Here is a 104125-nt window from a genome sequence, read left to right on the forward strand (position 1 = left end):
ATGTTCTTATATTAATACTAGCTGTTGCCCGCGACTTCGTACGCGTGGATTTGTATATTGGTGGTTATAAATTCTACATTAGCTTAGAACATTATGCAGCAAAAGATAGCAGTAGGGACGGTTAATCATTTGTTAATTATTGTACAACGCATGAGATTTCTCTTTCACAACCTGGCTGCGAAGTTTCAAGCTCCTAACTGAATAAAATTGTTCTCGATATAATCTCTCTCAACCCCCAGAAGATTTTCAAGTCCACTATTTAATAAAACCTACTACCTAACTACCTATTTACGAAGTTTGAAGTTCCTAGCTTTAAATAAAATTTGAACCCTCTACCAACTCTCAACCCCTGTTTAAACTTTTAGGGGATGAATGTTTAAAAACGCTGAAATTACTTTTCTTGTATTGTAATAATATGCATTTATACAACGATTCAAGTCCCGCACTCAAATAAATATTTGGGTTCCATACAAATTTTCGACGCCCTTCACCACCTTGGGGGATGAATTATCAAAGACTCTGATTCTGATTAGTTTTCTTTTCTCTTAATAAAATACCTTTTTACGAAGCTTCAAGTTCCTAGCTATAAATAAAATTATAACCTATACAATCTTTCAACCCCTTTTCAACCCTGTTATGGGATGAATTTTTAAAAACGCTGAAATTAGTTTTCTTTTGTTCTAATAATATGGCTTTATACAAAGATTGAAGTCCCGCACTCTCAAAAATATTTGATCTCCATACAAACTTTCAACCCCTTTTTCACCTCCTTGGGGGATGAATTTTTAAAAAACGCTGAATAGGTTTTTTTGTTTTTAATAAAATACCTTTTTACGAAGGTTCAAGTTCCTAGCTTTAAATAAAATTTGAACCCTATACAAACTTTCAACCCCTTTTGGACCCTTATAGGGGATGAATTTTTAAAAACGCTGAAATTACTGTAGGGACACAATGTAACAGGAATGCTGACAACGCATTCTAGATGCAAGCCGCGAGGCGCGGGCCTCGCCAGTTGTCCCCCGCCTTGCGACTTGCCCGGTAGTTCCCAATTGCGTATAACTAGTGTAACGTTTTGCTAAATTTACTGACTGATTAAATTGGTTTTAATAAATTGTGTGTTAATATTGCAGAACGATAATAAAATCTTAATTGATATCCAGTGACTTTCAAATTAACATTCCTTCTGATTAGTGTTGAGTTGCTCACTCGCGAGGCACCTCTTTTGTACCGCTCATTATGTTAAATTGTCGCAGTACTTCACACTGCAAAAATGTCTTACTTCACTCCTCCATTCATTTTACTCATTTACTCGCGCGCATCACATACACCTCTTGCCACACAAATCATTCACACACTTCAAATTTCAAAAAACTCTCATCCTTTCAAATTCACTCGCGGGCCTCATAGCTTACACGCCCGTCACAACCAACTCTCGCGCGAGGCGCGAGCCGCTAGGTGCTCGCCGGCTCACTGTCACTCACTGACACTCAAATTAAGAAACGAGTATCCACACTGTCAACTGCCGAACTACAAACCTTATTGCAATGGCAAAAGATCCACCGAGAAATGCGTTGAGTTTGTACCATTCACCGCGTCACTGTGACATGAACACTTCATCACTTCATAGCCAGTTTAGACTCTCGCGCGAGCCACGAGACGAGCCGCCAGCCCACCGCTCACTCGCGTCTCGTGGCGCGGCTCGCGGCTCGTCTCGTAGCTCGCGCGAGAGTCTAAACGAGTGTCAATTCTTCAAAAATCCTTTCAAAATGAAACAATGAATTAGAAATACCAAAAGAGGGAGTGAGACAGATACTTCAATATCGCCTGGCTTCACCACCGAAACGAAAATACGTTAAAAATTAAACACGAAAGACAAAAAGCGTAAGTGCTCATAAGTGCTGCACGCTTTCATACATCTTACGCCTTTTTGATCCTAACTCACTTGTCAAAATGGCCGAATGGCGCGGGAAATCAGTACGAAGTTCGACGTGTTGCTTCTCTGTCGCACTTGTAAATTCGTACGTAAGTGTGACAGGGCGGCAAGACGTCGAACGTGGTTCGCCTCTGACTGAGCATGTGACGTGAGCATTTACGAAGCATACTTAGAAACAGTAAAGGATTACTGAACAAAATATTATTTAAATTATTGCAATATAATACGGTGAATACGGTCGGTGGTTTACACGAAATGTGACAATTTACGTTAGTGTAGTAATTAAATAGTAAGTATAATTTACTAAGTGTAATAAACATGTACTTTACGTAATGATTTGAATTTGTATTACTTTTTGTTACCGTTCTTCGTAAACAACGTTGAAATAAAGTGGTATCCAGACGGGACTGATCAAATCAGTCGATTTGATCAGGAAAATAATTGGCCAATTTGTATTCCATAGATAATTACTATGAAAATTGACATTTATGTGTCCGCACCTGCTGATTCGATCGGAGAATTTCATTAGATTGGCGAAAAATTGTCTCGTCTGGATACCACTTAAAAACCAATTTTGTATTTCGTTTAGCCGTTTTTTTTCTTACCTGACATATCAGACCTGAGATGTTCGTTGTTCGTGTTGAAAAGTTTGAAAATATTGGAAAGTGAATATTTTAGGATATCTTGGTGAAAATTAGAGTTTTAGTGACTCCGCCGTTTGACTGCAAACTACAAGTGTGTACGTAAGTAAGTAAAAAATGATTTCTTAGGTTTGATTGGGTTTATGACTTGGACTTGGCTTGGGTAACGACAATAAGTCTTGTCGGTCCGGGTAATTGAATATTTTCAGTTTAATTTATAGATGGTCAAGCAAATCTTGTTAGTAGAAAAGTGCGCGAAATTCAAATTTCCTATGGGACGATAACCCTTCGCGCCTACATTTTTCAAATTTTCCGCCTTTTTCTACTGACAAGATCTGCTTGACCATCTATACTTTGACTTATTTTGCACACAATACATATGTTATAGTATAAGTGAAGTGAGTAAGTCTTATGTTATGATTGATTTGAATTGATGGCGATAACGTTGTACTTAAGTTGAGTTTCGCGTTTTGTCAAATTTAAAAGCTAACTCATTAAGGTTAGGCTTAGGCTCTATGTTACAAGATTTATTTATACTTCTATAAAAATCTTGTCTATATTTCTACGTAGAGATCAATCATAAGATGAGTCGCTTGCTCGATTCAATGCACATATTTTACTGCTAGGTACTAATAACAAAAGTAACAAAATAACATATTGAAAATTAAAAAAAAAATATAAATAAAATAATCTAGTCTCCTTTTTTGGTTTGGTTTGTGTTTAAGATTAATTCATGCAGTATTAACGTTTTTAGCTGTTTTAGCATGGTTTGTGAAAGTTAAGCATGTTGGTGTTTGTGTTTTGTTTATTTAGCACGATGTCGGGTTCCGGAGAGAGAAGATCGAAGGCTTGGCAGTATTTTGTGGACTTGAAGAATAATAAAGCGAAATGTAACTTTTGCAACAAGGTCATTTCGTACAAAGGCGGTGGCCCATATAACCTTATTCGGCATACCAAAAGTCTACACCCTCTGGTATTCACCGCAATCACGGAGAGAGACGAGACCGCGACAAACCCGCCTTCCACTTCTACAGCTGCACCTGTTTCAGCTCCTATAATCAACTCGGTGAACACGTCAGACGCGTCACCGAGCCAGCTAGAGTCAACTGAGCCAACGCCAGGTCCTTCATTCGCCGTATTTCAGCATACTCAGCGCAGCCACGTACCAGCTACCAACAGTCGCCTTCCGGCTCCAAAAATGACCGATTACCTACCGAAACCCCTTACAAGCAAGAAAGCTGAAACAGTAAATAAACACTTAGTAAAATTATTTGCAAAAAATTACCTACCGTTTTCTCTTGTCGAGTCCCCAGAATTTAAAGACTTTGTCAGAGAACTAAACCCTAACTATCAACTACCTTCGCGAAAGACCTTGTCGAATGTACTGGTTGAGAAATATTATAATATAACCAAAGAAAAAATCAAGGCTGAGTTGGCTGAATCCGATCATGTCGCATTGACTACAGATGGGTGGTCTTCAGATCCCAATGATAATTACATAAGTGTAACCGCACATTTTATCAACAAGGAAGCCGATTTAAAGGCATACGCATTAGAATGTGCCCAGTATTCCGACCGACACACAGCTGAAAATTTGGCGCATCAATTAAAAAAAATTTGCGACGACTGGGAGATTTCGCATAAAATAGTTTCTGTTTCGACTGATAACGCCAACAACGTTAAAGCTGCCGTAAAGCTAAACAAATGGAAACAGGTCTCTTGTTTTGCCCACACGCTGAACCTTGTTGTTCAAACTGCCATCGATGAAATAAAGACCACTCATCAAAAGGTGAAGCGTGTAGTGGAATTATTTAAACGCAGCCCTTTGGCGTGCGAAAGGCTTAGAACTATGCAACAAAACTTGGGAGAGCCTATACTCAAAGTAAAACAAGATGTCATCACCCGGTGGAACTCCACGTTTGATATGTTCGAGCGCGTATTAGCAATAAAAAACAGCCTCCAGACAACGCTCAACATTCATTATCCGGGCGTGGATGGTCTGACGGGGGAAGACCTGGAAGTTTTAAAAGGGGCAACCGAAATCCTCGGGTACTTCAAGGCCGTTACAGAGGAGATGAGTTCGGAGAGGAGTGTTACAATTTCGGAGGTAATACTAATATGATTTAATGGTCATTAAAGTAGGTACTAGTCCGAGTCTGACATTAAGCTGTAAAAACAACATAACTACACTTCTGTTTACTGTGTTTACTACTTTAACAAACAAACTAATTCAGATACTTTTTTGTTCTAGATAATATTTATCACAAACGAGCTGAAAGATCAGTGCATGGAGCACTTGGCAGATGAGGCTCTACCCATGGCTGTTCGTGGCTTAATACAAAGCCTCCACGAAGAGCTGGAGAGCCGATTTTCGTACATAGAGGCTGATAGCGTGATGCTGGAGAGCACGCTCTTAGACCCCAGATTAAAAAAACATGGGTTTCACAAAGATGCTGTGTGTGAAATAGCGTGCTCTCACCTGAACGCGTCCGCTGCCTCCGTCGGGGAAGTCCAGGAGCTGGAACAGCCTGCACCCTCTGATATCGACCCATCTTCAGGCCCTCCGGCAAAAAGAAGCCGTAATATTTGGCATAATTTCGATTTGAAATTATGCCAAATAACAACAACGACTAGCTCAATTACAGGCGTTCAAAGGGAAGTAAATAATTATTTTGAGGAGCCGCCACTTCCCAGAACCCACAATCCCCTTAAGTGGTGGTTGCTAAAAAAAAATCTATATCCACGTTTGTACACCTGTGCATCCAGATTGCTTTGCATTCCCGCTACGTCGGTTCCGTCTGAACGAATCTTTTCTAAGGCAGGGCAAATTCTCACTGAAAGACGTAACCGACTTAGTGGGAAAAAAGTGAATCAACTTTTATTTTTGAATAAAAACTTATGAATCCTCTAAGAGTATTTGTATTGTTTTGTGTATTGAGGTGAATGAGGTGTGCAACAAAATAAAGAGTATTAGAATAGGGTATTTGACTGTATTTAAAAGAAATTATTTTACTCCATGCAAAAAATAAAGCACCAAGCAGAGATTAATAGAGAAACGTAGACAGCAGTTATTTTTAGAGACAATTTCTATTTTAAAACCCGTATAAAACTATAAAGAGTAGGTAATTTGATCGTGACGTTACATGCCGGTTGACGCCAGTGTTTCATATAAATTCCATAGTAGCAAAATCGTTTTGACAGTTCGACAAAAGAAACTGATTTGACTATTGGATTGTATTGTAAATTTAATTTAGGAATAAATGTTTTTTTTGTGTTCTTTATTTCTTAGTTCATCATTTCATATTCCTAGATAGAACCGGTCAAACACATTTGTCAGTAGAAAAAGGCGCCTACATTTTTAAAATTATCCGTCCCTTTCTACTGACGGAAATGGGTGGACAGACTTAATATTGCATTTTGTAAACCATTATAAAAAAGGCCGAAAAATCTAAATTCATTCTGAGCTTACAATTTTCAAATTTGCCGCTTCGATTTAATGTCAGAGCCATGGGGCCTGAGAGAGAGAGAGAGAGAGAGAGGGCGTCAGAAAATGTATTAAATAAATTGTTGTTTATCGCGTTTTTTCCTTAACCTCTGTTGTATGGCTCAAATATGCAATAGCGATAGAGAGGCATAAATGCCTTCTATCGCTCTTGCATACTCAAGCTACTTGAAGCTATAGATTAGTATAGCTATAGATGGTCAAGCAGATCTTGTCAGTAGAAAAAGGCGCAAATTTGAAAAATGTAGGCGTGAAGGATATCGTCCCGTAGAATTTTTTGAATTTTGAGCCTTTTTCTACTGACAAGATTTGCTTGACCATCTATACATATAAATATTATTAAATATTATAAATACATATACCTATACCTAATAGACGCAGATAAAGCAATTTCATTTTTGCGCTAGGGCCTCCTTTAAGTAAAAAATATAGTGACTTTTAATTAACATGTTTATTTATGGACTTATTCTATTTCTTCACTCGACAATCTCAACAATCAACATGATAAAAGTAAGACTGAATTCGGAAGAAATAGTGCGAAATGAAACGCAATTCATAGGCAGCTGCGCTTGAGCTGACAGCTGACACTGACAGTAGTGACAGTGACGGAACAAAGAAAAGTATGTTTGCATTGTTTGCAACAAGTTTTTTTGTCTTATAATGATAATACTATTAAATATAAAATATATACCGAAACCGAAATATCTAAACAGGGACATTGTTTACACGATTAAATATACCTGTGGCTCGTGGCTCTACCTTACCTTGGTGTCTTTTGCATGCGAAAATGTAGTGAAAAATATTGCCGCCTGCGTCACCGGCGCGGCGCGAATGTTAATGTGCTTTTATTTACTATCACATTACTGTTAAATGATCTGAAGTGGTAAGTTAGTTATTTTTATCTATAATGATATCTAATTAGAAGAAAATATGGAATTTGTTCTCCTTACTTTGCTAAAAAACAGTCGTGCAGTTTTAAGGCTACTATTCTTATTGAAATATATTATTATTAAACTGTAAATAATATCAAGTAGCAAGGATTGAAATTGAATTGAACAATCCATAAAACAGCTAAATTAGAACTAGTTTCATAAAAGCATCAAAGTTTCTATGTAGGATGTGGGTCACTAGGTCCTTGGTTTGATTCTTAGTTCTTAAATTGATCTGTCTTCTGTTGTTCAAGTTCTTTTCTTCACCTCGAGAATTGCATTCAAATTAAATATTTATGTGTAAAGGATAATAGGAGTATAATTATATTATATGGTTTGGCCCAGGACTGTCTCATACCAAACAAAGAGAATCATATATATCATACTGTCTATAACTCTATCTTTTCTAGTACTAGCACCCAAAAGAATGGGATGAGTATAACTTTCCTGGTTGTTACTGACTGACAAGTTGTGTTTGACTAAAAATTTGGTTTAACTAGTTTTTGTTGCCGATAACTCCGATAAGCTCTGAACTTATCGGAGAAAATGGCCGATGCCGATGCTAAAAATATGAAAATATGCCAGTACCTCACCTCATTTGAAGTAAGACATTGTAACACCTCATTTTTGAAAAAGAGGTACTCATACAAACTCATTTTAAATTGATGTCCTGCCCATCACTACTTCTGATCCCGGAGTTAGTGGTAGTGATTAGAGACACCTACAATTTTATTGGTGACCCCGACGTGATTTGAACACGCAACCTTCTGATTAATAGTGTTAATCATATTAATAGTGGTAGCTGGCTTGATAGCCATAATCTCCTATTTGCAATTCGTCGACTTTGTGTTAAGAAAACAAAACGCTGGTTACGGAAGGAAGTGGGTGCCGCGAGTTTGGCAACTCCGGTGGTTCGGGTTCAGACCCTACCACCCCAAGCGGTCCAACCAACTACGGTGTGCTAAAAGTGTTACAAACATAGATTTTCCTCGTGCAAGTGACATACCCTTGTGTGTAAAATGTGTTAGTTAAGAAAAACTACAACTTTCAATTTTCAGAATTGTGTTTATTTTTGTCAAAATTTAATGTGTCATTATACAAATGTTAATTTCCAGTAGATACAAATGTCATTCAGTTTAATTGTAACTATTATATTATTTTACCTATCAACAGTGTAACATTCTACCGGTATGAATTCTTGGTATTGCCGCCCGGTCGACCCGCGAGACGCAACGTAAGCAGATACGGTTACAGGTTACAATGAAGTTTAAAGTCCAGTGTACACCGACAGCGATGCGATACCAAGATATTCATACAGGGTGAACATATTATTGGGATCATTTTATAAAATTTTTGTTTAACCCAAAAATTGGGGGGGGCTACTGTAGGGACACAATGTAACAGGAATGCTAACAACGCATTCTAGATGCAAGCCGCGAGTCGCGGGCCTCGCCAGTTGTCCCCCGCCTTGCGACTTGCCCGGTAGTTCCCAATTGCGTATAAGTAGTGTAACGTTTTGCTAAATTTACTGACTGATTAAATTGGTTTTAATAAATTGTGTGTTAATATTGCAGAACGATAATAAAATCTTAATTGATATCCAGTGACTTTCAAATTAACATTCCTTCTGATCCCGGAGTTAGTGGTAGTGATTAGAGACACCTACATTACTTTTACTCGTATTCTAATAATATGTCATTATGCAAAGATTCAAGTCCCGTACTTACAAAAAATGTTGACCTCCATACAAATTTTCAACCCCATTTTCACCACCTTAAATGTTGAATTTTGAAAAACGCTGACATTAGTTTTCTTCTCTTTTAATGAAATAACTTTTTACGAAGTTACAAATTAGTAGCTTAAAATAAAATTTAAACCGTATACAATTTTTCAACCCCTTTTTAACCCTTTTAAGGGATGTATTATTAAAAACGCTGAAATTACTTTTCTTGAGTTCTAATAATATGGCTTTATACAAAGACTCCAGTCCCGCACCTCAGTAATATTTGATCTCCGTACAAACTTTCAACCCCTTTTTCACCACCTCGGGGGATGAATTTTAAAAACGCTGAAATTAGTTTTCTTGTTTTTTAATTTAATACCTTTTTGCAAAGTTTCAAGGTCCTAGCTTAAAATAAAATTTGCACCCATGACAAAGTTTCATCCCCTTTTTTACCCCCTTAAGAGTTGAATTTCCTAAAACGTCGCAATAACTTTTTTTTGTAATCGGCTATTATGCCTTTCTAAGAAGTGTCAAAGCATTTGTAATGGATTCAAACTTTCAACCCCTTTTTAACCCTGTTAGGGGATGAATTTTCAAAAACGCTGTAATTACGTTTCCTGTCTTATAATAATATACCCATATACAAAGTTTCAAGTCCCACACTCACAAAAATATTTGATCTCCATACAAACTTTCAACCCCTTTTTCACCACGTTGGGGGATGAATTTTCGAAAACGCTGAAATTTATTTTCTTGTTTTTTAATGTAATACATTTCCACAAAGTTTCAAATTCCTAGCTTAAACTAAAACTTGAACCCCATACAACCTTTCATCCCCTTTTTAACCCCCTTAGGGGTTGAATTTTTCAAAATCGCTTCTTTCTCTTGTACACTTTACAAATGCAACCTAGTGTGCAAATTTTAACATTCTAGCTTTTGTAGTTTCGGCTCTGCGTTGATGAATCAGTCAGTCAGTCAGTCAGTCAGGACACTTGCATTTATATATATAGATTTTAGTAGGTGTATCTTGATAATATAATATCTATCTAGTTTGCTTCACCGTGTCACGTTTTTTTTTTATTATTATATTTATTACAGACTTGACATGTTAAGGTGCAGTGAGTTCAACTCAACGGCCTAACCAAGATGAAAATTGTTACCTAGGGAGGTGAATTCGTAAATGCTCCAGATCGCAGATCTTTACGAATTACCGCCGCCCGTGGTTTGTCTAAAGTTTTACGTCTTGCCTTGGCCAGGAAGTGAGATTTTCTTCTCGCGGGAAGAAAATTCCACTTACGGGTCTAGGTGACGTGACGTAAAGGTAATTGCTTCCTACTTTTCGCTCTTGTATCTTAATGTACTATTTTATTTCATTAGGCGTCGATGTAAGTAGGTACGATTGTCATTTTGACCATAACATTATACTAATATACCTATGACGCCCGAAATCATGAAAATAACATTACGCATTTTTAGAAGGAATTTTCATGTTAAAGTCCGTCAACCAAATCTTGTCAGTAGTAAAAGGCGGCAAATTTGAAAAATCGCGGGTTAGCAACACTGTGTTCGAATAATTCCAAAATGCGTGTCATCTGTGTTTTATCTGTGGAATGTGGATTGATGAATGACAGCCGTCACCTTATTTGTTTTCATTTGGTTTTCATTCTGAATCGTTTCTGTTTCAAGAGATATTTCTGCTGTCACCATTAAATACCAATACATTAAATAAGAATAAGCAAAGCTAAGGGGCCTGCAATGTACAATCATGCTCGTTGATGGTAAACATTACTAAAAATTGAGGTTATGACAAGTACATACTAGAAGAACTCTTTCGAACTTTTAAGATTATGTTCAGTTTTTTTGTTTTAGGGTTAAAAGGCATAAATAAAATTAAAACGTATGCCTAAATCTATCCAAACAAGACCATAAATTGTGTCCTGGAAACCGTCCATAGGCCCACATGTCTAATATTTTCAGCAATCAGTTGTGACTATTTACAAAGATGCAATAGAATACTACAGAGTATTATGCTTGGTTGTAAGTGACCCGGTAACATTGGTAACTTCATTATATTTTTTCAATTAATGACCTGAATTATAGTGTAAGCTAAAGTGACCCTTATCTTATTTACCTTTAAATTAAATAAACACCCAAGTATCAGTTGTTTTATTTTTAATATGTAATCCTATTGTACAATATATACCAATCAAAAAAAAATTACACAGGTATGTCATATTCATCCAGAAGAGTACACTAATTTTCATTAACAAGTGGCATATTATATTGTAAATAACAAATATATGCACTATCTAATTATCTGCATTTTGATATGATTTTATTTTAGTAAACTTTAGAAGACATAGATAGGGAACAAAGAGAATATAAGCACTACGATAAGGAGTTGTTTTTTGATATCTTCAAATTTGTTCATCATTTTGATTAACATTGTTTTAACATCGCTTTTAAATTGTCCGTCCATGTTTCAAATTTTTTCAATAAACCGCGAGTGACAATTTGAATTGACGTACGCAGGGCGCGCTCAGCGGAAAAAAAATATTTTGGTTCGATGTACATTGCTGCTTTTCTTAGCGCAATACTGCTCTTTGAGTGTTGCCCTACTTTAGTTTGCTTTACATTGCTACTGACAAGATTTGGTTGACGGACTATAATTTAATAGCATTTGTGCAAAAATGGTAATAGTAATAGGCGATAAATCTGTTATCGATAAGTCATAGATCTCAAATTCGTTAGATCCGCAACCCGAAGACTGATTGACACGATTGTTCTCCCAGAAGGAGGTTCGTGGGGTGTTTGACTTTGATAATGTTGTATAGAGGGCGGCCTGGTGACCTCCAGAAAAATCTGACATTTGGTCTACCGCTCTCGGTCAGAAAAATGTACGACGGCCCGGTCAAACGGTCAGACCTAGGTGGGGGGTGCTCGACCAAATGTCATAGAGGGATCTTGGCAGTTTATAACGCCGCCATTTTTTTTTTCAAACGGGCCGACTTTTATTTTTTTATTTTTTCAAGTTTGTCCTAGCGCGCTGAAATTTTAGTCACGGAAGCTCGGGGTCCCCTAGATTCCTATGAAAAACATTTTTTTTTTAATGTAAAACATGTTGTGGATTTTTTTTCAAAAAAAATGTTTTAATTGTGGAAAATCTGGTCACTTTTATTTTGTATGGAAACTTTTAAACGGTGCCAGATAGATGGGGGGTGCTCGACCAAATATCATAGAGGGCCTCGAGGGAATAAAAACTGCATTTAAAAAAATTCAAAATGGCCGACTTTTTAATTATTTTTTTTCAAGTTGGTCCGAGCGCTCCGAGGTTTGGCATGGCGGGAGATAGAGGCCTTAAACCATGGTGTCCGTTGCCTCCGTTGGCTTCTACCATTGCTCCGCATCTGCAGCCATGAGCCTAGCACACACTGGCCCCCAACCAGTCATAGATTAATATTTAAATATTTGGCTTTGCTCGGAAAACATATAAAAACTCAAAAATTAGCGCTTTCCCAGAGATTAGGCCTAGCTAGATCGATTTTCCGCCCCCGGAAACCCCCATATAGAAAAAGTCATCGAAATCGTTAGAGCCGTTACGAGAGAGTTTAAAGGTATATAAAAGATGTATATGTCGGAGCGAGACACCAGAAAGACGTATTGCAGCATTACAGTTCATAGTTAGACGCCTGTATAAAGTCGATTAGCAATGTTTGGCTACGTATTATTTGCTTGTAACGAAATAATAAAGTTGCGTAGTGAATAACGCCACCATCTATTGGCGTATTGTTGAACTAAGATGACAGGTAGAAGGCTTTGGAACGTCAAGAGGTGTATCTTGAGTGAACGTAGGCACGAGTGGGCATTTTTGTCGTTATGTTGGTAGACTAGTCAGGCAGGTTTGCCAACCTGAATTGGAGGCGGGAGTAGTTAGCTCCGCCGCTGGTACCTTTTTCTTGATCGGACCGCGCTAGAGTTCGGACGTTAGCCAAGCTCGTGCCTAATTCGCTACATTCCTGAAGGCTTATACCTGAAGGATTATTCTGAAAGCTTATAGATTCTCACGTTCTTTAACTGTTTAACTAAGTGTTTTATTCAAAGTGTTATTTTGATTTCTTATGTGCCATTAGAAGCTTACTTTTGTAAAATAAAGATTTGAACGATTTCATGTGATCTTTTTATTTTAAATTAAATAATTTTGAATCTAAATAGTGATTGGTCGTTTTGATTATTTAGTACTGAAATATTACTTAGGTACTAGTCTGAATGTTTATTTCATGCGTTGGTAGCATACCTACTATTTTGGCTGTGAAGTAATACATCGAGGTACCATGCCCACCACCCGCACAATTAGCATTTTAGCCCTTTCCCTCTTCGACATATATAACTTTTCTACTTGCTGTAGGTATCTTAACGAGAATTCTGCGATTTCTGCAAAAAAGTGAGACATCGATTCTATGGCGGCGGCTAGGTATATGTGACTGTTAATTGAATTTGAATCATGAATTTCAATTCCAGAATAATACAATGGAGTTACTCGTAAATTAGTAAAAGTTTACTGCTAAATAATTACTTCAGCAGTTTTGGCAGCAAATGTGTAGAAATGAAACTATGCTACGAATAAATTCTCAGGCGCTATTACCCCGAGATATAATTTGGATAATGTTGGCCGGTCGAAGTATTTAGCAGATGGCGCCATCATAGCTTGCCCTGTCAATCCCTAGAATTGTGTCAAATTTTAGTTTTTTAATGCCCTGGATGCCAGCCCTTTAAGCCAAATCTCACAGAAAAAGGGGCAAGCTGTGGTGGCGCCATCTATGCAAACCTTTGACAGTTGCCAACCCCATTTGTTTGGAAAAGTCGCCATCACGCTATCAGTTATATTGGAGCGGTGCTCAAAGCGCTGTGCTTTTCTATGGTGCTGTGCTTTTCCGTACGTTTTGTTATATGTAACGGCAACAGAAATAAATCAGCTGTGAAAATTTCAACTGTCTAGCTATCACGGTTCATGAGATACTGCCTGGTGACGGAGATCGAGAGAGACGGACACACGGACAGTGGTGTCAGCACAGAATAAAGAATAGTATGGTAATAGGGTCCCGTTTTTACCCTTCGGGCACGGAACACTGCAAATGTAGGTTTTTGCGGTAGCCCCTCTGCCTATTGTCCTTTCCTCGCTACTTCCCATGCTACTCGACGAGTGTGTGGCAGGGCTATAATAGGGAGCGTGCATTAATTAGGTACCTATAGGGAGCAGCATAGGAGCCGTTTTTGGCGCGAGGCGTAAATGTGAAGTTTAATGCTTCCGATGTAGCCCACAACATGGCAGAACCTACTATGCACAAGAAAACGTACCAGAACGGTAGATGGCAGCACTTGCTTTGACAATTTACATGTTTATGTTGCCGATTCTGGCCACAAGATGGCAGATCCTCCAAAGCGCACGGTCCCTATAATCCATAGAATTAGAATAGACAAGAACAACTGTCAATCTTCAAAAGTGCGACCAAAAATGAAATGCAAGTGTGTGCGTAAATTGTCTATGTGAGATCAAAAATAGTGATGTCATGTTACAACATATTAATAATCTGTCGGTGTTTGATTGCTTTATCGACTACTTTTTCAAATGTGTTATTTTAAACGTTAAAATTCTACGACATTATGATGTATAAAATAACACATGCACTGCGTGTGCTATCAAAATCGTTACAGCCTTATCTTAGTCTAACTCAGCGGTTCTCAATCTTTTTTTTTGATGGAACCCTTTTAGAAAGCGAAATACTTGATGGAACCCTACAATATAACAATAGTTTTTAGAAGTGTATTTTTTTATTAATAAGCACAATAATTATGCTTATTTTATTATTCTAAATTTTTGCGGAACCCCTGCAGGGGTGTCGCGGAACCCTAGGGTTCCGCGGAACACACTTTGAGAATGGCTGGTCTAACTCTTACTGTGTTGGAAAGTGAAGTTTAAATTTACTGCTAAACATCTGCACCTTCAAAAAGGTATAACAATCGTTATTATTTGAAGTCGGTTATAAAGGTTAATATCTTAATTATGTCTTGTGAAGAAATGATTACATAGCTATTAATATACCGACAAGTTATCGATACTGTCATCTGAACATTTTGTCAAGCCCTAGCGTAAAGTAACAGTTTATGTTTTTACAAAAAATATTTTAAATTATTGAGTAATATGATAAAATATTAGCACACAAAGGAAGAAAAACTTATAATCAACTGTATAAACCGGCTTCTTACACTTTTTATGCTGTTAATTTGACAAAATATCGTTAAGAAAATTTCGCTCGGAATATCATTATTCCTCTGAAATAAGTATTTGCTAGGTTTATTTGGCCCCGTGACACTGAAATCCGGTACACTACAAGACACTATCTTCATTGTATTACTTTATCAAATAGTTTTCTTCCGAATTTGTGTATATTTTTCAAATTGAAAATTACGGTGATACGCTCTTGGCCGTCCGCGGCCGTCGTCAAACTCAAAAATGGTCACGTTTTCTCATTTGTAGTCTGACTCTTTCGCACTCATGCGATGTTCATATACGTGATGGCTTCCCTTTCGCACACTTCAGCCGTCTGTCAAGCGCGAGCGCGAAAATGACAAGTCTGTGCTCTAAACTATATGAAGTGTCATCGTGACAGTTGGTGATTTTTTTCTTTTATGGCGGCTCTAAATTCGCGTAAAATGGCAAGCGAGCGAGATGTACTTGAAGCTTCGTGAAAAGGTATTTTGTTAAGAGAAAAAAAAACTAATTTCAGAGTCTTTGATAATTCATCTCCCAAAGTGGTGAAAAGGGGGTTGAAAATTTGTAAGGAGCCCAAATATTTATTTGAGTGCGGGACGTGATACGTTGTATAAAGGCATATTATTAGAAATATCTGGGAGACCGAGCTTTGCTCGGAAAACATATAAAAACTCAAAAATGCGCGTTTTCCCAAAGATAAAACCTAGCTAGATCGATTTTTCACCCCCGAAAACCCCCATATAGCAAATTTCATCGAAATCGTTAGAGCCGTTCCCGAGATCCCCGAAATATATATACATATAAATAAATAAATAAATAAATATGCAAGAATTGCTCGTTTTATTATTAGAATACAAGAAAAGTAATTTCAGCGTTTTTAAAAATTCATCCCCTAAAACTTTAAACAGGGGTTGAGAGTTGGTAGAGCGTTCAAAATTTTTTTAAAGCTTGGATACTTCGTAAATAGGTAGTTAGGTAGTAGGTTTTATTAAATTCGCTAGGTGCACGACTGGTGCTGCCCTCATTTTGGCAGACTTTCTACGTTAAATGTTATGGAGTAAAATTAGTTCAAGCGGCTGCCGCTAGTACTAATGGCGGACATTCCATAAGATTACCTGTGTTTGTGAGGATCAGCGCCACTTCCCCCTCCACCGACTTCGCACCTGGCGAATAGTGGACTTGAAAATCTTCTGGGGGTTGAGAGAGATTATATCAAGAACAATCTTATTCAGTTAGGGGCTTGAAACTTCGTAGACAGGTTGTAAAAGACAAATCTCATGCGTTGTATAATAATTAACAAATGATTAACCGTCCCTACTACTATCTTTTGCGGCATAATGTTCTCAGCTAATGTAGAATTTATAACCACCAATATACAAATCCACGCGTACGAAGTCGCGGGCAACAGCTAGTAATACTATGAGTTTACATCAAAATGACCAAGGATATAATTAAATGAAACACAATAAAGTTTTTTTTTTACTAAAAACTATAATTCTTATAAATAAACAAGTAAAGGGTTTTTCATCCTTGTCTTACATACTACTCGTAACAACGAAACTCATGTGTTTTGGTTCCTCTTTTCAACACACGCGTGTCGGAAGCCGGTGTTGCTCGAAGCTCATCATAGTCAAGCTTTCTTAATTTTTTCTTCGATTCTAATACTTAGCAAAATTGTCAACGGGTTTCGGATTACATACTATTATAGTCCGTCGATTTCAAACTGGCCCCGAACGGCTTACGCTACGGCTTACGTAGGCGGACAAAGCGCGAACGCGGCGCGGCGCGGCGCGGCGCGGCGAGGATGAAACAAACCGTTGATACGTATAGGTATGTCCTACTCGTACGTGAGCGATTTAGACGCGAAGCGGCGCGGCGGCCGTTGTTCGCCTACGCAAGACGTAGCGTTATCCTTTATCTATTGTTAAGTAAATCAGCACGTGCCATTCCCTGCATAAAAAATGATTCAATCACTTTAACTGATTATTGAATTACAGCTCCTATGGAAATTGCAATAAGATTCAAAATAAACAAATGGAAAAATAATTTGCCATTTCTTGTGTGGCAGGGACCACCCAAGAACTATGGTTACTGAATGCCGGCTTACCCTTTTTTTCGCAGGTAGCGGCACGTGCGGTTTTACTTAATACAATAGACAAAGGGTTAGCCGTGAAATATGTACCGATAAAATTGTTGACGGCTTTCACGATGACGTTAATACTCATAGGGTTTCAGTTATGATTTAAAACGGCTTTCGTTATGATTTCTAATACTTGGGTGTTTTCATTTCTCTCTTCGGCTCTAAGTTCTAACAATTAAATTATCTACGGCTTTTATCATGATGTCGATATAAATTGGGTTTTTGGTGCATTTATTTAAATCTAACAGTAAATTGTCTATCGTAATTATGCTATAATTATAGGGATTTGATTTCGTCCCTCTCTTCTACTCGGTCGATTAAATTGTCCACAGCTTTCATAATCACAGGTTTCTGGTTCCTCTCTTCTATTCTAAGCGTGAAGTTGTCGACAGCCTTCATCATGATGTCGTACTTGACCGGTAGAGGGCGCTGCAGGTCGGCGGCGCGCACGCCAGCCGGCGGCAGCAGCCGGTGGCGCCGGATCACGTTGGCCAGCGCCGTCTTTGCCGACATCATTGCGTATGTAGCACCTGAGAACACAGTTAGGTTTACTTCCTGAGTTTGGAAAAAAATAGTTTGGTTGAAAATGAAATCGTTATGTACAGTACATTACGTGAATCCCATAATAATACGACACCAGTCGTGCACCTAGCGAATACTAACCGAGGCAGTTCCTGACGGAGTGACTGAAGGGCACGAACATGGCGGGGTGCGGCAGCAGGCCCTGCAGGAACCGCTCGGGGCGGAACTCCTCCGCGTCGGGCCCCCAGTACGCGGGATTGTACACTAACCGAGGCAGTTCCTGACGGAGTGGCTGAAGGGCACGAACATGGCGGGGTGCGGCAGCGGGCCCTGCAGGAACCGCTCGGGGCGGAACTCCTCCGCGTCGGGCCCCCAGTACGCGGGGTTGTATACTAACCGAGGCAGTTCCTGACGGAGTGGCTGAAGGGCACGAACATGGCGGGGTGCGGCAGCGGGCCCTGCAGGAACCGTTCGGGGCGGAACTCCTCCGCGTCGGGCCCCCAGTACGCGGGGTTGCGGTGCGTGCCCCAGATGTTGAACACCACCGTCGTCTCGTTCACCAGCGTTGTGCCTGACGCTACAATTAATAAAAAAAAAAAAAATTAACCAAACGCATGTAGAATCTGCAACGATTTTGATAGCACACGCAGTGCAAGTGTTTTTTATACGTCATTATTTCATAGAAGCATGACGTTTAAAATAACACTTGCACTGCGTGTGCTGTCACAATCGTTGCAGACTTCTCTTGGTCTGACTAATATAGTCTGCTGGCAAAGACATTTGAAAAATGCGCAATTGTCAAAATTAATATGGCAAGCAGCCTGAGACTTCGTGTCGACATTTTTAAATTTGCTACCGTAACATAATTCTACTGATAGGGATAGGGTAATGACATATAGGCACAAAGTATTACGACAAACAATAGACAAAGGATTAGCCGTTCCGGGCCAGTTACAAGTCGAAAGACTATATATACATATACATCTTGATATCACGATAGCGTGGTTCCAAAGTGCAGCCAGCAGACGATGGAGATCTGTTAGAAATAAATGGTGTGCGTCATGTGGTGCGGTGCATCAAGTGTGAGGATTCGGAAAACTTACGCAAAAGTGTATCTCCATGGACCTCTCGCACCACTATCGGTACTGGGGGGTAGAGTCGCAGGCTCTCCTTAATGACGGCCTCCAGATACGTCAGCTTCGGCAGATCCTCGACGGTCACGGCGCGGTCCGACTCACCGAACACTTCTTGCAGTCTGATAAAGAAAATAGACGACTCAATTTAATCAGTTATTAGATGAGCAAAGGCTAAATCCTTCAGTAAGGGCTGCCATATAAAAATATATTATCCTAACAAAAGTCCACACATCACCTTAAACATATTCACATTTCTTGGACAGTCATTACACCGAAATAAATCCCTTATTCATTCAGGTATACTTACTCCTGGTATAGAAATAGAAATTGTTTAAGTTTATGTATAAATTTATTTTCAGATGTTTCGTTCTTTAATTTATCTGGGAGCTTGTTATATATCTTAATAGCCATCATGTTTACATCCATCCAATAGCCATCATGTACCTTATCCTGCACGTCCGGGTACCGGGACAGCATCACGGTGGTGTAGCTGACCGCGTTTGCCGACATGTCGCTCCCGGCGGCCATGAACACCCGCAGCTCCAGGTATACTTACTCCTGGTACACCTTATCCTGCACGTCCGGGTACCGGGACAGCAGCACGGTGGTGTAGCTGACCGCGGTTGCCGACGTGTCGCTCCCGACAACCAAGAACACCAGTAGCTCCTCCCGCAGTTCCAGGTATACTTACTCCTGGTACACCTTATCCTGCACGTCCGGGTACCGGGACAGCAGCACGGTTGTGTAGCTGACCGCGGTTGCCGACGTGTCGCTCCCGGCAACCATGAACACCAGCAGCTCCTCCCGCAGCTCCATGTTGGAGTAGCCCTTCTCCACCCCTCCGGAGGACTGGATTACCACGTCGATGAAATATGACGGTTCGTTGTTATTGTTTTCTGTAAAACATTAAAAAAAACTGGTTAAATGGCCATGTTAAGCGAGAACAGAATGGCCTAAAGGGCTCATTTAGACGGTGTGAGAACTCGCATGCGAGTTTCATTACATTGCGCGGCCGCTGCAGGACACCATCGGAAGCGCGGACTTCTGGCCGAAGGGTGTGGTGTTTCGGCGGTTCCGGGGCAACCTGCCGAACCCTACGCCGAGTCAGACGACGGCGACGACACTACGAAGCCACGCTGTTACGCAGCGTACTACGTAAGCGAACAACACACGGACGCGAATCGAAGCGATGCGAAGCGAAGCGGCGCGGGGTGAATCAATCCTTTGATACCTATAGAAGTGTCCTACGTGGTCGATCTCGTTGCGAACGCGAATGCCGTGGGTGGGCCCCCCGCGCCGCGCCGCGCCGCGCCGCGCCGCGCCGCGTCGCTTCGCTTCGCGTTCGCGAGTTGTTCGCTTACATAAGACGTAGCGTTACGTCGCGTCGTCGCTCAAATCTAATGTTTAGTTAATTTCAGTTTTATGTATATTGTTTTTCTTTGTATCTTTCTTTTTAATAACAAAACTTCCGTGAGACAAAGACTACTTTAAGTCGAAAAACGCTTGACATGTTTCAAGTGAAACATAAAAGTATCTTTCTTTTGTTTTTGAAGTTTGAATAATATGTAGGTGTTACACGTGGGTATTTACTTACTGAAATCCTTAAGTCCATCTGCAGTCATTTTTTCCTTTTTGTTTTGTATAATCTGTAAGTGGTAATAAATTAAATTAGAAAACTAGAATACTTTTATTTAGTTGATTTTTTTTTCTTTTTTTTTTGTGATTTAATATCTTCTATTAATCATATTTACCTAATAAAAGTCAAAATACAAATACAAAAAACAGTAACAACTTAAGATTAGCTTAAGCCTAGTCAAAAAGTCCCCCGCGAGTTGTCCCCGGCGCAAAGGTACCCATCACGCTAGCAGCGTTACCACGTTGAATGGCGATGGACAACCTTTGCACCAGGTATGAACCCGCGCGGGCGTCGTATGATTATTGCGTTAATATTAGTTCGAGCGCCCAAATGTCACCATAAATCTAATATTTGTGTTTAAATTAAACGCGTGGACGCAAGACGAGTTTGACATAAAAAAATTTCTGATAAAATTGGTAAATTGGTCAATTTGATCATCCCGTCTGGACGGGCCTTTAGTTTGACTTCTGATCCTTGTAGCGGTGCTCCCAAGCTTCAAGGATCTCGATGTTGCCGGGCTGAAAAGTGGTGCCGTTTCCACCACCAGCCCCTTGAATTTTCCCCTTACAATTCTCATACAATCGCTGTAGAAAAAATTAAACTTTTTTCACAAATAGGACTTATGTGGGTCTAGATCTTAGGGTATTGGCACTACCTAATTAAGATTGGTATTAATTGAAAGAACGTTTATTTACCTTTAAATTTAAAATATATATATTCATATTTTAAGTTTACAGAAAATATTATCCTATTGAGTTTTTATAAGATGTTTGAAAAAAAAAAACATGTAAATAACTGTTTGAATGGTAGCGCGTTATGCTAATTTCTAAAGCGTCTCCGTTATGGTAAAAACGGCCTGAAAATGGTCAGGATCATACTTATGCACTTAACAGATGTTAGATAAAGTTGCGTTTAATGCTCGTTTCATAACTCAAGCCAGAAAATTATCATTAATAATAGAAACTACTGGAGCTATATCAGTTAAAATGGTGGACTAGTACTAATAAGTAGTAGTAGTAAACACTTTATTGCACAAAACAAGTACATAACACAGAGATAATCCAGTAAATGTGTACAAAGGCGAACTTATCCCGTTAAGGGATCTCTTCCAGCTAACCTTTATGTAACTGAGAGATACATTATGAAATGGTAGTCAAACTAAGATAAACTGTACATGACGGCGAGACTTAAAAGAAGTAGCTAACCCTAGAAACATAACTAAATACGATGCGATGCATTAGGTGCAAAGGCATATACATGTATAAATATACGAAACAATTATATATCCATAAAAATATTAATACATACATTTAAATAAATATATATATATATATTTAAATACCTACAACTATATTAATATATATAACCGCACAATCCTACCTACGTGTCGTTCAATTGACATTTAATATTATTGCCATAACCTCTTTAATTTTGCCTTCAGCGACGCTACAGACTGACACTGCCTCAGCGGAGATGGCAACGCGTTCCATAGCCTCACAGAGTGTATCGTGAATGATTTATTGTAGGACCGGTGTTTGTGGGGAGGAATAGCGAGCGAAAGATCCGCACTAGATCGCAGCCGGTGGTCACTTCCATCCGCCAGAAATCTAAACCGTTCTGCAAGGTAAGCTGGAGAAGAGGGGCAGAACAGCACCTTATAAAGTAGAGATAAGGTGTGCAAGTCTCTACGGCGGCGGATAGGTAACCACTCAAGCTGAGAACGGAACGATGAATAAGAGTTGGGTCGTGTAATATGTTTATGGTAAGTGAATTCAGCCGTTTTGGCATTTATCAGGTTTATCAGTGGTCTAAATAAATTGAAAACTACATTTCAAAATGCTAAAAAAGGTTCCTATGATGCACATTTCATACTGGCCGCTGCTTTTGCAAACATACACAACACCGGCCCTTCAAACTTGTATTTGTAACTTTTTTTTGAGTCCAAAACTCAAATAAATAATATTTTATGCAAACAAAGAATATGCCATTGTAAAGGTAATTAAACGTACTTTCAATTGATATCATTTTTAATTACGTAGTGCAAATACGCTAAGAGCTAGACCTACATAAGTCCTATTTGTGAAAAAAGTTTATTTTTTTCGACAGCGAATGTATGAGAATTGTAAGGGGAAAATTCAAAGGGCTGGTGGTGGAAACGGCACCACTTTTCAGCCCGGCAACATCGAGATCCTTGAAGCTTGGGAGCACCGCTACAAGGATCAGAAGTCAAACTGCGGTCTAATAATTATGCATACGACACAGTTCTAAAGATCCTGGTCTATAGGTAATTTGATTGTGACGTCACATGCTAGTGTTTCATATAAATTCCATAGTAGCAAATTCGTTTTGAGAGTTCGAAAAAAGAAACTAATTTGACTAGTAGTCAAATACCCTATTACTTATGGAGCACGATCTTCTTTTCGACTTCACTAATCATTACACAATAAGTCAATTTGATAATGTAGATGAATAATACCTCCTCTATAAATGTATGTGTGCGTTTCAAATGGTGTTGATACTGCCTGTAGACCGGCAGGCTTTTGTAGACGAAGTCGGGGTGCAGCCACGGCTGCATTACGCGCTTGGCCAGCACCTGCGTGCATTCATCTATCGCATGCAGAAGGTAGTAGTGGTCCGGGTTTTTTTGCGTATTAATTGGCGTGTTCAAGGCAGTCTCTAAAACAGGATGAGATATAGAATTTTATTTGACTGAAACATAAAAAGGACGAATTTATATTATTGTAACTAGCACCTAAACTTTCTCAATAAAAAGTGTACAAGTAAGGCCAGCGTAAATAGAGTAAGACCGAGAAAAGTCTGCAGCGATTTTGATAGCCCACGCAGTGCAAGTGTCATTTTAAACGTCGAACTTCTATGAATTTATGACGTGTAAATAACACTTGCATTGCGTGGGCCGTTTCTTCACTGCGTATATCCCTTTCTATACCTATATGGTGTTTCAAATCTTGTAACTTAAATTTGAACCACTTAGGTGTCTCATTGAACTGAAATTTCGATTACTTCCGTATTTGCGATGACAATGCAATAGTACGCTAACATGGAGCTGATCTGATGATGTAGTCGGAAGGTAGCAAACGGAACTCTTCGATGGGAAGACATAAACACATTGAGTTTAGGCTCATTTGAAAGGTCTCGAGACGAGACGTACTTGATAGAGTTATAGACGTGCAAAGTACAGTCGGCAATAAAAGTGTGTATTAAACAATATTTTTGACGGTTACTTGTTATTGTAAGAAATCATAAATATTAACTGTCACTGAACACATCAGTGAAACTGGAAAAAAATCCTCGAGTACCTATAATATTAGTGCCAAAAATAAATATATTTCAAGGATCTTACCGCAAATTGTATCGAACGTGAAAGTTGTGACGTATCTCCAGATGGGGAAGTCTCCGCCCCCCGCTTCGGCCCGCAGCAGGTCGGCCATGATGGAACTCTTCGCGTCGAACACCGGCACCAGCTGATTCAGGTTCTTCCGGTTGAAGAAAGCAGCGTTGATTTTGCGACGAGGGTGCCAAATGTTTACTACAACGGTTTTTAGTCACATGAATCACTACACTTTATAAAACAACTGTCTGTTTGTGTGTATGTATTTATGTTCGCGACAAATTAAACTCAAAAACTATTGAACGGATTTTCACTTGATTTTCATGCGGTTTTCGAATCAATATAGTGATTATTGAGGAAAGTTTAGGTATATAATTTGTTAAGGTTTTGTGTAACCCGTGCGAAACCGGGGCGGGTCGCTAGTGTCAAATAAGTTTGCACTGAAAGTTTGTGCGGGGTGAAATTTTAATCGCCAGCCATACTCTGCGTAGTGACTGTTTTATAATTTTTTTGGCTGTTTCATACATTCCGGCTGATGTAATGCCGTTGATTTCTATGGGATATATTACGATATAGTGAGAGAAATCAGTCATCGTAAATAATCTGAATATAGACATGCGGCGGCGTGTCAAGCCAAGTTCAAAAGAAGAGAACTGGCGACGCAGCAGCCGTGCGTTATATTACACGAACTATTTGGAGTCATTTTGACCTCTACGTAACTCAAAATCTATTAAACATAAACATAATACATACAGGGTGCTTCCTGTAACAGGAGCAATAAATTAAACTAAAGGCTGTACTCCTCAAACTGACCAACATTTGTTCAGCAACTTTTAAAAATTATGAATCCTTTAGACTTCCTCTTTTTCATACAAAATAAATATTGCCTTCAATGTACGCTGACATAAGTGTGTTTGACGTTGCTTGTCACGCTTTAAACATAACAAAATTTGCAATACATTGCGTCTTAGAATAAACTTTAAACTATTAAGATTTGTAATTACCTGGGGCAAATATGGATCCGTTGCCAATTGCGGTTCGAATATACTTTATTAGGAATTCATCTTTGTCCAGGCACGCTTTGGACACCACCTCGATAGCCTTGGGGTCTGTCATACCTGTGAAACTATTTGTGTGAGAAACTATAACACACACACACACACACACACACACACACACACACACACACAACAATTAACAATCTTTAAAACGCAAAATTGTTTAGTATCTCAGTAGACAAAAATAGTCGCTCGTTCATGTTTTTTCTATGGGAGCGCGGCGGCGGCACGTTATTGGTCAAATTCTTTTATAGTTGACTACAGCGTATCGAAATGAATATTATAGTTGAGTTGGGAGTCCATACATGAAAAGTACGCAATTATAGTTTGGTATACGAAATCTTAATTCAACCATACTATAAAATATCATTTTCACACCACCTATTCGGAAAAGAGCTTTTTCTTCCCTGCTAGGAGGGATCAAAGTGGCACTTTTCCTCCCTGCTAGGAGGGATCAAAGTAACACTTTTCTGTTCTAGCACACTATTTTTAATTTTTTTTGCACATTATTTTTTTAGCTTAAATAATGTGTTTAAGCATCAGATTGTGTCAACACTAAGATTTTTTATTTTCCTCATAGTTGATGTGAAAAGCAGTACCTATGTGTCACGATTTGTTAGTTGGACGTCCAATACGCAGTACAGGGTGGCGAACTTAGAGGTATACAACCTTTTTTTGCCGCCATTTTATTTTGGTGGTAAATATGACAGTTATTGCATGAAAATTAGTTTGTGTAGATACGGCAAATTTATTATGGAGCGTTTTACGACGGAACAACGTGTTTTAATCATTAAAAACAATAGAAACATTAAAAATAACGTTTCCCGGTCGATTAATTTCGAGAAACGGTGACATTGACTGGCCCCCAAGATAGCCCGATTTAACAGCTCCAGACTTTTTTTCTGTGGGGCTATCTAAAGGGACGTGTCTATGCTAATAGGCCAACGAACCTTCAGCAATTAAAACAAAATATTCGAAACACTGTCGCTGAGATAACGCCAGAAATGTTTGAAAAAGTGATGAAAAACGCGATGAAAAGGGTTCGCATCTGCCATGCTGCTAGAGGTGGACATATGTCTGACATTATTTTCCATGTGTAATTGCTGACCCTACATATTATATTTAACAAGGAATACTTAATATTTTTTATGTTTTATAGAATAAAATTTCAAAAATAAAGTGTATACCTCTTATTTGGCCACCCTGTACTATTTTCTACAGGCGACGAGTAGAAAAAATGACTGTCAATAAAATGAAAATTAAATAAATGTTCCATAATTTTTCCTCGGCCATGTCGGACTGTACCCTGTGACTGTACCTAATTATGAAAAAGTCGGCAAAATCATAACTAAAACTTTAAAATTGAAATAGTCGGCCAGAAACGAAACTCGGGGGAAACATCTTTTCAAAATATTATATGTATACTGGGTCAACCAAATCTTGTCAGTAGAAAAAGGCGGCAAATTTGATAAATGTAGGCGCGAAGGGATATCGTCCCATAGAAAATTTGAATTTCGCGCCTATTTTTACTGACAAGGTTTGGTTGACCATCTATTTCTTATAATGAACAGGCATTCAATTAAAAAAATATATGTCATGCAGTTAATTTTATACTTACTAACTAACAGCCTATTGGCCACCCACAAACTTGTAAGGCCATCGTGTTCATTTGCTATTCGGCCCAGGTTTTGTAATGCTTGCATAATATCTGAAAAAAATATAGGAAAATACGTTGTACAGTCGCCATCTAATATCGGAGCGACCAAGGTGCTCAAAAAAATCGGAACACTGAGAAAAATAATTAGCCAAATTAATTGAGGAATAAAAAAAATCGTGGCACTTAATAAGTACCGTATAATCAGAACTTACAACAATAGTCCAAATTCAACTTCCAGTAAAAGTACATTACGATACAAGTGCGAAAAGTAGGAAATTGGAATTACCTTTACGCACGTGTATTGTACAACGTTTTACAGTACATATGGCCCTTTAAATTTTCGACATACGCACGTATAGTGCTAGTTACCGCACAAGGGCGGTAATTGCATGCTGAGTTGAGGCCATTTCGTGGCAATTTACTTATTTTGTGTTTTCTTTCATATTATGTATTGTCTATGCTTACGAATACATAATCATTTCTTTACAAAAAAGTTATATACAGTGGTATTACTAAAAGAAATTAAAAACTAATGTAAATCTAAAATAGGCCCTTGAGGCATTGGTACCAAGGATGCTGGCGACATTTCCTCGCTGTATCGCAATGCTGATACGTTGTGCGAGGTAGCCGCCAGCTCTTCGGTCACCAGTTACGTCAACCAGACGCTTCGCGCGAATAAATTCTATTCTATTCTATTCTATATGTACTGTAAGTAAATATTTTTCAAATTATGTTGAGTAGGTAATATGTAATGTATGTAAGCTCCAAAATAAATATAACGAGTACAAATAATAAAGACTCGTTAAGAATCAACGTAAAAAACTGGGACCATAGTTGTACTTAAGGACTATAAGTTACCTGATTTTACGGTAGGTACCTAATAAGGACATAAATTTTGATCAATACCCTTAAACTGATTTTGGTGTAACTAGCAATGTGCAAGCTGTAGAAAATTCTCAAAATTTCTAATAATAAAATTTCCAATTTGATGAGAAAATAGGTACTCGTGCAAATTTCCACTTCGAAAGATTCCGTTCAGGGGACCGATTTTTAAAATTCGACCACACAATTTCGTGTATTTCAATCAGTAATATACCTATCTCCACTAATAGGCATTTAAATTCTACTAATAGAATTGAAAACGAGTGGTCAATACGACTAGATTCCTAATTTCTATCGCTCGTATTTAAAAAATTAGCATATCGCCGTTTTCCACCGATTTTCGAGTGACGAAATCGAGCGATCGAAATTCAAAAATCTGCTCCCAGATTAAGGATTATTACTTAAGGAACAGGACTTTATTAATGTCCTTCACGGTTAACGACTGTTTCATTTAACATTTACGTCACTCAGATCTGGATCTGACTAATAACCACAGGGGACCTCAAGGCTGGCGCGTACCTCTCTCAACGCATTGGACGCTTCGGGCCTTCGACCCTACGCGAAGTTCGGCCTTCGGCCTTTGCATTTATAGCTGGTCAACCAAATCTTGTCAGTAAAAAAGGCGCGAAATTCAAATTTTCTATGGGACGATATCCCTTCACGCCTACATTTTTCAAATTTGCCGGCTTTTTCTACTGTCAAGATCTGGTTGACCAAGTATAGACACTTATACTATTGTTCTGTGTTTAAGCACTGACAGCCTGGACGCTTACATGGAGCTCGGCCTTCGGCTTTCGCATTAAATATCCACACCAAAATTTCACGTAAACCATTGCGGCTGTGTCCCTGACATAGCCTCTCTCAATTTTTTTTCTATCAAAAAAATTAATAACGTAACGAGAAAAAAAGATTTCGCAATATAAACGATTTTATCACAAATATGCCAAAAAAGATTGTCTAAGATACAAAATAATGTTTTACAGTCACGGCCGTGCCCCCGTCAAGACGAGACAAAAGGCAGTGCATATACAATAAGACATTTTCACCACACCAGCTCGGAAAGGCTTACTTTGCACTTCAAAAACTGATAGTAAAGTTGCATTTTATTCACATGTGAGGCAATGAGGATTGTGTTTCACTCGGGGGTAAATTTTGTTTAACCCTCGTGCTTAGAAACCCGCGCAACGCTCAAGATTCCATTTTTGGAACCACTCGCTACGCTCGTGGTTCAATTTTGGAATCTTTCGCTTGCTCGGGTATCAATATTAGCACGAGCGGTTAAACAACAACTTTGCCCCCTTGCCGGTTCGAATCCGGCCTTCACCACTGGAGGGCTTCGTCACTTTTTCTTTAATATATGACATCTATTTCAGTTGCCAATATGGCAAGGTGCGAAGTCGGTGGAGAGGAAAGTGGCGCTGATCGTCACAAACACAGATCATCTTATGGAATGTCCGACATTAGTACTAGCGGCAGCCGCTTGAACTAATTTTACTCCATAAGATTTAACGTAGAAAGTCCGACAAATTGAGGGCAGCGCCAGTCGTGCACCTAGCGAATTGTGACTACTTAAAAAAACACAAATCAAAATATTTAACAAAATTATTTGATTTGTTCCCAAAGTTGTGTACGTTTTACGTACTCAACTTTTTTGCAAATCGTGAGTTCACATATTGTTACACTAGCAGTACCCGTGGCGCCGCCCGCGTGGAATTCGGTCTGTGTCAGTAAGCTAATTCATCCCTAATTTCTCTTTCTCTCCCCGGAGGCGGAACTTGAAGTAAAGTGACAGATGGATACGATTAGCGGACTGAAGTCCAGATAAAATATTTTACAATTAGGTAGGTACCACTAAACAAAACTACACTCCAAAACCAATAGTTTTTTTCGCCCTTATTCCAATATTAAACGACACAGAGTAGTGTAGGTGTATAACGGACAATACAGTACTACTTTTGTATTTTTACGTTCTTGACTGTATACTTACCTATCCAAATCATGTCCATGACCATGACCAATATCATCCAATTCTGTCCTCCAGTCAAATCATTCTGAGCATGAAAAATTAAGAATTATACACAGAAAAATCCATACTTCCTAACAAACTTTCGAATTTAGGTCTAATATTATATTAGTTAGAAGTAAGATTAGAGGAAAGGAGAATACTATAGATATGAAAAACTTGTTATATTATAGGTCAATATTAGGGAACATCTTACACAGATAGCATAGCCCCAAACTAGTAAGCAAAACTTGTACTATGGGTGCTAGGCGACGATATACATATACAGGGTGATTGGAAATTCGCCGTATTCCTTGAAAGGGGTTATTCTATGGGTTATTTGCAATGATTTAAGTTCAGTGAACTAGGGGTCAAAACTCATTGGTTTTCAAGTTATTTGAGTTTTTAGGTTTTTGTTTAAAAAAACCCGCCTTTCGACATAAAAGTGGTAATAACTACTTAAATTTGGAATAAAAAAAGCATTGGTCTAATAGCCAATAAGCAACTGATTACGTGAAATAAAAAAAAAACGCCAACATTTTCCAAAATTTTACAAAAAAAAAGGATTTGAAGTCGCAAGTTTTTGTAATTTTCCCCACATTGTAACATTTTAAGGCATTACTTTAAAAAAAGTATAACACTTCGCTTAAAAAATACAAAACTAAGTTCCTCAGTTCCTCAGCTTTCTAAAAAAATACGAATGTCTACATTTTCTCATAAACTTTTTAAAATAATGATAATAGCAGAGCAGGCGGAAAACTTGACCTAGCGTACGTGACCCTTAATCGGTTTGTTTATGTCACTTAGTATCTCCGTGGGCTTTATTTGTCCCTTAATCGGTTTGTTTGTGTCAGTTTAGTATCTCCGTGGGCTTTATTTGTCTTCGTTACCTTATCTTATCTTATTTTCTTGGGGCAGGGGTCACGTCAGGTTGCCTTCGGTGACACAAACAAACCAGATCCAGTCCATTCCCGATCTAACACCATGTGACTAATCTGGGGTCACATGAAAGATTTGGTCTAATGACAGACCGATACGTAACGTTGAAGGGCAAATGCAAGAAGGCCTTTTGAGGCGAGTGACAATAACTGAAGTACGAAGAAGTCTCCGTGTTCGCATACGAAACCAGGGCAAGCAATTCGAGCAAGATTTGTATGATTTATATGTACATATGAAAATAGATAAATAAATACTGTGGTCCTAGTGAAAAGGGGTACAAGTTTTGGTGTAAAAGGGCATAAGTGTTACGTGGAACCAACGCCATTTACAATTGCGCCGCCCGAGACTTGTACCCTTATTCATTAGGGCCACAGTTATACACAATCTGTGCGGAAAGAGAAGAGTCGTGGAATGTATGGGACGCAATACATTCCACGATTCTTCTCTTTCCGAACAGGCCGCGTAGCCAAGATGCCAATCGCTTACGCTTCGTAGCGATCGAAACGCAACCGTCACTGTCGCACTAATACGGAAGAGTGATAGAGAGACACAAAGCGTTTCGTTATCGAAGCGATAGCGATTGTAACCTTGGCTAGGCCGGCACACTCTACATACAAAACGACTCAGGAACAAATATTATTATTTGTGTTCTTCACACAAATAAATGCCTTTACCGGGATTCGAACCCAGGAACATCGGCTTCACAGGCAGGGTCACTATCCACTAGGCCAGACCGGTCGTCGAACTCGAGGCGAACTACAAGCTTACCTTCGTTGCTGCCAGCGAAGATGTGGGCGTGTCCGATGACGGGGTAGCTGTCAGGTAAGCTCGGTATCTCAGCCGCCAGCTTGTATAGCCGCCTGCGCGACCACCGGTAGTACGCCGCGCCCAGCGCCATCGCCACTAATAACAGCTGCCAGATCATCCTGCCTGTGGATAAAAGTTAATTTGTTTTAAGAAATGGGTTTTGAATATGGTTGTAACTGTCCAGCGAGAAAATTAGGTTCGGAAATTGTAAATAAAGAAAAAAACAGCCAAGTGCGAGTAGTACTCGCGCACGAAGGGTTCCGTACCATTCCGTAATATCGAGCAAAAAACGGCAAAAAAATCACGTTTGTTGTGTAGGAGCCCCACTTAAATATTTATTTTATTCTATTTTTAGTATTTTTTGTTATAGCGGCAACAGAAATACATCTGTGAATATTTCAACGGTCTAGCTATCCGGTTCATGAGATAGAGCCTGGTGACAGACAGACCGACAGAGGAGTCTTAGTAATAGAGTCCTGCTTTTACCCTTTGGGTACGGAACCCTAAAAAAGGCGTGTAAGTAAACAATGAGTAATAGGCGTGTAGTAATGCGGATATATCGGTCATTGGCGTCCAAAAGGTTAAACGAGCAATTCTTGTTTATTTATTTATTTATATGTTTATTTATATAGGTATATATTTTGGGGATCTCGGGAACGGCTCCAACGACTTCGATGAAATTCGCTATATGGGGGTTTTCGGGGCCGAAAAATCGATCTAGCTAGGTCTTATCTCTGGGAAAACGCGCATTTTTGAGTTTTTATATGTTTTCCGAGCAAAGCTCGGTCTCCCAGATATTTATCAATAATGTCATCCCTACACGACCTATAGTTTAGCATTAGAAAGAACTTGAAAGAAGGTAAGCGATTTTGACATGTCTTTGAATTGAAAAACACTTTTTCACCTCAGCAGCTCGAACAAGGGTACTTTGATTCTTAAAAACAGTGAGCAAAATGCGATTTTGCTCACTGAGTGAGACAAAATGACATTCAAGTGACCTTTATAGTCAAATGTCATTTCAACATGCGGGGTCTAATAAAACTTCGAAATACTTGGGTTCTATTATCTCTGTCCCTTTCACACTGTTAGCAAAAAGAAACAGACAAAAAAAAGTTAAAACGACATTCAACAGTATATTCACGGTTTATAATAGACCCCCGAAAAACTTCAGACCGCATCGTTCCAAACCACGTACGAGTATGAATTCTTAATAATTAATAAATAAAAATAAAGTTTAAGATTTGATAAAAACTGATAAAATACTATATTTTAGGTATTTTGTTGTACAATTAAAATAACGAACTCAAAAAATACACAGATCATCACGCAAAATTAATTATTTTACTTTTAAGAATTTCTACCATAGTTGACAAATAGTACGTATCCGCAATTCGGACCGTATCTTACAAAGATTTTTTTTACAAAAAAAAGTTTGAAGTGTCAGTTAATGTTTGTTATTTCTATATTATTTTAATGGAATTTATTATTACGTTTTGTTTTTGTGTTCCATTGCGGTAATTAAACTTAATTGTTTGTATATCTTAAGAAAACATGAGTGCAGGTATTAAGTGATGAACAAGGATTACATTTTTCAAGTTGTCTAATAGGTATGTTCTCACTGTGCTGAGGTGAAAAATGTTGTGTACTACACGAGATCAAAGTTATTTACATCTCGTGCGCTTTTGAGTCCCTTACTACGCTCAAGATTCTAAATTAGATTCACTCGCTACGCTCGTGAATCTATTATAGAATCTTTCGCTTGCACGGGACTCAAAATAAGCACTCGAAGAAATATCAAACTTTGATCACTTGTTGTACAATAGTAGTTTATGCAACAGTGATATAATAAGGGTTCTTAAAATTCAAGGGTCGAAGTTACAAAACGAGACGTAGTCGAGTTTTGTAAAAAAAGACCCGAGAATTTTAAGAACCAATTATGAGCTGTTGCATACATTACTTTTTCTATGACAGCTGCAGCAAAAAAAAAAAAAAAAGAGTTATTATTAAAAAAAAGAGATTATTAAAAAAAAAGAGTTATTATTTAAAAAAAATTGAGTTATTATTTAAAAAAAAAAAGAGTTATTATTTAAAAAAAAAAGAGTTATTATTGTAAATGAAAACATACCTCTTTCAATCAAGATGATCGGAACTTGTATCTTTAAAAAAAATAAAGCAGTTGTATTATACTCATAAGATGACTGCTAGCAGTCATCTTATGAGCCTATAGACAAAGCATTCAAATGACATTGCTTTAGATATCACTGTCAGTCATTTAATTGACACATTTAAGTGCTGGAGTAGAAAAATAACTATTTAAAAATCAATAACTATTACTTATGAAAGCAGAAGACTATAAAAGATCGTATTAGATTCATAATTGTTACATAGGTATTTACCGTAACTTATTTTTAAAATGTGTTTTTCAATTAAAAGACACATCATGATTGTTTACCTTATTTCTAATGCTAAAAAAAACGAAGTATAGTGTGAGGGCTTGTTCTAAGAAGCTGTTGTACATATTCTTGTAATTTTAATTTAATTACTAAGGTCTCTTGTCATGTCAATTTGGAAAAAATAATATTTGTATTTGTAATGTTAATTTTCAGAAAATTAAGACTACGTTTGTATTTGTATTAAACTAGCGACCCGCTCCGGCTTCGCACGGGTTAGAGTCAGACCAAGAAAAGTCTGCAGCGGATTTAATAGCCCACGCTGTGCACGTGTCATGTTAAACGTCAAACTTCTATGAAATTATGACGTATAAATAACACTTGCACTGCGTGGGCTATCAAAATCGCTGCAGACTTTTCTTGGTCTAACTCTAGCAAATTATACATAAAAACCTTCCTCTTGAATCATTCTATCTATTAAAAAAAATCGTCGTTGCGTAGCCGTTGCGTAGTTTTAAAGATCTAAGCATACATACAGACAGACAGACAGCGGGAAGCGACTTTGTTTTATACTAATGAAGTGAAGGCGATTTCGCGCGTGTCCTCAACTTTCGTCTTTAAGAATCAGAATCAGAATTTTCGTCTTAAAATGTTATATACCGTAAAACGGGGTGAGTAGGGGCAAAACTGACATTCAAACTGATAACATTTTATTTTTATATGTGTTCCGGACGTATGTATTTTAGTTTTTATTTTATTTTGGGTAGTTCTATTTCATAACTGTGACGATAAACGAAAACCCACCTTACCCCGTAGTCCCTCGTATTTGGGGCGAGTTGGGTTTTCATACAAATGTGATTTTGGAAGATTGTTGGATCGATTTTTTTTTTTATTATGAGTATTACTATAGCTCCATTTTAAATTGGAATACATTATTTTTGTAGCATTAGCCTTTAAAAACCCATCTCACCCCTTTCATCCCTTCTCTCCCCATTCATAACCCAACTCTCCCCGCGAATCCTACACACCCCATTTTATGGTAGTGCAAACGGACTTACTTGCGATTTGCGAACGATGTTGACAGTGAACCGTCTGGTCTACTCGAACGTCAACTCGGCCTGAACACCCCGTATCTACTGCGACTAGACTAGTTAAGTTATCGCCGGCCCAGGACCGGAAAACCACGTTTTTAAAGTTATTCAAATGTATTAATTAAGCCTATCGCCTAAATAAACATTAAGATTTGTGGTGAACCTAATTATACTTAGGTACTTTACTTTTCGGGTAGCACGGCCGCATTTTTATCGCTTGTCACCATGCCTGTCGCGTTCTAACAAGTAAGTGCGAAAGTAACGGGCATAGTGACAGGTGATAAAAATGGGGTCATGCTGCGCCCGCTGAGGGCAGAGGGCGTTTTCTAAAATAAATATCGAAAACCTGACTCTCACAGATCCTGGTGTTTTTGGGTTCTTTCAACTCAGAATCACTAGCATATTCAATTCTGATGATAAAGAAATGTCCCAAAAATTTGTATGAAAGCTAGGGGTCACAAACCCGGTTTCACCGAAATCGAAAAAACCGGAAAAACCGGGTTTTCAGCCAATTGCCAAAACCGGGTTTTGACTTTGATAAAACCGACTTTTTCGAGGTTTTCGATTTTACAGTTTTATAAACATAGTTTAATTATTTTGATGAGCAACAATTCCTTCAGAGTTTGTTATTATATTTAGAACAACACAATACATTATACGAAGTTCGTATACGTATTATATAAAACTGCTTACTATTTTCACTAAATATCCCTTAATTTCCTGTACTACGTAGTTTAAATAACATTTTAGTAGTAACGTTCGTTGATCTCTAGTTAAAAATGTTGATTGTAGTAATTATAACAAAATACAATCTCGCGAAATTTACTATGTACCTACAGTTTTCTTCTTCTTTGTTCCTTCAGGTTCCTTTGCCTTTGTTAGAAACGATTCGGTCCATGATGTCTAATTCCCCGAATGTCTAGTCAAGTTACGTCAATTCCCCGAATGTCTAGTCGTCATACGTCCATTTACTGAAACGACTAGTGTCTACAAGCATAATTCCCCGAATGTCTAGTCGTCATACGTCATTTACTTTTTAGTCGTTCGCTATTAGTCTACATCGCAAACGGGCTAGAACGCAAAATGACCACATTATTTTTTCCGTTTTATCTTAACCTTATAGCGATGCCGACGGAGCCCCGCTTACTGTTTGGCCTTCGGCCATTTGAAGAAACCTAATGAACCTAACCTACCTATGTCAAATGTGGTGATATAAAATGTGGTCATTTGGCATTGGAACTACACATTCGGGCAAATAGACACTCATGGAACTAGACGATCAGGAAAATAGACATACGTGGAAATAGACAATCAGGGAAATAGACATTCGTGGGAAACAGACATTTAGGGAATTAGACATCATGGACCGAACCGCTCAGCTGATGTAGTGGTCGCAACCAAATCAAATCCCTTGAAACTTACCTCGTTTAGCGAGTTGGGTATTATCAGCGGTGTGTGTTTCCTGAAGGAGGACTATGTCAACCCCGTTGTCACGTAATATTTTGCTCAGGCATTCCGTTTCAAAATTGCTGACCATCCATGAGGTTAAAAACTTTATTGATGGAATTTGATGGTCTTGGTAAAGATAGAGTAAATATAAATGTCGTGGAAGAAAAATACTTGCTTATTAATTACAAATTATATGTAAAATCGAAATCACCGAAAAAACCGGAAACCCGGTTTTGCTGTTGAACAAAAACCGAAAAACCGGTTTTCTAAAATACGCACGGTTTTGTGACCCCTAGTGTGAGCTGGTTAATCTCGTCGATAATAGAGGATTGGTCGGAATGGCTTCTGAAATGAACATTTCACACTTGTTAAAATTGATCGAAAGACCGATTTCTGCGAAGCGGTCAATTAAAGTTTTAAGGTCAGCCAACACAGATGACTTACTGCCACCGATGGTGCCGTCGTCTAAATACCAGAAATTTAGGTCCGATGTGAGCTGAGTGATGAGGGGGTGGATGGCTAGGCTGAAAATTTCGGGCTCTAGTGGGTCTCCTTGCTGGTATACTACACAAGAAAGTATTTCATTATTTTTATACATGAGCTTTGAAGTGGTCCCGTAACATTGCCAAAGGTAGCTATAAATTTCTGGTAAATCATTTTCAATTTGGGTCAATAAGATGCCTCGGTCTATGGAATTAAAGGCGTTTTTAACGTCGACTTTCACAAGAATTTCGAAATTTTGGCTGTCTAAAAAAGAGCGAGTCGCATGTACTGCCGCTTCACATCCTCCTTTAATTCCAAAGCCCAGCTGGGAAGGTTTAAATTTGCTTTGCAAATGGGTTTTTTGAATAATTATAATTTATTTTACATTGCTTGTTCGTCTTTGCGTCACGTAGTTAGTACCAAATTTCAACTCTGACAGGCGTATCTCACTCCGTGATTTCGTCGCTTTGCTACAGGTAGCAAGTACATCCGTTCGGCCCCAATTTTGGGGAAAGCCATAAGCCGCGCGTGGCGCTGTCGCCACCTAGCGGCCATATCTGTGTTGATCGTAACAGACGCGTTTTGTTAGAGAGTGAGTCTTCTGTACTTAGTACTACTTATTATTTATTCTGTGACTCTGTCGGTAAATAGGCCTAGCACAGGAGTGCCGCGACAGTATCTCGCCCGCGAGATAGCCTACCCTTCTTGCTAGATTAGTATCATATGTAAGTGCGTTGCCGGACTTTAAGATGAGAGAGCGCTTTTTATTTTTGAAGGTTTGAAGGTAGTAACGGAAGGCGACAGTTCATTCCACGCTGTAGCTGTACACTTGTACAGTCAACTGTAAAAATATGGGTGCACACATCGTACTCAAGAATAGCTCTTATGTCAGCGAATTAAAACGTATTGGACATATTTTTGAGTAAGTTGTCTACACCCTAATTTTTACAATTGACTATCATTGACATATTTTTAATTGATAGTTTTTTTTACTACGCAGCAGTTTTTTTTTTCATTTGTGACGAAACCTAAAAACATAGCCTCCTAAGGCCCAACGAAAAATTGAGTATGTAGTCAGTACGGCCCGTAGTCCTACCAGTAGTACTATTGTTTTATACTCATTCAGACCCAAGTACTTAAAAGACTTTTTTTAATGTTATTGACGTTATTGTACTTATACAGCACCTTCTACAGCACTTGGATTTTTTTTTACGAACTTGTTAAAGGGCTCACAGACAAAACAAAACAGTCCTTTAGAAGTTCGTAGACGCCAATTTCGATAAGAGCAAAATTTGAAATGGGTTTTTTATTAAGTCCTACTGGTAGGACCGTGGTACGCTATGACTACACAATTGTTGTAGGAGCTGGGTCTGAATAAGAAAGTTAATAAGTACTATGGGTAGGACGTTGGGCCTTAGGAGGATAGTATGTTCTACCAATTATTTATTTCTACGAATCGCGGGGTCTCGGCAGTTCACGGAACAAACTACTAGTTATGATCTTATGTTAATATTTTAGTTGGTGTATCCAGGGCCGAATCTAGGGTAGAGCGAGTGGAGCGGCCGCTCTAGGCGCCGGATGGCAAGGGGGGCGCCAAAATGGCAAATGAGAAAAAAAAGTTTTAAAAGACGCGAGTGTGGCGAGGTGGGGGGTGGGTGGTGGGTGTTGGGGGCTGTGTAAAATACGCTTGAAAACTTCAACGAAGGGCGCCAAAACCCGATTTCGCTCTACCCTGATCAAGGACTCGGGCCGGCACTGGGTGTATCTTAGTAATATCTAGTTTGCTTCACCGTGTCACGTTTTTGTTTGACTACTTACAGACCCAACCCCAACCCAACCCATAACCCAACCCACACGCCCATCAACGTGCACACTAGCGCCACTGCTAAATAATCGTGATTATTTTTAAATTTATTTAAAGAAAATTATTTAAAAAAAAGGGGCCGCTACTTACTGTATCTTGTATTAAAATACCTTTTGAATACATCAAACTAGTTTCCATGTTGCTGGATTCGTCAATCTATGAACTCAAATAAAAACAAAAACGGCCGTTTTAACTTTGGACGCAGATTAAGTTTTGGCGCTCCATGCTCAGTATTAGCACAGTATAATAAAGAGTACTAGCATACAGTATGGACGCTCCCTGCCTCCCTTTGAAAGTGCCGCCCACCCGCTGAGACCCGCTCTCGGTTACCTCACAGTTACCCTACAATGTCTTATCTCACTCACACAAGCATGGTACGCGTTCACCTACACGAGCTTAGGCTGTGTGCGTAGGAACGCGTTTGTTTCATACATTTGATCGTCAGTGTCCGAGGTGTGGTATGAGGTTCCGTAGTTACCCGTCTGTTTTTTCTAGATGTTTGTTTTCACAGTATTTGCTGTTTTGGTGCCCCTACCATTTGGCGCCTAGAGCGGCCGCTCCACTCGCTCTACCCTAGATCCGGCCCTGGTCGTACATACAGACAGACATGGACAGACGCACGAGTGATCCTATACGGGTTCCGTTTTTTCCTTTTGAGGTACGGAACCCTAAAAAGTGAGAGTGTATCATCGATTGTATAGCGGCGGCTAGATACGTGTGATTCTTAATTGAATTTGAATCGTGAATTTCAATTCCAGAATAATACAATGGATTTATACTCGTTTTTTTTTGTTTTTTTTTTTAATAGCCCGTTTCAGTGTCCGACTGCTGGGCAAAGGCCTCTCCCCTTGATCTCCACAGCTCCCGTTGTTGTGCTATTTCCGGCCAGTTACTGATGAAGGCGTCTAAGTCGTCCCGCCATCTCTGTCTGGGCCTGCCACGTCCGAGCATTTTTTTGCGGTATCCACTTGGTGGCTATACTAGCCCACCTATCTGGATGCATACGACAGACGTGACCCGCCCAGTCCCACTTCAGCCTGGCGGTCTTCTCCCCCACGTCAGCTATGCGTGTTTTGGAGCGCAATGTAGTGTTTATTCGTAAATTAGTAAAAAAAATTGCTGCTAAATAGCTGCTGGAGTTTTGGCAGCAAATGTGTAGAAATGCAACGATGCTACGAATAAATGATCAGGCGTGAATCCCAAGATATAATTTGGATAATTTGATTGGGAAGTCGCCATCACGTTATCAGATATATTGGACCGGCCACGGTGCCCAAAGCGTTGTGCTTTTCCGTATTTTTTGTATAACGGCAACAGAAATACATCAGCTGTGAAAATTTCAACTCATGAACCGTGATCTAGCTATCACGGTTCATGAGATACTGCCTGGTGCCAGACAGACAGACGGACAGACGGTGGTGTGTCATTTGTTCTTTCTTTCTCTCATGTTCTTTCACTGATACGTATGTGTTAAAATTGTTAAATATGAAACTGTGTCAACGCCATCTATCCGAGCATAGGCCAAAGGTGTGTGCGCCATCTGTCCGAGAACAACTTTTGTATTGATTTCCGAGACACGTTTTTTCCTTAGCTTTTATTCATCTTATACGGAGTTACATATGTATATTTGCTATAATGTTATACTCGTGGTAGTACTTTAGTAAATACCTACCTAAGTAGGTACTTATTAAGTGCGTTGACGAAGCAGATTGTGCGCAGGCGGCGTCTGTGGGCCCGATTCGGATTTTGAAATAGACATCTATTAGATATCTTTTAGACATCACCAATGACGAGATACGATAGAGATAGATACGATAACGGTATGTTTAAGATCTAACCTGTCAAATTTGACATTTGCGCGATTCTGGAGATACTCTTGAATGATTTCCACAGGATATGACTTAGAGATCCAATTCACATCTAATAGATATCTAACTCTATCTAACGTAAAAGTGACATTGGTTGCCCGAATTGCGCTGCAAAAGAGAACTAGTTGATATCTAAACTATAACATATCTAGAATGGATCTAGTACGTGTCGTCTTTTGTGAATATCTTGAAGTTCGAATACGGCAGTGTGACGTCACACGCGCGGCGCCACGCTCCTAGGGCTGCTACACTATTACAATCAATTCCCTTGTCTCTGGTTAGGTATATGTGATATTATCTATGAAAAGGGACCTTATTGTCGATGGCACTTACGGCTTTGTTAACGATGCTCCGATATAAATACAATGCCGCGCGACGCTGAGTGGCGTAAGCGCCATCGACAATAAGGTCCCTTTTCATAGATAATGCCCCATATATCCAATGCCAACAAAATCAGTCATATAATATGTTGACATTTTTGCCATTTCTATTTAAATACCTTGACCGTACCTTATTTTCTTTGCGAGAAGGCTTAAAATTGCCTGTTCACAGTGTGGCTGGTAAAACGTTATATAGGGTTGCCAGACGAATGATAATTATCGTGAATATAGGTACGATAATGTGGACTCCGGTACAATGTACGATCAAATCAAATCAAATAATTTATTTCAGAATAAAATTCCATATACATTCACAATAAAATAACTACAATAAAATTAAAATTAACTAAAGCATAATTAAATATGTTAGTAACATTAGGTAATACTTAAAAAAACTATGTTAGCACACAAGAAACAAATTATTAGTGGTCAAAATGTGTAACTTTTATTATATTTCTCAAAAATACAGGAACATACTCAAACATACATACAAACACCATATACTATCTAAAATTAAAAACTAAAATTAAAACTAAAATTAAAAACTATAATTAAAACTAAAATTAAAAACTAAACTACTCTAAATTAAAATAAATCTAAAAAAAGCCCCCCGCGGCATTGTGCCAAAGATGCTGGCAGCATTCCCTCGCTGAATGGCAATAATACTGATGCGCTGCGCTGCGAGAGAAAGCTGCCAGCTCTCTGGTGAATTATTAGTGAAATATATTAAAATTAAGATTTATATAAGGTAAAGGTACCTACACTATTTAAAATTTATTTCCCCATTGTGGTATGGAGTTGAATCCATCGCCTCAGTATCGATGCAACGGGCATTAAGAGGAAAGGGGACGATATATTCTCCATACAAACATTTAGTCCTCATTTTCCTTCCTGGATATTGACATTATGGAAATCAAATTGTATAAAAATATTTTCCATAATGTCAATATCCAGGGAGGAAAATGAGGACTACGTTTGTATGGAGCATCGATCGTCCCCTATCCTCTTAAGTAAATACAATAATTCACTTCCGCACACCTGACAACCCTGACTACACGACACATTAGTATATGACAATCCTCAGCCGCGAATACTCGTGTGTGAGAGAAAATAAATAATAAATATAAACAAAATTATAAACAAACTTTATAAAAACTAGTGACAATTGAAATTTTAAGTGTAGTGCTGTGGGTGTTTTTAAGTGCATCATTATTCGTAAGTACACACTTATTATTATTTTGAATTATTAGTTGATTTATATTTTTCTGATATCTCAGAACTGACGCGTTATTTCTGTAATATATTAGCTACAAGGAAATAATACACTTCCCCTAGATTTTCGTTGTCACGTTACAAAGTAAATTTAAAGTACCGTAAAATGTGCCTACTTTGCTCCAAAATCCGTATTTAATTTAAATTACAGTCCAGTAGTACTACAACTATGGTCCACAAGTACAGAGGGCCCCATTCCCAATTTCTATCGCTCGTAAGTATTTCAAAAATCTGCATTTTGCCGTTTTCCACCGAGTTTCGAGTGATGAATTCGAGCGATCGAAATTGAGAAATAGGCCCCTAGTAAGTATAATTGAATATAAATACTAATGTTTTTTTTTTGTTTTGCGTGAGTTTTTTCTTACATTTATAAGCATATTTTTCAATAGAACTACATACGACATTTAATTTTAAATCCCGCACCTGAACGAAGGCACCTCAAATGCTTTTGGTAGGTAGTTTAGGTGGATTTGCGGTAGGTATATTTTTAACCCCTTTTGAGTACCTAATTAAACTTATGAGAATTTGGTATGTAGTAGGTAGATAGGTTTGCTACCTACCTACTTATACAGGAACCATTCAAGTTTATTTACTTACACGCGCCCGGATCGTACCAATGAGTTTTACGAAACTTATGTACGAAATATCATTTGAAATTTACCAGGCGCTATTCTGGGAAGGAAAACATATCATCGTACTATTGTACCGCAATAGGGTAATTGACTGTATTTAAATTAAATTATTTTCTACCATGCATGAAATAAAGCACCAGAAGATTAATAGAGAGACGTAAGTAGACAGCAGTTATTTTTAGACACAATTTCTATTTTAAATAAAACCCATATAAAACTATAAAAAGTAGGTCATTTGATTGTGACGTCACATGTTAGTGTTTCGGGTATTCCATAGTAGCAAAATCATCATGACAGTTCGAAAAAAGAAACTGCAGATTTGCCTAGTAGTCAAATACCACATAACATTGACGTATAATATCTAGGGACTGGCTTTACGGGCAATAATAATGAGGTATGACAGGGGCCGGTACAGCGGTGTGAAATCGCTACAACGCGATTGGTCGATGAGTTCGCATCACGCGCACGATTGGTTGACGAGTTCGCATTACGCGCGCTATTGGTCGCAACTAGTTGCGTTAGACTGCACGATTGGCTGGAATTCGTGAGTAACACCGCTGAACTAGTACCATTTTTAGTGCCCCATTAGCCCGTCCTTAGATATCTATGTCAATGCTATATAACCTCTAACCGCCCATGCGTCAAACCTTGCCAAGCAAAATGAAATTTTATTTTGTCAACACAAAGTTCAAATTAGAATGGAACAGGAGATCTTTTTATAGCCGGCTAGAGGATAAGACAAAACAAGATATCACAACACGCAAATGACTCCATTAAGCAAGAATTTTCAAGTTATTACGTACTATTGTTGTTTATAACGTGACATCAATTAAATAACAATTAGACATTGTGTTGGTAAAAAAATAATTGTGTCCACGTTTTCTGTCGCATAGGCCGTTTCAGCTTTGGGTGACAGAGGCTGGTATTTTTCCAAATTGCACATATTTTCTGAGCGTGAGCTCTCATTGCTTGAATCAAGTTGTGATAACCGGTGTACGGGGATTTCGAGATATTTTATTTTAATCAGTGACATTTCCGAGTGTCTTGTAGATACTCTATGCGTCTGGTGACCAGAGGGCTGGCAGCTACTTCGGCCAGAGACTAAGTTTGGCCATCCAACGAGGTAACGCTGCCAGTCTTCTGGGTAACATAACATAACGCATGACCGCGTGTTTCGACTCCGAACGGCGCAAAGGGTGGATTTTCTTTTTGGGTCAGTGAGGGCAGCTACCAGATCCCGTACTGCTACGAGAAAACGGTCTTAGAAGACCTTCCCTCGATTTCAAATTAATGAAGATTGGCTTTTACAGATTTTGGAAAAAACATACAGGGTGCGAGAAAAAGGTCATTTTTGACAAACTTTTTTTTTGATGCCAATCGATCCCATTCCTATTGAGGATCAAAAGCTTGTATGGAAGCAAAAAAAATTTCCGGCTAGAAAAGCCACAAATCGAGGAAAACTTTTCCCATACAATTTGTATGAAAATGAAAACTTTTATTTGGCATTTTATGGACATTGACAGTCTTTATTTCCAATTGTGTCTAGTAATAGCCAAGTACTCGTAGTGTCTATGGCAAGGTCAATAACTCGTTATCTGTTTAAGCTCGTGGGCGGATGTCCGGTGTATTATACCATGTTATACGTATGATATAAATATGCAAAATGAATTTATTTATAGCTATTCTGATAAATATAATAATAATCTGTAGCAAAAACCCGACTTTACGGAATCAGTTTAAAATGTCGTCATTACAAACTGGAAATTCGAAGAACTGACATGTATGTTATTATAATAATTATAATAAATATGTTGGCGTAAGTTTTAAATTTGTGTATGGAATTAAATAATTTAATTAAAATGGCTATATATAATTATCTTAACATAATGGAATCAATAAAAACGGAACTTTACAGTACCTACTTTACCGCACTGCGATAATTAGCACAATACGTGCCTAATATGTCGAAAATTTAAAGGGTCATATACAATACACGTGCGAAAAGGTAATTAGCAGCTCGTGTCGATTTAAAAAAACTCCATTCGGTTGTGTTTCAATTTATCGCCACTCGTTGCGAATTTCCTATTTTTCGCACTTGTATCGTACCTATATAATATATAACATACGTAGGTACTTAATGGAATCAATAAAAACGGACGAATTGTGGCTCAAATAACGCTTTAACTTTAACTTTGGCAATTCAGTTCAATGCACTCAAAGCAGTTATACATGGTTATACGGGTGTTTGCATTTTCGCAAACTATTATACCTACTTATCAGCACATTGTATAATAAAAATCTAGAGCAAGCTATGCAATCTATACGCATATCATTAAATTAAAGAATTTGGCCCAGAGCATGTCGTGTAATGCTAAGGAATTAACTCATTTATTGTATAATAAGTGTTATAAAATGAATATAAAACTAAAATTAACTACAACTAATAACTAAAGCTAAAAAAAAATTAAAAATACCTATCAAAATTTTGCGCCCTTGACAAGGTGCCCATCACGCAGGCAGCGTTCCCGCGCTGGATTGCTATGGCCAATCTTTGTAATGCTCATTATAGGGTTCCGTTAACACTATTATAATAAAATACTAGCGACCCACCCCGGCTTCGCACGGGTTAACAAATTATACATAAACCTTCCTCTTGATCACTCTGTCTATTTAAAAAACCGCATCAAAGCCGTTGCTTAGTTTGAAAGATCTAAGCATACATAGGAACAGACAGACAGCGGGAAGCGATTTTGTTTTATACTACGTAGTGATTATCTAACTATACCTTGACCGCTATGATCTCTGTGCTAGACCTGTCCCAAAATTATTATTATTTATTTATTTATTTATTAGGCTCACAAAACAAGTTACAGACATTTATATAAATTACATTAATAGCTTACAGTTCAGATCTGGACTATAACTCTAAACACGTGTGCACAGAAGGAAATGAAATTTTAGTTAAAATATAACGCTATCAAAAATACAAAAATGAAATAAAAATAAAATAAAATAAAATTCTTTTATTCCTAATCCGTTTTAGGGCGTATTCGGTATCGTGTTCTGATTTGGAAAAAGTAGAAGACAATCTTTTTTGGCGGGATTTTTTTTAGCCTTTGTATGGAGGGTTGGCCGTTGGTTGACTTGGTTGACTTGCACGATCTGCCCCATAAAAAATTTTTTTCGCGTCAAAAATGTCGCGCGGTTGTCCACTTTGGTTTTAACTCTACAGTGAGAGTCCAGACGAGACAACTTTTCGCCAATCTGATGAAATTGTCCGATCGAATCGGGCCGTGCGGACGCAAACGCCAATTTGATTCCCCGATCAAATCAGCAGGTGCGGACACAAATGCCAATTTTCGAAGTTAGTTTGTGTACGTGTACGTGTGGACACTAGATGAGATTGGCGCCAATCATTTTCCTGATCTAATCGGTCGATTTGCCCAGCTCCTCTGGACTCTACTCACAGAAGCAGTCCTATTAGTCTCGGCATATACCTAAATTTTTATGTAGGTATTATTGTAGGTAATGAAAAATAACGTCTTAGAAACATAAGATTATTTACGATTATGACTTCTAATAATACGATTAGTAATTATATTACCATAGTAACAACACTAAAGTGGTTATAACTGTGTTTTATAGGCCATTTTTGGTCAGACGAATCTTGAGTCGTGTAATTTTACAGATTTAAGAGTCACACGAACCAAAAAGCCGCTCCCATTATACAATAGCAAGACCTCTTAACTTATCTTGATATCGAAATCAGTTAAGGTTTTTTTAGGTATCCCTTTCGTGTAAATTTTGGAATTTTGTGAAACATGGGTGTTTGTAAACAATAATTCTATATTACCTGTTTTAGTTCTTAAGTTTTATATGTATTACCTTTATATTATTGGAATTTTAATATAATAATATTACCTACTTGCTACCAACTACATATTATGTACCTACGTAATAAGTTATTGTCTCCTAGAATGCATTCAGTTCTGGTTAATGAACTTTGAGTCACTAAGTGACTCAAATAGTTAAACAGTGATATCGACTAAATAATTATCATTTACTAGCTGACCCGGTGAACTTCGTACCACCTATCAATCAGTGAATGTATACCTAGTGATAGCTATTCCTTTTAGTAATTTATTCGACCTGTCTTAGCAACACAGTAAAACATAAAATCTCCTTTTTAAAGCCGGTTAAAAATATAAGTCCTCAAACCTTAACCCCTCGTAATGTGTCTGGTAAGGATTTATCCTGATCCTGACCACATTATTAAGGCCGTTCTTTTTTTGCATTTGAAAAAAAATATTTTTATGGTTCCGTACCGAAAACAGGACCCTATTACTAAGACTTCGCTGTCCGTCCGTCCGTCTGTCATCAGGCTGTATCTCATGAACCGTGATAGCTAGACAGTTGAAATTTTCACAGATGATGTATTTTTGTTGCCGCTATAACAACAATTACTAAAATGCAGAATAAAATAAATATTTAAGGGGCTCCCATACAACAAACGTGATTTTTTTGCTGTTTTTATAGATAATGGTACGGAACCCTTCGTGCGCGAGTCCGACTCGCACTTGGCCGGTTTTATTACTCATTACAGTACAAAATGAGGTTTGAATTCGCAATTTTTTGTGTCGCAAACTAATAAATACCTATTATAACTTACCTATTACCTCTGAAATATATGCACAGTCCGTGTGAGCTCTGAGAATGAGATTCGGGTTTTAGAAAGAGACTTTGTTTGTTTGTGTTTGAATGAAACGGTGGTGACACCCGAATATTGTTTTATCCTTTTTTATTAATTACTCCAATAAGGTATTAAGGTGGCCGAAGTATCTTTTTAAACCTCGAATCTCTTTCTTAATATTGTACTTACATGCTTTAAAATGTAATATAATCCTATTTAAATATTATAATCTTAATCTTTACTGTGATAGTTATCTTAATATAATTTTTATACGATTTTTTTCATATCAAATTAGCGTTCTATCATTATTATTAAAACTATAAATATTTACAGTCACCAAAAGCATGACAACGTCAGTCAGCCGTCGTTATAGATGTGCTACACGTGTCAAATCGTTACCCACGCAACGTCTTCTAAAACTTGACACCATAACTGTTTATTCGACCTGCCTTAGCAACACAGCAAGCAAATACGTCTTTTCTCAAAAAACGCGATCAGGACGCCATTTATCGGGTCCAATTGTAAATTTAAACCATCCAGGGACCCACCCAAGTATACACACAAACTTTCATCCGAATCGGTCCAGCCGTTTAGGAGGAGTTAGGTTACTTACACACGTCCTCGCGCCCCGCGCGGGGGCACAGCTGGGATTGACGCCAGGATGATGATGATGATGAGGTTACTTACACACGTACAGAAGAATTATATTTAAAAAGATATATAAAGATAAACTGAAATAAATGTCATGTAGTAAAGAAAAGTGTGACTCTTTAAAAAACACAATTCAAAATGTTGGTAAAATTATTTAATTGGTTGCCACAGTTGTAAACGAAATTATATTTATAATTTACTAGCGACCCGCCCCGGCTTCGCACGGGTTATCAAATTATACATAAACCTTCCTCTTGAATCACTCTCATTAAAAGAAACCGCATCAAAATCAGTTGCGTAGTTTTAAAGATCTAAGCATACAGGGGCGTTTTTTTTTTGTCACCTACACTTTTTTTTCAAATTTGGGATTTTTTATGTTATTTCTACTCAGAATCACGAGCTCTGTCTATCCTAATAGGAGAAAAAAAGTGTCCCAAAATGTCCATAAATTTTTCGATCTTTCCATTCCGCGACCGCCATACAAGTCTATGAAAAATGGTGAAATAAAAACCTTAGGACACTTTTTTTTCTCCTATTAGGATAGAAATAGCTCGTGATTCTGAGTAGAAATAACATAAAAAATCCCAAATTTGAAAAAAAAGTGTAGGGACAACAAAAAAAAACGCCCACAGACAGACAGGAAAGCGACTTTGTTTTATACTATGTAGTAATGATGTAGTGATCTGGTAGTGATAGTGATTGAAACCGATAGCCTGCCCGACCGATAGGCCTCCTAGCCTAGTCAGTAGTGGCCCGCCTACCAAACAGGAGGTGCCGGGTTCGAATGCTGATGTTAATGGCCATTTATACTTGAACGTTTATCACAATAAATTTCATGTTATTTCAGAATGACGTTTTTCTACTCGTCGACTGCAATGCATGAATTAAGACTTCGTACTTATACCAAAGTGAAATCGCATACTTTTTTCACTATGGGACCCCAACTCAACTATAATATTCATTTCGATACAGTTTTGTCAACTATAATGAAATTGACCAATCGAAAGCGCGGAGCAAGTACCAGGGCCTCATGAGTTACGAGAAGGTGTCGTTGACCAACCGGCCGGGGGCGCGGGGCGCGGGGGCCGGGTCGCGTACGAGTATGAATATGAAGGTATCGCGGCTGCTCGCGCATCTTAGCTGTATACTTTTGGTTTTTTTACCTACATATATACATGATTCTTCTACTAGTTTTAAGTATTTTTTTGTTGACTCGTAGAAAAAGTATTGTATACAATAGTGATATAATCAAGCTTTTCAATCTCGTACCTTACTTAGGCAACTCAGCAAGCTTCATTGCCTAAACACGGTACTCGACTGAAAAGCTCTCCATTATATCACGATTGTATAAAATACTATTTAAAGTGAGAGCGTAATTTCGATTAATGGCGGTGGCTAGATCGTGTGACTCTTAAAACGTAATGGAATATTTTAGCTTTTTTCAAGCATTTCATGCTTACACCATCCAATAACTTAAATAATCGTTTAAAAATTAGTAACGGTCGAGCAATTTACTACGAATTAATAAAAAAATGCTCAGTCACGGCGGGGACTTAACACTTTAAAAGAATGACTTACGTTAGACCGGGCCAGAGCTTCCGGAGCTTACTTTTCTATGACGGTGATCACGGAGATCCGGAAGTTCCGGCCCGGACACGGCCCGGTCTAACTTGAGTCATCCTTTAGTCCGTAGCGTCATACTTGGCGTCATACTTAAGCAAAAACGAATCTCTACTATAAGAATTACGGTTCGAAATCGAATAACTAGAAAGGAACGTTAAATGGTTAAACTGAATAATTAGCAATGTTCCAAAGAGAATTTTCAAAAATCGTGCCTGCAATACGGCCACTTGTGTACCAACATTTTTAACTTTATTATTTTTAATTAAAACGATAAAATGATTTATTTACAAATAAGATACCTATATACAGTGGTATTACTAAAAGAAATTAATAACTAGCTTAAATCTAAAATAGGCCCTTGAGGCATTGTAAGTGTACCAAGGATGCTGGCAACATTTTCTCGCTGTATCGCAATGCGATGCAATCGAATTTCCAATAATCATAAATTTTGAGATATGGCCGTATTGCAGGCAGGCGGCGAAATGTTCTCGGTATTTTTTTTGCACGTTTGTTGCCAAGCCTTCTTACAGTTAATTTCGATTTCTATGAGACTTGAAATAGGCGCCAATGAGTATTCTAACGTGAATTAAATTAAACCGTCGTCAACAGTTAAGAACATTGAGTAAAATCCCTAATCGGAACGGAATTTTTCTTATTGGAAACTGGCATGACAATTTTCTCATAATTGTTTCCAGAAATTCGGAAATTTTGAGAATCTTCTGCAATAACTTACACATTATTAGTAACGGTCAAGCGATTTACTACGAATTAAGAATTTGTAAGTGGATTTGTGGAGAATTTGGGGGGAGGCCTTTGCCCAGCAGTGGGACACGACAGGCTCCAAATAATAATTTTTTTTTTTTTTTTTTTTTTAATTTAATAATAATTAGAATTTGTCAGTAAATAAGAACAAAAAAACTATACTCATCCTTTTCTTTTGGGTGCTAGTACTAGTGTAAGACAAATATAGTACCTACCTGATGATTCTCTCTCTCTATGTTTGAAATGAGACAGTCCCAAAGGACTTTCAAAACAAAATAAGTATACTGGGATATACCTATACTGGGGTTTGTCAAAACAAACTATAGTAACGGTCAAGCGATTTACTACGAATTAAGAATTAAGTACTACAAATTGCTCAGTCACGGCGGGGACTTTAACTTGGAGTAAACTGAATACAAATGACGAGTGCCTGGGGAATCTGTGAATCATCAATTATAGCAATCGACCGGTTTTATAATTATAGAACTGGTTGAGTGTTCTACATGTAGGTAGGTTTAATATGTTGATTTTGTTATAGGTACTTTCACAATTTCCGCTCATTATATTAAGAAATAATCATGCTTAAAAAAAGCGGCCAAGTGCGAGTCGGACTCGCCCATGAAGGGTTCCGTATTTAGGCGATTTAAGACGTATAAAAAAAAAACTACTTACTAGATCTCGTTCAAACCAATTTTCGGTGGAAGTTTACATGGTAATGTACATCATATATTTTTTTTAGTTTTATCATTCTCTTATTTTAGAAGTTACAGGGGGGGGGACACACATTTTACCACTTTGGAAGTGTCTCTCGCGCAAACTATTCAGTTTAGAAAAAAATGATATTAGAAACCTCAATATCATTTTTGAAGACCTATCCATAGATACCCCACACGTATGGGTTTGATGAAAAAAAAATTTTTGAGTTTCAGTTCGAAGTATGGGGAACCCCAAAAATTTATTGTTTTTTTTCTACTTTTGTGTGAAAATCTTAATGCGGTTCACAGAATACATCTACTTACCAAGTTTCAACAGTATAGTTCTTATAGTTTCGGAGAAAAGTGGCTGTGACATACGGACGGACAGACAGACGGACAGACGGACAGACAGACAGACATGACGAATCTATAAGGGTTCCGTTTTTTGCCATTTGGCTACGGAACCCTAAAAATTCATTTCTCATGCTCTGAAAGAGGGTCATTTTTATTCTAAGAGGTGTGCAGAAAATTATACGTTTCTGCATTAAAGCATTTTACGTTCCAAGTACGACTAGGTAATTTTTTTTTTACGAGAAGCATTTCAAATTTGGGTTTAAATGGATTTGTTATACAATTTCCATTCTGATATTTAACTCCCCATGCCATAAATAACGATACTTTTGCCTAAATTGTTAATTGAAAGTACCCTCAAGATTTACTATAAAAATTTCTACTTTCTCATGTTTAAAAAAAAACACATGCATTTTACTTTCCTCGTATTCGTAATGAAAAGTATTATCTACTACGAGTATTGTCTTGGCATGAATATTCACGTAACATATTAACGTCTACGTAATAGAGTAGAAGTTTTGTATGTAAAACTAGAGGTTTCCATATGGGAAAATTTACTTTTTTTGAAACTTTCCATCGCACATCAGTATCAGTACAAGGACGTAACTCACGTAACGACGCGGTCAAAACCACAAGAGGAATAATTTTATTTACAACAAGTTTATTGCAGTAATAACAAAGTTTTAAACAAGCTTTTATTAGATCGACCTGTATGTAACTAAATAACTATGTAATGGAATCTAAGGTAACTAATTTAACCATCTTCCAAGGATCGTAGCGTCATGAAAATTGGCAGCTGTATGTAGTTCTGATGACAATACAATAATATGGTACTGTCGAACTGATCTGATGATGGAGACAGGAGGTGGCCATAGGAACTCTCGACCTGTATGTAACTAACATGTAATGGAATCTAAGGTAACTTATTTAACCATCTTCCAAGGATCGTAGAGCCATGAAAATTGGCAGCTGTATGTACTTCTGATGACAATACAATAATATGGTACTGTCGAACTGATCTGATGATGGAGACAGGAGGTGGCCATAGGAACTCTCGACCTGTATGTAACTAACATGTAATGGAATCTAAGGTAACTAATTTAACCATCTTCCAAGGAAGGAAGATATGGTAGCATTTCTTTGCGTGAGAAAGCTGCCCGCGCGAGGGTCTCCTGTTGCCTCCCTTAACCTCTTCCCGAGCTGGCCGCGTAGCCAACATGCCAATCGCTTACGCTCCGTGGCGATCGAAACGCAACTCTCACTGTCACACTAAAATACTTAGAAGAGTGATACAGAGATACAAAGCGATTCGATGGCGAAGCGATAGCGATTGTCACCTTGGCTAGGCCGACTGGGCATCTAATTATTAATTAGATATACCTACCTCCACTAAGTAGTATAGCCACCAAGTGGATGCCGCAAGATAAGCTCGGCCGTGGCAGGCAGGTTGCCTAGCAGTGAGACACTATATATCAGATATATCCTATAAAAAAATGGTTGTCTGTAAAGTCGGTTTACGGGCTATAATTTTGCGTGATAACGTCATAAGAAAACATCGATGAAAAATTGCATACTTTTATACGTTACCATGGAGATCTGTACATAATGTTTCCATGGAGATCTGTCCACAACGTGACACTTTTTCGTGCATGCTACCGATTGTTCATCGATTTATAAGACGTTATCACGTCAAAAATGATTTTATATGACCGTTACAGGTATTGAAGATAAAGAAAAGTGTATGTCACTAAAACGTTATGGCTCCTCTACACGATGGGCCAACGCCGGCCACTCCAAGGGACGCAGCCATGCGGTAGAATGAGATATCAATATCACTTGCTCCCTCTAACGCATAAGGGTGAAATCACATCTGTCAGCATCGAGCCGCATTTTATATATGAGAAATCGCTCGTTAGTATGAAGATGCGTACGCATGCGGAAAGCTGAAAGCATGCGTACGCATCTTCATACTAACGAGCGATTTCTCATATATAAAATGCGACAGATGTGATTTCACCCTAAATGCGTCCCTCGGAGTGGCCGGCGTTGGCCTATCGCGTAGAGGAGCCATTACGAAATAGGCCCTCAGCCTAGGTAGTAGGTACCTCAGGTAGTTTCCCCTTCTACCATTATGAAATTACACTAAACATCGATCTAGTTGGACACAAATCTGTGCAACGATTACGCTTATCTTTTACCTATTAGGTAATTACCTACGTAATTAGTTATACATTAGTTGTTTTAACGGTGTACGAAATTAAATGTCTGGCCGCTGACACATAAGGGCGTTTTCATATTGTCCGATACGATAACGGATAGATACTTCCGATAATGTCGACATGTCGAACCCCCCATCAGCTGTAGGAAGGATGATATTTGTTTGTGTGCGTATATATGTAGGTATAATTTTACTGTAGTGTGTCGCGCAGGAACGGCACGCCCGGTACCTACACCCGACAATGTCACCTACACCTACCAATACCTACACCCGATGTAGAATCGGACAATGTAAAAACGCTTTTACGACTTTCAATCCTTCAAGGAAAGGTGCACTCCCAACTTAAACGACGGCAACGCGCTTGCAACCCATCTTGCCAGCCGGCCTAGCCAAGCTGACAATCGCTTCGACAACGAAACGCTTTGTGTCTCTCTATCACTCTTCCATATTAGTGCGACAGTGACGGTTGCGTTTTGGAGCGTAAGCGATTGGATTGGCACGTTGGCTACGCGGCCAGAGCACCTACCGCAAACCACGTTCGACGTGTTGCCTCTCTGTCGCACTTGTAAATTCGTACGTAAGTGTGACAGGGAGGTAACACGTCGAACGTGGTTCGCGGTAGGCCCTCAGTATCCACGGATGGCGATCGTTAGTTTTATAGTTTATACCTATCTATATTTTAAAACAAGTTAAACTTAAATCCTACACATATTGTGGTGCTTGTGGTCTGCGTGGCCTCTCACAAGAGATACCTACAATACATATGTTTAATATTATATTTAAAACCTTCGCGTTTTGAACACATATTAACTCACATTTATAGACGGCGAAATTTATTCAATTACCTTTATTTACCGACGTTTCGACACAGGTTTCACTTTTTCATACACTTTTCGTCGGGTAGTTGCACAAATCTCTGTTTTGACATTTTGCTGGGACATCAGTTAGCCGCGACCATGACCAGTGAAACCTGTGTCGAAAGTCGAAACGTCGGTAAATAAAGGTAATTGAATAAATTTTGCGTTAGACCCGTCTATAAATGTGAGTTAACATATGTTTAATGTAGCTTTAGGTGACGTGCAATAACTATGTTGACTGTATTTAAAACGATTTTTTTGCTGTGATTAGTTCCGGCTGGATAACAATGAGCGGAGGAAACCCACCCAACCTACTTAACATACAACATTAAAACGTAATGGGTCATACACTGATTCAAGTTTTAATTCCTCAATTCCCACGTACAGTAAGAATTTAATTTATGTACCATTTCGTACTTTGTCACAGTGCCAATCAATATGAAAGTCGCTAGGGACCTCATAATATTGTCACTGTGACGAAGTACGAAATGGTACTTCACTGAAATTCAATTCCTTGAGCGTATGTGATAGCGGGTCAGCAATGACAGTTAAAATAGAATTCATAGAGTCGGGCCAAAAAAAGTCTGCAGCGGATTTGATAGCCCACGCAGTGCAAGTGTTGTTTATACGTCATAATTTCATAGAAGTTTGACGTTTAAAATAACACTTACACTGCGTGAGCTATCAAATCCGCTGCAGACTTTTCTTGGTCTGACTCTAACATCAGGTATTTTTTGGCTGGATTTAATTCCTTTCAATGGGTTTAGTTTGGCAATGTGCAAGTTGCAGCATTCTCAAAATTTCCGAATAAGTATCTGGAAACCTTCATGCGAAAAAAATACCGAGAACGTATCATGGAACCTTTGCAGTTTTTGAAAATTTTCTTTGGCATATTGCTAGAGTTAGACAAAAAAGTCTGCAGCGATTTTGATAGCATACGCAGTGCAAGTGTTATTTATACGCCATAATTTCAAAGAAGTTTGTCGTTTAAAATAACACTGCGCTGCGTGTGCTATCAAAATCTTTGCAAACTTGGTCTAACTCTGGTTAAAAGTTGTCTTTCAAGCTACCTATGAAAGATGCGGCTCTTTTAAAATTGGCCGAATGTTACCAGAGCCAAAAAATGTTTCAAAAAGTGCTCTTATAAGTTGTTTATAAGATTACCCAAAATATCAACTTAGAACAGGTATTCTATTTCCAGACAAACCCCAAAAGATGACGTCGAACGTTGGCCGGACCGCACTTTTGCTGTTTTTGGTGACCTCTGCTACCTCACAGTTTTATGGTAAGCGCAGTTTATCTTATCTTATCTTATACCTTCAAACGAGCAATTCTTGTATATCACTACATAGTATAAAACAAAGCCGCTTACCGCTCGGCTGTCGTGGCTCTAAAGATTGCGATGAAATATACATGGGGTTTTCGGGGGCGAACCCTACCTTTGTCATAAGGTATACGATATTTAACTGTGTGAACGATTCATGTCGAACTAAATATGGATTTCGTACGTTGATCGATAATGAAGACAACATAAATGCCAGAGGTCTGCCTTAACCCTTAACCTTTTCCATACGGTCAAATACGGCCCAAGGGCTTTTTAGTTTTCAGTGGTACGTAAATAATACTATCTGGGAGACCGAGCATTGCTAGGAAAACATATAAAAAATAATAAAATGCGCGTTTTCCCAGAGATAAGACCTAGCTAGTTCGATTTTTTGCCCCCGAAAACCCCCATATAGCAAATTTCATCTAAATTCTTAGAGCCGTTTCCGATATCCCCGATATATGTATATATACAAGAATTTCTAGTTTAAAGGTATAAGGTTAGACTGAGTCTAACCTTATACCTTTTTTCTACTCCAGCACTCAAATGTGTCAATTAAATGACTGACAGTGATATCTAAAGCAATGTCATTTGAATGCTTTGTCTATAGGCTCATAAGATGACTGCTAGCAGTCATCTTATGAGTATAATACAACTGCTTTATTTTTTTTAAAGATACAAGTTCCGATCATCTTGATTGAAAGAGGTATGTTTTCATTTACAATAATAACTCTTTTTTTTTTTAAATAATAACTCTTTTTTTTTTAAATAATAACTCATTTTTTTTTAAATAACAACTCTTTTTTTTTATAATAACTCTTTTTTTAATAATCTCTTTTTTTTAATAATAACTTTTTTTTTTTTTTTTACTGCAGCTGTCATAGAAAAAGTAATGTATGCAACAGCTCATAATTGGTTCTTAAAATTCTCGGGTCTTTTTTTACAAAACTCGACTACGTCTCGTTTTGTAACTTCGACCCTTGAATTTTAAGAACCCTTATTATATCACTGTTGCATAAACTACTATAAAGACTCTGTCAATATAAAAATTTGTATGACGTCGCCCACACTGTTAACTGACAGTTCGCAAACCTTATTACTAAAGGAATAAGGTCCACCGATGGACAGTTAAAGTGTTGCTGTTTGTGATAAAAATACTCCCTTCCCTCCCTTTCCCTTTATTTATTTTTTTTGGTTAAGAATAATCGAGAGTAAATAGCAAATAAGAATCAGCAAAATCGAAATTCGCAAATTGCGGGGATCTTTCTCTTTTACTCCAATGAAGGCGTAATTAGAGTGACAGAGAAAGATGCCCGCAATTTGCGAACTTCGATATTCGCGGTTATAGCCCTGTTCGTCTCAGAAAAATCCCCGGACCCGTTGGACGTAGAAATATTGGAAACACCAGGAAGCCAATTCGAACTTTAAAAGTCTTAATCGGTTATATAAAGAAATATAATTATTGGTTACTGATCGTTAATTAACTATACCATATTGATTTATTGTTTTTATTTTAAAGTTTTCGGTTTAGACAAGTTTAGGTCACAAGAGCGAACGCTTCACAGTACAGGGGCCTTATTCGACATGCCAATTTTGACGTCGCATGTTGAAGTTCATTTGAATCTGAACTATCGTGGGTTGTCGAATAGGTAAAGATCATTATCTGTCAGTGAATCTCATGTAAACAAATCATTTCATCGCTAGACTTGATTGTCTATTGGTATGGCCGCCATGTTTGGATTTATGACATTTAAAAGGGGATTCTATGGCATAGAGTAAACTGCATTTCTATTTTCTATAGTTTTTTGATTCCTCTACTCGACGCAAGATGGAGTTAACAGTCAAATTTTGATCTTGGCGTTATAAAAATAAACCGCAAGAACATGACATGCAGTTGCGTTGGTGTAGATCTATCATGAAAACGAATATATGACAATTGTCCAGAATTAAAAAAAACTTGACAATAAACATACAGCAATACATATACCACTAAATGTCAAAAAGAAAACGGATTTATTATAATTACTAGGTAACAAATTATATATAAAGTTTAAATTTTAAACCAATCGTCGTGGTTCTTAGCAATGAACTTCTTGTAACTTGTGTGAAAAATATCATTTGATATTACACCAATTACTTTATGGTGAAGTAAAATATCATGAGTCATGAGGAAGACGGAGTAGCCAGTAGCCACAAAAAGCTATATTTTTGTCCTCTGGGTTAGATGGCAGTGAAATAGGGAGAGATAGTGAAGAATGCGGCAAAATAAGCATTTATTGTGTTGTTAGTAGTTAGTAGACTAGTTTTTTTTTTCTAAAAATGAAAATTGACGCAACAGCAAGCTCATAGCCCCCTATGAGCCAGTCTATTAGATGCAGGCTTAAGGGCTAATCCCGGGGGAAGCGGAGCGTCGGCGACTAGCTGGTGCATCTGCTTATTAACCTCTTCTCACTTTTACCTCAGGTCCGACTCCCCCATACAGCAAGTGTCCTGTACTCGCTTGCTCGGGTTCCACCTCGACAGTGCGTTTACATGGGAGCAGCACATAGATGAGGTGTGCAGCCGATTGGGTAAGGCATGTTTCGCACTGCGCCGCCTGGCACAAACAGCCGGCCGGGCCGCGGTGCGGGAATGCTACTTTGCAACGGTCCACTCGTTACTAACATACGGTACGGAGCTGTGGGCCCGAGCTGCTGATTGGTACCGCGTTTTCTCCCTCCAGAAGCTAGCACTCCGCGGTATGGCCGGCAAGCCTAACGACGCCCCTGCCCGCGATCTCTTTATAGATTTTAAAATCATGCCCCTACCCTGTATACTTATACAACAGGTATCTGTGTTCATATACGTCAATCGAGAGCTATTCAAATGCAGAGGTACAAATCCCAAATACCCCCTACGTAGCAATAAATACGCAGATAGATTGGTAGCAGAGCGTCACAGACTAGCGAAGTCGGCGAAATCGGTCTATTGTCTCGGACCATCAGTATTTAACCGCCTCCCGGAATGCGTCAGAAATGCAACTTCCACCGCCGGTTTTAAATCTAGATTAAACAAGTGGCTCCTTACGAATATGTTTTATGACTATAATGAATTTTTTGACATGCCACTTAGCTTATAATATAATGATAAATTATTAATTTCAATGAAACACACATAAACAACAATGAATCTTAAATATGTATATAGTAAAACGAATGTAATTTAATTATATAAATGTATAGGTACGTAATGAATTTCCAAATTGTGAATTTGTCTGTAAAAAATCCTAACTTACCATGTTTGTGTATGTAGGTGAAAAATAGACTTAACTAAACAGACTTGTAACCATTGTTACCAATAAAATTTCATTTTCATTTTCATTTTTTCATTTGTCCTTTGATTAATAAATTAAGGTAAAATTCGTAAGAACTAGTGCCTGTGTCATATTCTAAATTGGACGCTATGCCTAATTAGTTGTTATAAATTAAATAAAATAATTATTTATTTAATTAAATTTATAACAACGCAACGTGGGGTTATTCATGATGAATTTTAATGGCTTATATAAGACAGCGGTCGTATATTGCCTTAGAAATTTGGATTTTGTCAGTTTGAATTAACAGCAAACTGGAGACATTGAGATTAATTTTAAACTTATTATTTTAGGTGTTCGTAAGAAATAAGGTATTGACAGACATTGACGGAAAATCGCGAAAACCCGGCCAGGTGCGTCGGACCACGCAAAACGGAGGAGGATTACATACTTACTTCTTCTACCATGTATTCATATGCCAAAATAGCAACAAAAAAGCCGAACAAAAATACCGTTTCTTCGCAGCACTAGATTTCAGTCCTTTTTTTAGAAAAGTAATATGTTTAGGTACATAATATATATATATGTAAGTAATTTTGTTATGTGAAACTTATATGTTGTGTTACGAGACTTACGAGTAGGTAACTTTAAACTTTAACAGCCTAACAGATCCCAATAAGGCCTAGTTTACCCTCTGGGTTGGAAGGTCAGATGGCAGTTGCTTTCGGAAAAACTAGTGCCTACGTCAATCCTTGGGATTAATTGTCAAGAGAACAATAGGTTCTCATGATCCGTGGCAAAATCGAGATAACGCGAGGAAGAATAACTTTGTCACAAGAATATTTGGCCAAATATAAATCCTTATTTTAATACTCTTGTGTATTTGACCTACCTACTCGTATTGAGTCGTATTTTGCCACCTAGTAGCCTCGAATTGGTTGTTATAATATGTGGCTTTCCATAAATTAAGGGTCCTTATGCTTCAATAAGGACGTTTTCATGGGGTCCCGTTGTTTCCCATAAAGTTTTAAGTCATAATGTATTGTTTGTCATATTATCATTACTCATAAAACTGAAACCGTTAACATTTCAAGATTTTAGTTAGGTTATCCTATAGAAAGAGGTTAGGTTAGGTTAGATTTGTTTTATGGCAATCCTGAAAAGTGACGCGTTTCTGAACTAAATGAATTATGACTAACGAAAATTCGAGCAAACAATACATTATGGCTTAAAACTATTTGGGAAACAATAGAGACCCCGTTTTCATCTGAAGTTGCAATAGAAATTGAAAAAGCCACATTTTTTCAAGCTTTTACTTAGTTTTATCTGTCCCGTTGGTTGTCTGTCTGTTCCAATGTGGTTCCAATCAAATCATGCAAATTAAATCCCAACAAAAACATAAATGTGAAATGAGAGCCAAGTTCAATATTGAGAATACGTGTCGTTGTTGACTCGCCGACAAAAGAATTGAGATCTATATGGGTGCCAAGTTCTGTGCTGTGTAGAAAATCCTGAAATTATAAAGGATTTGTCTTGGCTAGTTTTTAACAACAAACCAAGTTTTTGAAAAACTAACAGAAAAATATATATTACCTATATGCCTATACGTAAAAACTAGCCAAGACAAATCCTTTATAATTTCAGGATTTTCTACACAGCACAGAACTTGGCACCCATATAGATCTCAATTCTTTTGTCGGCGAGTCAACAACGACACATATTCTCAATATTGAACTTGGCTCTCATTTCACATTTATGTTTTTGTTGGGATATCATTACTTTTTGTACAGAAATTACTATAGTATTCATCATGAAAGCAGTTTGCCTAAGCTGAAAAGGAGACCCTCGCTAACGCGCGGTTAATTGCCAAAAAGTTTCAGTTTCACATTTTTTCTTTTGTATACGCTTTATAGTCTACTTTCATTCCAAATATCAAGTTTCTAAGTAATCTAGAAGTGGGTTAGGTTTTTGGTCTATAAGTTTTTTTTTCCATCGATATATCAATAATTTCCAGTTTTCAGATTTTTCCCTCTATATGCACCTAATATTCTACCTTGATGCCAAATATCAAGTTTCTAAGTCATCTAGAAGTGGGTTAGGTTTTTGGTCTATAAGTATTAATTATTTTTTTTCCATCGAAATATCAATAATTTCCAGTTTTCACATTTTTCCTTCTATATGCACCTAATAGTCTACCTTGCCAAATATCAAGTTTCTAAGTAATCTAGAAGTGGGTTAGGTTTTTGGTCTATAAGTATTAATTATTTTTTTTCCATCAAAATATCAATCATTTCCAATTTTCACATTTTTCCTTCTATATACACCTAATAGTCTACCTTGATGCCAAATTTCAAGTTTCTAGGTCACCTGGAAGTGGGTTAGGTTTTTGATCTATATGTCAGTCAGTCACAAAAATGCCGGTTTTTAAACGTTAATTTATCAATAACTGTTTGAGCTATGTTTATGAAATAGTGTATTTTGAACAAGCTAAGGGACTTGAATACATGTGCCAAATTTCATGTGTGTAGGTTAAGTAGGTTTCAAGTTGTGAAGGGGTCAAAAGTAGCTCGAAATGGTTCGTGTAATATTACACACGGTTGCTGCGTCGCCAGTTCCTTTTTCTTTGAACTTGGCTGGACACGCTACCGCGTGTCTAGATTTGACCCACTTCTCGGGTGTTCAATGAAGCTGAAAATTTACATAAGTACATAATATGTAATATGGGTGACAATACAATATTTTTATGGTTACCATCGAGTTGATCTGATGGTGATGATACAGACAGTGGTCTTTTAAGTCTTTTTAACTTTGTGATAAAACAACGCAACTTAATTATATTTGAAAATATTTAAAGAAAAATACAGTCAGAAATTAGAAATATTGTTATCTAACCTCTCTATCACTCTTGCATATTCGAGCGATAAAGAGGCAAATAGCTGAGTTTCGATTTTCGCACTTCCCGATAGGCCCCTTTGTAAACAAACCGCCTTGATGTGTCTATGTCAAATTATTAATTGTCTGTGAAAACTTGTTAAAAAAAGTTTAAAGCAAAGGCGTAGGCAAAGAGTAGTATAATATGTATATAGCTGGTCAACCAAATCTTGTCAGTAAAAAAAGGCACGAAATTCAAATCTTCCATGGGACGATATCCCTTCGCGCCTACATTTTTCAAAATTGCCGACTTTTTCTACTGTCAAGATCTGGTTGACCAAGTATACCTATATAGCGCTGGCGGTACACCGAGAAATTCAGTAAAATGCTGCAAATGATGTTAAAGGTATGAAAATCGGTACGATTGATCTTTAGAACATTTGAAACAATTTGACCCGAAGCACCAACAAATAAAAAAAAAACGAGAGGAGTTATGACGTCATCTTTTTTTGTAAGGAATAAAAAAATATTGTTTAAAAACCTATCGTGTTTGGTATTAAACGAAAGGGCTTTCTGAGCCAATTCCAAACATATATCACATCATTACATTTCAGTATTTTTTTTTAATTATAATATAAATAATTTTCAAAACATACCAATTAAGTTTGGGATTCTCCAGATACAATACGGTAAATTTTTTTTTGTAAAATATACCTCTAATCTTATACCTAATATCCTCATATCTAACCCTAATTAAGCAATTTTGAAATTATATACATTTAGGTTTTTTTTCATTTTTCAATTTTACATAGTGTGATCTATGAATCTCTCAATTAAATATTTAAAAAGAAAGCATAAAATTAATATATAACGGTTTTTTTTTCAGAAAGTCGCTTATATCTCGGAATCTATAAGTCGTAGTAAAAATTGTCTATGTAATAATTAAGAAAGAATTAACCGAAAAAACTCACCTTTAACGTCCCCCCTTTCCCGAGTTCTCCACCCCCCACTCATCAGAACTTTTTCTTACTTAAAGCTTAGATATTACCAAAGGAACATGTAATAGTATTTTATGCAACTGTTGTTTAAGAGAGGTCAAAAAAGGCGAGTGGCGTGAGTAACAATAACAACAAACAACAACCGAAAATTGTTAATAAAGACGCCACTAGTATTTATTGACTCGGTTAAACAACGTTGCATACAATACTTTTTCTACGACCAAGCACTTACTTTGAAATGCAATGAAATAATAATAAAAATGGATGATGATGATTGTTTCATGTCCTAATGTGATAGGTTGTTCAGTGCGTGGGTTTCTTAAGGGGAACAAAAATTTTATTATTTTTGCGCTACGACGCACGGTTTAGGAGATACAGCCCTATAAATATTTTTCTTCCTCTTTTTCTTTTTTTTTCTTTTTTTGTGTTTTTTAAATCTTACTTAGGGGTTTTTTAAAGGGGAACGAAAATTTGATTATTTTTGCGCTACGACGCACGGTTTAGGAGATACAGCATTATAAAGTTTTTTTTGTTTTTTTTAATCTCTTTTTTGTGTTTTTTTTTTAAATATTAATTAGGGTTTCTTACAGAGGAATGAAAATTTTAATATTTTTGCGCTACGACGCACGGTTTAGGAGATACAACCCTATAAAAAAAAATCTTTATTTTTTTTTGTTTTTCGTGTTTTCTAAATATTACTTAGGAGTTTCAAAGGGGAACGAAAATTTGATTATTTTTGTGCTACGACGCACGGTTTAGGAGATACAGCCCTATAAAGATGAAAATAATCGTACCATTAACCAAAACATGTCTATGGTTTACTCATCTGTCAGAAATGACAATTAAAATAGTGAGGGTGTTAAGTGAAATGACCTTTTTTTGCTTGATTAAAGCATGAAACTTGGCACAGTTGTTCCTTATATCAAAATAAGCCGATTAAGATCGGTAGCCCGATGGAGCCCCCGCCCTGGAGCCCGAGAGGGGGGGGTCAAAATAGCGCCCCGCCCGGCTTCGTTCTTAAAATTCTACCAGGCCCCCTTTAGCTAATAGGTCATATTTGGTATCAATTTCGGATAAATCAATAACGTAGAATTCATTTCTGGTATAAAAAAAAATGCAATTTGTAGAAAAAATTAAAAAAAATCCAAAAACAATAATTTTTCAAGTGTAATTTTTGTTTTTTTTCTATTGTCAAAATTAAACTGCCTGGTTTTTCTACATAAAAAAAATATGACAATAAAGCCTATTTAATGCAGATTTTAAAAACATAACTTTTACTAACCTTTATTAAAAGGAAATTGCATAAAAAAAAACTTATATCGTCTCGCGCTTTGAATATCTTTTTACCGACATCGGCATCGATATATACAACATCCGAAGTGCACACTCTGGAGACCGATTAAATGTATTGTTTATTGTTGTAGATCCTATTATAAAGATAAAAAAGCGTACAATTTTTTTTAATGTGTAGTTCAGTGAAAAAGGGACCTTGAAAAAAATTATCACAGCCTCGTGTTTGTATAGAAGCATACTCGTATTTAGTTAGTGCCAACCACTCCATGGACTCCATGGTCCCTGTTCTCAATTAATAAGAAGTAAACTGTAAGTATTATTTAATATACTTGCTTATTACATTATACCACACTTTAATTTTGCATCTTGTGTATTAATTTACAGTTCCTTCCCCCGACACATGAATGGGTACATTTCGTCATTCACGTATATATGTCAGTTTCAACCATATTCTGGCCACAGCAGGGTTGTCAGAACAGTTTGGAAACAGTCGTCTGCTCCTTGCTTTCATTCCCAAGAAGACGGACTGAGCAAGTTTAAAGAGGAACTAAAGTCTGACCCCAAACATATAATCCTATCCTGATAAGGCTGCTTCTGTTACAGTAGTCGATTCATGTAAAGAATTATTTCGGGCATTTTTTAATTATTTAGCAACGGCTTTATCTGTAAGTATCACTTTACTTTACTTTACAAGGTTATTTCACCTATCATCATATAAAGGTATAATAAAGTTTTGGTGAATGCTATTTATTTACTGCTATTGCTCCATCCTGTAGGAGCTTGAATCCTTGTATCAGCCAGGCTAACAAGGGTCCATGCTTAGATCTCACTTTTATACACCTTATATTAAATGGTTCAAATTCTAGAAAGCATTTATTTGTCTGTTTATCGTGAATACTTGTTCCTGAATTACCTATGGATGTTTTGAGTGTATGTATCAAATATATATAATATATATACCATGTACTACACACATCACAAGTCTTATTGCGCTTACAGGATTACAAGGTCGATCGAGAGAATGCTTGGAATACGAGTACGACTCCTAGTTTTTCAGGGCCCGATAGAAATAAATCAGAGTTTAATTTACCATGACGGTAAGCTTCACTTATAACCACTGATCTTTTAGTGAAACTCATTTCTTTACCACTAGGTAAATCATCTTGAGACACTGTGTTGACAAAACTTCGAAGAGTTAAAAGTCCTTATTTATGCCATCGCGAAATTGTGTAGAGAAACATGTCACAAGTAATGTTCCTCGTGAGATTCCGAATACTCCAAGAACCATGAAAAGTCCGATTCATTTAATATGATGGCCCTAGTTGCAGATGCTGTAAAACAGTCATTGCAAGGTATTGATACGCACAGTAGACCCGAGCGTAGTCATAGCAGCTAGACTAGATTCATGCGTACGAATATTTCCTCAACTACAGGAATTGTGGGCTCACGTTGACACAGTGGAAAACACAATTATATCACATGACACACCATTGCATCCAGGTCAGGGAAATATATTTTAAGCTAATAAAATTATCTATTCTATAAGCTAAGTAAACTATCTTTTATTTACCCTAAAAGAGCGGAAGTCTTACCCCTGTTTCGAGCATTCAGTGGAAAGGGGAGAAAAAGTGAATTCGAAGCATGGAATCTGTTCAGAGTTCAACCAAGCCACTACAAGGATTCAAGATAGCTCCATCTTGTAAGAACAAAATGGAGCAATAGCAGTGGCTAAAAGCATTCCCCTAAAATACAAAAATGTGGTAATAAGTGCAATATTGAAGAAGGCAAGTTACACCGGGATATTGAAATGAAGAGTTGTATAATGTTATACCTGGTCTATGAGATTAAGTCGCTGCTAAGTTATTTTATTATTAAATTCCATAATGTATACCTACTTCTAACAAAAGGGAGCCATATAAATGCCCTATTACGCGCAGTGTACCGAGGGGTTGATGTTTAGGTTCAGACGTTACTTCGTCGTCAAACTTGCTCAGTCCGTCAGACTTCTTCGGAATAGAAGCAAGAAGCAGACGACGGGTTCCACACTGGTCTGACACCTGCTTTGGCCAGAATATGGTTGAAACTGACCAGAAGTAAATGCAAACCGGAATAAAAAACGCGATGCAACTACATGAATGATGAAATGTACGCATTTATGTGTCTGGGGAAGGAACTGTATTACGTTACGACACAAGACGCAAAATTAAAGTGTGGTAGGGTAATTCGCCAGTAACTGGCCACCCAAAACCAAAAAATCATTTTAGTATTAGGTGGCCAGTTATTGAAAGCTGGCCAGTTATTGGAACCTTATACTAAAATGAATTCTGTTTATAGGTGAATAGAATTCATTTTTAGTTTAGAGCGGCCAGTTACTAAAGGCGGCCAGTTACTGGCAAATTACTCTATAATGTAATAAGTAAGTAGATTAAATAACACTTACAGTTTACTTCTTATTCATTGAGAACAGGGACCATGGAGTCCATGGAATGGTTGGAACTAACTATGCTTCTATACAAACGAGAGGCTCTGTGATAAATTTTTCAAAGGTCCCTTTTTTCACTGAACGACACATTTTTTTTTAATCAAATTTTATGTACGCCTTTCTATCTTTAATATATGATCTACAAAAATAAACAACACATTTAGTCGGTCTCCAGAGTGTGTACTTCGGATGTTGTCTATATCGATGCCTATGTCGGTAAAAAGATATTCACCGGCGCGGGACGATATATGTTTTTTTAATGCAATTTCCCTTTCATAAAGGTAAGTAAAAGTTATGTTTTTAAAATCTCCATTAAATAGGCTTTATCGTCATATTTTTTGTATGTAGAAAAACCAAGCAGTTTAATTTTGTCAATAAATAAAAAATAAAAATTACACTTGAAAAAATATTTTTTTTGGATTTATTTTTTATTTTTCTACAAATTGCAAATTTTGTATACCAGAAATGAATTCTACGTTATTGATTTATCCGAAATTGATACCAAATATGACCTATTAGCTAAACGGGGCCTGTTAGAATTTTTAGAACGAAGCCGGGCGGGGCGCTACTTTGACCCCCCCCCTCTCGGGCTCCAGGGCGGGGGCTCCTTCGGGCTACCGATGTTAATCGGCTTATTTTGATATAAGGAACAACTGTGCCAAGTTTCATGCTTTAATCAAGCAAAAAAAGGTTCGACCTTTTTTTGTTACTTAAAACCTTAACTAAAATTAGGTTGGAAACAATGTATTCCATACAATATTTTTTAAACGAAGTAAAATTGAAAAATTAAAAAAAAAAACCTAAATGTAAATAATTTCAAAATTGCTTTATTAGGGTTAGATATGAGGATATTAGGGATAATTTGAGGTATATTTTACAAAAAAAAAAAATATGGTATTGTATCTGGAGAAGCCCAAACTTGGTATGTTTTGAAAACTATTTTTATTATAATTTAAACAAAATGACTGAAATGTAACTATGTGATATATTTTTAGCATTGGCTCAGAAAGCCCTTTCGTTTAATACCATACACGATAGGTTTCTAAACATTTTTTTTTAATTTCATACAAAAAAACATGACGTCTAACTCCTCTCGTTTTTTAGGGTTCCGTAGCCAAATGGCAAAAAACGGAACCCTTATAGATTCGTCATGTCTGTCTGTCTGTCTGTCTGTCTGTCCGTCTGTCCGTCTGTCCGTCTGTCCGTCTGTCCGTCTGTCTGTCCGTCCGTATGTCACAGCCACTTTTCTCCGAAACTATAAGAACTATACTGTTGAAACTTGGTAAGTAGATGTATTCTGTGAACCGCATTAAGATTGTCACACAAAAATAGAAAAAAAACAATAAATTTCTGGGGTTCCCCATACTTCGAACTGAAACTCAAAAATTTTTTTTTCATCAAACCCATACGTGTGGGGTATCTATGGATAGGTCTTCAAAAATGATATTGAGGTTTCTAATATCATTTTTTTCTAAACTGAATAGTTTGCGCGAGAGACACTTCCAAAGTGGTAAAATGTGTGTCCCCCCCCCCGTAACTTCTTAAATAAGAGAATGATAAAACTAAAAAAAATATATGATGTACATTACCATGTAAACTTCCACCGAAAATTGGTTTGAACGAGATCTAGTAAGTAGTTTTTTTTTTATACGTCATAAATCGCCTAAATACGGAACCCTTCATGGGCGAGTCCGACTCGCACTTGGCCGCTTTTTTTATTTGTTGGCGCTTCGGGTCAAATTGTTTCAAATGTCCTAAAGATCAATCGTACCGATTTTCAGACCTTTAACACCATTTGCAGCATTTTACTGATTTTCGCGGTGTACCGTCAGCGCTAGAAGTGGGCAGCAAAGAGTAGTATAATATATAGGACAGTCGGTCAACGTTTGTTCCTAATAAATATAACATTGATGAATCAAGGCGGTTTGTTTAAAGAGGGCCTGCCGCGAAACCAATTTCGTTATCTGCCACCATTAAATTTCGCTCGTATATGCAAGAGTGATAGAGAGGCAGATAACGAAATTTCCCCCACCCCCCTTTGGATGGTTCTTGTTTGAGTTATAATGTCACTGTATTGAGGACTAAACCTTTCCATTTTTAAAGTGTTTTTATATCGACATGACACTGGCTACTGTAGTAAATGACAAAAAAGAAAAAAAAACGCTGTCATAGTAACGAAAATAATAAACACGTCAATCGAAATAAACAACGTAATATCCAAGAAAAATTTGCAAAATAGTATATGATAAATATGTAAAACATCATTAATTATCGAATTAAGATTACATACAACTTTGTGTAAAAAAAATTGAGGCAATTATACAGCCCGATTATACGGGTTACATTTTGAAAAAGATGATTATCTTGGAAAGAAGAGTAAATATACATAGGTGAACATAATGGTGAACAAAGGTATAGTAAAATAGGTAGGGACATAATTCAGGGTTTGCTTGTCTGGTCCACGCATGCTGTACCTATCACGACCACGGCACGGCCGTCTCCTGCTAACTTTTCGCTATAATAGTAAAATCATAGGTCTAATACCTATGATTTTAATATTATAGCGAACAATATTTCATGTTCATGATCTCGAATTTAAGACTTTAGCTTAGATTTATGGCGTGCGGCCTAGCGCGCGTTTCCTCTATGAGGAGCTGTCAAAGCGCTTTATATCTGTATGCTTTTGATGATGCGGATCAGCATTCTTATCCAGCGGGGCAAGCGGCCAGCCTGCAGAAGGGCACCCTACCGCACTTGGTAGGTCACTACACTCACTACCAGGATTTAGGGCTAATAATTTATTTATAAGTTTTTAATACCTTTAAACGAGCAATTCTTGTATATTTATTTATTTATTTCTATGTATAATATATTTCGGGGATCTCGGGAACGGCTCTAAACGGATTTAGATGAAATTTGCTATATAGAGGTTTACGGGGGCGCAAAATCGATCTAGCTAGTTTTTATCTCTGGGAAAACGCGCATTTTTGGGTTATTATATGTTTCCAGAGCAAAACTCGGTCTCCCAGACATTAAGTTTTTAATTTAAGTGTTTTTATCATGTTTCATATTTAAACTTACAGATGTGAATCACCAGCAGAGTTTTTGGAGAGGTGTGGTTTTCTTATTTCCTGTTACCAACCTGAAACACCATACCTACCTAAATATCAGAAAATAATAAAGTGAAGAAAATTAAATAAAGTTGAATGCTTAAAAACTTTAATGTTTTATTAAAATTAAACGAAAAAAAATGTGTAAACTGAAATAGATCATTTTTTTTATTTGTAGTTGAATAACATATATGTATTTAATCTCCTTTAATTAAAAATCATCTCTGAGTAGATACATATTAAACAATAGGTACTTTTAGGTCTTGGTAGTAATGTTAGGTCTTATGACCTACTGTATTTGACTATATTACTTACCAAGACCGGAGCCTGACCTGTCAGTCGCCAACTATTTTGATGCTCTTTGTAGGTAGCATCAAAATAGTTGGTGACTGACAAAGTTACCAAGTTACTAAGGTAGTAGGTACCTATATAGTAGGTAGCAGTAGCGCAATATTTAGTCAAAATATTTTGACTAATTTAGATTATTTTTATGCCAAAAAAGTAATACAAGCTATTCATGTTCCACTTAGTAATAAAATACGGACTTTTCTGAATATGTGGTTTACGAAATGTGTTAAGGTACAACTTGTGGTTTATTAACGTGGTTTAGAAATAGGCAGCTTGAGTTGAGAGAGGTGATGAGTAAATTGTTTCATTTTTTTACAATTTTGAGCGTTTATAGGAGAATGTGTGGAGCAAGCATTATTTGACGTGTAGGTGTGGGTTCAACAAAAAGATCGCTTGTCAATAAGGCATTCTTGCTGTTAAAATTCAATGATTAATAGCCTTTATCGACCATCAGCGATGTAGTCCCTTTTTGATTGATGGAAATTGTCACGTAAGTTCCACTACTCGCCGCCGCATCGCCTACAGCGCATTCGTTAGTCTATCGCTCACAAGATGTCATTAATTCATGTAAACTTACGTACTGAAAAAAAAAAAGTTTTACTCTTTGCTATAAATTACCCTTTCGCACGTCAAAAACTCCAAGATGGAGCCGAAGGTCATAGAGAAAAAAGTCTACATTTGGAATCATTACTTGTCAAAATTTGACATTAGCAATCCACAGTTAGGTGACAACCAAACCAAACCATTATAAACCTTAAAGTAATAATAAAACAAAGTTGTTTTTTGTTAAATTATTGTTTGTACCAAATGAACTTCAGCACTTGATGAACTTCAAATGAACTTCAACAGTTGAATTTCAAATGACGCGAAATTTGACAGTTGCACATGTCGAATAGGGGCCCAGATTAAGTATATAATAGTTGTTCAGAGGCAATTATTGAAACTCTTTCGCTCCCAATATTCCCAATACCCGGAAAAAAAATCCTCAAAATGTATAGGTACATGTTTGTTCGTTTTGTAACGGTCATAGAAAGTTGTATTGAAACGTAACACGTAACCAAATGGACCAATTAAAGTGGAGACATTATTTTCTCGGTAAGGATAGAAAGAGGGTGTCCGAGTAGAAATCATGCGAAAATTTCCACTTGGCCGTTTTTTTTTTGTTGTCCCCTACACTTTTTTTTCTAATTTGGGATTTTTTATGTTATTTCTACTCAGAATCACGAGCTCTTTCTATCCTAATAGGAGAAAAAAAGTGTCCTAAGGTTTTTATTTCCATTAGGTACGTCACCATTTTTCATAGGCTTTGTATGGCGGTCGCGGAATGGAAAGATCGAAAAATGTATGGAAATTTTGGGACACTTTTTTTCTCCTATTAGGATAGAAAGAGCTCGTGATTCTGAGTAGAAATAACATAAAAAATCCCAAATTTGAAAAAAAAGTGTAGGGGGACAACAAAAAAAAAGACGCCCCCTTACAACTTAAATAAAATAAAAATGCCGTTCAGCGCGAACGGTTCGTACGTAATAAATTATTGTGTAAGGTAAGAAGTGTAAGAACGGTCGAGAAACACAGAATATCAGTAACAGATTAAAATAAGATTTTTATAGTTCGAATGAGTTTACTGCATATTTATACGGCGACCATATTTACCGCGTCATCGTTTATAATGCTGATTTTATGCAAACAACCGGTAAATTGTTATTTTATTGCATAACACAATGAGTAGGTATGCCTACTTGAAGGCAGGAAGATAAATTCTCCTTGTACCTAAATGCTATTTATATCATGTTGTTTAGGTATAGTCATATGAGAACAATGCACTGGATTTATTTATTTAAACTTTATTGCACAAAAGACAAACTTAATGTACCTACTTTTACAAAAAATGTGATAAGACAAACTTAATGTACATATTGTACATATGTTTACCTGTTTAGGACTTAGGACACTATTCCTAGGCTGTCTAACAATAGAATATTCTATGTATTAAGCTGCATTTTTGATACCTAAATAAATCAATTTCTTTTTTCATTATTCAAAGGCGAACTTAAAACAATGAAGCATTCTTTACCAGTCAACATTATGGCAGAGTAGAAAAGATTGTAGGCCGTGAATTTCCCGCAGACGGATTTGGCCGTATTGACACTTAAAGCTAACATAATGTTTTTATTTTTATTTTTACAGATTTCTTTCAAGGATTCAAACCATACGCAACGGATCAACCTTCATACGGATCATCGTTCACGAGAAGACCCGAGAAAACATACAAACAAACAACGAAACGGGAAGAAACCACAAAAACACACGAACTTGATCTCTACAATAACCCCTTTCTACCACAATTCAATTTAGACAGAAACCAAAACGATTACAGAAGAAAAAAGAACATAACTAATAACTATAGCACTACATTAAAACCAAAAAAGAAAACCAATATACGCACAACCAACAAAATACCTCAGAATTTGCAAGAATATAACATATATGACGGAAAAATAAATGATGTAGGCGATTATTATACGCAAAGACCAAATTTTAATAATAATTATTATCCGACAGAAAACCCGTTGAATAAAGGGGTTAGGCCTGTAGTTACCAATGGGCCTCCTATAACGAACAGGCCGGTGACGAAGAGGCCTAACTATGGGGTGAACGCGAGACCTAACTATGGGGTGAACGCGAGGCCGAAAGATGAAGATTCTATAGCGTTTCCTGATGATGATACCACTCCGGAGATAATTATTGGGCCTGATGAAGATTATATGAGTAATGTTGAGAAGAAGAGGTATATAGAGCTGGCGGAAAGAAGTAAGTATTATATTTACCAAATAATTAGAAATTCATGTTTTTTGTGGCTTTCGATAAAAAAAAATACAAAACTCCCGTGAGACTGAGAATTAAAACAGATCTTTGGTTGTTTTCTTGCTTTGTTTGTAACGAGGAGCTTTATCTAGAGCCGTTCGCGTTGTCTAACTGACGTAGATTTAATTAAGTTCTAGGGCAATTTAGGACACTTAAAAAAATATCAAATAATAATAATACATAATAAAAAGCCTCTTTATTTTCTTATCAACTACTTACAAACGTATCGTTTAGGTACACATAATAAATGAAAAAAATTAATTCATTAATATAACTAATTCTAAGTATGTACTATGTTTACCTTTTTATTTTAACTTATTTTAATTATACTTAATTTAATGTTTGTGCGTTTAATAATTAAATGTTGATAGGAACCCCATTTTATTGGGTATAGGCCTCTTCCAATTTGTTCCATTCGTCTCTGTCTTTTGCCTTATTTAGCCATCTTTGTCCGGCCGTGGCTACTATGTCGTCGCTCCATCGCTTTCGTGGTCGTCCTGATTTTCTTTTTGCGTCGGGACCTTTCCATAGAGTCACTTCTTTTGTCCACCTTTGATCCGTGTATCTCGCTACGTGGCCGGCCCATCGCCACTTCATTTTAAGTGCATATTTCAATGCATCTGTGATTTTCGTTTTATTTCTTATGTGTTCACTTCTCACTTTATGTATTTTTCTTAGCTTTAGCATGCTCCTTTCCATCGCTCGTTGGGTAGTGGGTAGTGAACTAATCAACGTTTAATACACAAATTTGGGAACAAATCAGATTATTTTATTAAATAATTTGATTTGGGGTGGCCAAGGGGTTCAAGGCGTTAGCCCGTTGCTAAAGGCGCCGGTTCGAATCCGGCCTTCACCACTAGAGGGCTTCGTCACTTTTTCTTTAATATATGACATCTATTTCAGTTTACAACTCTTTCATGTTATTTTATATTTTAAAGTGATGTATTTGCAAGTAGTTGGATGGATCTGTGTAATGAATGTATGAAGTTCTGTGAGGCGATGGATAAGCGTGAATCTTCTGTCTTTTATTAGTTTTTCTTTCTGACATTTTGTTCTGTTTTTCCTTTCTAGACTATATCATGTACTTACGTTGTTTGTATAAATACTGTCTATTATAAATTTCACAGCGTATTAGTCCGCTGTAATGCTGTGTAAATTTTATGAATTAATAAAATAAAATAAATATCGTTTTCAGAGTGCGACGAGTACAAAGCACTGGGCACAAAAGCGGTCCAAGCTATCCCCCTCCTGCCCCGGCCCGAGCCGGTCGAGATAAACGTGCGCAAGTGCGCGCCCACCACCGTGCCCCTGGTGGTGGGGGGAAAAGTGGTGGACATACAGGAGTTCCCGCACATGGCGTTGCTCGGGTGGAGGAAAATACAGGTGACGTGTTTGAGAATAATACGGACAGTCTTTTGATTTAGGTATAACCATAGAGAAATATAGTAAGAATAAAGTGCTCACTTCTACAACAGTTTTGGTACCAAAACGCGTATTATTTTCGTAGTCGGGTGAATCAACTTTTAGAACACTGATTTCGTGTTCCTCGACTCCCTAGCAAAAAAAATCGATTTTTAAAACCATGTTGATTTTTTCACTTTTTTGTTTACGGGGGCATTATTAGATACGTAAATATTTAATTAACACAATAAATTAACAACTTGATCATATAAAAGTTACATTTTGTACGGTAACGCAGTAGAAAAAGGCAAAAATGGTGTGTCCCTGATTTTTGTATGGGAGATAACTTTTTTTCTCCTACGTTACCGTTGAAAAGGTGTACTTCCGTTTGGCCCAAATACATTTCGCCAAATTTCACTTCCCAACAAACTTATCGCAATAGTTTCATTTCCCAAAGGAACCTTTAGCAAAGTTACACTTCGCATATAATTTATTTGGTTAAATTATCATTTGGCATGATTTTACTTTGTCAAATGTTATTAGGACAAAAACTTATTTAGCAAACGTTTTTTATTCCAAAAAGATGTTTGATCAAATTGTCACTTCCCAAATTTGGCAAATAGGCATCATTTCTATTTAAATTTGAACCTAAATTCGTTCTGTTAGAATTTTGAATTTATATAATATTTCTACTCAGAATGAGTAGCTTTCTCCATTCTTACTGAGAAAAAATGTCCACAAGTTTTTGGTGCATTTGTATGAAATTTTGGGGACACTTTTTTTCTCGTATTAGGGTCGAAAGTGCTCGTGATTCTGACTGGAAATAATACAATAGTAGGTACAATGCAGTACCAAAAAAATGACTATGTTATTAAAATTTTTAATCATCAAAATGTCAAAATCATAATATATTTATTTACATCAATTGTCGTATTAGTTCGGCAAACGTGAAACAACCCACACATAAATACGTTTTAAAATTGGAACTTTACGGTTACCATCAGTACCCCGAACAATGAGTCACTGACAGTGTCAACACTGACATATACGTAACCATGTAATTTACTTTATATAGTCCCTACATCTCGCTCGCACAAATATGTCAGTAAGAGCGAAATGCATAGAATTAAGTAAGTTACGTAGACGTTAGGGTATATGTCAGTTTTGACACAGTCAGTAACTCGTGGTAAGGGTACTGTTGACGCTTGACGTTTACGTTTGGATCTGCGTAAATTTTGGGACATGTAAGTTATGCTTAATGATACATTTGACTAAATAATACTTGGTAAAATGAAACTTGACCAAGTAATTATTTGCTAAACAATAACTTGCCAAAAAAGACTATTGCTAACTGAAAAATTGCGATAAGTTGTTTTGCCAAACATTTTTTTGGGAAATGATAATTTGGGAAACATAGTTTGGGATGTGATACTTTGGGAAACGTTTTTGGCCCATTCATTAGTAAACCCGTTGAAAATGCAACTTTTATCTGATCAAGTTGTTAATTTTAATGTGTTCTTAAATACTAATAGATCTAATAACGCCCGTGTAAACAAAAAAGTAAAAATATCGACATGGTTATTGAAAAATAAATTTTTCTTTGGTATGGGAGTCTAGGGACACGAAATTAAGTGTTCTAAAAGTTGATTCACCCGTCGACATCTAGCATCGAGTAGTGGAATTATCAATATCTACTTGACAAAAGATGTTGCGACGACCGAAAACTCTAATGCTCAACAATTTTCAGCGAATATTATAACTGGATTAACCGGAACTCTATTTTTAACTCCTTTTGCTTGCAATATTAGTTCTAAATTGTTGTTCAATACAAGTTTCGTTACACGTTACAATATCTTAACAGTTTGATCTCTTCTCCAGGCGGCTGGCTACGCCTGGAAATGCGGCGGCTCTCTGGTCAGCGAGCAGTTCGTCCTGACTGCTGCGCACTGCTCGTTCCAGGACCGCGACAACACCGTTGTTAAGTAAGGAACTATTCTCTTAACAGATCTCTCCTCCAGGCGGCTGGCTACGCCTGGAAATGCGGCGGCTCTCTGGTCAGCGAGCAGTTCGTCCTGACTGCTGCGCACTGCTCGTTCCAGGACCGCGACAACACCGTTGTTAAGTAAGGAACTATTCTCTTAACAGATCTATCCTCCAGGCAGCTGGCTACGCCTGGAAATGCGGCTCTCTGGTCAGCGAGCAGTTCGTCCTGACTGCTGCGCACTGCTCGTTTCAGGACCGCGACAACACCGTTGTTAAGTAAGGAACTATTCTCTTAACAGATCTATCCTCCAGGCAGCTGGCTACGCCTGGAAATGCGGCTCTCTGGTCAGCGAGCAGTTCGTCCTGACTGCTGCGCACTGCTCGTTCCAGGACCGCGACAACACCGTTGTTAAGTAAGGAACTATTCTCTTAACAGATCTCTCCTCCAGGCGGCTGGCTACGCCTGGAAATTCGGCTCTCTGGTCAGCGAGCAGTTCGTCCTGACTGCTGCGCACTGCTCGTTCCAGGACCGCGACAACACCGTTGTTAAGTAAGGAACTATTCTCTTAACAGATCTATCCTCCAGGCGGCTGGCTACGCCTGGAAATGCGGCTCTCTGGTCAGCGAGCAGTTCGTCCTGACTGCTGCGCACTGCTCATTTGAGGACCGCGACAACACCGTTGTTAAGTAAGGAACTATTCTCTTAAGTCCTCACAGATTTTTTAAAATTGAGGATTTTTTATAATCTGGTCCGTTAAAGGGTTACGTGTTACGTCACAAGAACCTAGCCGCCGCCATACAATCGAAGTTATGCTCTCTTTTTAAAACGACACGATATGTTGAAATTACATGAAACTTGGCATTAACATTAAAGCAACATACTTACCTACCTCTATTAAGACTCACGCTAGACCGGGCTGGGGCCGGGCCGGAGCTTCCGGCGCTTCGTTTTCTATGGAAAGCACCACGTGGTCACCGATCAGCCATCATAGAAAATTACATGTCAGACGCCTCGGCCCGGGTACGGCCCGGTTTAGCGTGAGTCATCCTTTAGGTATGTTTGGCCTTAGTTTTTGTTTCTAAAAATTTTAACACAGAAAATAAAGCGAGTAGAAGTTTTACTTGTACGTCGACTATGTTCTCGTGACGTTTAAGGGGTTATAATATGGGGCATTATCTATGAAAAGGGCCCTTATTGTCGATGGTGCTTACGCCGCACAGCGTCGCGCGGCATTGTATTTATATCGGAGCATCGTTAATAATGGCGTAAGCGCCATCGACAATAAGGTCCCTTTTCATAGATAGCGTCACATATGACCTTCCAAACACTCTCTACCAATACTAATCTATTTCTATTGCAACAGCGGACCCCCCAGCGCGGTGCAACTCGGCTCCTCATACCTGGACGACCCTGGCGCGCTGGTCGTGAAGGTCGCAGCCGTCATCAAACACCCGAAATACAAGCTGCCAAGGTCCTACTACGATTTGGCGCTTGTCAAACTAGTCAATGCTGTCAAGTATGTCACGGAATATAACCTTTAATAACCTGTTGGAAGTATCCTTCTGCACAGTCCTCTGAGGGGTATTCGACATGCGACGTTTGACGTATCGTGTTGAATTCCCGTTGAATCGGAAGAATCCTGTGTCAACATTTGACATTAGCAATCCACAGTTAGGTGACAACCAAACCAAATGATTATAAACCTTAAAGTAGTAATAAAACAAAGTTGATTTTTGTTGAATTCATGGACCTAGAACTCTATGGTTGAATTATTGGTTGTACCATATGATATTATTGGAAATTAAACGAACTTACCTGTAAGTGAAGTTCATTTCAATTATATTAGCTGCACAAACTTCGAAATGATAATATAACTTGTAGTAGGCGCATCATGCCGCCTTCGGCCATGCTATTTAGAGAGAGAAAGTTTTTCTCAAATTCAGACTTCCGAACGCACGTCACGCAACCCACGCGTGACGCTTCTGTCAAACGTCATTTAGTTTAGAGTAACAAGCCAAGTCAAAACACTTTCACTGCCAGAGACCCGCTAGGCGGGTTCTCTTTTCTTAGGCGCTTGGCGCTACAAAGCGGAAAAACACATATTATCAGCTTCGCTCGTAGCTCGCACTGGCAGTGAATATGCCAACAGATATAACAGCTTGGCCAACTCGGCAAAGCCAAAATTGTCTAAAACTTTGACAGGGATTTTTCACTATTAGAATCCCTGGTTGTCGCAGGATAACGCGGGTACTGGGCGGGAGGGATTATCATTTCGAAGTTTGTGCAGCTAATATAATTGAAATGAACTTCACTTACAGGTAAGTTCGTTTAATTTCCAATTATTATTACGCTGCACAAACTTCTTCAATGATAATATAACTTGTAGATGTTTAGAGATAAGTATTCAAAGTTTGATTTGGCTTTGTATGGGAACAATGAAAGCAATGATTTTTGATTTCATTTTAAAATACCTATCGTTTTAGTTCGGTATGAGTAACTGTCTATTTCCAATATGAATATAATTTTAATTCTTACACATTATTTAGAGATCTAGTGAGATCATCATTTCATCAAACTGCTTATCATATGATACCTAGTTGAAACAAATAATACATTGTTCCTTATTAAAGGGTATTTTATTAGTACCACTTAGTACCAAATAAAAAACTTAATTATGAAGTATAGGACTATCAAAAAATCTAAAGATGGCATAAAATGAAAGTTTTAGAGAATTCAATAGCTATAAGCAACTCTTAACTGTCTCTTAACAGTGTGTTGCTGCTTTTAGCAACCCTTATTCTCTTATTAACTAGATAGAAGAAAGAATAACTAAGGATCTAACAAGATCATTGGATGAAACTATGGCCCTATTATTATGAAATTGGGCAAAATCGTCAGAAGTCTTACTCCAACGTAATGTTTTTCTTCCATCAATATGACACCAACGCATAACAGGTTGAATGTTTGTTGAAAAATAGAAATATCAATACCACTTAAAGTATCTTTAAGAGTCGACTTAATTCATCTACGAATCGTTTGGGAAGTGATGAGGTATTTTTCCGGCAATAAATAATAACTAATGAATAACATTCTTCGTTCTTATATATCAGTAACATACAGCTAGGTAATGTTTTGGCCTGAGAACAAACCTCATTCAATATCAAATTAAGTAGTTTTTTCCCTACAAAATGTTAAAGATAGCAACATTTCTCAAATTTAAAATCAAGGATAGGGTTTTAGCGCGCTGTGTGCAATCACCATAGCCAGAATAATAAGTAATTTTTTACTATTTCTTAATCTTGTAATGAAAGATTTTTATTAGATGGTGAAATTATTGATAAATAATTAAATACTGATTTAGATTAGGTACAAGCTCACACTTAAGGTTGAGGTGGGTGTAGTCAAAAAACGTTTTTCATAAAGCGTTCCACCTTATCATTTGAGGAGAGCCTATGCCGCAATACAGGCATAAGAGCAATTTATAAAAAAATATTTCTATACCTAGCTTCCTCATTACATAATTCTATTAAATAGCAAGCACTTCTCGAACAGCTGCTATGAAATAATTAATGTAAGTATGCTTAATTGTTCCACAAAAACATACACCAGTGTTGACGGTGTTGGGCGCAAGGGACTCCACCGTACTGTTGGTCGCGCCAATCGGAAGTTCCTCCTCTCTCCTCCGCTCCTTCAGTGATGGCTGAAGACACTTCCCGGTTAACACAGGGGTAACCAGGATAAGACGATGTTGAATCTTGTTAACCCGGTGTGAAACCGGTTAATGGAATAAGTTTTTATAATTGAGAAGCTAGGGCTCAAATCCATATAATTATATGTATGTAACATATAAATATTTTGTAAAACTGAGTAGGTACAATGACCGTGCCTTCTGCTTTTCCTAGAACTTTAATACCTTGAATTTCATTTCAAATGGAAGGAAAGCACAGATAAAATGTTTTTTATAACCATGAAAATGTGAAAGCATCTATGTAGAAAAACATCTGGGTTAATTAATTACTTCACTAGGGTAAGTATATGTATAGCGTTCACATATTTCATCTGCACGACTATTAATAACTCGATCAGAGGAGTTCCAGAATGTTGCAACACATTTCAAAATATTCATTGTTTAATTTATATTAAATCTCCGAGATCTTGATACTCGAGGTAAGCCAGTGCTGTCAAACTGGTTTAACTTGACAGACAATCAGACGTACTCATTTGAGTAACCACTGTTGAATTGAAACTCGTATGACAATCTCAGATTGATTTCTAATACCTATAGGATTCTCACTTGCATATTTGGCAGGTTTTTATCAGCAAAATCGAATAGTTTATCATCTCTCACTCATCTTATGCTAAATGATCCTAGACATAAACATACTGTATTTCATTTCACCTAGTCGGTTTTTAATTAGTTGAGATAGCTGTATTATCTTCTTTCAGTAGTATCTCACACTGATAAATCTGAAAGGAATGTCTTTGAACATAAAGACGATCGACAATCGACATATTACTGAAGAGATAAGTTGACAATGACAACCCATGGATTTGACAGTGACAGCGACGTTCCGTTCGCGCTTCGATTATTCTGAAGCAATTCTTAGAGCTGCGTCAAACTTGGCAATTTTTCTCTTCTTGCATTCTTCAAATTCAAATGCGTAATATTTAGCCATCAATTTATATTACACTAGGTGATATTTATTGGCATTATATTTCTTTAAAATATATTAAATTCAGTATTTAGCTCTTTAAACATACATGTGTATGCCATATTCATTTAGCCAAACTTATAGCTATACAAACAACCCATTTATATGAACAAAGTTATAAACTTATAAAAATGTAACCAGTTTATAAAATATTGGGTAAATAAATAATCTAGATATTAGCCAGCTTTCTGAGGTATTTAGGTGCTAGTTCCATTTGATTATGACTCCATATATCTTGTATAGGTACATACATAGTATAAGAAACATTTATTGTAAGGAGTTTCAACAATGGATATAGTGTGACCTCTAGACCTTATACACTTCATGAAAGGTCCGATACATATAGCTAGAGAGATATCTATATATAATCACATAATAGTCTAATGACAGGAATTAAAATTGAAATTTCATATTTCCATATGAAACACAGATGTTTCCCAAATTCAAGAATCAGGTAAAAACAACTTGGAGCTAGTGCCATGTAACAATTTGTGTTATTAGTTTTATGGCAGTTCCAATTTCTTGTTGTATTAAAACTGCTTAGATGCAATAATTTTACTTGTCTTAGCAATATATCTGTATTTATTTCCCATAGGGTTTTGTACAGAAAATATTTTAACGAAATATTGAGCTGTATGAAATGTAGGTACCTACATTAAGAACATCATAGGCATATATTATTTTGTACACACAGCATATATCAAAGTCACATATTTTTCCAGTACTTGACTGTTAATTTTACAGAAATATCCATTTTTCGGAATACCTGTAAATACTGGCACAGATAAGATAGGAGTTTTGTATGAGATGTCCTGGACAGAATCCTTGCAAGTATGATGACATTGCTATGAAAAAAGGTATATAATTTAATTAAACCAGGGCTTTTATAAAAAATTGTTCTAAGTGAACACAGGCTGTTGTGTTGGTGCTGTCGCTGGGACTAGGTGCGACCTTGTGCCTGCAGAGAGGATAGTGTTGCTCCGCTTCCTTATTGCTGCCTTTATCCAGGCCGTGCTGTCGCTGGGACTAGGAGCGACCTTGTGCCTGCAGAGAGGATAGTGTTGCTCCGCTTCCTTATTGCTGCTTTTGACCAGGCTATTTTGTATGTTGCTAGTAAGTAGTAAATACTTTATTGTATGAAACAAAGATAAGTAACATCAAAAACATACATTGTAAAAATATGATTGGTAGTTGAGCCCTGTAAGATTAAATTTCTTAGGACTTACAATAATTTATAAGTCATTAGTTATTCTTGCTAGCACACCTTATCACATACATCACTTGTCAACAGCATGTTTAAAAGATTTTTTAAAACATCTTATGCCATTTATTGGGATTCATTATTGAACAGCTACCTTAGCTAAGATTGTTAATGATGACAATCGCACAAAAATGAGCAGTCACTTATGGTTCTGTTACAGTGCACAATTGTATTGAGAGCTAAATCATCACAGTTAGAGAACAGGTTGATTTTGTTTAATTTCAATACTTAGCCTTGTTCCCTACTGACAAGCATCTCGCCAGCCGCAGCGTAATTCTCTGGGTTCACCTCGGAGCACCAATAATTATTTACAGCGCGGAGTATTTTGTAATGTCCTTAATTATATATCTGCGAACAAACAACAGCAAAGTCCTAGAAGGGTTAATCCCATAATATTCGAATTTCAGGTGCCTTTATCCACAAGGTCAAGATTTGCTCGCTCGCTTAGTACTTCGCTTGCTTGAATTAGAATAAGTACCTACTTAAATTCAGCTACTTGAAAATGAGTATATATCAAGAGACGGCCTAGTATTGGCATACCACATGATTAACTCATTTGGTTAAGAGCTGTGTCTAGAGTGTAACACGCCACAAAACCCAGTAGGTAAGTTTATCTAACAAGACTTGTAGGTGGCTTATGGTCCACTACCTATTTGCAGGTAGGACATGAGTAATGTCTCAGTGCTGTTGGCAAGGAATATGTGACAATATCCCATGGCTACTGGCAGTAAACGCACCTAGTGTAGTACGCCAAGGTTGCCAAGTGCGAATATCAAACAGAGATGTCTAAATTAACACTCCAAAATGATTAGCACAGCCATTTTAAGCATTTAGAAACAGATACGCCTAGAATAGCGTTCCAGAATGCATGTGTACAGCACAACCACCAAGTACAGTCAGCAACCAGAGTTGGCTAGTTATAAAACTCCAAAAACACATCACCAACACTAAATAGAAATAACAAATTAGCATTTGGTACTACCACTCTATTACTTACCATTTATGTTCCTTTTTGGAATGTTACATGTTTTAAAAAAGTAACTATTCGAATGCTGGCATTAGATGCTAATTCAGAGAGCGAGGCTTACTGTGGATACCGAGCGAGATCTAGTTCTCGACGCCGCTGGCGGAGATAGGAATCTTGATGATATAGAATTACAGACCTAGAATAGGCCCAAGATCGTGATCTCGATATGTACCGCGTCCGCGCATAGCGGCCCATGGCGACGAGAGGTCGCATTCAGCCTTGATCGCGTACGTTCTTGTATCTTCTTCTCCAATCTTCTTATTCTTCCAATTTACAATTGGGTCACTTTTTATCCTATTTTCCACGTATTTTAAGGAATTTCTTGTCCTTTTATAAACAAAAAGACTTTTTATTTTAGGACACGTAATGGCCGTCGGCTGCATGAAAACGACAATGACGTTTGACAGAAGCGTCACGCGTGGGTTGCGTGACGTGCGTTCGGAAGTCTGAATTTGAGAAAAACTTTCTCTCTCTAAATAGCATGGCCGAAGGCGGCATGATGCGCCTACTACAAGTTATATTATCATTGAAGAAGTTTGTGCAGCGTAATAATAATCCGCAGTTGATGAACATGCGATTCAATCCACTGTTGAATTGAAGTGGACGCGAATTCTGACAGTTGTACATCTCGAATAGGGGCCCTGATTTTTCTGAAAAGTATCTGTGAGTGCTGAAATCTAAATTTAATTTTCTGCTGAGCTTCTTTCAAGAGAAGAAAATTACTCAGCTAAGATGTATATATTTCATCTCGAAGGTCAATATATCACGTCTACAGAAAAGCCAGGGCTCATTTTAGACGATGGGAGAACTCGCATGCGAGTTTCATTTCATTGCGTCATTTGATCGGTCGGCTGAATTGTTGTAACCTCAATGGTCGGCAATGTAACTAGAATCGTATACGAGTTCGCACGCCGCCTAAATGAGGCCTTAGACGGAACATCCAGCTTGTACCAATTCTTTGACCGCCAAAGACGTCAACTGACGCTCGCGGCTTCAGCCCAATATCAACCTTCGTGCACTACGACAAGGTTCACGATGACGCACCGCGCACGATCGGGGTGGCGTTCAAAGGGTTAATAAGTTCTTAGAGTCTGTTTGGAAAGAGAAGAGTCATGGAATGTAATTGGGCCCCATACATTCCACGACTCTTCTCTTTCCGAACAGACTCTATAATTAAGCTTAGAATATATTTTAAAGTGGAGAAATTACTGTCTTGGGTGAGACTTGAATTCACGGCATCTGGATCGATACTCCAGCGCTCTGCCATCTGAGCCACCAAGACCTCATCCATAGCCAGCAAATCTTTCCACCCGGACAATGGGACCCGAGCGACATCTACCGGAAGAGCGTTACACTTCTTGAACGGCTACCGGAGTTCCAAGTCATATTGGAAATTCACCAGTTACGATGCAGATCCAGAGGCCGTGAGCTCAAGTCTCACCCAAGACAGTAATTTTTCCACTTTTAAATTTATTCTAAGGTTAATAGCATCGATCGCAGAAGTTTCTGCTTGTTAATTAAATAAAAAGACTTATAAATATACTTATGTAGGTAAGAGGTTTATATATGACAGTCTGTTCCCATGGTCCAGGTTCTCCGAGGTGGTGAAGCCAGCGTGCCTGGGCACCGCCCCAGCGGTGGGCACACCCATCATCGCTACTGGTTGGGGCCGCACTGAATATGGTAAGCTGACAAAGCTTTGAAAACAAAAGTCAATCACTGTATTAGACATGCTAGTATAGTCGGTGTGCTCAGAGCATAAAAAGGTCAAAATTTACATCAAAAATGTGGCTCCACTTCTAAAATCTATCCTTGGGTCCTAAAGGACCAATCCTGCCAAAGGAAATCCCTTGTTCACGCAACGCCGTAGTTTAGGCCCTACACTCTCGACTAGTAGAGTCTGTTCGGAAAGAGAAGAGTTGTGGAATGTATTGGGCCCCATAGATTCCACGGCTCTTCACTTCCCGAACAGAATTTACCAAGATTACATACTTATTTAAGTAAAAAGAGGCCCCTATTGCCCCCTTTAGCCAGTGCTATTATATTATAGTTTGTCAAAGGACTGTCTCATTTCAAACATAGACTGAGTGGAATCATAATCTTTGTCTTACACTATTACTAGCACCCAAAAGAAAAGGACGAGTATAGTTTTCCTGGTTATTACTGACTGACAAATTGGTTTGACCAACTATATTATTTTTTTCGGATGCGCACACAAATCTTTCTTTCGCCGAAAAGGTAGTCGTAAATATTTAAATATTAAATTAATCAAATGATTTGAAAAACATTAAAAAAACGTCATTTCCAGGAGGTGATCAATCACTGGAGCTCCGCAGTGTGTCTCTGCCAGTTTGGGACATGAACCGATGTCACGAGGTCCTCGGGACCTCACGCAAGCTGCCTCAGGGACCCTTGAGCGAGAGCCAGATCTGCGCTGGGGATGAAAGGGGTGGGAAGGATACTTGTCAGGTAAAATATCTCCCTAGCCTTAACGGATTTTTTATATACGACGTTGGTGCAAACAAGCATACAGCCTGCCTGATGGTAAGCAGTTTCCGTAGCCTATGGACGCCTGGCGGCCTAGCCAAGGTGACAATCACTATCGCTTCAAATCGCTTTGGGTCTCTCTATCACTCCTCCATATTAGTGTGACAGTGACAGTTGCGTTTCGTGCGCTACGGAGCGTTAGCGATTGGCATGTTGTCTACGGACGCCTGCAACTCCAAAAGTGTTACCTACATGCGCGTTGCCGACCCTAACACTCCGCACCCTCGTTGAGGTCTGGCAACCTTACTCGCCGGCAGGAACACAACACTATAAGTAGGGTCTAGTGTTATTAGGCGCAAAGATACACTTGTAAATTTTACTTACGTAAGTAGGGACACAGCTATACTACATCAGAATGAGAGATGAATACGGTAAGGTTAGACAAACAGTTTGGTGCAACCGACCCTTAATCGCGTACAATTAAGTTTTAAATTTACCTTTGACGTCACCACGACCACGAGACCACGGGACAACGCCGTCCTCGAAACGTCAGAGGTAAATTTTAAACTTAATTTTACGCGATTAAGTCCCGTCGTTGTGATATGAGTAAATTATGTCATCATGGCTAACCCCCCTGTTCAAAACACTAAACGCCGTGACGTGACTGATGTTCCGCCGCGGAAGGTTTCCACAACTGCGAAATTTCCAAATCGAAATAATTCAGACACTGCAGTAGATGTGACTCGCATCGTGCGTCACGTTTTTGACCGCCGAACACTGTGGTCGCGTCCATAGTAAGAGTACTTCAATGGAACCGTTATTCACGTCATCACCACTTAGAAGCTACCTTACCTGACCTCACGTCGTATATAATCATAATCACAAGACCTTTGTAGCAGTGGCGGGGCGTTCATTAATGTCGACCCACCGGAATGCATAAAATGGAATTAAAAGCAAATTAGGAGAGGATTAGCAATGGAATCAAGGGTGAACAGGCATCTTCTGGGCAGGCTCGCTCCATCGTAGGCCACGTCTTCGCCTCGGCTAGTCTGTGGCCATGAGTAAGCCCATTTATAATATAAAAAAACCGGCCAAGTGCGAGTCGGACTCGCGCACGGAGGGTTCCGCACCATCAACAAAAAATACAGCAAAACAAGCAAAAAAACGGTCACCCCGCCCGACGTTGCTTAACTTCGGTCAAAAATCACATTAATTGTTGTATGGGAGACCCACTTAAATCTATATTTTATTCTGTTTTTAGTATTTTTTGTTATAGCGGCAACAGAAATACATCATGTGTGAAAATTTCAACTGTCTAGCTATCACGGTTCGTGAAATACAGCCTGGTGACAGATGGACGGACGGACGGACGGACAGCGGAGTCTTAGTAATAGGGTCCCGTTTTTACCCTTTGGGTACGGAACCCTAAAAAGCAGGCTTAGTCCGGCATTGGTGGGAGGGGAGGGGGGATCGGGGTAGAATGTTGCGATCAGGAGGAGAGGAGGAGGCTTAGCCCAGCGTAGAGATACCCAATTGGTATGTTGGGAGCGGCACCACTTGTATTATTTTTATCATTAACTTTACAATAAGTACTTTCTTTGTATCCAGGGTGACTCCGGTGGACCCGCTCAGCTTCAAGAAGATTGCATCTGGCGTGTCGTGGGCGTGACGTCACTAGGCAGGTCCTGTGGCGCTGCTGAGACCCCAGGCCTGTACGCCAAGATCCAACGGGCCTTCGTAGCCTCTCAGGTCTTCGGCTCTCAGAAAATCAGGAATTATACCAACAATAATCAGAATTATGGAAACAGTGATAATTATGGTAATAATAATGCCAATTCTGGAAATAATAATGCCAATTCTGGTAACAATAACAATTACTATGACAATAATTATGGGAGCAACAATAGACAGGACAGTGTTTATAATGAGCGGCCAAATAATGCCAACTACAATAATAGACGACCACAAGGTAATAGTCAAGATAATGCGCAACGTCCTGATAGAAATGTAAATACTTATTCTGGAGGTCAAAGTGGTGTTAATAATAGAGAACAAAACGACTATAATAGAGGTAGACCTTATAATCAGCAAGATTATAATAATTACGATACACAAGGCAGTAATAATAGACCAAGTTACACAACAACAACACAAAAACCAAATAGAGGCATTATTTCTTCAGACTATAACAATCAACAAAATTCCCCAAATGTTTATACCACTCGAAAACCTGTAAGGAATAATAATTATGACAACAATAATTATAATTCACAAAATTATGGAAGTAATAATCGAGATCAAACTAATTATAATAGAAATGATAATTATGGATATAATAATCAGCCAACACAAAGAACACAGAATAATTATAATGACAATAGACAGTCAAATGTTGAAGATTATACGGTAAATAGACCATGGTGGTTAACGTGAACCACAAATATTTTGTCTACCGTGTGGTAGGTGAAAATAGGTATTAATGTTGACATGTATTCGAAATACTCTAAATTTATTGTTTAATTTGTAAATATAAATGTATACTACCAATGTTTTGTTTTATTTTACCTAATGTATAAATATCGGAGCTATACAACAAGAAACAAAGGATTTAATAAAAAAGATCGGAATCATACAAGTATGTATTACTTCATTACTCACTATACTTCATTTGTTTTTGATATTGCTATTTTATTACCCTGTACCTACTGGCTGTACTTACATTAGGTACTCTATCTATGGTAATTTTAAGGGTCATTATTAGGTAGGGTCTGTAACAATTAATCTACGTTTGATAGTTTCTTAGTAAACATCTTCGCTACCTTCAATCCCTTATGTTCTATCTCTCTATGCCTCTGTACTTCGCACGACTTGAGATTCTTGTGACACACCAGACATGTAAATATGAACTTCCTTTTCATTGATTTCCTTCTTTTATTGACTTTTATATGTTCTATTTCATTCGCTTCTTCTTTACGCCTAAATATTTCAGGATGAGCTCTTTCAACGTGTTCGTTGTGATACTTCTGTTTAGAATATACTCCGCAGAATGGACATTTTCGCGCAATACATTCTTCTGATATATCTTCGTCGATCTCATTTATATAATGTTCTTTCTGCATATGGCTTACAAATGATGTGAAATAGTTAAATGTACAACTGCATATATGACATCTGAATACGGTGTCAGGTTTTTTACTTATTTTATCCTTTAGTTTTGATGCTATTATATCTGCATTCCTTATTTCATTGAAAGATAAGGAGAGGATTAGCTTTGTTTCATTTTCACCCTTAGGAATATTGTCCTTATCGACTCTGTTTTCAGTTAAACTCTGTCTGTTTTGACTACTGTAATCAATTATTATTTCTTTTTTATCATTAATGATATTTAGGACTGGTTTTTCGACTTCCATTTGGTTGTTATGAGTATTGATACGTAATGAAATATCATTGTCATCAATTGATATAGTTGGTACCCAATTTGGTGAATTCATTGCATTTTCAATATTTTTGCTTGGTAGATTGAAATTTAATACCGATAATGAGTCTACGAGTAACTTTTTATCATGTAAGCTGGCTACAGGATGCTTGTCGATAACAGTGCTAGTGTCAGCACCATATGTGTCTTTATTTGACTGACGCTGATCTCTTTGCAATTCTTCACTAACATCCATCTCCTCATTTCTTCTAGATTCACCTATACCCTTATCTTTACAGTCTGTACCTTGACGCCGACATATGACGGTTTGTGCCCTAATTCCTCGTGCACTCTCTATTGGCAAATTAACATTTATGGTCTCATTGGCTTTCTTCGCATAACTTTCTTCTTTTTCACTTGCAGTTTGCGTGGACACTAAATTAAAATATTTTTTCTTGTACAACTTATAACAGTTCTGGATACTACTACACACATCACAAATTTTAGCTCGATTTACATGTTTTTCTATCCTATTATCATCGTCAGTCTTGTCAAATCGGGGTAAAAAGTAAGTGGACACTGAACAATATAAAGGACAAATGTATTGTATGTCTGTTTTCAGTCTTCCACTATTCGTCCTTTTTCCCAAATTTTCAATTTCCTTTACAAGCGATTTTGAAAATTCTGGAAAAGCGTCTTTGACGAGCTCCTTTACACGAGTGAAGAAAACTACCAATAGTTGTATACTAATATCTTCTTCTACTGCATTACTTTCTCGATCAACTTCTTTATCTTCATGTGTCTTGTTCACCTCATATATAAATTGTTCAGCATTTTCATCGAATGCAGCTGCATGGTTTTCAATTTCTTTAGCAGTTGTTTCGATCTTATCATTTCTGTCGCGGTTTATTTCTGATGCAGCTAAAGCATCATACTGTGCAATCTGGTTATGCGTCCTTTTTTGATAAATGTTTTTAGTACTTAATATTACTGTATCCGGTATATTCGCTATAACAGGCACTCCTGTTTCACATATATCCATATGTTCTGATTTAGGTTTATTTACACTCAAAGTAGTATTGCTTTTAATATGGTATTGCATTGTTCTGTTTAGACTATTTTTATATTTATATAGAGGCAAATCCAGATTTCCAGATTTTTTAAACCTTTTATTTATATTCAATGGTGCTTTTAATACTTGATTTCCTGTACTAAAAATAGTTCGCAGTTTATTCTCATCGTTCTTCGCATTTCTTAGCGTGTTAGCAGCTGTACTAGTTGTTTCTTGTTTGCGAGATAAATTCAGTGTACAATCATCGTTTCGATTAGCATCATCAATTTCAGTTCTGTAGGGGTTGATTTGTTGTCTGTAGCAACACATATTCGTACCTACAGTATCTGAATAGAATGCATTTCTTGTTAACATTGGTTCTCTACGGGTATCCATATTTACTAAATCAGGTCTGTAAATATGAGGGAATTCTACTGATCTATAGGGATCCAAACTTAGACCTATAGGTTTATGAGCATTGCCGTATACATGCCAATTTCTTAAGGAGCGTTCATAGTCTTCCATGCTTATTACACCTTCTGGTCTATAAGCATGTCTGCTCATCATTGCTTGCCAGTAGTCATCAGGTATATAATAATGACTGTAAGGAAATCCATCTCTTATAGTATTTCCATAATCACTTCTCAATGGTTCATGTGTTCTATGAGCATAGCTATAAACGTCTCTTTCTATTGCTGTATGCCTATAGTCATCAAGTCTAATCAAATCCGGTCTATATGAATAAAATTGTTGAGCTCTGTTCATTTCAGCACGTCTATATTCATCTATGCTTAACACATCTTCTGGCATATAATGATGATTGAATGTATCGCTGGTCATTGTATTATACCTACAACCATTTGTGTTTAAAGTTGGTCTTTGAACATGGAAATGAGTGTTTCTGTTTATTGGATCATGCGGATAAAAGTCATTAATCCGAGGAATTTGAGGTCTGTGAGTATGTCTGTGTTCATACCTGTCCATTATAGGATAATGGTCATCTATGCTTAAATCAACTTCTGGTCCATCTGCATTATTGTGTCTATCTGCATGTCGTGCAGTTTGTATGTAAGGTAAAGGCCTCACATCTTGCATATAACCATCCATTCTTCTTCTAAAACTATTTCTGTTTCTATGATGTGGTATATCTTGCGTGTCATATTGAGATTCGTGACTCGGTCTGTAACTGGCTGTTTCTGCAATTCGATTTTCTCTAATACAACTTAATATTTGATTTCTTGAATCGTCCATGCTATCTTGATTTTTTTCTTGACCAAGCCTATGTAAAGTCCTGTGATCTCGAACTTGATTTGTGATACCTCGATTTATTGAATCACTTTTATGCACTTGACTATCATTCAGCATTTTATTAGCTATCGCTTCTTTCAATTGTTTATTTTTGAGGTACTCTCTCCCTATTTTATTTGCAGCACTTATTAATTTTTGAACCGACTGTTCATAATCGTCGTCATCTATAACTTGTATATAATCGTCATCTGAATTGTGATCGCCGTTTTGACTCTGTCTTACGCTAGTTTCTTGAAGTTCTTTATGAGAATGTTGTTTCGTCCTCTCGTCATCGTTGTTCTTATTTATATTTATTATTCGTCTAATTTCTTCATCTCTGTTGTCACTTCCATGTGGTATTTCCTCTCTTTCATCGTCTAAGTCTATAACTAGGTCAAAATCTTCATCCATGTTTGTTTACCTGAAAATATTAATTCGGAAATTATGTAAATGTTAAGACTAATAATATCTATAAATAACTATAAATGAAATAGCCTAAAAGACTTGTTGAATTCGTCCTTATCTGACTCTTGGACATTTAGTAAGTATAATTATTAATATATTAAAAATTAAAACACAAACATTTTCAAATTATTACAAATCTCCTGCCGTTTTGTGTAAACACAGATAACTTTTTTCTAATAATAAACTGCATAATCTTGAAAATAAATTAAAAATTGATTAGTTTTCCTATAAAAATTGATTAGTTTACCTACATTTCATATGTAATTATTTTTAAGATGCCTCTGCTGCATGTATTTTCAGGCTGTAAAGGTGAAACTAACTATTTAATGTTTACTTACATAAGTTAAGTTAAGAGCCCGTACCATGAGTCACTGACAGTGTCAAAACTGACATATACGCTGTCGAGAACGTAAATTACTTTCTATACGTTTCGTTTGCACTTCTATGCGAGTACGAGCGAGATGCATAGAAAGTAAATTACGTTCTCGATAGCGTTTATGTCACTGCCAAACTGGTGGTAGCCCTGAAGGTCATAAGACCTAAACGTTACCCTTTTTTGCAAATAAATTATTGTTTGTTTGATTACCGAAAGAATACCTATGTAAGAGTAGGTTTACGCGAGTTTAGTGACCGCCGCGCACATAATCTCATACTAGAGATTTTGCACACATATGTATGTAGACTTAAGTATTTTTTAGCAAAATAAATAGTTTTTTTTAGCTAATTTGATTTGTTATAATTTTCATGTATAGTTTGATGTTTTTGTTGTGTACAGTCGCCATCAGATACGTCGGAGCGGCCAAGGTGTTCGCAATATCTGAACATGCACTCTAACGCCCTGACAATAGAGGCGTGATCAGATATTTGTGAGAGCTTTAGCCGCTCCGATATATCTGATGGGACTGTACCTACTTATTCTGCTGATTCTGCATGTGTATGCATTGAAAGGTTAATAAATTCAGAAGTGTAATTTTGGATTTATTGCCGAAAAAACCTCACTTACCCTAAACGCCAACCACCATAATTAAGTTTAGTATGCTTTAACCATTTAACCGCCAGCAATTTTTGATCGAGCGTGCTCGTGTCGCCACCGACAGTAATTGTACCCACGCAGAGTAAGGTTGGCATAGTTACGGGAGTTATAAATTTGCTGTAGTAAAAACCAAATCAGATATTTGTCTTATTTATCAGACTGTGGCGAAATGAGCTGGATATATTTATAATGTCTTATATATCAGACTCTGGCGGTTAAAGGGTTAATTAATAATTTAAAATGACAAAAACACACATAACCTAAACTCTACAATTAAAACTCACGTAACATATCAGTATCACCCTTCTTACGTCAGCTCTATCCCAAGACTGCATGAGAGCGGAAAACAACACATTTAATTATTTAGACTAACATACCTACTGCCCTCCTTATTCAGAGAAATAAACCTGATTATAAAGAATAAATGAGTCACACCAAATGAGTAATAATACAGCTTATTTATACCAATTTATACGAAAGCATGCATGTGGTAATAAAGGTGGTAATACTAATACCACCCACTAAGTAGGTACAGGGTGAAATTTTAATCACCACTCTGCGTACCTAGTGACTTTATACTCGTAGGGGGCTATTCATAAATTACGTCATTTCAATCTGGACATCGGATGATGGTAGCATGACGTAGGAGGAAACGGGGTCATTCGAAGCATGATTATTGGATGATTTTAGGGGGGAGGGGAACAAAAATCTTCAAAAATTTATGACGTAATTTATGAACAGCCCCTAGGTAGGTACTCATAGTCCGTATTTTTAGCATTAGAATAAAGCTAAGCAATCTTGATGTGTCTCTTTATTGAAAACCCTTTTTGAAAAATAAGTAACAATTATGAATCATATACGATTATTTACATTCTTTTGCTTTAATATACGTGTTGTGATATCGCTGATCAAATATTTTCGCGATTTTGTTTTAATTTATATTTGGCGTAATATATTAGGTTTTTACTAAACTTAGAAAAATATTATATGCTTCTTTCTGCCTGTGTTCCAGGTTCCAGGGACAAGTTAGCCAAACTTTTTGCATGTATTGTTAGAGACTGTTCGGAAAGAGAAGAGTCGTGAAATGTATTGGGCCCTATACATTCCACGACTCTTCTCTTCTTCTAGCATAACTAGGCGATGATAATCGTACGTAAATGTAAGTAAATTAATATTAGGGTAAGTAGTTTACATACCTTTTCCACAATTTTCAATGCACTGCACTTTTAAACACAAATTCACATAATCACCAACTAAACATGTTCAAAGAGTTCTTCTTAAATGACAAACTCTGGTGATAACACAGAACACGGGTCATAGGGCATTTGTACAACGCTTAAAATTAATTTTGTACTGAAATATATTTTTAACGCCTTGATTTTCAACCTTAACGTAATAATAATAAAGTATACGTGATTAGCATTATAAGTCTGAACAGAATTTTAAATATATACTTTATTTTATTTATGTTAAGGTAGTAAATCGAGTGTATTTATCGTCAATGTTCCTCCCGAAATAGAAGTAATCGTGGTGTACGTACGGCATCGCTGTAAGTAACACAGCTGCCAGTTAATTGACTTGTTAAACACTCATTAAGAGGAAAGGGGACGGCCGCTTCTCCATACAAACGTAGTCCCCATTTTCCTCTCTGGATATTGACATTATTAAAAACATGTTCACATAATTTGATGTATAATAACAATTAGGGCCGAATTAACTAATAGTAAAAATTAGGGCCGAATAACAGTTTTCATACAATTTTTTTAAATGCTCTTAACCCTTATAATAATTAAATTTTTCATCAGCCCGCCACCAGTTCTGTCGCGAGCGAAGAGTAGCCATAATAGACCGTGGGCCACTTTACATATATGTAATAAACTAATCAAAAAAAATGCGGAGCGGCAGCTGGCGTCCACGAGGCTTGATTAGTTCTCCACTCAACCCCCTTAACATTACGAGTTATAGCCCATGATGCGAAGACCGACGAAATTTCCGCCTGGCTTGCAATCCACATATGAGCGGGAACGGAGAAAGTTGCATACGTGCACTGACTCCGTAACCACTTACTATCAGACGGGCAATGATTTATAACTCAAGATAGGTTATAGGTGTTCCAAAATTGAAGCGCTTACCTTGTGACAAATTGGACAAGTTTCCTTTATTCGCGGCTGGACAAGCGAGAAATGTGCACGTGCTAACGAGCTCGCGCACACCGAAAGAGAAAGAGTCGAGCTTATGTTTAACAACGAGTGTGACAAAGATGGATGAAATGAGAATATTAATCAAAAATAACAGATTTCTTCGTAGGCACAGAAATAAATATGGAAGTATTTTTTGTGTTCCTCAAGTATGAGTATCTATGGTTATATAATATCATTGCAGGCGGGCCGTAGATGGGCTTACTTGCCACCGACGTAACATAATAAGACACATAAAGAGGACACATTCCGCAAGCTCCTTACATTTTTGTATATAGGCATGGTTTTTTATTAGTTATAAGTGTATTGAGTAGCCATATTTTAATATTCTTGCTTATAGAATTGTAATGTTTGCATGCTGTTTGTGGACAGCTGAATAAGGAGTACAACAACAAACGTGAACATCTGTAACTGTACCCTTTTCAGTTCAAGCGAATAAATGATTTATGACTTTGACAACTTAAAATACTGCTCATAATATTTATATTGCGACACCGTCAATTGATACGAGCTTAATAACAAAAACAGCACAACTCCAAACACCGGCCGATCCGTCAAGGAACATTGTCAACTATAGTTTGTCAAAAGACTGTCTCATTTCAAACATAGACAGAGAGAATCATACTATCTTTGTCTTACACTAGTACTAGCACCCAAAAGAAAAGGATGAGTATAGTATTTTTGTTCTTATTTACTGACAAATTGGTTTGACCAACTATATTTTATAGGATTATAGGTCAACCACTGTAGTCGCTTAATTTGTTTCGTGTATTTCACCCTTATGGGCTCAGAGTAAAAAGGGCGTAACGCCACGAAAGTGTACATACATATACGCCATTTTTTGACGTTGGGAACGTCCAACAGATGATTGATTACTGAGAATACTGAGTTGGCATCCTATTTGCAGCTCCACGTCATCCTTTATTCAACTCACTTTTAAAACCCAATAGGGAGTATTACTGCAATGTGTTGCCGCCAGAGTGCAGCACTAGTGACTTAAGTATACCATAGAGCAGTGGTTCCTAACCTGGGGGTAATTACCCCCGTGGGGGTAAAACTGGTATTTTACGGGGGTACTAAGCTAATCTAATATAACAATACAACAAACGTACACGTTTTATTTTTTATTACCATTGGGCAGGGCCGGATTAACCCTAAGGCAACTGCCTATGGGCCCCGCCTCGGCTAGGGGGCCTCACGCGCGCAAAATAAAAATATTTGTTTCATATGGTCAAAAAAAAAATGTATGGTACCTAATGTCCAATATCAGTTTCTCAGACACACAATCATTAGATGATTATGTAAATTATGTTATTTTATAGCCTTTAAAGTCTGTAATGTCGAGCACGAATTTCAGGCTCCTGAGGGCCTAAAACCTCATCAATGGAACTTCGGCCCTCCGAGTAACTCTTGTACATATGATACATATTATTGTTGGGTAACATTTGACGATTGGTTCGTGTCAGAGCGCTGCACGCTGCTTTCTTACAGCTCGATCCTCGGCGTCCGCTTTTTAACAAATATCAACATTGATTTCAGAAGCTTGGCCTTTTGCCTCGCATGAAAGCTCACCTCGCTGGTTATAAGTATGCTTTGGGCTTGTTAAGTAATGTGGAGATTGCTGAGCTCGACCTTCAGCCAAAAGTGAGGCTACCTCAATTTTTGGTTTGTCTTCCAAATCTCCTCTTCTTCAGCTTAGAATAGCCTTTGGTCTCGCTGCGCCAAGCTCGGCCTGCGGTCTCGTTTTTTAATACAATGGACATTCGTTGGCGTCTGTGCTCCAGCTGAGCTTGTCCTGAAGCACGGTTTTGACCTCGCATGAAAGCTCGCCTCACTGGGGAACTTCGAATTTTTAGGGCCGGCCCGGCCTTTCTAACACGCTCTCACATTTTTTTTTCCAAAAAAATTCGCGCTCGCTACGCTCGCGTTTTTTGCTGCTTGGCCCTGTACCTACATGGTAGCTTAACTGGTCAATGAATAAATGGAAAATCATTATTAGTAGTTTCATTTTAATCATGTGGCTCAGCGTACGGTCTTACGGTCGGACAATCGCTGTTCAGCCTCGCACTTAACTACCTAGCGAAAAACACATCGCTCGGCTTGTTCGGATCGGCTCAACCGACACCTGAAGGTTGAAATTAAAACGGAAAACTTACTTTCCTATACAGAACATTATGTATGCAGAATTGACTATAAGGGGGCCTCGACACGCTTAATCCGGCCCTGCCATTGGGAGGAGGGGTAAAATCAGGTTCCCTAGTTAGTCATAGGGGTAACCGGACTGAAAAGATTAGGAACCACTGCCATAGAGTAACTTATACATACTGTACCTTAAATTGTTTTTGACAAGTTTTCATCACAGACAATAAAATATGACATTGATACATCAAGGCGGTTTGTTTACAAAGTGCCTACCGGGAAACGCGAAATCGAAACTCAGCTATCTGGCTCTTTATCGCTCGAATATGCAAGAGTGATAGAGAGGTTAGATAACAACATTTCGCCTCTCTCGTTTGCGGTAGACCCTTAGATTGTGACTGATTGTGGCAGTGACGCCCCCTACCCAGAGTTTCGCGTAATATTCCCTATTGGTTCCCTAATATTCCCTAATATTCGCGTAATATTCCCTGCACACAGATGTGTGGCCCTAAGATTAGGGCCCATACAGACGGACTGCACGGTCTGCACCAAAGAATATAATACTCATGGTCTGCACTGCACGCCAACAGCAACGTCGTCAATGTTCCCATGCAAGGCGCAGTCGGGTTGCAGTCCGTCTGTAGTCTGTACTGGCCCTTACTCAAAAATAAAGCCGTATCCAGACGAGCTGGGCAAATCGACGATTTTATCAGGAAAATAATTGGCGCCAATCTCATCTAGCGTCCACACGTGTACAATTTAATCACTAATTTGCATTCCATTGATACTAACTTCTAAAATTGGCATTTTTGTGTCCGCACCTGCTGATTTGATCGGGGAATCAAATTGGCGTTTTTGCGTCCGCACGGCCTAATTCGATCGGACAATTTCATCAGATTGGTGAATAATTGTTTCGTCTGGACTCCACTTATGTCCCGTACATAGCTCAGTGAGATTTTAAAGTAAATATGTTGTATTGATGTAGGATGTAGGTACCTACCTACTTATTACCCATATTTTTACACTTGACTGTAGTAATTTTTTGGACTTTCGCAAAATATAATACCTATATACTCTGGCAAGCAAGCTTTGTCAGTAGAAAAAGGCGGCAAATTTGTAAGATGTGGGCGCGAAAGATCGATCTCCGATATACCTACATTTTCTAATTTCGCGCCTTTTTCTACTAAGTTGGCTTGCCAGAGAATAGGTAGGAGAATATGTAGGTAGAGTCAGACCAAGAAAAGTCTGCAGCGGATTTGATAGCCCACGCAGTGCAAGTGTTATTTTAAACGTCAAATTTCTATGAAATTATGACGTATAAATAACACTTGCAAGTGTTATTTTAAACGTCAAATTTCTATGAAATTATGACGTATAAATAACACTTGCACTGCGTGGGCTATCAAATCCGCTGCAGACATTTATTGGTCCGACTCTACCTACATATTTACATATAACTATAGTAAGTAAATATAGGTAGGTATTAATTAATAACGAATTACTTACCTACATTAAAATCCCTAACAAGGAAATGCATATAGGTACCCATTCCACGTCACCACCGAAGACTAAGAGGAAAGGTAAGTTACAGAATAGGATAGAATTAAGCAAGAATAGGGAAGAGAAGTAAGAACTCTTAATAAATAGGCGAAAAACATGCGTTACATTATAGGTAGCGTCACTGTCATCAACTCATCTTTGAGTATATAGCCTATACTCAAAGGCTATATACTCAAAGCAACTCATTAATTCATCATGGGTGTCATGTCATGTTAATGTTAAGATATTATTTTATGCTGGCAATACTATATTGTCTATATCCAATACTATATTTGAATTTAATCTGAGAAAAATAAACTAACATGTCAATACGCTAATCTTATTTCGTATTTCAATAATATATTAAATCTACCTAAATATCTAATCATAAAAGGTTATGGGCATTAAATAAACAATTAAAGTAAATATGCTATATAAATAAAAAGCCCAGAGCCAAAAATTAAATAAGGTAAGTACCTATAATTACAAATTTTTCAGCCACAACGGCGAAAAATAAAAGATGGCTACGTCAAATCACAATGTAATTCCACAACTGGATGATAAACAGAATTTTTCCAACTGGAAATTTAGAATAAAAATATTACTGGAAGAGAAAGGCATAGCAAAGGTATTATGCGATAATCCGCCCACCGAGGCAAAAGAAAAAGAGAAATTTCAACAAAGTGACGCAAAAGGAAAATCAACAATAGTACAATACGTATCCGATAAATACTTAGATATCATTAAAAAAGCTACAAGTAGCAAAGAAATGATAACGAAGTTGGAAGAAATATTCGAAAGAAAAAGCGTTTTCAACAAATTATATTTAAAAAAGAAACTATTGACCTTAAAATGTAACGGGAACCTACAAGACCACTTTTTGAAATTCGACACAATTATAAGCGAACTGGAAGCCGCAGGCTGTAAACTAGATGAAAGTGATAAAGTCGCTCACTTATTACTTACTTTACCAGATTCATATGAAACCGTCATTACAACATTAGAAACTATGAGCGTAGATAAAGAATTAACTGAAGAATTTGTAAAGAGCCGACTATTAGACGCCGAACTAAAGAATAATGGTAAACAATCATCATCGCAACCCGAAGTGACATTTGTAGCATGTTTCAAATGTGGAAAACGAGGTCATAGAACAACTGATTGCTACTCCAATAATTTTAATCAACAAAGAGGTCGAACTCCTAATTGCGGCACAAGCTCTTATAGAGGGCAGAGCAATTATAGAGGTAGATCATATCGAAGTGCACCAAGAGGCACAAGAGGTTTATACAGAGGACAAAGTCCGCATTATTTGACAGACAAAGTAGCATTTATAGCAATGGCTGCAATAGAAGATACAGATAACTTTATCTTGGACTCAGGAGCGTCAAACCATATGTTAAAAAAAGAATGTGAAAAATATGTGACTAAAACTAAAGAAATGCCAATACCAATTAAAATAGAAATCGCCAATGGAGAATACTTGATAGCACGAAAGAAGGGAATTGTAAACGCCAAGTATGAAAATTTAGAAATTGAAATTGAAGTGCTGATGGTTGACGGATTGAAACATAATTTATTATCGATTAATAAACTTACTGAAAAAGACTTTGAAATCACCTTCAAGAAAACAAATGTAGAATTACAAAAAGGCGATATTAACATAAAAGGAAATAAAACCAACAACTTATACTTACTGAAACTAGAACTCATTGAACTCGAAAACATTGAAAATGCAAATCTCACAACCGAAAATAATGACCTATGGCACAAAAGACTTGGTCATATTAATTATAATGATTTAAAAAGATTAAACCTACCAGTACCAAGCAAGATCTGCGATACATGTGTCGAAGGTAAGAGTACACGAAGAAGTTTCTACTATCAGAAAAGCAACACAAGAGAAATTGGAGATCTAATTCACTCTGATGTTTGTGGACCAATAGATCCGATTGTTTATATGGGCACAAATATTTTCAGGTTCTGATTGACGACTTTTCACACTACCTTGTAGTAAGATTATTAAAATCTAAAGATGAAGCAGAAAATAATATAATAAATTTCATTAAATTTATAAAAACCCAATTTGGACTAAAAACGAAACGGCTAAGAGTAGATAATGGAGGTGAGTTCAGTTCAAATAAATTTAAACAATACTGTGACAACAAAGGCATTCAAATCGAATATACTACTCCTTATACGCCGCAACAGAATGGGACATCAGAGAGAATGAACAGAAATATTCTAAATAAGGTACGAACCAAATTAGCAGAAACAAAGTTACCAAAATGTCTTTGGAGTGAAGCAGTTACAGCATCAGCTTACGAAATAAATAGAAGTCCAACCGCAGCGCTAGATGGGGAAGCACCAGCAACGATATGGTTTGGTAATAATAATCTAACAAAACTAAGAGTCTTTGGCAGCCAAGCATGGGCTGTAACCTTACCCAGACCAGCAAAGATAGAACCAAGAGCTAAGAAATATATAATGGTTGGATATAGTGGCTCGGGATACAGACTTTATGATCCTAAAGAAAATAAAGTAATAATATCCACAGATGTTAAGTTCAACGAAAATGAAACTACATTTAAAAAAGAGAAAAGACAAGATAATCAGCATAATTTTATACCATACATAAATGATGATGATGAAGAAGATGAAATCGAAATAAATGATGAAAATATAATAGTCAATAATGAAGTAGACGAACCAATAAACGAGCCAATAGATGAAGATATGGAAATTGAAACAAATATCGAAAATACAACAATATATGATACTGCAGAAGATAATAATAATGAAAGTAATACAGATATAGAAATAGAAGATAATAATGTCTCTGACATGAGCATGCAAGAACAGATACATGAAACTACAAGATCAGGAAGAAAAGTAAATAAACCAAGTCATTTGAATGATTACGAAACTTATATGGCATACTGTTTTACAAGTTGTGAAGATCCAGATAAATACGAAAACAGCAAACGTGCAAAGCACATTGACATCAAATACCATTTCGTCAAAGACTTAGTGAAGAACAAAACCATAACGGTGTATCACGTAGACTCATACAATAATGCTGCTGATATGTTTACAAAAATACTGTCCGCAGATAAATTTACTCACAATAGAGACTTGCTAAATATTTATTAATATAAACATAGTGTTTAGTGTTCTCTGTTTTCAGTGTTTCTATAAAGTGATATTTATATTATAGAGTGTTCAAAGTTATGTGTTAATGATAAACACTATTTAAGTTAGCGTAACTAGGAAATGTTACTTTTATTGTTTACTTATTTACTTGTTCATTTAAAATACGATTATAAATGTTTAAACTTTTGCCACATTTATAATCGAGGAGGTGTGTTAAGATATTATTTTATGCTGGCAATACTATATTGTCTATATCCAATACTATATTTGAATTTAATCTGAGAAAAATAAACTAACATGTCAATACGCTAATCTTATTTCGTATTTCAATAATATATTAAATCTACCTAAATATCTAATCATAAAAGTTAACATGTCATGTCATCAATATCTAAATGCAAATTTGACGTTTAGAGGGCCTCGGTCGATTTTTTTTATCGATATCGATATTTTCATAAATATAATGTAGTCATCCCAAGGAACTATGTACTTTAAAAACTAGCAAAGAACGACAAGGGATTGGGAAGGTAAATTAAAATAAAATAGCATTGTGACAACTCAAGTTTTATTTTTATTTCATTACGTTTTAGTTAATGATAATGCTTTAATCGCCTGTTCGTCAAGTTTACGCAATGTTACGTTACAGGAAGACCAATATTATGTACAACAAAGTATGTACAAGCTTGTACAATAAAGTAAGTACATATGTATAAGATATAAGGAATACATTTGCAGAGCTGTGTTGATCTGACTGCACTTAACGATATTAACGATATATATGTATGTATATAAATGTATGAAGATATTTTTTTATTAACTACAGGCTTAAATGAAATGTATCCTAACAAAAAAGGCTCACGCGTGTTTTTTAACGTTTCTTAACAGTAAGATAACTAAATAAAATAAACGTAAGTGACCAGTATTAAAATATTTAATAAGTTACAAAATTACCAACGTTATGGTTGATGGCGCGTTTATGATTGAAGAACAAGAACAAGTGAATTCGTATTCGGGTGGTTTTACCGGTCGAACCAAAGATTGTATACATGTCCCCATGAGGATCTCGTTAAAGGGCATTTTCGCTTAACTATGCACCTTTAACGGCCGGTTAGCAATCGTTACAAAACTGACCGTCAATGTCAGAAGTCGCTCTTTAAGGTGCACAGTTAAGTGAAAATGCTCTAAAACGCCTAGTTACTTAATGATATCACCGTTTTCCTTATGGGTCTAATTTATATTATTGGCGCTACATAATAAAAAAAAACTGTATTATAAAGAAAACTAATTTGGCTAAAAGTACGGTGATATATGATCAATATTTAGTTAGACCAAGGTAGTCTGCAGTGATTTTGATAGCCTAGATTGTGCAAGTGTTATAATAAACGCCAAACTTCTATGAAATTATGACGTATAAATAAAACTTGCATAGTAGGTGCTGTCGAAATCGTTGCAGAGTTATTTTGATCTAATTAACTCTACCTCATTTGGGAGAGATGCAAATAGATATGACAATGACATCGGACTCTAGTCTATGTACAGTCAAGTGTAAAAATATGGGTGCATATAACTTCTCAAAAAGTCCCATAGTTCTTAATTGGCTGACGTAAGAGCTATGGGACATATTTTTAAATATGATTAGTGCACCCATATCGGCCATATTTTTACACTTGACTGTACGAGTAATTTTGGGGTTCCCCTACACTCTACATTATCAATATTTTTTTACGTCTAAGGTCGTCTGGAGTTTGGGGGCATCGGGCAACGACCTGACGGGTAAATAAGCGTTAGAGGACAAGTGGATTTTTATTTTTACTCTTTTGTTGATATGTTTATTTTTTAGATTCACCTTAGATTACATTTTAAGAATATCAAAAAAAAGGTAAGGTCACTTTATAGTCCTTCGATTCGTCCATCAAGTATTTATCGAAAACATCCATTCCATTAGCTTTATCGTATATATTTTGAACGAATCAGTGCAGTGCTTTTT

At 37.4% G+C, this 104125-nt stretch overlaps 2 protein-coding genes and 1 pseudogene across 2 annotated transcripts; 1 reads left to right on the forward strand and 2 right to left on the reverse strand.

Moving 5' to 3' along the window:
- Positions 1-17415: 17415 nt before the first annotated feature.
- LOC134660056 (cytochrome P450 4V2-like) lies at positions 17416-20419 on the reverse strand (annotated as a pseudogene).
- A 469-nt stretch (positions 20420-20888) lies between these two features.
- On the reverse strand, positions 20889-36145 carry LOC134660057 (cytochrome P450 4C1-like). Its single transcript, XM_063515756.1, has 7 exons — positions 36031-36145; positions 31089-31250; positions 26459-26548; positions 24787-24900; positions 23795-23980; positions 22910-23109; positions 20889-21017 (listed from the first exon to the last, which is right to left on the reverse strand). The coding sequence occupies exons 1-7, from the start codon at positions 36143-36145 to the stop codon at positions 20889-20891; spliced, it is 996 nt and encodes a 331-aa protein (XP_063371826.1).
- Positions 36146-41821: 5676 nt separating this feature from the next.
- LOC134660249 (serine protease Hayan-like) lies at positions 41822-88390 on the forward strand. The gene is made up of 9 exons (XM_063515994.1): positions 41822-41867; positions 55605-55688; positions 72309-72932; positions 74182-74369; positions 76266-76369; positions 77735-77887; positions 84963-85054; positions 85680-85840; positions 87467-88390. The coding sequence occupies exons 2-9, from the start codon at positions 55619-55621 to the stop codon at positions 88289-88291; spliced, it is 2217 nt and encodes a 738-aa protein (XP_063372064.1). The 5' UTR covers positions 41822-41867; positions 55605-55618; the 3' UTR covers positions 88292-88390.
- The last annotated feature ends 15735 nt before the right edge of the window (positions 88391-104125 follow it).

The sequence above is a fragment of the Cydia amplana genome, chromosome 26 (genome assembly GCF_948474715.1).
Source record: "Cydia amplana chromosome 26, ilCydAmpl1.1, whole genome shotgun sequence".
Taxonomy (NCBI): Eukaryota; Metazoa; Arthropoda; class Insecta; order Lepidoptera; family Tortricidae; genus Cydia; species Cydia amplana.

What these genes read in the sequence shown, in the direction of transcription:
- LOC134660057 (XM_063515756.1), bottom strand. Translation starts at nt 36,145, where the DNA reads ATGGTCAGCAATTTTGAAACGGAATGCCTGAGCAAAATATTACGTGAC. An exon ending in TACCCAACTCGCTAAACGAG is followed by an intron (nt 31,251 to 36,030) that starts GTAAGTTTCAAG and finishes TTTTATCCACAG; the next exon opens with GCAGGATGATCTGGCAGCTG. An exon ending in CGGATCCATATTTGCCCCAG is followed by an intron (nt 23,981 to 24,786) that starts GTAATTACAAAT and finishes AAACCGTTGTAG; the next exon opens with TAAACATTTGGCACCCTCGT.
- LOC134660249 (XM_063515994.1), top strand. Translation starts at nt 55,619, where the DNA reads ATGACGTCGAACGTTGGCCGGACCGCACTTTTGCTGTTTTTGGTGACC. An exon ending in TCGGGTGGAGGAAAATACAG is followed by an intron (nt 74,370 to 76,265) that starts GTGACGTGTTTG and finishes TCTCTTCTCCAG; the next exon opens with GCGGCTGGCTACGCCTGGAA. An exon ending in GTGGGAAGGATACTTGTCAG is followed by an intron (nt 85,841 to 87,466) that starts GTAAAATATCTC and finishes CTTTGTATCCAG; the next exon opens with GGTGACTCCGGTGGACCCGC.